General features: G+C 44.0%; 1 protein-coding gene, 2 long non-coding RNA genes and 1 pseudogene across 6 annotated transcripts; 1 reads left to right on the plus strand and 3 right to left on the minus strand.

Annotated features, from left to right (window-relative positions):
* Window positions 1–11,063: 11,063 nt before the first annotated feature.
* On the minus strand, window positions 11,064–16,568 carry LOC132210231 (uncharacterized). The gene is made up of 3 exons (XR_009446461.1): window positions 16,474–16,568; window positions 14,896–15,010; window positions 11,064–11,386 (listed from the first exon to the last, which is right to left on the minus strand). It is a non-coding gene; the product is annotated as an uncharacterized LOC132210231 (long non-coding RNA).
* Window positions 16,569–31,576: 15,008 nt separating this feature from the next.
* Window positions 31,577–82,255, minus strand: LOC132210145 (uncharacterized). The gene is made up of 20 exons (XM_059649571.1): window positions 81,865–82,255; window positions 75,264–75,394; window positions 73,070–73,155; window positions 70,800–70,873; window positions 66,762–66,961; window positions 63,078–63,140; window positions 61,449–61,529; window positions 59,027–59,104; window positions 56,489–56,566; window positions 52,054–52,116; window positions 50,590–50,670; window positions 48,114–48,191; window positions 45,764–45,841; window positions 43,710–43,796; window positions 42,975–43,052; window positions 37,659–37,852; window positions 36,905–37,032; window positions 34,552–34,741; window positions 32,444–32,547; window positions 31,577–31,655 (listed from the first exon to the last, which is right to left on the minus strand). The coding sequence occupies exons 4-18, from the start codon at window positions 70,800–70,802 to the stop codon at window positions 34,649–34,651; spliced, it is 1,383 nt and encodes a 460-aa protein (XP_059505554.1). The 5' UTR covers window positions 70,803–70,873; window positions 73,070–73,155; window positions 75,264–75,394; window positions 81,865–82,255; the 3' UTR covers window positions 31,577–31,655; window positions 32,444–32,547; window positions 34,552–34,648.
* A 132-nt stretch (window positions 82,256–82,387) lies between these two features.
* LOC132210146 (uncharacterized) lies at window positions 82,388–97,855 on the plus strand. Of its 4 annotated transcripts, XR_009446369.1 has the most exons (5): window positions 82,388–82,577; window positions 85,450–85,604; window positions 87,465–88,262; window positions 90,797–90,894; window positions 96,016–97,855. It is a non-coding gene; the product is annotated as an uncharacterized LOC132210146 (long non-coding RNA). The 4 variants fall into 4 exon arrangements; XR_009446367.1 differs by lacking the exon at window positions 87,465–88,262; XR_009446370.1 differs by lacking the exon at window positions 87,465–88,262 and having other exon boundaries at window positions 85,450–85,535.
* A 2,100-nt stretch (window positions 97,856–99,955) lies between these two features.
* On the minus strand, window positions 99,956–100,130 carry LOC132210270 (U2 spliceosomal RNA; annotated as a pseudogene).
* Window positions 100,131–144,179: the final 44,049 nt, after the last annotated feature.

A 144,179-nucleotide genomic window follows, 5' to 3' on the forward strand; every position in this document is an offset into this window, starting at 1 on the left:
ATCAGCAACTCAAGGGCAGACCTGACCCAGTTGGCTATGACCTTGGCCAGGATTTTGTAGTCCATGTTCAATAGTGAAATGGGACGCCAATTCTTAATTTCTTCCCTCTCCCCCTTCCTCTTGTAAATGAGGGTGATAATGCCCTTCCTCATGGACTTGCACATTTCCCCTGCCCGAAGCGCACTATCGTACACCACTAGCAGGTCCTGGCCGACCAGGTCCCACAGAGCGGAATACAGCTCGACCGGTAAGCCGTCACTCCCGGGAGTCCTATTCTTCTCCAAGGACTTGAAGGCTCTGGTCAGCTCGTCCAGGGATATCGGCCGGTCCAGCCACTCCCTCGTGCCGTCGTCTAAGACCTCCGTGATAGACGACAGGAACGACTCAGAGGCCGTGCTGTCCGTGGGCTTCGTGTCGTACAGTCCAGCATAGAAGGATCTGCTGATCCTCAAAATGTCGGGCCGAGACGACGTCACCGAGCCGTCGTCCTCCTTCAGCTGGCTAAGCACAGAGCTCTCTTTGTGCACCTTCTGAAAGAAGAAACGCGAGCATGTCTCTTTCCTGCTCCACGGAGCGGACCCTGGACCGGAAGATTATCCTGGAGGCCTCCGCGGCGAAGAGTGAGGCTTGCTGGCCCCTCACCTTGCGGAGTTCCTCAGTGACATCGCCCCCATCAACTGCAGAAGGAGCAGGTTCTTCATCCTTTTCTGGAGTCGTGACAGCTTTCCCCACCTCTCTCTCGCCTTCCAAACACCCTTGAAGACAAAGAACCTCTTGATGTTCTCCTTCACCATCTCCCACCAGTCGCCCGGAGACTCAAAGAGGGGTTTCACGGTTCTCCAACCAGCGTACTCCCTTTTAAGGTCCTCGATGTTCTCTGGGGTCAACAGAGTCGTGTTGAGCTTCCACGTCCCCTTGCCAGCCGGCTGGTCATCCTGTAAGTGACAGTCCACCAGCAGGAGGCAGTGGTCAGAGAAGAACACCGGCTCGACCTGACTGGTGGACCTGACTGAGAACGCCTGTGACACAAACAGGAAGTCTATCCTTGAGCGTAGACCCGTCTGGCCGCGACCAGGTGTACCTCTGCTGCGCTGCTTCTGCAGTGGTGCTGAAAATGTCGAGCAGCTTGGCGTCCTTCACCGTGCCCATCAGGAATCTGGACGTGACATCCAGTTGACTCCCCCCACCCGCTGTTCCCGCGCTGGATCTTCCATCTGCATCGATGATGCAGTTGAAGTCTCCGCCTAGGCTGACCGGCCTGGACGTAGCCAGCAGGGGTGGAAGCCACTGCAGGGCGGCCAACCGCTCACTCCGTACCACTGGGGCGTACACGTTGATCAGCCTCAGGGGAGCGTTCCTGTAGGTGATGTCAGCCACTAGGAGGCGCCACCCCACCACCTCCTGAACTTGAGAGATGGTGAAGTCGCGCCCCTGCAGCAGAATAGCCAGGCCCGAGGACCGACATTCGTTACCCCACAACCAGATCGAAGGCCCACAGTTCCAGGTGCCGGACCATTTCCCGTACCTGCCGAGGTGCGGTATCCCGCACTCCTGCTGAAACAGGAGGTCCGCCTTGATGGTGGTCAGGTAGGCCAACGTGGATACACATCCTGCGCTGGTCTTGACACTGCGCACATTAATGCTCGCAACTCGTACCCCCATTGTGGGCAGTGACCGCAATACCCTCCCCAAGTCCAAGGTCCAGCCCTTCCATCTGTCCCTTCATGCCCATTGCCCGGGCTAACTGCTGGACACTCTCCAGGCTGAGGAAACCGTCCGTGCTGCCTTCCGGGTGGCATCCCCCCGTCGGGGGTACGGAGGCAGGAGAGTCCAGCTCTGGGTCAGGCTGGGGACGTGCTGTTTCCTCCTTCCCGCCTGGAAGTTCCGGGGGGCCCTCCAGCGCCCCAACGGCGTGTGGCTGGGTGCCGGAGGGAGCCTCAGGACGCCTCCCGTCACCTGGAAGTGTGGTGCTGCTTTCCTTCTCCCTTGAGATCTTTAACTTCTGCTTCGGGCAGGCCCTCTCCGAATCCCCCTTGTCAGAGGAGCTCTTATAGCCCCCCTGTAGCTGCCTCTTCCCGCCTGATGGTTGCGGTTCCTGGGCCCGCCGACGCACCTTCCTCCTTGCTTTCCGGACCGTCGTCCACTCCCCTGGGTTGTGGTACCGTGCCTGTCCATTCATGGTCTGTCGCGTTAGTGAGTAAAGTTTTTTGGTGCGAAATTTCCAGGTTGTATTTACGGAGTCTGTTGTGGGCATCATTGATCATTTCTCTAAGCATTCTGCGGCCGTTTTGCTCTGCTATTCTTCTGTCTCGTGTGGCGTTAAGGGGAGGTTTGTATTTGAGACATTTAGGTAGTACCTGTTTCCTTAGGCATTCATGCAGGAAGTACAGCTGTTCGCGGGTGGCACTCTGTCGGATGGCACTGGTTTCCCATCTTCGGGCCAGTTTTAGCGTATTGCGCCCATAGGTGCCAGTGAGTTTTGAGAAGATTTGTAGCTCAGGTTGAAGTTCTGGATGTGAGTTTGCTCGCTGAGCTGGAAGGTTAGTTTTCAGACGTTTCGTCACCATTCTAGGCAACATCTGAAAAGATGAATTTCCAGTTCTCAGTCTAGCCGACATTACCACAATTCCCACATGATCAATTTGGGAAACCTCAAGGAGGTGTAAATGTCAGGAGGTCATCCAGGAAACTAAACTGTTTAGAACATGCTGCAGAGATAATGGGAACTGCAGATGCTGGAGAATCCAAGATAACAAAGTGTGGAGCTGGATGAACACAGCAGGCCAAGCAGCATCTCAGGAGCACAAAAGCTGACATTTCGGGCCGAGACCCTTCATCAGAGATGAAGATGCTCTCTGATGAAGGGTCAAGGCTCGAAACATCAGCTTTTGTGCTCCTGAGATGCTGCTTGCCCTTCTGTGTTCATCCAGTTTCACACTTTATTATACTGGACTATTAGTTTTTTTTCCCATGCAGTGTATTTCAATGGCAACGAACTGTGGACAGGACAGATACAAACCATGTGCAACCTGCCTTAGCTGCATTGAATCTTAGTTATGTTTCAAGCTTTTCTCAGAAAATATGTTGTTTGCTGTTCCAACTGTTTCAGCTGCCTCTGCAGAAATGGACAATACATGCTGCTACAATGCGATCCTCTTCCAAATTATTTTTTGGTTTTCAGTTCTCCATTCATTCACTACACCTAATCACTATAGAGGCCAAACCAACCCCGTACGAAGAACTGAATATTCTGCTTGCTGCAAATCGCATATTCCAACAGAAATTTAACAGGGATGAGGAATGGCTGTTTCAATAGTTAAGGGTCGGCTGTTGAAAGGTTGATGTTTTCCAAGCCGTTTGATATTGCTGGGACAGTTTTTTTTTGTAATATGCAAAAAAAAATTACTCAGGCCTTTCACAGGCCAACTCAACCTAAATGTAATTAAGCAAAATACTACAGATGCAGGACATCAGAATGTGGGGAAGTTGGGGAAAACAGAAAGTGCTGGAAATACTCAGGCAACATCTGTGAAGAGACAAAGCTAACATTTCAGGATGCAATCCTTCGACCTGCTTTGGTCCTAGATGCATTTTCCAATAAACAGCTGACCCACCTCAGCTCAGTCTCTGCAAAAATGAACATGCAGCTTTTGTTTTAAGAAAAGGGAACAAGATGTAAGCAATGAGCATCAAACATCATTTTGATAAAGACCTTGTGACCAAAGCTTCATCACCAGGGGGTAGCTAATGCTCTAAACAGAGCTCAGTGTGCAGAAGTTATAAAGAGCACAATTCAACTGCTAACGTTGAAGAATAATTTCTACTTTGCAGAAAATATTAAGGTTGTATGGACAGGGAGCCTTGCTGAGGAATTCAGTAATGAACAGGAACTGGGTGGGTAGCTTTATCAAACATATTGCGATCATCTGATTTGACAAATACCATAATTTGCCTTCATGTACCTGCCATTTGTGTTCTGAAACTGTGCTGATGACTGCCAAACATGATGCAGCGGAGATTATACAAATACACCCATGTTGGAATTATTGAGAAAATCCCCCATATCAGCTGCCATGGGTCACCTTCACAACTTAAGCAATTAGCTGGTTTCCCTGCAGAACAGACACATCACATTTGCCACTGCAGCCAAGTTAAATCTTTTAGTGGGGATGTCTGAGCTCAGATTTTTGCAAACATCTATATCAGGCCATGGGAAACATACATTACTGAAAGCAAGTTTGCATTTCATATTTCCACTTAAGGATTGCAGGAATATCCATTAGTTCCAATAATGAAGGGTAGTAATATAAACATGAGCATTTATTAGAGTCTCAGAGTCATACAGCACAGAAATAGACCCTTCTGTCCAACTTGTCTGTGCTGACCAAGTTTCCCAAACTGGACTAATCCCAGTTGCTTTTATATCCCTGTAAAGTTTTCCTCTTTTAGGTAATTGTCCAAATGTCTTTTGAACTTTGTAATAAGCAGAATTCAACTGTACATGTATGTGCCGCTTCCTCTGGCAGTTCATTCCACATGCGATCCACCCTCAGTGTGAAAATATTGCCCCACAGGTCCCTGCTGCTTCCCTCATGCAAATAATGTGTTTGGGCCTTCAGAAAACATCAGTAAGATTTTGAAAAATACAATTAAATAGGTTATTACTCAAAGTTAGAGCTCGGGATTGGGGTTAAATATCAACACTTATTGGAAATTTCTTAAAGGACTTAAATTTGACACCAGGATTAAACAGCTTTGTTTGTGGATGATATGAGGGACTTAAGGGGAGGAAAGAGAGGAGGGGGAGTGGTGATTTTTGTTTGGGATAACATTATGGCTGTACTTAGCGAGTACTTAGGGAGGATTCCTGGGAGTTTGCCCAAGGAAATTATTTGCGTTGAACTATGAAATAAGAAAGGGATGACCGTCTTGTTGGGATTGTACAAAAGGCACCCTCAGTAGTCAATGGGAAATTGAGATGAAAAAGTGAGGAGATCTCAGATGTCTGTGAGAATAACAAGGTTGTAATGGTTGGGGATTTTAACTTTCCAAACATAGACTGGGCCTGGCATAGTGTTAAGAGGTGGGATGGGAAGGAATTTTTTCAGTGTGTGAAAGAAAACTTTCTTATTCAGTCTGTGGATGTACGTACAAGAGAAGGAGCAAAACTTGACCTGTTAGGAATAAGGCAGGCAAACGATTGAGGTGACAGGAAGGGAGTACTTTGGGGCAAGTGATCGTAATTCTACCAGTTTTAAAATAGTTATGGAAAAGGACAGACTGATCAAAAACTTAAATTGAAAAAAAAAATAATTTTCATGGTATTAGGCAGGAACTTCCAAAAGTTACGAAAACAGCAATTGCTGGTAAAGCTCAGCGGGTGTTACTGCATCTGTTGAGAGAAATCAGACGCTCATTAGTGACATTTAAGCAACTGCTGGACATGCACATGGACAGCAGTGAATTGAGGGGAAGGCAGGTTAGGTTATTTTGTTTTTGGATTAGGATTACTCCACGGCACAACATTGTGGGCCGAAGGGCCTGCACTGTGCTGTACTTTTCTATGTTCTATGTTTCAGGTCGAGTGACCATTCCTAAGCTCTGAGGGAGTGTCAATCGACCTGAAACGCAAACATTGATTTCTCTCCACAGATTCTGCCAGACTTTTCCAGCAATTTCAGCTTTTGTTTCCAATTTAGAGCATCCACAGTTTCTTCCACATTATTACTTTCAAAATCTGACTAGGAGAGATTATTTGCAGGTAAAGATTGGGAATCAGGACTCCTTTCAAAAAGAGATAAGGAGAGTCCAGAGACAGTTTGTTGACGGTAATGTGAAGGGCAGGGCTGGTAGGTGCCGGGAATGCTGAAAATAGAGAAAGTGAGGGTCTGGTTAAGAAAAACGAAGCATATGCTGTGTTGTTACAGCTGGGATTGAGTGAATCCCTGGACGAGCATAAGGACAATAAGTGTATATTTAGGAGCGAAATCAAGCGTGCATAAAAGGGACATGAAATAGCTTTGGCAAGTACAGTTAAGGAGCATCCAAAGAGATTCTATAACAATAATAAGGGCAAAACAGTAATGAGGGAGAGAGTAGAGCCCTTTAAAGATCAAAAAGGCCGTCTGTGTGTGAAACCGCAGGAGATGGGTGAGATACTAAATGAATGTTTCACATCAGTATTTCCCCTGGAGAAAGACATGGAAGCTTGGGAACCTGGGGAAATAAATAGTGATGTCCTGAAAACAGTCCATATTACAGAGGAGGTGCTGGAGGTTTTAAAATACATAAAGGTGGATAAGTCCCTGGGACCTGATCAGGTGTAACCCAGAGCTTTGTGGGAAGCTCGGGTAAATTACTGGGCCCTTTGCTGAGGTATTTGTATCATTAAAAACCATGTGCAAGGTGCCAGCAGACTGGGGGTTGTCTAACGCGGTGCCATTATTTCAGAAAGGTGGTAAGAAAAAGCCAGGGAACTATAGACTAGTGAGCCTGACTCCAGTGGTGGATAAGTTGTTGGAAGGGATCCTGAGACACAGGATTTACAGGTATTTGGAAAGGCAACCACCGAATACAGATGGTGAACATGGCTTTGTGCATGCAGAATTGTCTCTCACGAACTTGTTTGAGTATTTTTTAAAGAAGTAATGAAGAAGATTGTTGAAGGTGGAGCAGTGGATGTTGTTTATATGAACTTGTCAGGCATTCAACAAGGTACTGCATGGGTAGACTGCTAAGCAACATTTGATTACATGGAAAACGGGGACAGCTAGCCAGTTGGGCACAAAATTGGCTCAAAAGTAGGAGACAGAGGGTGATAGAAGGTTCCTTTTCGGACTGAAGGCCTGTGACCAGTGGTGTGCTACAAGGATGAATGCTGGCTCCACTGCTTTCTGTCATTTATGTAAATGGTTTGGATGTGAACAGAGGAAGTATGGATAGTAGAAATGTGGACGGCACCGAAATTGGAGGTGTAGTGGACAGCGAAGAAGGTTACCTGAGAGTACAACAGGACATTGATCAGCTGGGCCAGTGGGCCAAGGAGTGGCAAATGGAGTTTAATTTAGAGAAAGGTGAGGGTCTGCATTTTGGAAAGTCAAATTACAGCAGGGCTTATAAACTTAACAGTAAGATCCTGGGGAGTGTTGCAGAACAAAGAGACATTGGGGTGCAGGTGCATTGTTCTTTGAAAGTGCAGTTGCAGGTAGATAGGATAGTGAAGAGGGTTTTTGGTGTGCTTGCCTTTATTGCTCAGTGCATTGAGCAGAGGAGTTGCAAGGTCATGTTGTAGCTGTACAGAACATTGGTTAGCCTACTTTTGGAATACTGCATCCAATTCTGGTCTCTCTGCTATAGGAAAGATGTGAAACTTGACACAATTCATATTCCTGTCATTACGAGGATTCATTACAAGGATATTGCCAGGTTTGGAGGGTTTGAGCTATCAGGAGGGGCTCGGGCTATTTTCCATGGAATGTCAAAGACTGAGGGGAGAGATTTTTTAAAAATCATGATAGACATGGGGAGGGTGAATAGCCAAGGTCTTTTTTCCCAGGGGAGGGCAGTTGAAAACTACAGCACAAAAGTTTAGGGTGAGAGGAAAAAGATTTGAAAAAGACCTAAGGGGTAATGTTTTCACGCAGAGGGTGTTGCATATATTGAACAAGCTGCCAGAGGAAGTGGTGGAAGTGGGTACAATGACAGTTAAAAGAAATCTGGATGGGTATATAAATAGGGAGGTTTAGAGGCATATGGGCCAAATGCTGACAAATCGGACTCGATCAGTTCAGGATATTTGGTTGGCATGGACAATTGGACCAAACGGTCTGTTTCAGTGCTGTACAGCTCAATGACTCCATGAGTACCAGAGACCAAAGTCCTCCTCACCTCAGTCTTAGGCTGAGGAGTAGGACCTGTCCACTCTGTCCATTTCTTTTCTGTTTCTTCCCTCCTTTTTTTGCTTCTTTCTTCTCAGTAATGTCCTGAAGGTCAGGCCTCAGTGTGGGTCTGGCAAGCTGATCTGTCGGCTGACATGCCCTCAGCGTGGTCTTCTGGCCTTGATGTGATTCCAGAGCAGTCTCCCGGCCTCGAGAGGCTCAAAGTGAAGCCTGGCATGGTCAGGTGTCAAAACTCAAACTGGAGGCTTGGTGCCAGCGCGAACTGGGTTAAAACGACTGACATTCTAACTTTACATTTATATTTTAAAATTTATTCCTATGATCTATCATGGTGATTTTTAAAAATTTACTGTTCTCACTTATTCCTCTGATCTATAATCCTGGAACTTTTCTTTCTTTATTTTTCTAATTGTCTTCCTGACCAAGACTTTGTACTTAAGAATCTTAACCTGGGTACTTCTGGACCTAAAATGGCCCAGTACTTGGCATTTAAAGCTACTTCTCAGATTCATTTCTAACATGGCACCTTATATTTGGGGACTACGCCCTCTGGTCATATAGTCTCCCATGAAGGGAATATCCTTTCAACATTCGCCCTGTCAAGCCTCTTAAGAATCCTGTACAATTCAACTGGGTCAGCAAGTTTGCAGACGACACAAAGGTCGGAGGTGTCGTTGACAGTATAGAGGGCTGTTGTAGGCTGCAGCGGGATATTGGCAGGATGCAGAGATGGGCTGAGAGGTGGCAGATGGAGGTCAACCTGGATAAATGCGAGGTGATGCATTTTGGAAGGTCGAATTTGAAAGCTGAGTACAGTATTAAGGATAGGATTCTTGGCAGTGTGGAGGAACAGAGGGATCTTGGTGTGCAGAAACATAGATCCCTTAAAATGGCCACCCAAGTGGACAGGGTTGTTAAGAAAGCATATGGTGTTTTGGCTTTCATTAACAGGGGGATTGAGTTTAAGAGTCGTGAGATCTTGTTGCAGCTCTATAAAACTTTGGTTAGACCGCACTTGGAATACTGCGTCCAGTTCTGGTCGCCCTATTATAGGAAAGATGTGGATGCTTTGGAGAGGGTGCAGAGGAGGTGTACCAGGATGCTGCCTGGACTGGAGGGCTTATCTTATGAAGAGAGGTTGACTGAGTTCGGTCTCTTTTCATTGGAGAAAAGGAGGAGGAGAGGGGACCTAATTGAGGTATACAAGATAATGAGAGGCATAGGTCGAGTTGATAGCCAGAGACTATTTCCCAGGGCTGAAATGGCTAGCACGAGGGGTCATAGTTTTAAGCTGGTTAGTGGAAAGTATCGAGGGGATGTCAGAGGCGGGTTCTTTACACAGAGAGTTGTGAGAGCATGGAATGTTTTGCCAGCAGCGGTTGTGGAAGCAAGGTCATTGGGGTCATTTAAGAGACTGCTGGACATGCATCTGGTCACAGAAATTTGAGGGTGCATACATGAGGATCAATGGTCGGCACAACATTGTGGGCTGAAGGGCCTGTTCTGTGCTGTACTGTTCTATGTTCTATGTTCTAACAAAATCACATCCTCGGTTTTTTTTAAATTCCAGACAGTCGTGTCCCAATCTGTTTAGCCTTTGCTCATAAGGTCATCCCAACACATTGGAGATCATCTAGTGACCGTTCTTAGTGCTGCCTCCAGTAAAATGATATCCTTTAAATAAGGGAGGAAAAACTGCTGACATAGTCCAAATGTGTCCCACCAGCACACCTCCCTCGTCTTACATTCCAACCCCTTAACGTAAGGGCCAATATTCGATTCGTCTTCATGTTTACCTGCTGCATCTGTGTGCTAGCTTCCTGTGTTTTGTGCACAAGGAACTCAATTAGCTTTGTTGCAGATTTCTGCTTTTTTTTTCATTTGAATAAAACAACTCCTTTATTCGTCTTTCCAAATATACCAAATTTGCACTTTCCCACATTATAATCCATTTGCTTTTCGTCTACTCAAATAGCAATATTTCATTGTGAACTGTTTGTATCTCTCTCACAACCCGCCTTTCTACTTATTTTTATGTTTTCTGCAAATTTGGCCCAGGTGCTTACACTCTATTGACCCAAGTTATTTATATTTGTTGTAAACAGTTGCCGTCCCAGTACTGATCCCTGTGAAACTCCACTGGTCACCAAGTTGGAAAAGTACCTCTAATCCCTGCTCACTGCTTCCTGGCTGTTAGCCAATTCTCCATCCATGTCAACTTACCACCTCCAACACCATGGTTTTTATCGTACGGCTGAACCTTTTGTGAGGCACCTGGTTGAACACATACTCAAAGTCCAAATACAACACATGTACTGGTTCCTCCCGAACTGCTCTGGTTCAGCATTCTTCAAAAAACTAATAGTCAGACATGATTTCTCTTTCATGGAGTCATGATGACTCTGTTTAATTAGATTATTGCTTTCCAAATGCACTGTTATTATTTCCTTAATGATTGATCCCAACACCTTTTCAACAATAAATGTTTGGCCTAAAGTTACCTGCCTTTTGCCTTCCTCTCTTTTTGAATAGGGGTGTCACATTGGCAGTTTTCCAGATACTTCCCCAGAATCCAAAGATGAGGAAAACTATAACAGTACAGCCACTATTCCTGGAGCTAACTCTTCTATCTGTACCACCAATGCTTGTGCCAGCACGAGTTGCCCCACAGCACTGATGTGACAGTCACTGCAAACACCATTATTCAACAGTCTTGCACAGAAATTATTTGAAAGTGCATCAAGGCCAATGTGACCTTTGCACTAAAGCTTGCATTTTACAAATGGCATGGGGTCAGTGATGCAAGTGAGTAGACGGATATCAGAGGCCATTTTTAATGGAGGCACCTTTCCCACATATTGCAAACAAACTCTTCCAATCCTGTCAGAGCCATTATTTGTTCAACCAGTTTCTCCATCAGCTGCCCCCCCACCCCACAAATAGAGATTTCCTGTGTGGTGCCAAGGTACCTGCCTTGCTCTCTAGGATTATGACTGTCAATTGCCCCTGATACATGGTTCGTGGAGGTGAGCTCTCAACACAAATTGCTGATAGGAGGTTATATTTAGTGAGGCAGCACTAATTAGATATGAAGTATACTCCCTCAGCCCAGAATTTGTCTTCTACTTCAAAAGAATGAAACAAAAGATTGCAATTTAAGTTTTTTAATTTAAAACAAATGTAAGAACATTGAAAACATTTATTGAACACTATTTTTAGAAACAAACTTAGACAAAGAACTCAGATGATTTTCTCTTCTATCTGTGGCTGGTATTGTTGGGATAGCCTCGATGTTGAACCATTTTAATTTTAAAGTGGTTATGTGTAAATGTCTAATTAGTGAATCCTATGTCGAGCACCAAGCGATTTACAGGAGGAGAAGGAAATAAAATACATACGACGTCTCAAAAATCAGGGCGGTGAGCTCTCTAACGCCCTTCCTCACCAGAGCTCATTGATTCACATTGGGAAGGAGGCTCGAACATTGCCTGTGGAAGAAAGGAATGCCAGAAATGTTCAAGTGCTTGTTGTTCCTGGTGTTAATTTATACATCGTGCAAATGTGAATTTGACAGAGACTCAAATACTGTTAAAAATTCCTGATATTTTGCTACTTTGAATGGATTTTTGTTTTGGATCCATTTGAAAAGTGAATATACATAACCAACACTGTTCTGCACGTGAGATGTGATTGCATGAAGATAAAAAGGTCAATGAATGAGTGTCAGATTAGGCTGTTAACCAATGAGACCCACTTGAAACAATGACAGGTCTGAGTAATGGAACATAAGCAGATAAACTGGGAACACAAGTGTATTACAGTATTCATGTCTGAGGTGATCTGGTCCCCTGTGCATCTTTTAAATACCTTTTATCCCCAAAATGGTTGGCACTTTACAAATATATATTCTCTTACACACGCGCGCGCATCTCACAACATAACCATTCAAAATAAATTCATTATAAAGCTGAGCACGAATTAAAGTCTCAAACAAGTGCAATACCACTGGCAATAATAAACAATGCTGTTACTTCTTGCAGTTGCAGTCAGTTAAAAACATATCAATGGGTTTTTAATGCAGAATTAGTTAAAGCCTCTGGAAACAAAAGGTTGGCTGGAGACTTTAAAGGCCGAGCCAAACAGGCCAGCTGAAGTACTCATCATCCCACCTAACGGTCTGGATAAATGGTTAGTTTGTTAGTTTTTTTTTCCCCTGAGATGGCTTGCACTTTACAGATATATCCTCTCATACACACACTCTCTCACTCTTACACTCTGACAGTTTCATTCAGTCTCACACTTACACACATAGTCTCACTCAGCCTGTTATAGTCACTCACACACACTCAGTCAGTCTGACTCACACTTCACGCAACCTCACTCACACTCAGTTTCACTCACAAATATGGACTCATTCACACACATGGACTGACTCCCTTCCCTCACACTCTCAAACAGTCTTATTCACACTCAGTCTCACACAGTATCACAAGCACAATCTCAAGGGTGGCACGGTGTCTCAGTGGTTAGCACTGCAGCCTCACAGCGCCAGGGACCCGGGTTCGATTTCAGCCTCCGGTGAGTGTCTGTGTGGAGTTTGTACATTCTCCCCATGTCTGCGTGGGTTTCCTCTGGGTGCTCCGGTTTCCTCCCACAGTCCAAAAATGTGCAGGCGAGGTGCATCGGCCACGCTAAATTGCCCGTAGTGTTCGGGGGTGTGTGGGTTGTAGCGGGATGGGTCTGGGTGGGATGCTTCAAGGGGCAGTGTGGACTTGTGGGGTCAAAGGTCCTGTTTCCACACTGTAGGGAATCCAACCTAATCTCACACACTCTCTCTCATACAGTATCACGCTGACTTTGCAGCTTCAGTCACACGCATACACAGTCTCACTCTGACTTTTTCACTCACACAAATGGTCTCAGTCTCACACATACAGTCTCATTCTCACTTCACACAGTCTCATACACGTAGTTTGACTCCCTCCCACACAGACACTCACATTGTGTCACACGCACAAACTCAGGCTCAATAACACACATGCCCAATTTTGACTCTCAAGCACCAACTCAGTCTCACTCACACAGGCTGTCTCTGATACCTTAGCCAGTCTCATTTGAGTGCACAGTCTCACCCACACAAAGACTCACTCACACAGAGTCTCACCTGCGCACAGTCTCACTCGCACGCAATCTCACCTGTACATAATCTCACTCGCACACAGTCTCACTCATAACGCTGTCTCACTCGCATGCAGTCTCACCCGTACATCGTCTCACCCTCACACGGTCTTACTTGGAGGTTCAAACACACAGTATCACTCTGACTTCCCACGATTTCACTCTCACACACCTTGCCTCTCACATTCACATAGCCTCACTCATACACAATCTCACTCTGAGTTCACAGTCTCAATCACACATGGTCTTGTTCAAACTCACTCAATTACACATGCTCTCTCACTCATACATTCTCACACAATCTTATTCAGTCTGACTAATATTCAGTCTCACACTCAATCATACATTCTCAATTAATCTCACTGTGTCACTCAAACTCTCACTCACAGTCACACTCACATCGGATCACTCGCAGTCTCACTAACACACACTCACTCACACACAGTCTCTCTCAGTCTCTCTCTCACACACACATTCTTATTCACACACATGGCCTCACTCTCACAAATGCACGGTCTCATTCACATACAAATTCCTACTCTTTCTCTCTCAGTCTCACTCTGACTCACTCACACACGGGCCCACTCACACACGGGCCCACTCAGACTCTCTCACTCGCACACATGTTCTTAGTCACACACATGTTTTCACTCTCACAAATGCATGGTCTCATTCACATACAAATTCCTACTCTCTCTCTCTCTCTCAGTCTCACTCTGACTCACTGACACACAGACTCACTCACTCACCCACAGACCCACTCACACACAGTCCCACTCAGACTCTCTCACTCACACATGTTCTTAGTCATACATATGGTCTCACTCTCACAAATGCACGGTTTCATTCACATACAAATCCCTGGTCTCTCTCTCTCAATCTAACTCTGACTCTCTCTCTCACAGTCTCACTCACACATATGGTCTCACTCACAGTCTCACTCTGACTTCGTACAGTCCCACTCTCTCACATCCACTCACACAAACTCTCAGCATCACTCACACAGTCTCACACTGACTGTCATTCAGTCTCACTCACACATACAGTCTTACTCTAACTTCACAGTCTCACTCTTACACACACTCACAGTCTCACTCACACATGGCTTACTCTGACTCTCACTCACACAGTCTCACTCATATGTCCCACTATGGCACAATAATTTTATGTTAAATTGTTGTAAAATTGAACATTAAGTAAAAAACAGTTAAGGTCTCAAACAAGTGCAATATGACTGGCAGTAATAAACAACTCTATTATTTCTTGTAGTTACCCTTTGTTGAAGGCATGTCAATGGCATTCTGTCCAAATTAGTTTAAACCACTGGAGAAATAAAAATATTGAAGGCAGGAATGGAGTGCTGAAGAGTTTAAAGGCCAAACCAAACACTTCAGTTGAAGTATTCATCATCCTGCCATTGGCTGAACAAATGGCTGGTTTGCTTTTTAACCAAACAACCATTGAGGAACCCAGGCAAATTCAATCACAATTGGTCAACAAGATTGATAAGTAGAAGATTCTTTTTCTCATCCAACCAATTGATACATGACTGTGATGTTCATAGAAGACCGGTGGCAGGGTTCAATTCTCCAGCATTCCAGAAAAAATAGCTGATGTGCAAGATGTTTGAAAAGGACAAACAAGCACTGGACTCAAAAGTTAATGTTAAGCAATTGTCTGAAATCGTCACTCTCTCCAAATTGTCCAATAATTTAAAGTAGAACACTGCCAAAGTAATTTATTCATATATTGCAGGGTTTTTGATACTGAGCAGAGATTTTAGATCCAATAGAGTCCCATGAAACATTATGTTCCTTACAGCTAAAACTTGCATAGACATGAAGATCTTCTTTCGGTGAATCTCAGGATGAAGTCATGATTCACTTTCTTGTTCATTGCGTAATACAGGATGGCATCGGCCGGAAGTATGAGCACTGAAAAAGCAGAGGGAAAGCACATTATTATTCACACGTGTTTTCATCATATTAATTGTGCACAGGTCCAACTGCTTCCTGGGTACGGAAATATCAATGGCTGGGAGGAACAGAACAAATGTACTGCAAGGATTCAGAACGTATTACAAAACACAAGAGAAAATCTTGGAGTTATACCAAATTAGGTAAACTCAATAACTGAAAACCATTATATCTGAGACCCATTCTCAGAATGAGCATTGTTGGTCAAGACTAAAATCCATTTCAAACCTCTCACTGTCCGATGGCACATGCCTTCTTCATGACAGTTTGTACAATTCAGTGGCTTTATTGGGCCAGATATGAGGCTGTGAAGAGTCAGCATACAGTAGCCCAGGTAAAGATGTCAGATTTTCCTTACTACAGAACAATGCAAAACCCCAACTGATTCACGAATGACCCAGCAGCTACAAGGTCACTTCTGCTGATACCAGCATCAAACACAAAAAGGTGCAGTGTGTTCAACGTGAAAACACTGAGAAAAGCTATCCGCTCCTTCAGCATTGTGTTGGAATCTTGAAACTAACACCACTGAGGGCACCTAAATCAAACACGAGTTAGTGATCCAGTGAATGGCCATTTTCTGAGGGCTATGATGGATGCAGAATAAATTCCAGCTTTGTCAGTGAGACTTACATCCAGGGAACTGATTTTTCTTTTCTGTGAAATCTGACAGGGATAGCATGCTGCAAAGGCATTGGGACACTTCATTTTCATAATGCATTCTGCTTAACACAGCCTGGATGGCAAGTTTTAAACCACAGCAGAATTAAACCCATGAGACCTCGTTTCTACTTTTCACCAGGAAATGGTTGGGGGAGGGTTGCGACAGATCAGCAACTTGACAGCAGTGACCCCATCCATGTTTCTGGTCTCTCAGCCACGGGCCAAAAAGAGGGGAAGAACAGATTAATTTCAGCAACAGGAAACATTTATTTTGGAATAACCAGTTAAAATAAGAATGAACAAAGCAGAACAATGTGCTAACAATGCGAATAATTCAGGATTTAATGCCACACCCAAATCCTGATGTACATCCTTCACTCAATATGGCTTTAGGTAGTTTTACAAAAGGGCTACTGGACTCCAAACACTAACCCTGACTTCTCTCTACAAGTGCTGCTACTGCTGCTGTGCTTTTCCAGCAGTTTCTGATTTCCAGCATTTGTGGTTCTTTGTTCTGATTTGGCTTTAGGGCAATCTGATGAAATAATTTGCTTTTATTAGGTGCAGATATTAGTTGTTTATTGGCTTTACATTCCTCAGACTTGAATCCTGCTGAACATGCTTGGATATGTTCAATGATACAAATTTAGATATCTGCAGCTTTTTGGTGAAATCAAAAGAAAATATCAATTCCCTTGCAGTGGTTATGCTGTTCAGAAATAGATTTAACTTAAATTGAAGCAATTTCCTCTGCTCACCTTTATTTGATTCAATGATCTGTGCGAGAGCAAATTGCTGAGGACCCTCGGGTTCAAATTTGAGCGCGGTGATGGCTTTGTTGAGAACTTCAGATAAACGATCTTGATTAGTCACCTAATTAAAACAACATTCACTTTTCATTAATGCATTAGACACACACACCAAATGAAATATATAATGCCTCAATTTCCAAAGGGTTTATAAATATAGCTGCTTTCACCCAGAAAACTAATTGGGACATTACACTGAAAGCTGTAAAAGTTACATTAATGAAATAATATCTGGTAGGACAGTTATTGTAAAATCTGCATTCGATGCTCCATAACACAGTTACTGTGAACAGTAAATGTTGGAATTTGAATGGAAACAGAGCCCAGTGATCAAGTTTACTTATACACACAGTTTGAAACAAGTAACTAATGACGAAATTCATAATTTAAATAATCCACTTCCATCCCCTCCCACCCAAAACCCCCATACCATTTGACATAATGGGAACTGCAGATGCTGGAGAGTCCGAGATAACAAAATGTGGAGCTGGATGAACACAGCAGGCCAAGCAGCATCTCAGGAGCACAAAAGCTGATGTTTCGGACACAGACCCTTCAACAGAAAAGCTTTGTTTCAAGGCTGAAGAGATTACAAGAGAGTTGCAGTGGGAGAGAGATCCACTGAGGTTTTTCCGGAGAGAGGAGGGTAACTTCTTCAGGTTAGGCATCCCTGGAAGCGGCTTCACAATGAGGTTAAAATTGTATCAGAGATAATGGGAACTGCAGATGCTGGAGAATCCAAGATAACAAAGTGTGGAGCTGGATGAACACAGCAGGTCAAGAAGCATCTTTGGAGCACAAAAGCTGATGTTTCAGGCCTAGACCCTTCATCAGAAAAGGATCTAGGCCTAAAAGGCCAGACTGTGTGCTCCTGAGATGCTCTGCTGCTTGGCCTGCTGTGTTCATCCAGCTTCCCACTTTGTTACCCCCATACAATTTGCCTGCTTTTAACATTTATTGTCATGACAGCAAATGGCTCAATGTTGTTTGTGAAGTCTGACATTTCCTAATGTTATGCTTATTCATATAAATTATTCATAAAATTGCTTCAACAGTTTGAAACATTTAGCAATTTGTGATTTGAAGACAGTGCAAATATTTAATATTCAATCATAATGTGACTGTACAGGAATAATATTTGATAGGCAGGATATTGAGAAGACCAGTTTTTTGGGCAATTGTCTGCTTTTGTTTAATTCTGTGTTATATTTGGAGATTGCTTTTCTCAGCTCAAATTTGAGCAATGACCTGGAAGATGAAATGCACCAGCAAATTTTCTGTTTCTTCTGGAGAACTGCAATGTTTTCTGGTTGAGTAAACTCACACTTAATTCTACTTTAATTTTGCTATAGTTCATGGCTAAAAAAATTACTTTTGCCACCCAGTCTAAAGCAAAGATCATATTAAATATATTAATGGATAGCAAATCTGAAAAATCCAAAAAATGTAGTGGAATTAAATTCCTGAGGAAGTGGCAGATGCAGACACAATTACAATGTTTAAAAGACATTTGAATAAGTACATAAATAGGAAAGGTTTGGGGGGATATTTTGTTCGGTACGTCTCGACAATTCTATAAGTGGTAGAGTCAAATATTACACAACTAGAGATTAGATGAACTACATTATCTTTCTAAAGAAGGGTCTAGGCCTGAAACGTCAGCCTTCCTGCTCCTCTGATGCTGCTTGGCCTGCACTGTTCATCCAGCTCGACACCTTGTTATTTTACATTAACTAACATCCCCAAAAGTGATCTTTTTTGAATAACCAATACCTTTTCCACTCTGTATGCTCAGACTTTAAATGATTAATCACTAATTTTAGTGATTCATTGGTGATAAATTGGATTTTCTAAATTATGTTCGAAGAAGTGCCACACAAGTGTGCAAGCAAAATTGAAGCCTGTGGAATGAAATGGGCAGTGGCAGTATAGACTCAAAATTGGGTGAGGATTAGAACATAGAATCATGAAGAACAGTCATTTGCTCAGGCTAACTAAAGTAAATGAGGGAAACTGTTCACTGGTCCTTCTGACACTATGTACCAAGGTCAAAATCTAAGGTAATTGGTGGGGAGAAAAAGCAAAAACAAAAAAGAATCCTGCTTTTTCCAAACCGCAATATCTGAATAGGTGGTTAAAGCAGATTAAATTACTTTCATAAGACGACTGAATAATTACATGGAGCAAAATTTGCAGGGCAGGGCTAAAAAGGGCAATGGTGGTTGTGGTGGGGGAGATGGGTGGCGAATTTAGCTACTTCTTACTGAGATTTAACACAGACACAATAAGTCAAGCTTTTTTTTTTGCTTTGTGATAACATTCCACGATTCTCTAGTTGGCCTCTCATGACTGTATTAGTTGGCAACAATTTGTTGCACATTCATCAGGAGACATTTTCATCATTTTGGTTGAGAATTTTGTTTTCTGTGTTTCATAGATGTTCAATTTAAACAAGATGTTTGCCATTTGCTTATCCAAATTCTGCCTCAGATCTTAGGCTGGTTCTGCCCCATCTCCAACTCACTGACAAGCTAACAAATATTCTCTTCACCAGAGTAAAGAGGCGCTGTTTGTTAACAATATTTAAACACTAGAAGCAATTTCCACACATCACACTGACCTCTGTGGAGGCACAATCAGAGTACGACTGATCCTGTCAAGGAAAATGCATGACCAAACATAACAATCTATGTGCCTTCTAATTTGGCCAATATTCCTTCGGCTTCCCTGAACTAGCCAGCAGGCAATTATTCTGTTTTGGATTGCACTCTTGCTATTGGAACGCTTTGCCTGCAACGGTAGTAGATTCACCAACTTTAGGTACATTTAAGTCGTCATTGGACAAGCATATGGATGCACATGGAATAGTGTAGGTTAGATTGGCTTCAGATTGGTATGACAGGTCGGCACAACATCGAAGGCCGAAGGGCCTGTACTGTGCTGTAATGTTCTATGTTCTTCTCCAACCCATTTTTGATGTGCTTTCTTCCATGCACCAGCCTTTTAAATTTCACATGAGCCAAAGCCAGGAAAGAAATATTCAATATCTCTGTTAGTATTACTCGATTGGCTTACAGATGGACCAAAGTGCCTGTGGTCAGCTAACTGAAGATCTGGTAACTCCTTGCTGATTTATTGTACAGTTAATGGTGCGTGTTAATTTGTGATATTTCCTCTTCAATAGTTATCAGCCAGTCCCCAAAATGGGGCAACAGAGTGCTGCACCTTGCCATGTACACTTAAAGGAGAAATGCAAGGAAAATGTGTTCAGGCCTAAAACCTAAACATTGCTACTGCATTACAAAACAGGATCAAAATGATGGTCAAAGCACTCTCATAGAGCAAAAAAGGCTTCAGCAATGTGGAAAATACACGCTGAATATGACTGCATGGCAACAAATAATTGGGATAAAAATTCTTCTTGCGATACTGGCAGAGAGCAATGGCAATTATTTGGACCGAGCATGACGACAGCAAACAGTCCAGGGACTTACCAAAATAGTTTTGAATTCTTGTGCTCTGTCCTCCTCTAATCTGATTCGGATGAGGCAGCTTTTCTCATTCTGGCGGTTGTCCCTCCGACGTGTTGCACACCAGCAGCTGCCCAAACCCGCACGCCTACCAGACTTGGCTTTGTCATAATTTGATTTTGCTGATGCACCACTGTTGGATAAACCTCCAGAGGAGGCAGTATCCACGGATCTTAATGACTGTGGAATAATTATTTTGTTTAAGAAAACATTTGTCAATTGTTGCATATTAGATACCTCCCCCTTTCCAGTTATATTTATTATTACACAAAATATGCTCTCCTGCTGCCCACAAAGGTGAAGGCATTCTGCGCAGGACAGCTTAATTGCAAGAACATGATGTTGTACATGAATTCTGGGTCGTTGCTGTCTTGTGAAATTTTTTACTTGCAGTTCTTTCCTCTACCCGTAAAGATCACTTCTGAGGAATTATGCTCCCGCTTGTGTTTACTAGCTGTTCAGTCAACATCAACAATTCAGTACTTAGCATGCCCATAAATTACTAATTAGTTTCCTTCGGCACAATAACATTGTGGTCATTTCACTTGACCATGTAAACTGGTGCTTCAATTCTAAGTTTGTCAGATAAACCCTTCGGGGTTTCAGTTTGCACTCAGTATGTGAACATGCTTACATAAATATTTATTTGCCCACTTCACCCTGCTACGCACAGAAATCTTGAATACAACTATACTGTTTGAAGTTAAAACACATTTATGAATTGCAGGTGACTGCGAATGGGCCAACCAGTGCATTGTGCAGGTCAGAATGTGTGCGGCACAGCACCACTGGCAGAAAGAAAGACAGACAGCATCAGCAAACCACATACAGCAGAGAACTAAAGAAACCAGAAGTGAAATCATCCAAGTCACTACAGCTCTCAGTTTATGATTAACATACATGGAGTCACAACACTAAACAGGAGAATCCATAAAAAGGAAGAGGGTATTTTGAAACAAAAAAATTCCACTCCAAAACACCCAAATGTGACCTAATAATACTTAGCCCAATTCTTAGGGGAATACATTATGAAAATATCCCCGGGACAAGTCCTAGACATATTCTGTAAACAATAACCACAACACAACTTTGATAATCTCCCAAGATACAATGGTCTTCAGCAGAGAACGCACTAATCAACAGCTCAAAGCCCAAATATTGAAGAAAAACAAAACGTGCAGTCACGAGGACTCCATGCAGAGAGCTGCATTACTTTGTTGCAATTGCTGGATCAAGACTTATCCAACATACTCTAAATACTATTTTTGTGGGCAGTGCGCTTCAAGCTGCGACAGATGTACCCCATGCACTAAAATTTACTGTGTAGAAATTAAACATGCTGTGAATAATTAAAGATGAAATATTTTGGCTATTAGTATAAAATCATATAAAATATCTAAGCAAAACAAAGCCAACAGCACAACTCAAAAAAAAAACAAATAAAATCAGCTCTCACTTCGTGAGCGAATAATACCTTTTCTGGAATCAAATGCTTCAGTAACCAGCACAAAGGTTGAATTTTGCTGGCAATTGCACAGCTGTCTTGCCTTCGTTCTGAAAGCAAGTAACCCAACTTTGGCAAGTGGGACCTGGGATGGAAAATTGCTGGCAGCAGCCAGTTATGAAGATGCTTGGTGGAACGGCATTCACATTAAGGATTTCAGTCTGGCTGAAACATCAAAATGGCTATTCGGCTAATAGCTCTTCAAAGAAAGGCGAAGGAGATTGGCTAGGCAGCCATCCAGCTCCAGTGGCTGGGACGGTATCACTGAGTACCCTTGTATCCTCTTGACTGCCAAAGTGTAGTCAGGATAATAGACGGCAGGAAGGCAGAAGAAAGGAAGGAAAGAAAGAAGAAAAAAAGTGTCTGGACATTATGAGACAAACCAGAGTCTCCAAGAACAACATATTTTACGTGATGAGTGCCTCACTGTCTCACCTTTTCCGGCGCTTTTTGCAAAGTGCTCGGCTCTTCCATTTCCAAGTGGCTGGAATCGGATAAAATGTTGGCTGCGGTAATGCTGTCGTCTGAATCCTCATTCTGAAGGGATGCTCGCTGCTCAGAGCTTTTAGTTTGAGTGTTGTGTATTTTAACACCTCTCTTTGAAAACAGGCTGCACAAGGGAAAGGGGACACAACAAACATGAAAATGTCATTGCATTCGAGACAAACTGTTAAAAATAAACTAGAATGAAGGTATATTGATGATGAGAGTACCAGGAGTTTGATGTTCGCCACATTTGACCTGTGAGAAATTAATAGTGGCACACTCATACCAAGAGCTCGCATTACTAGTATTGAACACCGTTACATTGTCTAATAGTTAGGGAGTATGTGAATAGGTTACAATGTTTGCATATTCCAATGGCACAAGAATCTGGACTTTTTGCAGTGTTTGTTCAACTTGCTATCAACCTCAATCTCATGAAAGGCAAAATGTGGATTTGAATACCCACAGGGTGGAAAATTTCCCCCAACCTGGCCACATGCTAATGTGTATGTAATTTCATCCCAAAAGCTGCAGTTTATTAAAAATAAAACGTAAAACAAAGTAACACCATTGATAATTGATAGAAAACTGTATACAACACTTTGTAAGGTAGGACAGTGTACTCTGAATTTGGCCTTCAGTATATTGGTACTGCAAACGTAAGGATTTCTATTCAGGAATTTGCATTTATATTGCATGATTAACATCGAAAATTTTCCAAAACTCCCAAAAGAAGTACAGCAGATGGCATGATAAAAAAATTCCCACACTGAAAATCCCGATTGTTGGTATATTAGGCATGAAATAGTACAGGGAGCAAGAGCAGATGGCTGCTGAAATGTGAGATTGCACAATAATGCTGCAATGTTGATTGCCTGCACTTCGAGAATCACAATTAAGCCACGGAAGCCTAAATCACATCCATGTAACATCCACACTCATGTAAAGAGAAGATATCCTAGGAAGTGAATAAGTGTTTCCCTTCTCTTTCTTGGTTTCTATATAACAATAGTCACATGTCACAGTCCAGATCACTGCAAGGCACAACACAGCAACAAGGCATGGTTTTGCTTCTCTGAAACTCCACACGGGTAGGTGGTGGAAAATCTGACTTTGCTGAGTTCTGGTCTGTCCTTACCTATTGAACAGAAATATAAGATAATATCCCCAACTCAGGAAAATTATCAAAAACAATAACTTTGAAGTCTTTACACATGTATGCACAACAACACAAACACATACTTTCACGTCACCTGCATGGAAAGAGATTTGAGTTTTATAGACAATAGACAATAGGTGCTGGAGTAGGCCATTCGGCCCTTCGAGCCAGCACCACCATTCATTATGATCATGGCTGATCATCCACAATCAGTATCCTGTTCCTGCCTTATCCCCATAACCCTTGATTCCACTATCTTTAACAGCTCTGTTTATCTCTTTCTTGAAAGCATCCAGAGAGTTGGCCTCCACTGCCTTCTGGGGCAGAGCATTCCATATATCCACCACTCTCTGGGTGAAGAAGTTTTTCCTCAACTCTGTTCTAAATGGCCTTCCCCTCATTTTTAAACTGTGTCCTCTGGTCCTGGACTCACCCATCAGCGAAAACATGCTTCCTGCCTCCACAGTGTCCAATCCCTTAATAATCTTATACGTCTCAATCAGATCCCCTCTCATCCTTCTAAACTCAAGTCTCCAAGACCAGTCGCTCCAATCTTTCAACATATAATAGTCCCGCCATTCTGGGAATTGACCTTGTGACCTACGCTGCACTCCCTCAATAGCAAGAATGTCCTTCCTCAAATTGGGAGACCAAAACTGCACACAATACTCCAGGTGCGGTCTCACCAGGGCCCTGTACAGCTGCAGAAGGATCTCTTTGCTCCTGTACTCAATTCCTCTTGTTATGAAGGCCGGCATGCTATTAGCTTTCTTCACTACCTGCTGTACCTGCATGCTTGCTTTCATTGACTGATGTACAAGAACGCCTAGATCTCGTGTGCTTCTCCTTTACCTAACTTGACTCCATTGAGATAGTAATTTTGAGGTGGAGCTTCAGATGTGAGAAGCATGGCTGATAATTTTTCAACAGAAGATATTTCTGCTGCCTGCTGGCCCACAAAGTAGAACACAAATCTGATTTTTCACTCAAAATCGTTAAACATTGCTAGTTTTCATTATACAGGCCCACAAATATGCAAATTTAATTCACTGTAACACCTTTTTTGCTTACTTGTCTCTCATAAACAAATTTATTCCGGTGAAATTTAGCCATGGTGCAGAAACTTCTCTGGATAAATGAGAATCACTAGGCAATACCAAGCTCATCACAGGTCCACATTCTACAATCATGGTCATAGCAAAGAATCTCTATCAATCAGTCTACACTAGACACATGCACGAGGTGAGAATAACAGCACCACTCCTTGCATCATCTCAAATTACTCGAACAGTTACTAAAAAATCTCACTCCAATGAAGCAATAATGACCACACATCAAATGTCTCCATTTGTCAAGGAACAGATGTAATTACCCTTCTGTCCATTCATCCCAATAATAAAGGAAATAATGAGATATTTGCATTGCTTAACATGGGATACTTACCAGCTGAGGTGTTTAAACACACTCTTTTTGGGCTTTGGCGGTTTCTCGAGTTCAGAGGAGCTGCAGGGTGGCAAATAAACATTTTCAGACAAGATTCATTTAAAAAGTATCAGATGCTTTTGTTCAATATTCTTATTATTTATGGCAAAATCAATCATTTACATAGATTTGAAATTGCAGAATGATAATTTTGTTTGCAAAAGGCACGTGTTTTCAGGCAGGAGAACACTGAACATTACTTTGACTAATGAGCGACAAAAGTTCTCACTGTAGGCACATCGATCTTTTCTGCTTTATGAACAGCAGATCAAGACAATAAGAGTTCTGAAGAAATGTCACCAGACCCGAAGGATAACTCTGCTTTCTTTCCACAGATGCTGCCAGACCTGCTGAATGTTTTCAGCAATTTCTCTTTTGTGTTTTTGATTCCCAGCATCTGCGGTTCCTTTGCGTAATTTTTTACCAAGATGATAACCCCCTCAGTCTTTTTGTAGAACACGTGGAATTGAACAAAATGGTCGAACTTCTACAGCAGGTACAGAAAAAATTAACAAGGACTGGGCTTGAAAAAAGTTAACTGGAAAACATGAGAATCAAACTTCCAGTGCCGAAGGTGATACATTAGGTTGTAAACTTAGACAGGAGTTTCTCTGGGCCTCATCCACACTGTCATGTGAATGTACAGACAATGTCAAACAATGAAAGGTAGTCATGAATCAGTCACTTCAGGTGACTAAAACACCACATGCCATATCTCGGAGGTAGTAAAATGAGGAGTATATCTCTTGACCAGACTTTCTGTTGCTGATATTTTCAGACAAACTGTCCGAAAATCAACCAAACTATCCGAGAAGTCCAAAAGAACTTTAAATATAACTTATGATCCATGCAAAGTGAATTTCGGTAACATTTTGTAATTACTGTTATAAATAAATACCATGTTTGAAGTTGGCCCAATACTGACTGTGCCACTGATGGAATTGACGATAATGCCAGGTGCTTGCTGCACATGGTCATCCATAGCCTGAGGATGGGCTTAATAGTGAGCTTTGATTTTCAAAGCAGGAATGTAAATTGCTACATCACGTACATTTTATATAAGAACTTCGGTCCACCAATTTATGAAGAAGCAAACTGTTTTCAAACAATGTAATTATTACAAAGCCTGCTCTGTCAAAACTAAAAAATAGTTTCAGTGATCTATAATCTGGTTCCTTAATCAACTCTGGTCCAGGAATGGCAAAGTGTTTTGTTTTTCAGTTGGAGATTATTTTTGGTTGCATTATTAAAAATATACTGTGGCTATTTCGAGATGAGGGAATGATGTTTTTAGGCAGCCATTGAAAGATACTTTAAAATGCTGGCCAATTGTGTAGGGTTATTGTTAATTTTATGTTAGTAATAGGATTATGTATTTGAAAAGAAATTGGAAGGTAAAGAAACATTTCTCAAAACTGGTACAATTTACATCTGGATTTGTAGGTGCACCCACAATAGGAGCTCTTGGACATGTTGCTAAAATTGGTCACTCATCAAGTTTTTTGCATTTTCCTGCAATCATTGGCTTAGTGGTAGTATACTCTGCATTATTATATACCTTTGAAATGCATTCTGATGCACTACAACAGAATTGATTCATTGAGCAACTGGCTTTATCCTCATAGGTCAGAATTCATTGTCAAAACTTTGAAACCAAGGAAAAGGAAGACAGTAAGTAAACTGGCAGCTCACTAGCATTAAACAGCAATTATAACTAGAGAAGATTTCACACACAACACTTAACTGTTTTACCTGCACACTCCTACAATACCAGTTACGTACTCGCTATCCTCACTTAAGTATTGTTGCAGAAAGAACAAGTCTAGAAAATTCTCGTTTGGACGAAGGGTGTAAGATGAGCAAGCAAACTGCAGGGATTTGATACCCAAAATTATTTCATATTCCTGAAAGAACACAAATAAATAATGAGCTGTTAAAGCAAGTTTAAACTGCTATAATTGCTCCTGCTAAATCCGAGTCCATGGTATTTTGAACAGCATCGATAACTTTATTCAAAGTGCACAGTCAATCATGTCACAAAAATATTTCTGCTTTGGAAATAAATGACACGAACGTGATTTTTTGAAGGAGATATTTCTGTACAAATTATCCAGGATGGTTTCAGGACACTAACTCCCAAGACAGTGCTTCAAAGATGGATTATTTTTAAAAAATGATTCACTTAAGAACCATAAGCTGATTTAGGGTGAAGACAAGAAATGTTATGAAAGATCATTCATCCATGCAAAAGGAAGTCTGCCAAGTACAAAATAAGTGGCTGATCTATAGTAACTGATACCAAGACAGACGGTGAAAATGTTGAGTTAATTTTTCAAGGTTGCAACACCATGAAATTGAATGGACCATGAGCAGCTCGAAGTTACTGGACTATTTTCTTTCAACCACAGTGGCTTCTTGGTTGAATCTTGTCACAATTTGACATGTAAAAAGGGGCAGACCTTTCCAAGTCAAACTCTGACAACATGTTACTGCCAAGTTGTAAAGTGCCAGCCAGTTTTCAACAGGTCAGTGAAAAGAAACACTTCACTACATCCACATCAGCCACGACAAATGGCGGGCCATTTGACAGATTACATTCTGAGCTGGTGAATTGGAGTCACACAGCGTTGGATGCCTATTTTACCAACCAGCTGATTTTACATCACATGGCCCAGTTTGGCAAATTCAGCATCAGCTGCTTCTGATCGGAACCTATTCTATTCATAGGGACCTCAAGTTACAGCTCTGTAAGCAAGAATTCATTGTTTGCCATAAGGTCAAATTCCTCTCAAATTCATATTGTCAGGTTGCCTGCTGAATGTTGCAGTACAAGATGAAAATACAATCTGAGTGGGTTATCTCTGGGTGCTCTGGTTTCCTCCCAAGGTCCAAAGATGTGCATGTTAGGTGGATTGCCCATGCTAAATTGCCCGTAGTGCCCAGGGATATTTAGCTTCAGTGAGTTAGACATGGGGAATGGGTCTGGGTGGGACCCTCTTCAGAGTGGCCCTATGAACTTGTTGGGCCGCATGGCCTGTTTCCACACTATAGGGATTTGATGATACCCTCAACAGTAGCCATGACAACAGGGATGTTTGAGAATTTGGTATTACCAAATTCAGAAATATGGAGTAAAACATACTGCCCAGTCAGTGAGAATCCAAACAGGTGCACTCCCTCAATTTCTGACATCCCATGATGAAATGATGCCTCTCATATAAAGGAAAATACTAATATGGAGAGATTGTTTACCCAGTGTCTTCAATAATGAAATAGCTTCCATGACACTGAGATTATTTGAACAACATCTTCATTCACATAACGCCTAGCATATCCTGTACATGGCTGTGACTGTTCAAAGGTAAATTGCAGCACATTAGCAGCGCAAAAGCAGTCTATTTGACTGAACTGCTCCATGCTGATATATACACCTCTCCCACCTTGCTTCAAACTCTAAATATGCCGTTGTGTCCTTTCTGACATATAACTTTCTCTCAAATACATCTGTGCTCATCCTCTCAACGAGTCCTAGTAGCAGCAGCTTCTGCATTCTGGCTGCTCTGAGCAACAAAGCATCTCCTTAATTCTTTATTGGATTTATTAGTGACCATATACATTTAGGATGCTGTTGGGGACTCACCCTACACCCCCATCAAGCAAATAAAGCAGCACAAGATTGAAAAGCATGCTTTTCCCCTTTCATGCAATTCCAAACATTTTGTACAGTGCAATTTTCAGTACTAACTTTTTGTCTCTTGTCAAAGTTGATCAAGCCATTCTGTAAGAGATAGACAAGGACAAAGAAAATTAATTCAAATGTACAAAGGTCAAACAGTACGACAAGATTATGAAATTTAAAAGATCAGAAGTGAAATACAAGCTCTGTAAACTTGGTTCCATTTTAGTATATCGTCAAAGGCCAATCACAAATGATCTATCATACCACCAGGTCATATCTTGGACACTACATAGAGCCCTTTGCTCCAGTCAAGTAGATCAGTACCAAGCTGAAGACATTCTCAGCTGTTCAACTGCTCAATCGGCAGTGACATCCAGGTAACCAATTTACCTGTACAGAATAAAAATGATGTGCAATTTATCCAACCTTTTGAAAAACTAAACCCATATTCAATTAACTGCAAAGTGATTTGCATGTTCCTTTGTTTACAAGTTGTTTGATTCACAGCACAAAGCATCAAATTATTCTGATTGGGATTATTAATCAAGCTCATTCATTTTTTTATTGCTTTGATTCTCATCTACAAGCAGCTTGCAATGAAACCATAATAATAGCGCTCATCAGCAAATAAGGAATCCAAATCTTGTAAGAGAGACTTACTGAATGGTAATTCGGGAAAGCCGAATCCAGCGCTGAAAATTCTGTTAAGGAAGTTCCCAGGTACGGCACAATTCCCTGAACAATATCCTGGAAAAAGAGAGGTGAATTTGTTTAATCCATTGTGAACTCATTGTCCTATTTCTCAAAATTACTACTCCATGTCTTATTTATTCCCTTGATCATACAACTAAATCTATTTAGAATCAAAATTTAGGACTCAAAATTTTAAACCGTTATACAGTGGAATGCAAAGTTAGATCTATAAAGGCCAGGCAAGTTCAACGTTTGATCCCTGATCTGTGAACGGGAAACCAAACTCAATATTTGTGTAACCTCATCATTTGGAGATTGGAAATGTTCTACGTAGTGTGCAATTTCGCTTGAAGATAAAAACAATTTACCTCACCAGATCTCCAAAACTTTGTCTCAACAAGTTTAAACGTCATTTTTTTTCTAAACTCAAGAATATAATTCTTCTCAATGTCTTTTCATAGGACACCTCTCTTACCCAAAGAAATAATTTAATGGTCTCAGACGGTGGGTTGGTTAAGAACCTAACAGCCTAGGAGATCTATCGGAATTGGCAAATTGGAACCAATATTGGGTTTGTGGCAGGAAGTAAATGCGATTTTTGAGGGGCTTTTCGGCAACTTGATGCTTTCATCCAGCAGCATACCTGAGGGTACAGTAATAGTTCTTACTGTGCGTACATTAATGTTGAAGACACGAAAGCTCCAAGTATGAACAGCCAGTTCACAGATGACACAAGAATTGGACGGTTGTAAACAGCAAAAAGCCTTAGTCTCTCGGGTTACACATATGGGCTGGTTAGAAGGCTTGAACAGAGGCAAATAGAATTCAATCCAGAAAAGTGTGAGGTGAAGCATTTTGGGAGTCTAATAAGTCAGGACAATATATGTTCAATGAGATAATAAGGTGTGGAGCTGGATGAACACAGCAGGCCAGGCAGCATCAGAGGAGCAGGAAAGTTGATGTTTTGGGTCTGTATGACAGAGGATCAGAAGGACCTTGGTGTGTGCATAAACATATTCTTGAAGGCAGGAGGACCTGTGGATAAGTTGATAAAATATTGGATACTTGCCTAAATATAAGAGCAAAGAAGTAATGATGGAGCTGTAAATAACATTAGTTGAGCCACAGCTGGAACAATGTGTGCCTCAAAACGAAGGCATTTTGCTACTTACTACCGCTCCAATTCTTGTGTCATCTGTGAACCTGCTGTTCATACTTGGAGCTTTTGTGTCTTGAACATTAATGTACTCAAAGCAAGAACTATTGCGGTGCCCTGCACCATTGCCAAAGCACATTTGTGTAAGATGCTGCAAGATTAGCAAACCATGCACTGTCATTCACTGCATAATCTGGGAGAAAGCTTTATGGAAGTTATACAACTGTCCAATCATGAACTCACATTTTCCCCTATATACTTACAGAATTTTGCACCACAAAAACAATCATCACGCAGAGCACACATTTTTGATTATAAAAGCAAACCTACTTTTAGATTCAATCTAGATCATAAAAATATGTTGAAATTCTGCACAGTGCACCAATCACAACACACAATAAACAAAGTGTGACAGCAGGGCAGTAGAAATTCTGGGGCAAACATCTGGAAAGCAATGTAAAAAGATAGTTCACTGCAACTGGAACATTGAGCAGTTTGAAACATGGAGTGTCTGTCAAACTGACAACATGCTAGCATGATTACTGCATTTCTCCCTCTTCAAATACCAGCTTTAAAATGCTTCAATTCCATCTAAGAATGATTTAGAGAATAAGAAAACTTTGACTATTTTCTGAGCTGGACAACTAGTTTGGTAAAGTGGCACCAAAATATTTATATCTGACCAATTATTTTGTTCTTTTATCAAATTCAGGAGCAAAATGAGTGGACAAAGAGCATGATAAAAGGAGTGAGGAGGAATGGCTAGAAACTTGTCAGTTTTCGTCCAAGCTAGTTGAAACTAGATAGTTGATGTCTGAAATACTGAACAAACAAAGAGATATGAATATCTCTCCATTCCTACGCAGCAAATAGTCCTTACTGCGGAGAACAATAAAAGGAAGACATGGTAATTGAGTAAAAACACTTAGGAGAACCAGTTAAATCTCTTAATGTTTTGCCTTGGCTTTTATTAATTACAAGGCCCTTGAAGTGTACAAAGCAAAAGAAAAAGAAATTGGCACATATCGCACTTTAGACATTGCTTCAGTTCAAATTTCCGAAGATAATGAACACTGAGAAAGATAATCTATGAAGGCTGCATCACTGCAGTATAACCACATTTGATGTTGATTAAAATGTTAACTGCAATATCATCAGCAATTATAAGAATCATGGCAAAACAATCTTGGAAGACTTGAGCCAAGCCAGACCACCTGGACTGCAATACATATATTCCTGTTGCAGTATTGATTGACAGAATCTGTGCGCATTCAGTCACCAACTGAGTTCATTGCAGATATTTTACGATAAACTATTGATCATGCCCTGAATATAGTCACACTGGGCCAAGTGCAACACCTTACCTCCATTAGCAGCTCTCTACTTGCTATAAAGTTATCTTCTTCATTGTTTGAAAGGTCTTCAAATGTTGTCTTACTGCTCTGAGTCAAGAGAATGAGACAAATTACTCTTGGCAGAATAGAGTCAAGATAACAAACAGCCGACATAGAATCTGACAAATAAGCAAGTAATACAGACAGTGAACAGCAGTGAAGCATTTTTACAATAAGTATAGTTATTTTAACCAAATTGTTCAGAAATGTTTTGGCAATCTCTGGGGCAGGTAGAACTTGAACCCTGATTGTTGAAACCCAGGGATGGGGATACTGCCATTGTGCCGAAAAAGCTCTTGAGTGCAGTGGTTTTGGTGAATCTCATTGCAGCAAGAGAGACTTCATTCCCAAGCTGCCGACAAAAAACAACCATGATCAAATGGTCTGAGGCACACGAACATAAACTACAGGTGTGCACTTCAAAGTGTTATAGAGTGCTTTCTTGGGAGATTAAAATAATTGTTGTCTTTGTATTTTAGTATCCCACATAAACCTCTGGCTTATATCACCCCATCACAGCATATCCACAGGAAACTGTGTTACGTTCCATCCGACAGCAGATCAGTTTTGGAACACGATAGTTAAATATTTCAAGTTGCCAAACAGTTTTCTTTTTCCACTTAAACAAATTAACTCTTCGCTCCTTCGTGAAAGAATGAAAGATTCTGCCAATTAACCAATTGTTAGGATTGCACTGTAGTGCCTCTGGTAATCCTGTTAATGCACCGAGTGTGTGAAGATCACTTGTGCAAGTAAACCTGGAGGTCAAACCTGCAATTTCCTACCTCATACTTATTAAATAAAAATTACATGGCTCTTTCTGAACAATGACTTACTTTGACACGGCTGCCCAAGTCTTCTTCAAATTGAACACACTATTTGATTGCAATGCAGTGGTAATAGCATGCACTGACGAGAAATTCTGCAAGATCCGACATTCCTGTCAGAGAAAAAAAGCCGTGAGTTCTGTGGAAAAAGAAGTGACTCTCCATTACCCAACACCTCAGACTTTTTCAAAAGGTTCTATCAGTAAAATGTTAGCTGAGAAAATAACAGCATTAACAAACAAACTTTCTGAGGGAAAGAATTCCATGATTCTTGGCAACTCAAACCTTGATATTCATTTTGTATCCCTCTGAGACAACCTCTTCAGTTCACTTGCTGCCATCCTGTGACTGGTTCGATATGATTACTGACACCAAAGGAGAGCTTAAAATGAGTAGGATTGACACATGGACATCTGAGTGGTAGAAGTGGCGAAGGTAGGGGGGTGGAGGCGGGGTTATCATCTTTGTTATATCCATCACATTTTGCTCATAAATGAATGATAGGTTGTATTATCTGACAGAATAGGAGGGCAGGACCAGTCACGTGAGATACTCATTCGAGGGAAAACAGACAAATCAGGAAATTGGGTCTACTTTTATGAATCACTACGTTATTGATACTGAGTTAACTAATCTTACGTAGATTAGCAGCTGAATGTCCTTCATCTGTTTCCACCACCCCCCCAACCTGTTGGAGGTAGGGAGAAAACTGGATCAAATCAAACCTCCCAAATGTGTACTTTGGGGTGTGGTGGAGATGAGGAGGAAGCCTGCGAGTGTTTGTTATCAGGTCTCAAAGCCACTTCTGCTTGGGGAGGAAGGCCAGGGAGGGGCAGGGTGATCACACCATTTGGGATTTCTTTGGAGGTGCGTCAATTGGCATAATCATAAGTGCCTTATCTGATTAAGGCCAGCAGGTAGGTTCTCAAGCCCAGAGTCTTCCGGCTTCAGGGAAATAAAGCTGCTGCAGTAAAATGGAAATAATGGAGGGCACTTCAACATGGAAGCCACTCCTTGTCAACTATTGTAAAAACTCAAAATCAGAACTAGAAAAGTCAGCCAAGTGATCAAGTGATTCCTCTTCAAAATAGCCTTTGATAGTGCCAGTGGATATGTCAGGAACTCTTTCATCCATGTCTACGACTGGGTGTCAGCCTACATTCGGTTGAACTGCTCCATATTGTAAAACTGGAGACAGACTTTCAAATCCCCATCAAGGTCCCATTAATGCCTCAAGACTCTTAACGAGTCAAAACTGATGCAGGCAGTGTTGCCAAGACCCAAACCAGACTTCTCTAAATTAGCTGGCAACAGAATTATTGTGAACTTTCATTCCAAACCTTACGAATGAATGAATATTTTGTTTGTATACGGGAAAATACATTGAAAGTACAGTTTTGTTGCAAAATCCAGTGCAATTTAGGATTACAAAATCAGTAAGAATCAATTACTTCCTTTACTTAATTAGTTAATTACTCGGTTCCTATCCTGATCCTTTCCAAATGTACGAGTGGGAATGCCACATGTTGGCGACAAGTACAAACCTGGTATCAGATCTGACAGCCCTTCCTCACTCTTTTCCCGACTGCTGACTAACATGCTGAGACAAATTCCTTTGGCAAACACATAAGAAACAGACAACCAGGCAAGTTACTGAAGGGCCGTCATGTAGGCACACAGAATGCAGAACATTGGGAATAAAATGTACACTGTTTCACAGACTGATTACAGCTTGGAAGGGAGGCAAATAAAACTATGTAATGCCCAATAACTAACTTCATTTTTGAAGGGCCAGTAAAAATCTGAAATCAGTTTGCCTTTTTTATCCACATAAATATTTTTGATGAGAAAAAAATACATTAATATTTCAATGCAACTGTAAACTGAGGCAAGAACTATTAGCAGCCAGCACTACAGAAATTATGAATGCTAGGATTTTCCATGAAGCATTCAATTCTTATTCAGAAAAGCATTCTGCTTGCCAGTTCAAGAGGCTTTCAAACCTTGGACATATCAACACATAGTGTTAATGGCTTGCTCTCTTCCACCATGGTTGTTTCATGCACTGTGGACTTTAACATGTCACAAAGGCTAAAAACCAATAAAGAATAGTGTACCTGGGCAACATCAATCCATTTCTCAATGATTTTAGCCCTCTGCCGTGGTTTCAGCTGTTGAGGTCTTAATATGGTGCTGGTGACACATTTTGTAACATTATTGAACTGTGTAATGGTGGCCTGGACGGTTGATACCAGATGCTGTTTTTCTTCCTTCCCTCGTTGAGACCAGATGGACCCTAAACATTGGCTGGGCACAAGTTTCCGAAAAAGATCATGATCAAAAATAAAAAGGAAACAAAGGGTAAAGGTGTCAGTCGTGCCATGTTTTTAGCAATGAACGACAAACAAGATTTGTCCGTCCATGGGTACATTCGTCCTGCTAGTTTGCAATTGTACATTAAAACTGCGTGCTATATTGTCGACGACTGGCTACATAATACTCACATTGATGCACAAGGGCACATTGGCTATTCAGACAGATCAAAACCCTCGAATTTTCAGTCATCTGCTTCCTATTTGTAGGTTAGATTTAAAATCACTGGTTATCTCCACCCAACTCCGACTGTTGGCTCCACGCACACCATCATGCATGGCTCTGCTGGCAATAGTCACTGCTACAGATGCTCAGCCCTGGTGGCCCACAGGCTAGACAGGCTGGGCATCAGTATAGCAGCCCTGCATCATGTCTACTTCTCGCACCAAGGCAGGTTGACAGAACACAATGGCAGCCCGGCCCTCTGTTGGTTCAACAGATCTCAATATCAACACTTCCCCACTGTTGGTTTCATGCTGAACACGAATATTGCCAAACATCCAAGCTTGTCAACTGGCCATTCAGATTGCATAATGTCCTTCTGTGTCCCTCTTCAAGATGAGCAACTCCCATCAACAATTATGCCCCAACAGTGAAAGTTAACACAGCTGGCAAATAGTTCCTTCAGATCCCCGGAAACTCATTCAGAATGGAGAAATTTGTCAGTCTCGTCACTTTCAAAGCCAGAGTTGGCTGTGACAGGTTGGAATAGAATGGAATGCTCAGAAACCATCGAGTGGGAAACTGTTGCATGTTTATGCAAGCACGGTGGGCTCTCACTTTTAACAGTCTGATCACGTCACAATGATGTCAGCGATCATTTCCGGCAAGGAATAGCTTCGGCTTACCCTGCTGCCTCGACAGCAAACTACATAATAAAACTCCTGCTGTTTATCATTTCAGCCCCCTGGCCCTGCATGGTAAAGAAAAAAAACTAGCGATGAGGATCAAAAAAACCGCTTTGATATTCACCAGGTCAAGCCACTGATTTGAAAAAGACTCACAGCCCTCACTGCAGATCTCTATGATTCAACAAAAGAAAAGCAGCTACATTCCTCGACAGACACCCAATGAGGTTGCTTCCCACCAAAAATGGCTGCTGTCATCATTATATCACATGATTAGACTCTAAATGCCAGTCGGTATATACATACACATATGCAACAGAAACTGCAGTGAAAACAGACTGTTACCTTTGGAACTCTGTGCAGAAAAGCAGCTGCCCCTTAACAAACTGAGATAACAAAGTGTGGAGTTGGAGGAACACAGCAGGCCAAGCAGCATCTTAGGAGCAACTGTGCTCACCCAGCTCTGCACTTTGTTATCTCGGGTTCTTCAGCATCTGCAGTTCCCATTATCTCTTATCCCATAACCAAAACCAACTTTTGACAAAGTGGTCACTTCCAGATGAGATCGCTGCACCCCTGTTCTGAACACTAACATATGCTTGGGATTTTTGAGACCTAGAGGACTACTTACATTCTAGAGTCACACCCAATGCTGACATACAGACCACTGAACTTCCACTTCAAGCCTCAGCCTATGACCAGACTTTGACATAACTCAAATTTTGATTCAGCAACTACGAGTCTCATTTTTTAGAGGTAGACATCAAGCCACCTTGCAGACGAGACTGGAATACCCTGTGGCTGATTCCACTCCAGAAGATTCTGGGAAAACAAAAAAATTGCCATCCTGGATACTTCAAACAAAATCAGTGGACTCTTGAAGAAACAGTGACTGTTATGATGAAACAATTAAACTTTTACCCTGAAATACTATTCATTTTGTAAAGGTTCAACACTAAGTTACAAAGGATTTTCAGTGCTCTCTCAGGTCACTTATTTCACATGACGTTCATTCAAAACAAATGACAAGTGCTGAAGTATTAGTTGGCAGGTATTTCAAGCGAGATACTGAAGTTACACGTCAAACAACACATTTTAACATCTTGGAAGACTGCATTTTGAAGGGAATTCAGTTATAACGACTGGTGGAGCAGTAATAGCATTAAACAATACAGAGAGATTCAGATGCCTACTGCTGACTGAAATATCTTATTCAGAATGACTGGGCCCCAGATTCCTGTTTACTCACAGCATCCATAAAAGTCAGCTGCTCTGCAATGAAGCGTGATGGGTAGGACAGGAGCTTTCCGTCAACTTGTTCGATGGTTTGGTCGTGTTCTTCTCCAATATAGAATCTAACTCTTCTACGGTAGCCTTCTGTGCAAGTGAAGATAGACATTTATTTTGTGCCCAAAGTTCACATTGCTCTAAAATATCTCACAAACTTGTGAATAGAAGTCATGCATTGGTTTACAATAGTTATCTAATATTCATACTTCTAAATCTCGATTTGGTGAAATTAATACGATATTGCACTGAAATCCTCTTGTTGGGAGCATCTCAATTGCAAAAGAAATTGTATTTAATGACAGATTCCCATCCCAATTTCTAGCTTTAGGAAATCTTCCGAATCACAATCTATTGTTTCACAATAACTTGCAAACTTATTACATCAGATTATAAAATAAAATGTCATTGACGGCAACAGTTCAAAAGGAAATTGTCCAGAAAGTCGTATTACATGCTGCTGGGTCTTATCGGACCATATTAGAGTATCAAATCTATGCAGAATTTGGTCTTGTACATCATGTAGTACAGGGGTAATCATTCGGCAATAATTTTAATTAACTTCGTTTACCCAAAAATTTGGAAGTAATTTTGAAGCTTGTCAAAGGAAACCAAAATGAACTAAATCCTGAGACAGAGGGGCAAGCCGCACACAAACTTGTAGGGAGGCACCCTGAATTAAAACCACATTTTTGCAACATAATTATAAATCTTACTGAACATCTCTTTCTCCGCTGTTTCCTCTGCCAAAAACCGACTCAGGAGTTTCTGGGCCCGATGTTCAGCATCTGACCCCGGCACTGTCTGGTTCAAGTAGCAAAGTACCTTCCGGAGACAAGAGTAAGTTGGAACTTGACGAAAGTCTTCGGCAGACTCCTCCAGCCAGATTTCAAGAATTTCAGGTATAGCACTGGAAATAAAGTCAGAGTTTATATCTGTTTATCGGGGAAGCAAAACGTGTGGGAAAAAAGCTTCTAATTCTACAAATGTAAATGCAATAGATTAAAGTTGGAATATGGGGTCATCGTGCTCACACAGGAGATGAGCTGCCATCTTGAACTGCTGCAGTGCACATGGCAATGGTGATCCTGCTGTGCCATCAGAGGGGGGCTGTGTGGCACTTTGACCCAATGATGAAGAAATGACTGTCCAAGTTCGAATTACACTGGCCATGGATGGAAACTGCAAGTTGGCCATGTTTCCAAGTTTTCTTCTTTGTAGATTGCACAGGTAAGCTTAAGGCCCACGTATAAAGTGATTTCACATGTGTCTGAGGTTACTTATTACACCAGCAGGACCTCTTGGTGTTTAGAGTTTGCTAGTAAAGAGAAAGTGAGCTTTAACAAAAAATCTTCTTTATAAAAGTCAAATGGGACAAATCAGATGAACAAAGAAAAACACAAGGATAATGATGATTTGTTTGTCTTTGTTCTGGGAGTTGCATTGCCAGCAGTTGGATACCTCGGGAACATGGATAAATTGGGTCCAGCTGAGGATGAATAATGAAATACTCCAACATAGTCAGCTTTCAATTCACTTATTTTAACTGCCTGCCTGGCTAATACTGAGAGGCCACGTAGCATTATTTCACAGGTAAATCAATGGTTACTTTTTTGCAACAAGACGTCAGCGGCACAGAGAAGTCATCACACCACTGAAATCGAACCCTTTGCACAGAAAAACTCCCCAGGGCACTTCACAGCAGATTAACCAGACAAAAACTGACAAAGGAGGCGATATTCAAACAGGTGTCCAAACATTTGGTCATGGTGACTCTTCATGAGTTTCTTAAAGGCGAGAGATGGTGATGTCTAGAGGAAGAAACTATACATCTGCAGGAAGAAGCACTAACGGTGGTGGGCTGATGAAAAAAATAAGAAGTACACAGCACACTGGACGTGGCAGAACAGAAATGTACCAGGCAAAGTTTGGGACCTAAAATAATTCCAGACAAAAGCAAAATAAGAACGTGAAAGGATGTGAACACAAGAATTGAAAGTTTTTTTCGAAAAAAAATCTAAAGTTCAGACATTGGTCGACCGAGAGACAACGTGGGCCAGCATGGACTGAGTTGCAGCTATGGTCTATGATGCAATAGGCAGAAGAAACCTTTGATGTTCCAAAGACTCCAAAAAGTAAACATTTGTTTGATTAGCATCCCCAATTTACATGGAATATTTTACACTGAAAGTGCTGTTCTAGTTTTTAATTTGGAATTTCCTTATCTGCAGCCCTACACTGAAACAGATGATCACTTATTTGAGTCCGTTCATAATAGATCATTACAGCACAGAAATTATATGATGTGAAACATTACACACAGACATTGGGGCTTCACTCAGACTTTACCAGCTCCATTCCTGTTAAACAGTGGTTGGTGTAGGAAGTGCTAGGCAGCCATAGTGCCATATGCAGCAATAGCCTCTTGTTGTTTGAGAAAGATATACGACTTAGAAATAGTTTACACTGGAGGGACTATTTTGACTTCATCTGCTTTCAGGTCAGTTGGCATAGGTCGTACTCTTTTGCAATGATTCAAAAACACAGCTGGCCCACACTGCTAAGGTGCTGAATGATATTAACTAGTGAACATGGCAAATTATGAAATGAAGTGACTCATTTTTGGAAATGTCAAGAGATTGTTTTTCAGTGAAGTCAGAAGAATTATGAAAAGCTTGGTAAAAGGTGAAGTTTTTAATCAGCTTTTTAAAAAATGGAGAAAAGCATACTGTGCATTTCAGATTTTAGAGTCTAAACAGCTGAAGCCATGGCTGGTAACAACAGGACAAACATAATCTGGGATAGGCAAAAAAGTGAAACTGGACAGGAAAAAAGAGAAACGTCTGAAGTGGACACAAGGAAATTGCAGAGATGGAGGGACAAGGCTGTGGAAATGTTATTTGTTATGTTACCTCTCGGAAACAGTGACTAACTGAAACACACTGGAAATGTGACTTAAGGAAGTTGCCTGGGCTCATTTGGTCCTGAATCTTTCAGAAATGCTTCGATCACATTACAAACACTCGAACAGTAACCGTCCAAAAATATATAGAAAGAAAAATCAATTCAAAAGATCACAAAACCAAAAAATTCCATATCCTACTGAAAGCCTTCGTGGCTGGGAAATAAGTTGCTGAGCTAAAGAGCCTCTACCCTGCTGACAATATGGTAGAACTTAATTAGTACTGTGCAGAGTCCAAAATTTGACCCAAAACACTTTTCTGTCGTCCCACTAGAATTAAAGTCTCTGTTTCCAATAGATTCATTAACAAGTTACTACATCCCTACCGAGTAATCTGAAACCTCTAATCAGCTGCAGTGTACAACATCATTTCATTTAATTACTCATTATCATCCTTCCACCATCTAAAAGGATCATTTCCGAAAGCGAGCACAACATAAACTTAGATTGCAATAGCACTGGAGAGAAGTGTATTCTTAAAGTATTAGAGTCTTCCAGAATTGAAATAATTATGTACAGGTGCACTTTTGTCTTTCTTTTCAATTCTGGCCACTTGCGCATCTGAGATTAATTGTTTCATCGATGACAACTTCACTGGATATGTTCCTGCCACTTCTGCCCTCACTCAAGATGTTCCTTTAAAACCATGTTTTGACCATGCTTTTACTCAACCCCCAAAATATCTGTGTTTTCTTCAATGTCAAACTGACAGGTTGTAAGCTACTATTCTGTAGAAAACAAAAATGATATTTTTCTACATTACTCAACCCAAAAAACTTGAATTCAAAAGGAGATTAACATACCAAATAACATGCCAAACCAGCACATTACTTTCATGAGGATTACACTGTCCTCAATCGGGGATCAGGATAATTTAGGTTCCTTCATACACTTCACCCTATATGTCTCTTGAGACATTAGTACAGGAATATTGTGAAATTAATCAGGACCAATTTGGTATCCACAATTAGCTGTGTTCATCCAGACATGAATAGCTAGGTGTTGGAGAAAAATGTCCAGATAACCACCAAGCCCTGTGGCTTAGATTTCTAAAACTTTGTTTCATTTACCCAAAAAGCCAACTGGGTGGGTTAGAGTGAATAGCAATGCACAAGGCATCCCAACTGTGTTCTGAGTTAGTAGGTACTGCAGATGCTGGAGTCTGAGATAACAAGGTGTGGAACTGGATGAACACAGCAGGCTAGCAGGCTAGGGGCTCAGGAAAGCTGGCATTTCAGGTCTGGGCCGTTCTTCAGAAAATTTCTGGTGGAGGGCCCAGACCCGAAACATCAGTTTTCCTGCTCCTCTGATGCTGCCTGGCCAACTGTGTCCTATTTGTTTGATTAACAAGAGGGATTTTTCCTTTGCTGCATTTTTCATAAATTGTTTGAGCTTTCTTTCAAACTTCAGTGCAGCCCAGTTGTGAACGCTTGCTATTGCATCTGAAGTAAAAATATTCCCTGAAAATCCTCACTCCCTCAAATTGACTATTTTTCTCAATGCAATACTGCAAAAATTTACCTTTGTATTTGCTCACAAGTAATTTATCTGTGCTGGGCCCTTCAGGCATTGGCTTTCTTGATTATAAAAATGACAAACAATATCAACTCAAGAAAACAAAATAAATGAATAAGCAAACCATGTCCAAAAGAAAATAAATCACTGTATATATAAAGATAAGAATTTCAAACTTTAAAGTCCCCAAGTCCAGTCCAGCACTCAAATCTATTGGATAAATGTTCTTTTGTCTTAATCAAAAAGCACAGAGTTTAATCGAACGGCCAGACAAACCAGAATAATCCCATCTTTAATCCCATGCTGCCAAAGTGTCATGCAGGGCAGCATGGTGGCTCAGTGGTTAGCACTGCCACCTCACAGCTCCAGGGTCCCGGGTTTGATTCCAGCCTTGGGCGACTGTCTGTGAGGAGTTTGCACATTCTCCCCATGTCTGAGTGAGTTTCCTCCAAGTGATCCAGTTTCCTCCCACAGTCCAAAGATGTGCAGGCTGGGTGGATCAGCCGTGTGCTAAATTGCCCTTCGTGTTCGGGGAATGGGTCTGAGTGGGATGCTTCAAGGGACAGTGTGGACCTGTTGGGCCGAAGGGCCTGTTTACACACTGTAGGTAATCTAATCTTATTCAGAGCAGTAAAACAACCTCAGCAATCTGGTATAGCTCAAAAATAACTAGAATTCCAGTTGGAGATGCATTTGTGCGATGCTTTCTAGAGTCAAATATCTTTGAAAGCACTTCGTTGACAAACTTCAAACATGAAAAATGATTTCACGAGATTATTTGGATTTCATAGATTCAGGAAGTATTAATTCAAGATCGATTATGTGCAAAACGTACAACAGCAGCACAGAGTGGGAGGGCTACCAAAGTCAGGACACCACAAACAAAACACTTGCCAAGTATCTGACTGCTCTAGATAGCGGTATCATTCGGTTTCAACTATTCACAGGAAGTTTGCAGGGTAACTACTAATAAAGTGGTGTGAAGAGGAAAACCATTCCTGCAATAATACATCATTATCACAAACTAGACTAATGACAATCTGAGATAAACAACCCCAAAAGCGTGATAATGTAGGACAAACAATTCCAAAAGACAAAGAATTTTGGATGATTTACACTGAAAAATATTAACAAGCCAATCTCTCGGAATAATGCAATCATTGGACATGCAAGACAAGCAGCTTCTTTAATGCAAAAACAGAGTTAACATTTTGGGTCCAGCGACCCTCCCTCAGAACTGGAAGGGTCACACAACCTGAAACATTAACTCCGTTCTTACCTTCACAGATGTTGCCAGAAATGCTGAGCTTTTCCAACAACTTTGTTTTTGTCCCTGAGTTGCAGTGTCCGTGATTCTTTCAGTTATTATTTAGCTTCTTGAATGTGATTGTTATGGGTTGGAGTGCCGTTTGCCATCCTGTTCTGGGTGCCTCATATCTTCATGACAAAGGCTCTACATTATTTTACAGGTCTTTCTGGCTCTCCAGCAATTCTTCTCACATTCTTAAATTTCACATTGAAAATACAATTTCACTACATGTCAAATCAAACTTACATTTTCATTAGTGTTTCCTTTTCTGCAGGACTGAAATTATATTCTTCTAGAAAGCTTGATCTGTTGAAGTCTATGCTTCTGCAATTGATCATAAACCACAAAAGAAAAAGCAAATTAAAATGGTGTTTAGGTCTACAATTGGTTGCCAGACGTAAAATAAAAAAATGAAGTCTCAAAATTCAGCATCCCAAACTGTGATCAGCTAACTTTATGAAACAAGGTCACACTCTAAATGTAAAACTGCATAAAATAGTGAATACGTTCTTTAAATTTCCTCAGGAAGTTTACCAGAAATGCCCTTGAGGGCCAAAGCAGCTCGCCAGCAGTGGTGGCGGCTGGTGGTAACAGGGGAAAGGAGCAGGTGCAAGGAGTGAAGCCACTTCTACAATAGCTTACATTTGCTACTAGTCCAGAAATTTCAGTCTGAGATAAACTCAACACCTTCACACGCAACTGCTGCTTGTGCTTTGTATTGCTTGTTCCTCAGAATTAGGGAGAGAACAGGCAAAGAACTCAGAAGCTGTTTCTTCATCAATGTGCCATGATCTGGAATGATATCCGTGTTTTTGTTTCTGTGGTATGTCTGACAGAGTCATACAGCATGGAAACATCTCTGCCTTCATGAAGAGATTTCTGATTATCCAACCTATGGCCACCAGCTCTCCAGCCATTCCCTTTATACACTACTGTATTGCAAATGAAGCATAACATGGTCACATTTTGGATCAAACTCACTTCTTGACTGTCGCTCCCTTTTCTGGTGAACTTAAATTCTGAATTTCATCAGAATTCGGACAGTGTTCAGACTCAACGCTTTCACAGCTGCAAATGAACATGAAGAACAATTTAAAACACCTCAAGTAAACCCTTTCATCTTCAGTTAAATCCAGTAAAATATCCATGAAAATTGAAGATTCAGAATTACAAGCCTCCATCAGATGGTTTTATTAAACAGGTTACACACCAGATGGTGAAGATTTCTGAGTCAGCATAAAATGTGAGCCCATATGCTCCCCAAGTATTCTTGCTTGAGACTGGGATTACAGTTCCTGTGATGCTGTCCCACCAATAAGATGAATCTAGTTGCTGGATTTATCCACACACTTTTGAACATAAACATAGTACATGTTGTAATCCTCCAGTCCTTTGATACCACCCCTGCATTCAAACAGCATTAGGTTGTTGTGCAAAGTGCCACTGCAGCCTCAAGCTATTTTTTTCTTTCTCAGTATCCTCAGTTGTCTACAATTCACTTCCTTCTGAGTTACCAACACCAGGGACAACCAGCCGTTCTAATCAAAGCAGAAATTGCTGTAAAAGCTCAGTGGTTCAAATTACTCAAAAATGTTAACTCTGCTTTCTCGCCACAGATGCTGCCAGACCTGCTTAGCTTTTCCAGCAATTTCCATTTTCGTTTCAGTTTTCCAGCATCTGCAGTTGTTTTATTTTCACATTTCTAAAATGCTGTCCAACCTCAGCTCATCCTTGTCTCAACTATTTACTTTTCATCGTGAATTGGACAGCAACTTCTTCTGAATAGTATCTCAGCCAGGCCCGTACCTCTGTGAAGATTAAACAGTGGATTTATGACCATTAGCCCCACTTTCGCTACCCTTTCACTGCTCACAATGGAGGATGACATTCGGATTCCCTTTTAACATTAGCTGCCAGTATCATTTAGTTCAACACTTCCCTTCTGAACTACTTATAATTAACTCGGTACACATTGGGGTCATCAATATCCTCATCATTTGTACCATTTGCCACACTTTCCTGCTTGTGGAAACATTCTGACACTGTCACTAAACAACCTCCTGCTGTAAGACAGACTGCTGTTTCATTGCAGTTTTGCCTAAACTTCTGTTCAACCTTCCTTGCTGCAACCGCCTTCTTGCTCCTTTTGAAGTTGGACCTCCTCCAAATCAAAATTATTCTGGATTGTTCCTTCCTCTTTTCTGTAGCCAAAATAAATATCTTATGATATGGTGCTTCCTGAAATGATCCATGTCTGATATTTGATCGATAGTGTGTGTGTATGTGTGTGCACAATAATTATAGAAGTGGTAGTGCAGGTTGAAGATATCATCAGGATTCTGAACTTTAAAAATTGGAGCATTGTATGAAAAACAAATATGTTCTGACTAATCATGATTAAACAAAAACCTCCTGATTTCCCCTCAACTCTGGTATTTACCAACCACACTTCAGGAAGGGATTTGAGAGGGTGCACAAAACATTCACAAAAAATATTACCATAGATGACAAACTAGACAGCCCTGTGGAGAGTCTGAAGGAGCTTGGGCTGCTCTTGGAGAAGACTAAGAAGTGATTTTAAAAGTGTTCAAAATTATAAGGGATTTGGTTGGAATGGATAAGAACAATCGGTTCCTTGTGACAGAAGGCTTAAGGAGAAAAGGACACTGATTTAAGATGATCAGCAAAAAGAACCAATGGTGAAAAGGATTTTTTTTAAAAAATAGCATCATTAGAAACTGGAAAGTTCTGCCTAATAGTGTGGTGGATGCAGCTTCAATTGAGGTCTTCAAAAGTGAGCTACAATTTTTTAAAGGAGAGGTTTTGCAGTATTACACAGTAAAAGGACTTAGGAGTGAACGTAGGCAAGTCCCTCTTTGAGAGCTGGTACAAACATCATCAAATCATTGTCTCTGGGCTATTACCATTTGATGGCTGTACAACATTGCACAAACTGCTAGCTCCCCAGCTATTTCCTACCGCTTTGTCATATTCTGAATAATGATTCATTTTGTCATGCATGCAATTAAACTTACTGAGCAATTATTTCGCTGGATCCTGAAGAAACACAACTTCCATTTTCCTCACCATTTGCACTGTCAACATTTCCAGAACTGCAATTGATCAAAGAGGACAAATTAAGTCATTTAGAACAGGCAAACTCATCCAGAATCAAATCCAACTCAATTCAACACAAAAAAATCACAGTCTAGAGAGATGGATTGTTTTGACTTCCACAGGATGCCCACAGGCCTTCATACTGAGGCAGTGCTGGGGTGGGGGTTGGAAGAGACAGAGCAGGGCGATAAGGAGAGAAAACCATTTCTTCAGTATTTCACCCTTGTTGAAAGCCGTTCCTGCGCTGTGAAGAACTTGATACTGAAAGACAAGCAAAATTCAATCGACCATTGAAAAGCTTTGAAAGCTTTATGCTAATTCAACATTATCTCACCTCCCAAAATAAGCCAAACATTGCAGAAGCAGTGAAGCAGTTGCTTCATGTGATTGCTATTGTCTGGATTGGTGCTCACTGCACTGCCAATTGGGGTATCTTCCTGAGGCAACCCTGACATAATCTTACAGCAAATCCCAACAGTTTGCTTTCACAGTATTAGATCCCAAATACCATACAACAGGTTTAATCTGTCGTCACATCAAATTTACTTGTCAATGACTCCTTCAGTTTCTGACAAACTTAGGTTTCCACCCACTGCACAGTGTGACATGTCAATATTTTCACAGCTGCAACTGGTCACAAAACACCAAATAAATCATTTCACTTGTGCACATGATCACATTTTTAATTTCTGGCACTCTTATCTTATTTTGGCTGTGAGGGGGAGCCAGTGGGTAGATGAGGTGTAAAGATGTCAAATAAAGAACCTCTGCACTGGGACAGAAAATAAACATCCCAAAAGAGAGGATTTAAGTTTAACTTCCTCATCTCTGAAAAAGAAACACAAGCTCTTTACAGACTATTGACAATTCAACCCTCACAAGCACAGCTTGTAACTCAAAGTTTGATTCGGAGCACTGATGTAGGAATTTGTCTTTGCTCAAATTTACTGAAGCTTAAGGTCAGATTAGTCACCATTGGCTGTTTTGCTGAAAAAAAAATCATTTTTCTATCCTGCTCCTTTAACAGTTCTGAGTTTAGTTAAAGATCTGGACAGAATAAGCTCAGGATTATTTCCAGGTCTCTGACTTGGGAAAGTGCTGGACTCCATGAATACACATGGCAAATGGCCAAATTAGATAATTCAAAATGCAAATTATTCAATGGCAATATTGTATGGGAGAAATACCAAGGCTCAGACACGTGGAGCAGGTTACATTCTTAATTGACGACATATTTCTTCAAATGTTACGGACATTTGGAGGACACTTCAATGAACTTGGAGGAAGTTTGTGGGGAGGGTGCAGCTGAAGCAGGAAGGAGGAACACAGAGAAGTGCTGAGGTGGGATAGAGGAGATTAACTCATTTCTTTAGCAATTTTACCATAGCCACATTGTCCAGAAATATAACCTCAATATTGATCTGAAAACAATTTCCCATCTCAGTGTTTTGGATGCTTCAATGGTGATGCTATCATTTCAGACAACTGTCTCTGTTATAAATTTTCGAGGGAGGCAGCCCAGCAGACACTTTATTGTGACTGCTATAGTCTGGAGTGGCACTCATCACATTGCACTAAAAATTTTGAAGAAATCAATGGTTCCCCATCATTCCCTTTTCACACTGCTGCATTCCAAATGAAGTAGAATTAAAACACATCAAAATTAGTTCCGATCAACCTTGCTTCCTCATGGTTACACAGATGCCTGGCAAACTTTGATTCCCATCCACCCGACAATCTATACGGCCAAAATATCTGCAGCTGCAAGTGCTCATGAAACACAAATTAAGAAAAGGATTTGCATCGACAACTGACTTGTAAACACTGAAAATAAATTTTGAAGCCCAAAATGCTCAGTATTTCAAGTCCTCATTCGGTTAAAGTCCAGATGAATGACTACACTAGATGGTTTGCTTTCCAAATTTTCAGAGAAAATATGTAGGTCACTCCAGTTACATCGGCTGGTGCATTTGACGGGAGGTGGGAGGTTTCGCAGTTTAGCATTGTTGCAAGTTAGACCACCAAGGTCTGGATGTTGAGGGCCAATCAAATTTTCACTGAACATTTTTGAATGTTTTCTATAGATCAAAGGCTGAAATGTGTCATTGATTTAATTACTGGCAATGGCCTCGGAGGGAATAAAGCTGTTTCTTTAATGTGATTTTTATCGTCTCGAATGGCGACATAATCTTTCAAGAGCTACTATATTCACAGCAATTTCTTTTCATGTTATGTATTACGAATGAAGCACAGAAGGATGAAACTTACTTTGAAATTTCTGCAGTTGCTTTCGGTGAACTTGGTTCTTCAACTTTATCAGAGTTTGGGCTGTCAAAGGTTTTGGACCTGCAATTCATTAAGACCATAAGACCATCAGACATTGGAGCAGAAATTAGGCCATTCGGCCCATTGAGTCTGTTCTGCCATTCAGTCATGTGTGATAAGTTCCTCAACACCATTCTCCTGCTTTCTCCCCATAACCCTTAATCCCCTTGATAATCTGTCTCAGTTTTAAATGTACTCAATGACCTGGCCCCCACAGCCTTCTGTGGCAGTGACTTTCACAGATTCAACACTGTCTGGCTGAAGAAGTTTCTCCAAATCTCCAACATTGTGGGCTGAAGGGCCTGTTCTGTGCTGTACTGTTCTATGAAAAGATCTCCTCTTTATTCTAAATGTGGGCCCTTGGGTCCTAGTCTCTCCTACCAAAGAAAGCATCTTCCCAACATCCACTCTGTCCACGCCATTCAGTATTCTGAAAGTTTCAATTAGATACCCCTCCTCCATCTAATCTCCAATGAGTGTAGTCTCAGAGTCCTCAAATGTTCCTCATATTTTAAGCTTTCCATTCCCTGGACCTTTCTCATGAACCTCCTCTGAACCCATTCCAGGGACAGTGCATACTTCCTGAGATACGGGGCCCAAGTCTGTACGCAGTACTCCAAGTATGGCCTGACCAGAGCCTCATAAAGCCTCAAAGGTACAGCCCTGCTGTTACATTCAAGTCCTTTCAAAATAAATGCCAACATTACATTTGCCTTCCTGACTATATAAGGCAAAAATTAAAGACATTGTAAACAAGCACTTGCACCCAGAAATGGCTTCCTTACAAAACGAACATTGAAAAATTTCATGTGGAATCCATAAGACCATAAGATATGGGGGCAGAAATAGCTCATTCGGCCTACTGAGTCTGTTATGCCATTCTATTCTGGCTGAGATCTTTCTCAAGCCCAATTTCCAGCCTTCTTCTCAAAACCTTGATCCTCTTATTAATCAAGAACGCTTCTCTCTCTCTATCTTAAATAGACCTAATGACTTGGCCTCCATGGCTTTCTGCAATGTTTTCCTCAGATTAGCCACTCCTTGACTGAAGAAATTCTTTCTGACCTGAGTTCTAATGGTTGGTCTCTTCACTCCACGACTGTGCCCGCATGTCCTAATCTCTCCTACTCGTGGAAGCATCTTCTCCGTTCCACGTGCAATCCTTCCAGGCCTCTCAGTATGCTGTAAGTTTCAATGAAATTCCAACCCATCCTTCTAAACTCCATCCTGTACAGAACCAAAACCCTCAACCACTCTTCAAATGAGAAGCCCTCTCAAGTTTTCAAGTACTTATCAACTGGATTTGTTAAACAGGCAACATTTCTGATGTATGTAACTACAATAGATCGAGATTTGTTTTTCCCCTCCAAGCTTTAACTGGTGGTATACAAGTGATTGTGATTGAGTCTGGAAGAGTAGCTGGGGGGAAGCTGCAAGGAAAAAGGAATTTCACCTTTCACACAAGTTTTCAGAACACCACCGTCTGTTTATTTTTGGGCAATGGGGGGAGGTGGGGCATGTAATAACATTGGAAAGCAGAGAGTTAGAGAGTCAAGTTTTTCAATATTTTTACCTGCATTGCATAGTCCAATGTTTGGAAAAGAAACATTCCATTAAAGACCGTGTGTTAATGCATGCCCAATTATTCACTGGCAATTAAATTGGAGGTGAGAAGATTAGGATAATGGCAGGGAGGGAGTTTGCCACCAACACATTGCAAAGCTATGTTGACATGGGTCAGTTCTCTTTGACACCTGGACTCTCCTTGACTTCTAAGGACTGCCTCCCTCATTTCCCTGATGGCGTCCACATACACAACCTCAGTGACAATCAGCATTAACAGTTGGGCTGAGAAAGATGCTGATCTGCCATCCCCTTCACTGGACCAGCAGCTGTCAAAACTGAGCCAAACCGTCAACTGGTGAGTAACGCCGGCAGCAATCTCTGTATTGGTTACTGCTGGAATCGGCCAAGGCCTCCAGGTTGCAGTTCCAGCAGAAGGCCTGCAGCAAGAACCACAAGCTTCCATCTAAAATTTCTTTTTACAACACTAGGAACAGAGCAAATATTAGAACAACAGCCAACTGTTTCTTTAATGTAAAAAAAACAAACTACGGACACTGACAACCTGAAAGAAAAGCAGATGTTTCTGGAGAAACTCTACAGGTTTTGCAGCATCTACAGACAGAAAACAGAGTTCAAGTGAAGCCAGGTGACACTTCTTCAGAGATGTGAAGTTCTGAACAGGGGAACCTTAACTCAAAGCGCCCACTCTGCTTTCTCTCCACAGATGCTGCTCAGTTTCGGGAGATAGCCTCTACGTAATGCTCCTGAAAATGCCAGACCTCCAGCAGCTGCCCTTCACATAGTTGTATTCTGATTAAAGCATCATTTCCTCACACATTGGATCAATACTTACTTTCTGATCTCTGCAACTGTCTCTGGAGGAATTGGATTTTCAAGCTCCTCACAGCTCGGAATGTTAGCATTGTTCCCGCTGCTGAAATTAGTTGTGAAGAATGTCATTTTAAACAAATACTTGTACCCAGTAATTCTTAGCTCATCGGCAGTTTCCTTTGTATTCCTTGTACTCTGAATAAAGCAAAACCTTAACCACTTATTGTATTCAAACTTACTCTTTGATGACAGATTTTAGAGTGCATGGTTTCCCATCTACCTTGTAGTTTGCACTTTCAGGTGATCTGCAAATGGTCCTAAAAGTGTTATCAAGTAAATTTGAGCAAACATCCACATCCAAAAGAAAATTATCTCCATACACCTGAAAGACATTGAGTCGGCATTTTGTGCCATTGACAGCTAATTTTCGAACAACGGGTCAAGACGCAACTACAGAATATGGTCATTGGTCTCCCCGAAACCCTCAACGGTAGTTTGCAAGATAAGACCGTGAGACTGGAGTAAAGAGAGAGAGAGAGAGAGAGGGAGAAGGATGCAACAAATCCATTTCTTCAACATTTTATATTTGTTGCAAAGTCTAAAAATATCTCAAACATTGAGCTCCAGGCCCAAATGTAGAAAGGCAACCAACTTTCCAGTGAAGAACTTCAGACAGCGTCTCTACATACAGGGCTGAATGTCCCAAGTCAACTGGCCTTGGCCTGAGACATGAAATTCTTGGCAAAGTGGAGGGGAGTTCAGGAGGAAAGCTGAACTCTCTTCTGCACCTTTATACTGTATTGTCAGCGGTGGGCAAAGTAGCTGGTTTAATGACTCACTGGGCATGAATCACGTCACCAGCTGACAGTCACTTGTGTCTGTCTGTCTCTCTGGTAAATATTAGAGTTCCTCAACTCCCGCAGTGGACATTGGCCTGCAAATCTCTTTTCTATAAGCTCGGCAATGACAATTGTAAAGATTGCAGCTCTGCCTCTATTTCATCCTTTTGTCAAGTGTTTTTATGAAAAAAGATCACCCTCCAGATTTAGTGTGTTCATGGACAGCAGTAGGTTTTTATTCAAAACCTTCACAGGAGATTTGAAAGACACCACAGGCAGACTGAGGGTAGGGGATGAGGTAGGAACCTCAATTCTTCAACATGTTGTATCCTTAATTCAGAGTTCAGCTATCGAAATGTTTGGCGACAAATGAAGATCTGAATAGTGAATGGATGAGCAATTTTTTTCACTGAACACTTTTGGATCTTTTCTGTTGATACAGCTTTTCGTTTCAAACAAACAAAATCTGTGTGGATTTTTGATACAATCAAGCAACTTTGTTAATGTGACTGCTGCTGTCTAATGTTTGCTGCATTGCTGTGGGAGGAAGGCCCTCCACAGATCTTACAGGAAGTGCCAGCAGGTTTTTTAACATTGTTGTATTTTGGATAAAACTTAATTAAGTCACACATTAGAGTAAAGCTTACTTTGTGCTCACTGAATCGATTACTGGAATCTCTTCTGCCTCTGAGGTGTCAAAGCTTCCATATCTGCAATTGGTCAGACAGCACAAACTAAGTGATTTTAAACAAGCTTGAATCTACAATTTGCATTCAGCCACTGAAAAACATCTGAAGGTTCGGGATTTCGGCATTTGAAGCCTTGATTACCGAGTTTGTTAAAACATTACATTGAAACTCCAATTTGGCATTTTACAGCATACCTGCCGCATCCCATACAACAGAGAAGAGTAAAACATTCAATGTGGTTCTGCCTCATCTGATCGTAACTTCAAAAATACATTCCTGCCTATCTGAGAGACCTTTCACTCCCTTGCTCTCAACAAGTATCTATTTATCTTTACATTTACAGTATTCCAGTGCTCTCCTTTTACCATCTTTTCAGGAAGAAAACTTAAAAGAATACCCACATTTTGAGATATTTTTAAAAACCACTGTTTTAAGTTGACAACCACTGAATTTTAGACACTCGCCCTTCATTCTAGTCTCTTCTGTAAGTGGAAACACCGTCTGCATATCTACCCTGTACAAATGCTCAGGTTTTTTTCTTTCAATCACATTGCGCCCTCCGCCCTAAACACCGACTGATGCAAGCCTTGTCTGTACAAATTTTCCTTGTGAGGCAAGTCACTTAGTCTCGGTATTATTCTGGTAAACCTGTTCTGAACTGCCCCTCATATATTTACTTCCATCCTTAAATAAGGCTGACCACCACAAAGAAAAACATTCAAGATATGGGCTCACCAGTGATCCCGAATTTTGTGTTTAAGTTCCTTCATGAGAAAATGAAAACATTTATTTGCTTTCTTAATTACTTAATGTATCTGTACATAAGCAATTTGTGATTCATGCATGAGGATACCCAGAATCCACTGTATCTCAGAGCTATGCAATCTCCTTCAACAAAAAAAAACTGCTATGCTTCCTGCCAAAATGGACTTCAAATTTACCCATGTACAACTGTCTTTGTCAGATCTTTGACTACTTGCTCAACCTCTCTTTCTCTGCAGTATTCCAATGTCCTCTGAGGTTAATTTTTAAATGCATCTTTGTCTCTTCAGCACATCTGTCAGCCATAAATTCATTCCTTCGTAAGTCATCGACTGTTCGTCAATACTTCGAAAACTTGGCCAGAAACAGATTATTAAAATTATATTGAAATTATGTGATCCGAACAATTTTGAGCTCCAGTTAATTCTCTGTCTCAAATAAACACCTAAGTAAATGAGAACACTCATGCAAAAAGGGATGAATTCCTTGGATCTAATTACAGAAAACTAAAATAACTGTAGCATCTAGTCAGCCTGTTTCTCCCTTTCACTACGGATATAGGAAAATCTTGAATTGTAGGATGTGTGTAAGGTGAATGGATACTATTAGCATCCATTGAATTATGATGATCTTTTAGCCGAATTCAAATGGTTGACTCAAACACTAATCTTAAACACAACATCTGTCCAATTAGTAAAATGGATTTGAACTTTCGAATGGCATGGAAGCCATTTTGTTGTTGACTTTTTAAAATCTCGCAAGGATCTCTCTGCAAAAGGAAACATTCACCAAAAGACAATAGACAAGTCAGTGATCTAAGCAGCCAAAGTAATAAACAGTTACACTGTGAAAGGAGGAGACAGTAAATATAACAGATGATTGTCTTAACCAGAACTATCTCAGAGCTTAATGAGAACCAACATCCTCAAATTTCAACAAACCACATTTTGCTGAGATTCCTTCATTTTCCAAATTTTTCGCTTGACCTTTAAAAGAATACCATCATCTAAGATGACTACAGGCACAACACAAAAGCAAATAAGAAAGTAATTGCCTGCGAAGCATTGCACTATTGAACCTCTGAGAGATAATGTGAGACACATGAGTGAGCTGTCATGTTTAAAATTTGGGGGCAAGTATGGGTCATCTTTTTCTTTAAAACTCAAAAGCTTATTGCTGGAATTATTCTGCTGGAACATTTATTTACTTGGGCAAAGAAAGAGAATATTTTGGCCACAGGCAAAAAGAGAAACCCAAATTCACTTTTGAAAGGACCAGCTGGATCATTTCTGCAATCCATTGGGTTCATGCAAGCCAGCTCATTAGCTTACTGCTTTGAAGAAAAATCTAATCACCTCTGGTTATTTGCTGATCTTCTCAAATTTTATAAGCATAGCACATTTGTGAAACTTTTCATCCCCGGGGTGTCCCTATAATGTCAGAGGCACATCAATTGAAGGTCAGCAGCGGTGAGAATCGCTTTGTCTCTGAACTGAGTTTTGATCAGTTACCCCAAAAAACCATTTGTGAATTGCATAAACTGTTAAATACTCACCAACATTCAGAAAACTAATGTATTAAAAAAAACTAAGGTGACAAGAGAAACCATCACTGATGTCATTTGAAAAATATGCTACCCATGATTACAGAATTGCGGTACTCCTGCATATTTCAGTGGTAAACAGACATTCATTTGACCAAGATTTCAGTTTTGCAACAAGGCTCCTCATACTGCATTCAGCTTCCAAACTTTTATTGTTATGCCCAACACAGACTTACAGAAATTGATAGATTTTTTTCAATTAAAATAGCACTCTTCCATTCACTACATGCAGAAACTTAGACATCCCAAACATTGTTTCAGGAAGCTCCAAACTACATAAAAAGCATTGAAGGAAGTCAACGTTACATTTTATCCTTAATCTCAAGGTCTAGTCATTGTCCTAACACATTCACCGCACTTATTAAACTTTGTGTTGTACTGGGTCAAAATCACTTCATTATTGCGAAAAATTAATCAAAAATACTTTGCCACCTGTTTCTGTATTATGTTTTGTGAGTATGTTTTATTCACTTTTGTCCCAAACCACTAGCGGGGTGCTTAATCATGATTTGTGCCACCATTTGGGATCAGGGATATTGGAAGGGGATAGGGGCACAAAACAGGAGAGCTGAAGGACTGCTTTGCCTTGTTGTAAACAAACAAGTTCATCACAGGATGTTGTCAAGGATTCCTGCAGGAAATGGGAGAGCCCAAAATAGTTACAAGTTCATCTTTGAGAAAATAAAATCTAATGTAAATGTCGGGGAAGCAGAATGAACGTCACACACTGGAATTCCACATCTCTTTTCTTTTCATTTTGAAAATTAGAACAGTTGTGTATGGCCCGTGAAATCATTCTGACTGCATTAATATGGCACAATATTTTGTCGGTCCTTTAAATCTCTTATGCATGCAAATCCACATTTAGCAAGAGATTACTGAATGCTGCAAGGCACCTGAAAATGTTTGCCAGTCTCCTTTCCTTCTACACTTCCCTTCTGAAGTACCTATATTTAACTCTGTACACATTGGGGTCATCAATAATCCTCATCATTTGTACCATTTGCCACTCTCTCCTGCTTGTGGGAACACTCTGAGACTGTCACTAAACAACCTCCTGCTGTAAGACAGACTGCTGTTTCATTGCAGTTTTGCCTAAACTTGTGTTGAAATTTACTTGCTGCAAACGCCTTCTTGCTCCTTTTGAAGTTGGACCTCCTCCAAATCAAAATTATTCTGGATTGTTCCTTCCTCTCTTCTGGAGCCAAAATAAATATCTTATGATATGGTGCTTCCTGAAATGATCCATGTCTGATATTTGATCGATCGTGTGTGTGTGTATGTGTGTGCACAATAATTATAGAAGTGGTAGTGCAGGTTGAAGATATCATCAGGATTCTGAACTTTAAAAATTGGAGCATTGTATGAAAAACAAATATGTTCTGACAAATCATTATAAAAAAAACTCCTGATATGCCCTCAACTCTGGTATTTACCAACCACACTTCAGGAAGGGATTTGACAGGGTGCACAAAACATTCACAAAAAATATTACCAGAGATGACAAACTAGACAGCCCTGTAGAGAGGCTGAAGAAGCTCAGGCTGCTCTTGGAGAAAACTAAGAAGTGATTTTAAAAGTGTTCAAAATCATAAGGGATTTGGTTAGAATGGATAAGAACAATCGGTGCCTTGTGACAGAAGGCTTAAGGAGAAAAGGACACTGATTTAAGATGATCAGCAAAAAGAACCAATGGTGACAAGGAATTTTTTTTTTCAATAGCCTATTCAGGAACTGGAAAGCTCTGCCGAATAGTGTGGTGGATGCAGCTTCAATTGCGGTCTTCAAAAGTGAACTACAATTTTCGAAAGGAGAAGTTTCGCAGTATTACACAGTAAAAGGACTTAGGAGTGAACGTAGGCAAATCCCTCTTTGAGAGCTGGTACAAACATCAAATCATTGTCTCTGGGTTATTACCATTTGATGGCTGTATAACATTGCACAAACTGCTAGCTCCCCAGCTATTTCCTACTGCTTTGTCATATTCTGAATAATGATTCATTTTGTCATGCATGCAATTAAACTTACTCAGCAATTAATTCGCTGGATCCTGAAGAACGACAACTTCCATTTTCATCACCATTTGCACTGTCAACATTTCCAGAACTGTAATTGATCGAAGAGAACAAATTAAGTCATATAGAACAGGCAAACACGTCCAGAATTAAATCCAACCCAATTCAACAACAAAAAATCACAGTGTTGAGAGAGGGGTTCTTTTGACTTCCACAGGATGCCCACAGGCCTTCATGCTGAGGCAGTGCTGGGGTGGGGGTTGGAAGAGACAGAGCAGGGCAATAAGGAGAGAAAACCATTTCTTCAGTATTTCAAGATAATAAAATGTGAGGCTGGATGAACACAGCAGGCCAAGCAGCATCTCAGGAGCACAAAAGCTGACGTTTCGGGCCTAGACCCTTCATCAGAGAGGATGTGCTCCTGAGATTCTGCTTGGCCTGCTGTGTTCATCCAGCCTCACATTTTATTATCTTCGAATCTCCAGCATCTGCAGTTCCCATTATCTCTTCAGTATTTCACCCTTGTTGAAAGCCGTTCCTGCGCTGTGCAAGAACTTGATACTGAAAGACAAGCAAAATTCAGTCTACCATTGAAAAGTTTTGAAAGCTTTATGCTAATTCAACATTATCTCACCTCCCAAAATAAGCCAAACACTGCAGAAGCAGTGAAGCAGTTGCTTCATGTGATTGCTATTGTCTGGATTGGTGCTCACTGCACTGCCAATTGGGGTATCTTCCTGAGGCAACCCTGACATAATCTTACAGCAAATCCCAACAGTTTGCTTTCACAGTATTAGATCCCAAATACTGAACAACAGGTTTAATCTGTCGTCACATCAAATTTACTTGTCAACTACTCCTTCAGTTTCTCACAAACTTAGGTTTCTACCCACCACACAGTGTGACATGTCAATATTTTCACAGCTGCAACTGGTCACAAAACACCAAATAAATCATTTTACTTGTGCACATGATCACATTTTTAATTTCTGGCACTCTTATCTTATTTTGGCTGTGAGGGGGAGCCAGTGGGTAGATGAGGAGTAAAGAGGTCAAATAAAGAACCTCTGCACTGGGACAGACAATAAACATCCCAAAAGAGAGGATTTAAGTTTAACTTCCTCATCTCTGACAAAGAAACTCAAGCTCTTTACAGACTATTGACAATTCAACCCTCACAAGCACAGCTTGTAACTCATAGTTTGATTCGGAGCACTGATGTAGGAATTTGTCTTTGCTCAAATTCACTGAAGCTTAAGGTCAGATTAGTCACCATTGGCTGTTTTGCTGAAAAAAAAATCATTTTTCTTTCCTGCTCCTTTAACAGTTCTGAGTTTCCTTAAAGACCTGGACAGAATAAACTCAGGATTAATTCCAGGTCTCTGCCTGACTCCATGGATACAAATGGCAGATGGCCAACTTAGATAATTCAAAATGCAAATTATTCAATGGCAATATTGCATGGGAGAAATGCCAAGGCTCGGATACGGGGAGCAGGTCACATTCTTAATTGAAGAAATATTTCTTCAAATGTCACAGACGTTTGGAGGACACTTCAATGAACTTGGAGGAAGTTTGTGGGGAGGGTGCAGCTGAAGCAGGAAGGAGGAACACAGAGAAGTGCTGAGGTGGGGTAGAGGAGATTAACCCATTGCTTTAGTATTTTTACCAGAGCCACATTGTCCAGAAATAGAACCTCAATATTGATCTGAAAACAATTTCCCATCTCAGTTTTGGATGCTTCAATGGTGATGCTATCATTAAAGGCAAATGTCTCTACCATGAATTTTCTAGGAAAGCAGTCCAGCAGACACTTTAATGTGACTGCCATAGTCTGGAGTGGCATTCATTACATTACATAAAAAAGTTTTGAAATCAATGATTCTCCATCATTCCCTTTTCACACTGGTCCATTCCAAATGTTGCAGAATTAAAACATATCAAAAGTATTTCTGATCAAACTTGCTTCCTCATGGTTACACAGATGCCTGGTAAACTTTGATTCCCATCCACCCGACAATCTATACGGCCAAAATATCTGCAGCTGCAAGTGCTCATTAAGCACAAATTAAGGAAAGGATTTGCATCTACAAATGACTTGTAAACATTGAAAATAAATTTTGAATCCCAAAATGCTCTGTATTTCAAGTCCTCATTTGGTCAAAGTCCAGATGAATGACTACACTAGATGGTTTGCTTTCCAAATTTTCAGAGAAAATATGTAGGTCACTCCAGTTACATCGGCTGGTGCATTTGAGGGGAGGTGGGAGGTTTCACAGTTTAGCAATGTTGCAAGTTAGACCACCAAGGTCTGGATGTTGAGGGCCAATCAAATTTTCACTGAACATTTTAAAATGTTTTCTATCGATCAAAGGCTGAAATGTGTCATTGATTTAATTACTGGCAATGGCCTCGGAGGGATTAAAGCTGTTTCTTTAATGTGATTTTTATTGTCTCGAATGGCGATATAATCTTTCAAGAGCTACTATATTCACAGCAATTTCTTTTCATGGTATGTATTACGAATGAAACACAGAAGGATGAAACTTACTTTGAAATTGTTGCTGTCTCTTTTGGTGAACTTGGTTCTTCATCTTTCTCAGAGTTTGGGCTGTCAAAGGTTTTAGACCTGCAGTTATTTAAGACCACAAAAGCGTAAGACATAGGTGCAGAAATTAGGCCATTCGGCCCATTGAGTCTGTTCTGCCATTTAGACATGGCTGATAAGTTCCTCAACACCATTCTCCTGCTCTCTCCCCATAGCCCTTAATCCCCGTGATAATCACGAACCTATCTGTCTCAGTTTTAAATTTCCTGGCCTCCGCAGCCTTCTGTGGCAGTGAATTTCACAGATTCAAAACTCTCTGGCTGAAGAAGTTTCTGCAAATCTCCAATTTAAAAGGTCTTGTCTTCATTCTAAGGCTGTGCCCTCGGGGCCTCATCTCTCCGACCAATGGAAGCATCTTCCCAACAACCATTCTGTCCAGGCCATTCAGTGTTCTGAAAGTTTCAATTAGATCACCCCTCATCCTTCTAAACTCCAATGAGTATAGTCTCAGAGTCATCAACCGTTCCTCATATTTTAAGGTTTCCATTCCCTGGACCATTCTCATGAACCTCCTCTGAACCCGTTCCAGGGACATTACATCCTTCCTGAGATATGGGACACAACTCTGCATGCAGTACTCCAAGTATGGCCAGACCAGAGCCTTATAAAGCCTCAGAGGTACAGCCCTGTTTTTAGATTCATGTCTTTTCACAATAAATGCCAACATTGCATTTGCCTTCCTGACTATATAAGGCAAAAATTAAAGACATTTTAAACAAGCACTTGCACCCAGAAGTGGCTTCATCACAAAAGGACCAATGAAATATTTAGTGTCAAATCCATAAGACCATAAGATATAGGGGAGGAATTAGCTCATTCGACCTCCTCAGTCTGCTTTGCCATTCAATTCTGGCTGTGATGTTTCTGAAGCCCAATCGCCAGCCTTCTTCTGAAACCCTTGATCCCCTTATTAATCAAGAACCCATCTCTCTCTCTATTTTAAATAGTCCTAATGACGTCGGCTTCCTGCAATGTTTTCCTCAGATTAACCACTCGCTGACTGAAGAAATTCTTTCTTACCTTAGTTCTAAAGGTTGGCCTCTTCACTCCGCGACTGTGCCCGCATGTCCTAATCTCTCCTCCTAGTGGAAACATCTTCTCTCTTCCATGTACAATCCTTCCAGGCCTCTCAGTATTCTGTAAGTGCCAATAAAATTCCCTCCCATCCTTCTAAACTCCATCCTAAACTGAACCAAAACCCTCAACCACTCTTCAGATGACAAGTCCTCTCAAGTTTTCAAGTACTATTCAACTGGATTTGTTAAACAGGCAACATTTCTGATGTATGTAACTACAATAGATCGAGATTTGTTTTTCCCTTCCAAGCTCTAACAGGTGGTTTGCAAGTGACAGGAGTTGAGTCTGGAAGAGAAGCTGGGGGAGTTGCAAGGAAGAAGGAATTTCAACTTTCACACAAGTTCTCAAAGCACAATGGTCTGGATTTTTTTGAGCGATGCGGGGAGGTGGGACATGTAATAACACTGCAAACAGAGTTAGAGAGTCAAGTTTTTCAGTATATTTACCGGCAGTGCACAGTCCAATGTTTGGAAAAGAAATATTCCATTAAAGACTGTGTGTTAATGCATGGCCAATCATTCGCTGACAATTAAATTGGAGGTGGGAGGATTAGGAAAATGGCAGGGAGGGAGTTTACCACCTACACATTGCAAAGCTATGTGACATGGGCCAGTTCTCTTTTTCACCTGGGCTCTCCCTGACATCTAAGGACTGCCTCCCTCATTTCCCTGATGGCGCCCACTTAAACAACCTCAGTGACAATCAGCATTAACAGTAGGGCTGAGAAAGGTGCTGATCTGCCATCCCTTTCACTGGACTAGCAGCTGTCAAAACTGAGCCAAACCTTCAACTGGTGAGTAACCCGGCAATAATCTCTTTATTGGTCACCGCTGGAATCCGCCAAGGCCTCCAGGTTGCAGTTCCAGCAGAAGGCCTGCAGCATGAACCACAATCTTCCATCTAAAATTTCTTTTTACAACACTAAGAACAGAGCAATTATTAGAACAACAGCCAATTGTTTCTTTTATGTAAAAGAACAAACTACAGAAGCCGACAAGCTGAAAGAAAAGCAGACATTGCTGGAGAAACTCAACAGGTTTTGCAGCATCTACAGACAGAAAACAGAGTTCAAGTTGAGCCAAGCGACACGTCTTCAGAGATGCGAAGTTCTGAACAGGCGAACCTCAACTCAAAATGCCCACTCTGCTTTCTCTCCACAGATGCTGCTAAGTTTCAGGAGAAAGTCTCTAAATAATGTTCCTGAAAATGGCGGCCTCCAGCGGTTGCCCTTCACATAGTTGTATTCTGATTAAAGCATCATTTCCTCACACATTGGATCAATACTTACTTTTTGATCTCTGCAACTGTATCTCGAGGAATTGCATTTTCAAGCTCCTCACAGCTCGGAATGTTATCATTGTTTCCGCTGCTGAAATTAGTTGTGAAGAATGTCATTTTAAACAAACACTTGTACCCAGTAATTCTTAGCTCATCGGTAGTTTCCTTTGTATTCCTTGTACTCTGAATAAAGCAAACCTTAACCACATATTGTATTCAAATTTACTCTTTCATGACAGATTTTAGAGTGCATGGTTTCCCATCTACCTTGTCGTTTGCACCGTCAGGTGATCTGCAAATGGTCCTAAAAGTGTTCTCAAGTAAATTTGAGCAAACATCCACATCCACAAGAAAATTATCTCCATACACCTGAAAGACATTGAGTCGGCATTTCGTGCCATTGAGAGCTAATTTTCGAACAACGGGTCAAGAAGCAACTACAGAATATGACGATTGGTCTCCCCAAAACCCTGAATGATAGTTTACAGGATAAGACCGTGAGACTGGAGTGTGGTAGTAAAGAGAGAGAGAGAGAGAGAGACAGAAGGATGTAACAGATTCATTTCTTCAACATTTTATATTTGTTGCAAAGTCTAAAAATATCTCAAACAAAGAGCTCCTGGCCCAAATATAGAAGAGCTTCAGATAGTGTCTCTACATACAGGGCTGAATGTCCCAAGTCAACTGGCCTTGGCCTGAGACATGACATTCTTCGCAAAGTGGAGGGGAGTTCAGGAGGAAAGCTGAAGTCTCTTCTGCACCATTATACTGTATTGTCAGCGGTGGGCAAAGTAGCCGGCTTAACGACACACTGGGCATGAATTAAGTCACCAGCTGAGAGGTGCACATGTCTGTCTCTCTGGCAAATATCGGAGCTCCTCAACTCCGACAGTGGACATTGGCCTGCAGATCTCTTTTGTATAAGCTCAGCAATACCAACCGGAATAACAGCAAAGAAAAGATTGCAGCTCTGCCTCTATTTCATTCTTGGTCAACTGTTTTTATAAAATAGATCACCCTTCAGATGTACTGGGAGTAGGTTTTTCTTCAAAACCTTCACAGGAGATTTGAAAGACACCACAGGCAGACTGAGGGGTGGGGAGAAGGTAGGAACCTCAATTCTTCGACATGTTGTATCCTTAATTCAGAGTTCAGCTATCTAAATGTTTGGCGACAAATGGAGATCTGAATAGTGAATGGATGAGCAATTTTTCACTGAACACTTCTGGATCTTTTCTGTTGATACAACTTTTCTTTTTAAACAAACAAAATCTGTGTAGATTTTTGATGTAATCAAGCAACTTTGTTTATGTAGTATCAGAGATAATGGGAACTGCAGATGCTGGAGAATTCCAAGATAATAAAATGTGAGGCTGGATGAACACAGCAGGCCAAGCAGCATCTCAGGAACACAAAAGCTGACGTTTCGGGCCTAGACCCTTCATGTGCTTGGCCTGCTGTGTTCATCCAGCCTCACATTTTATTAACTTTGTTAATGTGACTGCTGCTGTCTAGTGTTTGCTGCATTGCTGTGGGAGGAAGGCCCTCCACAGATCTTACAGGAAGTGCCAGCAGGTTTTTTAACATTGTTGTATTTTGGATGAAACTTAATTAAGTCACACATAAGATTAAATCTTACTTTGTGCTCACTGAATCGATTACTGGAATCTCTTCTGCCTCTGAGGTGTCAAAGCTTCCATATCTGCAATTGGTCAGACAGCACAAACTCAGTGATTTTAAACAAGCTTGAATCTACAATTTGCATTCAGCCACTGAAAAACATCTGAAGGTTCAGGATTTCGGCATTTGAAGCCTTGATTACCGAGTTTGTTAATACTTTGCATTGAAACTCCAATTTGGCATTTTACAGCATACCTGCCACATCCCATACAAACAGGGAAGAGTAAAGCATTCAATGTGGTTCTGTCTCATCTGATCGTAACTTCAAATCTACATTCCTGCCTCTCCTAATGACCTTTCACCTCCTCTCCCTCAACAAGTATCTGTTTATCTTTGCATTTACAATATTCCAGAGCTCTGCTTTTACCATCTTTTCTGGAAGAAAACTCCAAAGAATACCTACATTGTGAGAGATTTTAAAAAAATCACTGTTTTAAATTGACGACCACTGCCCTTTAGACACTCACCCTTCATTCTAGTCTCTTCTACAGGAGGAAACATTGTCTCCATGTCTACCCTGTCCAAATGGTCAGTTTTTTTTTGTTTCAAACATGTTGCCTCTTCCTTCCCTAAACACCAACTGACGCAAGCCTTGCCTGTGCAAATTTTCCTTGTAAGACAAGTCACTTAGTCTCGGTGTTATTCTGGTCAACCTGCTCTGAACTGTGTCTAATATATTTACTTCCATCCTTGAAATACACTTCCCAATACAGAGAAAATCATTCAAGATATTGGCTCACCAGTGATCCCTAATTTTGTGCTTAAATTCCCTCATGATAAAATGAAAACATTTATTTGCTTTCCAAATTACTTAACGTGTCTGTACACAATCATTTTGTGATTCATGCACGAGGATACCCAGATTCCACTCTATCTCAGAGCAATGCAATCTCCCTCAATAAAAACAAAACTGCTATTCTTTCAGCCAAAATGGACTTCAAATTTACCCATATACAACTCTACTTGTCAGATCGTTGACTACTTGCTAAACCTATATTTCTCTGCAGTATTCTGAAGTCCTCTAAGGTTAATTTTTTAGCGCATCTTTGTCACGTCACCAAATCTGTCAGTCATAAATTCATTCCTTCAGAAGTCATGGACTGATCGTCAACACTTGGAAAACTTGGGCAGGAGCAGATTTTTAAAATTATCCTCATACTATACGATCCTAACCATTTTGAACTCAAGTTAATTCTCTGTCTCAAATAAAAACCTCAGTAAATGAGAACACTCACGTAAAAAGAGATGAATTCCCTGGATCTAATTACAGAACACCAAAATAACTGTAGCATCTAGTCAGACTGTTTCTCCCTTTCACTACGGATAAAGGAAAATTTTGAAATGTAGGGTGTGTGTAAGGTGAACGGATGCTATAAACATCCGTTGAATTATGATGATCTTTTAGCCGAAATAAAATGGTTGGCTCAAACACTAATCTTAAACACAAAATCTGTCCAATTGGTAAAATGGGTTTGAACTTTTGAATGGCATGGAAGCCATTTTGTTGATGACTTTTTAAAAACTCCAAGAATCTCCCTGCAGATGGAGACTTTCACCAAAAGACAATGGACAAGTTAGAGATCTAAGCAGCCAAAGTAATAAACAGCTACATTGTGGAAGGAGGAGACAGTAAATATAACAGATGATTGTCTTAACCACAGCTACCTTAGAGTTTAATGAGAACCAAACTCCTCAAATTTCAACAAACCACAGTTTGCTGAGATTCCTTGGTTTTACGAAATTTTCGCTTTACCTTTAAAAGAATACCATCATCTAAGATGACCACCGGCCTAACACAAAAGCAAATAAGAAAGTAATAACCTGCAAAGAATCGTTGTCCACTATCTCACCTCTGAGAGATAACGTGAGACACATGAGTGAGCTGTGATGTTTCAAATTCTACGGCAAGTATGGGTCATCTTTTTTTAAAAACTCAGAAGCTTATTGATGGAATTATTCTGCTGGAACATTTATTTACTTGGGCAAAGAAAAAGAATATTTTGGCAACAGGCAAAAAGAGAAACCCAAATTCACTTTTGAAAGGTCCAGCTGGATTGATTTCTGCAACCAATTGGGTTCATGAAAGCCAGCTCATTAGCTTACTGCTTTGAAGAAAAATCTAATCATCTCTGGTTATTTGCTGATTTTCTCAAATTTTATAACCATAGCACATTTGGGAAACTTTTCCTACCCAGGGATATCCCTCTAATGTCAGAGGTACATCAATTGAAGGTCAGCAGTGGTGAGAATTGCTTTGTCCCCGAACTGAGTTTTTATAAGTTACCCCAAAACACCATTTGTGAAGTACACAAACTGTTCAATGCTCACCCAACATGCAAAAAACTAATGTATAAAAACTGAGGTGACGAGAGAAACCATCACTGATGTCATTTGAAAAACATTTCACCCATTATTACAGAATTGTGGTATTCCTGCATATTTCAGTTGGAAGCAGACATTCATTTGACCAACATTTCAGTTTTGCAATGAAGGTTCCTCACCCTGAACTCAGCTTCCAAACTTTGATTGTTATGCCCAACACAGACTTACAGACAATTGATCAGAGATAATGGGAACTGCAGATGCTGGAGAATCGAATTAACAAAGTGTGGAGCTGGATGAACACAGCAGGCCAAGCAGCATCTTCGGAGCACAAAAGCTGGGTCGAGGCCTGACACGTCAGCGTGTGTGCTCCTAAGATGCTGCGTAGCCTGCTGTGTTCATCCAGCTCCACACTTTGTTACTACAGACAATTGATAGGCTTCTTTCAATTAAAATAACATTTTTCCATTCACGACATGCAGAAACTTAAACATTCCAAACATAGTTGTAGGAAGCTCCAAACTACATAAAAAACATTGAAGGAAGTCAACGTCACTGTTTATCTTTAATACCAAGGTCTAGACATTGTCCTAATACATTCACCACTCTTTTTAATCGTTGTTTTGTACTGGTTCTCGATTGCTTCATTATTGCGAAAAAAAATCAAAAATACATTGGCACCTGTCTCAGCATTATGTTTTGTGAGTATGTTTTATTCACTTCTGTCCCAAATCACTAGCCGGGTGCTTAAACATGATTTGTGCCACCATTTGGGATCAGGGATATTGGAAAGCGATGGGGGCACAAAACAGGAGAGCTGAAGGACTGCTTTTCCTTGTTGTAAACAAACAAGCTCATCAGTCCCACTGCAGTCTCTCTTTATGAAGGACTTCAAGTCTAATTACTTTTAATCAAGTTATTCAAACTTATTATGACACATGACATAGCAGATAGAATTTGAATCTGGACCTTTTAGGCAGAAGGTGGAGGACAAAACCATCTGTGTGGAGGATAAAATCTCCCATAGTACTTGAAAAAATGTGGACTTTTCTGATGAAACTGGATGAAAGTTAAAGCCCAAATTTGCAGAGCTTAACGTCCAAGGGGTTGGGGTGCAGGTAAGTTCGTGTCTTCAATGAACAAAAAATAGTCTCCCTTACTGAGGGTTGGATGGAGATTCTCAGTTTACTGAGAGTTGTTTCCATATGGCTAGTTTCAGCGATTCATTGCCAGAAGGATTAATAACAAAAATTACTCGACAGAACATATTTTTCTATCATTACCATTAAACAAAGGAGATGCTCATAAGATTTATGCTCACTTGTCCAGGAGGATGTACAACACACTTTCAGCAGTGGTATATGCTTTGTTTGTCGAAAAGAATGTGCGGATGTAGAAACGCTCCTTGTTCATGAGAGCGATTACAAAATTTTCGACGAGTCTTTTTGAGGTCTCAGAGTTAAGAATTTGAATGTTGGAGGTATCGACAGCGAGATGGGATGGAAGCTCATCTCCTGATGCCTACAGAGAGTCCGAATTTAAAAAGTAAATGTGATGCAGGAACAACAGTTTATTTGTATAGATCTCTGACATGGTAGAAACATTTCAAAATGCTTCACATTTACATAATCATTTAAAAATCGCTCCAAGATTCATGAAGCTAAAACTAGGGCAGGTCACCAAAAGCTTGGTCAGAAAGATTGGTTTTGAGGACAAAGAGGAGATGTTTTGGAACAGTGTCCCAGAACTGGGGAGCTGAACACACCAATGACAGAATAAAGAAGATCAAGCATGCAGGGAAAATCAAAGTGGCCGGAATTAGAAGTGCAAAGATATGAGCATTGAAGGGTTGGAGGGGAATACCATTGATGAGGAGATACAATATGTTCAATCCAATGATAAAGCAGCTGTTCACTTCATGTATTTCTTGAACCATTAAAAAAAACACAAAGTTAAATTCAAAACATCACAGAAACATGGCCAGCTAGATTCATACAAAACAGAAATTTGAGCCTTGGAGTTATTTTGTATCGATCTCAAGAATATTAAACCATCATTTTAAGTAAATAAACATTTAATATTAAATCCCTTCAGCTGACTACCCACTATTTCTCAATTTCTACTTTAATCCAGTCATCAGACGGGCCAGAAAGTTTCCACAACAGAGAAAATGTGGAATTATGTGCAGCAACTTCTGTCTACAGCTCGAGGCCACAGCAAGCAACAGGAAACATGACAGTCTGGCTTCAATCCTGTTTGAATTCTCTGCTAACAATATCACTGACTTCACATTTCTGAACAATATTGTTTTGAGGAATCTAATTACTCTTGAAAGCAAGCTTACATAACTGGAAGGAAAGCAGAGAGGTGTAAAATGTTTGCTGACTTGGCGGAAAATAGGAGGAGGGAGAAACTGAAGAAAAAGGAAACCTCTGTTTTTTTTTGTTCCACAACTCGTACCATGCAAGGTTTCTTCCAATGTGCTGCCTAAGGGTTATCATACTTGATACTGTGGAGTGTGCAAAAGAAATTAAGAACTCTCACAAAGAACTTCATAGTTCAAATCACATCAAGCACCCCTATATCAAATTCAGTTTCCTTCATGTCAGCAGATGAATATACCTTTGGGATTGGGCAGGGGTCAGGGTGGAGCATGTCAGCAAAGGAGGGAATTGGAGCACTCTTGAAGGAGCCTGATTTGAAATTTGAAATCCAATGTGAACCTCTCAGCTTTGCCAGAGTAGCTGGCCGGTTCTGTCAGAATTATGAATCGTCTGTATTCACAGGAAATGTATTTCCAAGACTTGTTCCAAGTAATAGAAAATTGCACAAAATGTGTTTCAATTAAATGAAGTTGCCGTTTTAAGAACTTTACCCCACACAAGTATAAAAAAGCATGACTGCAGAAAAGCATAACCTTCAATCAAAGATAACAAAGTGTGGAGCTGGATGAACACAGCAGGCCAGGCAGCATCTTTGGAGCACAAAAGCTGACTTTTCGGGCCTAGACCCTCCATCAGAAAAGGGGGAGGGGGAGAGTGTTCTGAAATAAATAGGGAGAGAGGGGGAGGCAGATCGAAGATGGGTAGAGGAGAATATAGGTGGAGAGGAGACAGACAAGTTTCGAGGCAGGAATGGAGCCAGTAGAGGTGATTGTAGGTGGGGAGGTAGGGAGGGGATAGGTCAGGCTGGGGAGGTCGAATAGGTCAAGGGGGTGGGATGAGGTTAGACAGAAGAAAATGGGTGTGTTGCTTGGGGTGGGAGGAGGGGATAGGTGAGAGGAAGAACAGCTTAGGGAGGCAGGGACCAGGTGGGCTGGTATTGGGATGCGGTAGGGGAAGGGGAGATTTTGAAGCTCAGATTGTTTATGTGTCATCATATTTTGATCCAGTAAGACAAATAACATTAAAAATAAATTGATGTTTTATGACCATGATGACAATCTCAGTAAGAGAAATTATGTAATGTCCATGTTTAAATATTAAAAGAGCAAAACTATTGAATGTTTGCAATACATTACTAAAATAAAGGCTACCAGCTGTCAATACATTGCCTTCAACATTTTTAATGGTGAAATCTCTGTTCCTTTCTCTCTCACCCTACTACTCATTCCTTCCATCTGTTCTGCTGTTGTGGTAAAAGGCTATCAGCTCCCCTACTCAAATTTACTTCATAATCATTCTTCCCGCTCCTTTCCTTCCCATTCATTGCACGGTGTAACAGAAGAAAGGGCAGGATATCTATGGAAGGATGTGCCCTCCAGTGTTCTAAGTTTTCACAATGCCAGCAAAAAGGAAAAAAAAATACAATCGAGCGCAATAAATCACGGTCCCTCAATGCACAGTTTTTGCGGCAATAAATCAAAATTGGTGTGTTTTCTCAGTATATTGTACACATGCAGTCAGTAAGCAATCAACAGGCATGGAGGAAATCTCTCAAGCAGATATTAATAGGTCAATAAAAGCAGGATGGAAGAGTTGAAGTTAATTATGCAGCGGAGAGAATCAACTGAAGTGTGCACATTCAGGTTTCAAATATTAAGTAGAGTTCCGCATGAACATTGTTTTATTTCCCTCTCGTAGTCAAAATGCCACAACACACTAGCTTGCCTGACAGATGACATGTTCTTTTCTTGTTTCGAATTCAGGAATTGGTTTGCAAATCTGGTTCAAATTTGGACTTTGTTCACTGAAGGTTGCCAGGCACAGCATGTGGCAGAGCAGTGGAAAGTGGCCAGTGATTGAAACACCATCTAATTCCCACTCTTAACCCCTATTAACACACTCCAGTTTGTGGCTATAAGTTAGTTCTAGTCATGATGATTGTCAAAAATTTATGAAAAACATGACAGTTATTTTCACCACCCGCACTACACTACAGCAAGGGACACAATTCCTCTTCATGATTATATCGTTGCTCTATGTTCATCATGAATGTAAACTGGGTGACTATTCCATCTCAGTCTTAAATTGAAAAGAAGAATTTGCACATGTCGCTTACTTAATTAATACCAATTAGAAAAGTTTGAACAGATCTCTATCCTACTACACAGCATACTTTTGTTACTCCATTTGTCTTACAGTTTGCTTGCTGAATATCTCAGAACTTAAACTATATTTTTTGAATTCATAGGAATAAGGTCTCTTGAGCTTGCTCCATTGTATCACATCATGATGCATTTCTCTCTTAACTCCACTTATCCATTTACCGTGAATACACTAGCATAACATAAATGGCAGTCTTGAAGTTCTGAATGAACCCAACAGACTCCAACTTCAGAACCTCCAATGGACAACATTTTTTGGAAAAACGTCTGTCGCCAGATTTCACACCCATCGGACGTAGCTCGGATTTGAAAAGTGCAGCAATAGATACTTCCTGACACAAACAGTCAGTGATTATCACAAAAAAACCCAGCTTGTCTGTTCCAAAGTGACCCACCTTCGAAAAAAAAGTCACCATTACCACACCACATCATAGGGCTGTGCCCACATGAGCAAGAGAGAGAGAGACAGCTGGTGATTGTTTAACCAGCATGTCAGGCACGGGGAGAAGTTGAGAAGGACAAACCCTCATGGTCAACACAAATGTTTATTTACTCTTTCAATATCACCTTGCTCTTCCTTAGAACAATTGAAACTTTAAAAGGCCAAATGAGCAGATGACAGCATCAGCCTTCAAACAATTCAGCTCCCTCAAAATGAAACGGGACAAACCTCTGACCAAATATATAAAACATCTTGCACATCGTGGAAGAATGTGCGAGTGAGTGAGTGTTGGATGGTATATAGGAATATGAAGAATAAGTAATCAGGGGATTGGAATTTGTTGTGTGTGAAAAAGCAAGGATAGTACATACCATTTTTATTCTGAGTAGTGTGACGGAAATCTGACTGCTTCGGCAAGCTGACTGACCGGAAACAACAGTCAAATCTATAAGATAAATGAAAACATCATGAGAGACCAAACCAAATTCAACATGTAAAGAGAAAGACTGCCATAAAAAAATTAAATACTGGACCAAAAAAGATAAAATGCTGACTTCAGTGTAGTTACATGTGTCCATGATCTGTTTGCTCTTCTGATATCATGTTGCCCTTGCTCAGAAAACACAACTTTAAAATCCTAACTGAGCCAACACGGACGTCAGGATTCAGACTTTTTAGGCCACTCAAAATAAAAATCAACAAAGCTTTCACATCAATATATGAATAAAAATCACTCTACACACCCTGGAAGCACTGTCTCAGAATCTAAAGGGAGTAACCCAGAGTCAAAGCAAGGGAGGCTGCCTTCATGCAGGATAGGTTCACCAAGAGCAGTCTCTGGCATTAATACAGGGTAATGGGCTCTGCCAGATGGACACCCAAGGCAGTCAGCTTCTCAGAGTCCACACCTCTGCAGTCCAGTGAGTGGGACACAGTCAGCCCAGTGGGAGACCGAACCCGGTGTGGGGAGTGGGGAGAAAACAGCTGGGAAACTGTAGAGACATCAGTTAGATGTCGGGTCACCTATTGCTCAGTCTGTCAAGGTCGCAAAAGGGGGCTGCCACATCAGTCCTCATTGTGCTCAGTGATATTACACTGAGAACTGTCTGACTCCAGGGTCAGGCTGCTGTCATTGATGCAAGGCTGACAACTACTACTTTTCACAGGTGTCATGGACCGCTGCTGTTTTAATCTCGTCGGATACGGGAGGCACGGTGGCTCAGTGATTAGCACTGCAGCCTCACAGTGCCAGGAACCCGGGCTCGATTCCAGGCTCAGGCTGACTGTGTGGAGTTTGCATATTCTCCCCGTGTCTGCATGGGTTTCCCCTGGGTGCTCCCACAGTCCAAAGATGTGTCAGCTAGGTGGATTGGCCATGCTAATTTGCCCATAGTGTTGAGGGGTGTGTGGGTGAAAGGAAGATGGGTCTGGGTGGGATGCTTCAAGGGGTGGTTTGGACTTGTTGGGCTGAAGGGCCTGTTTCCACACCGTAGGGAATCCAATCTAATTTAATATGTCACAGATGAGTATGAGCAAATGGAACAAAGGAGCAGGAATATTTCCAAGATAACAAAGCGTGGGGCTGGATGAACACAGCAGGCCAAGCAGCTGCAGTTCCCTGCTGTGTTCATCCAGCTCCACACTTTGTTATCTTGGATTCTCCAGCATCTGCAGTTCCCATTGTCTCTAAATGCAAATTTCCATGTGAGGTCTGGAATAAGTGAGTCGATGCCTGACTGAACAGGGAGACAAGGAACTGGATTGAAGCTTGTGCTTTGTGAAAAATTAATGATAACTCTTAACTTTCAGAATCAAAGTGGGTTGGAGTCTGAGGAATGAGAAAGGTGAAGTATCGTCAAACCTAAAAGACAAATGAAAACACCATAAAAGTAAAAACCAAATTCAACATGAAAAGTGAAAGAGTACGATCACACTTAAATACTAGACCAAAAAATATGCTGATTTCAGCCTCATTACATATGTCAAATATTCATTTGCGCCTTCACTGTCGACTTGGTCTTCCTTCAACAATTTAACATTTTAACTTGTCAACTGAGCAGCCAGGACATCACCCTTCAGATACTTCAGTTCAAAATGAAACTCAACAAAGCTTTGCTCTAATCCAACACCTTGAACATCTGGAATGATTTCCCAAAGGGCCTTTTTCATCTAAATACTATTTTTTGGCTGCTGTAATGTAGGAAAGGCACTGGTTAATGTGCAGAAAGCACGTTTTCATGAATAACAATTGGGAATGATTAGCTTTTCCATTGAAACAACATTCACTGAGGGATAAATAGTAGATGATTTATACGGGAGAATTCCATTCTTTTTTTTTTGCGAATTGTTGTGATAATGGGATCTTGTGGTCATCCGAGATGAACATTTTTCCTGCTAATATCACCTTCAGCAAAGACCACAAGAAACATTTTGCTCCATCAAAGAGCGGACACAAAAATGTGGCCAATATAATTTTGGTTTTGGCAAGTACTGGAACCATTGCGACCCACAACATACACGCATTAATTCAATCGGGTTACCCCAAATTCACATCATTTTTCCAGTTTTCCCGTCTTTGAAATTCGTACTAAAATCCAATTTCTTTACAAATAGTGTCCAGTATATATTGAATTCAAATTACCTCAAAACTCTTCTCTCAACCAAGAGTGATACCACGAAGGTATTGCTCCTTTCCCTCCGCTTCAATTAGTGTTCGTTCTAATTACACTGATGAGGGAGAGAAAAGAAATAAGCAATTCACACTTGAAACTGCAGAGCTACAAGTCTCCAATGTTCACCTCACGTTGTCTCAACATGAAGTGAGGACACACAGCAGTTATTGTTTATTCTTGTTTGTGTTTATGACATCACAGGCAAACCATTGTGATGTCACTGGGCTTATTCTTTTTTAAAAGAAAACCTTCCCGAGAAAGAACACAAAACCTGTTCGAGCAGTTACCTGCTGTTTTCCACTTCATCTCTGTGTACGCGGTTGTCATGTGGGGAGGGCTTGTTTGTAAACGTGGGCATCATGTCATGGATGCAGTTTCCCATCTTCACCATCTTCCCTTAACAGCCTTCCTGGTATATTGCCCATGGAGGTGAAGGCACCAGGAGGCCTGCCCACATGTGACCAATACGTCTATTAATTTATTTGGTGGCCAGACTGGCTGGTCAGCTGTCAAGAGGAAGGATGGTCTCATCTGTCCTGAAAGTCTCTTAAAAACATCCCTGAGGTTAATTTAACCTTTATATTCACCTTCGAATCCTTTGCACTCCTCTCATCACAGTCACAACAACACTTACTGTTATGTCCTGCATGTTCACCAACTCTCTATTCATGCTCATACATTACCTTCAGTTCCAGAGCCCTTATCTTATCTATTAGCCACCAGTGTGACACCCTACAAAATGCCTCTTGGGAATCCAAGTGTTATGCAGCTGTTGGTTTCCTCTTTGCGACCTCACTTGTTTGACTATCAAAAAGGAATGAAATTGTCAAACATGCCTGGCCCCAGGGTGACCTTGAACTTACCTGCAACTGCCCTGTCTCCATCATGGAAAGTCTTCTTCTGGATTGACCACGTTGATTTAATCAGATGATACGATTTTTGTTTTAAAAGCATTGCTGAAACATACTTAACGAAGAGACATTATTCAGCACTTTCCCAACTGATTGAAGTCATGTTAACTGGCTTTATTCCTTATTTTTGCTCCTCCTTCTTTCTTACATAGCAGTGTTACAACTGCTAATTTCCACTGAACTCAGACTTTTCCAGACTCCAGGGTGTTTTGGTAAATCAGAAACCAAAATATCTACAATGTCTGAAGCTGGGCTCCAGGGGTATTCAGTTTCTTGGAAGGACTGACAAGAAGGAGGAGGTAGGTCAGCATTGCTGGTTACGGAATAAAATTAATATGTAATGACAATGGATATTAGTTCTGGTGAAATGGAGTCTGGGTACAGTTTAGAAACATCAAGGGACAGAAATTGACAGTGGTCGATGTATACACACCCCAGTCAACTCGAGTGGTAATTTTAGCAGAAGGCACTAAAAAGGAAATTGAAGACACCAGCAGAAAGGGAGAGCTCTAACTATGATGAAAGGTCACTGACTTCAAGATTCAGGTGACTTCAGTCTGCATAAAGATTGGGCAAAGCAAATCAGTTATCATTCCATACAGGAGGAATTCCTGACGTACTTTTTGAATTCATTCACGGGATGAGGGCATCACTGGCTAGGGTAACATTTATTACCAATTCCTAAATGTCCAGAGAGCAGTTAAGAGTCAACCACATTGCTGTGGGTCAGGAGTTACATGTAAGCAAGAATGGCAGTTTACTTCCCTTAAAGGACAACGGATTCAGGCTCATCATTAGACGCTTAATTCCAGGTTTGTATTGAATTCAAATTCCGCCGTCTGCTGCAACTGGATTCAAACACAAGTCCCCAAAGTACTATCTGGGTCTCTGGATTAAGTGTCCAGTGATAACAACCTCAGGCCATTGTCTCCCCAATGAAGTGTGTGCTGTGCGGGTTTCTGGGTCAACACTTTGAGGAACCAACAAGCAAAACTGAAGTTTGAGGTGGGAAGACTGTGTCCATGCCCCCTCGGGGAAGTGACCCTCATTTTCACCCACAGAAGGAAACTAACAAGGACACCTTCCACCGAGAGTGCCAGAGGCTTTCGGAGACAGCAACCCCCAGAAAGCAGAACTCCACTCACTTGGCTCTAAAGTCCCATCCCAGACTCCAAAACTAGAACGTATTCACAGCAACAAATGGAAGTATTTGACGGATGCCCTGGGTTTGTGCTCCTCCCCCATTGCTCACCTGCAGTTTTCCTGCTTCACCTTGTACTTCCAGCCAAACATCACTGATGTCAGCTGCTTCCTGCCATTCCAAATACTCCTCCTCAAGTGGAAGGACAAACAGCAATGTGGAAATTCACACATATTTCCGACCTGTGGAGGAAATGATACTGTTATAATTTCAGATAATTTTTAAAGGGCTCTTTTTGCCCTTTGAAGCAGGGGATGCACAAACACTACCACAGGCTCGAACTCACAACCACTTGTTTCTGAGACCAGTGCTCTGACCACTGAGCTGTGCAGCCAGGCACAAGACATGGAAAGAGGGTCTCATGTATTGGAAATAACAAAAGAATAGATAACTGGAGACTATTATATATCAAGACGTAACAAAACCTTAAAATGGCCACCCAATTGGACAGGGTTGTTAACAAAGCATATGGTGTTTTGGCTTTCATTAACAGGGGGATTGAGTTTAAGAGTCGTGAGATCTTGTTGCAGCTCTATAAAACTTTGGTTAGACCGCACTTGGAATACTGCGTCCAGTTCTGGGCGCCCTATTACAGGAAAGATGTGGATGCTTTGGAGAGGGTTCAGAGGAGGTTTACCAGGATGCTGCCTGGACTGGAGGGCTTATCTTATGAAGAGAGGTTGACTGAGCTCGGTCTCTTTTCATTGGAGAAAAGGAGGAGGAGAGGGGACCTAATTGAGGTATACAAGATAATAAGAGGCATAGATTGAGTTGATAGCCAGAGACTATTTCCCAGGGCGGAAATGGCTAGCACGAGGGCTCATAGTTTTAAGCTGGTTGGTGGAAAGTATAGAGGGGATGTCAGAGGCAGGTTCTTTACGCAGAGAGTTGTGAGAGCATGGAATGCGTTGCCAGCAGCAGTTGTGGAAGCAAGGTGATTGGGGTCATTTAAGAGACTGCTGGACATGTATATGGTCACAGAAATTTGAGGGTGCATACATGAGGATCAATGGTCGGCACAACATTGTGGGCTGAAGGGCCTGTTCTGTGCTGTACTGTTCTATGTTCTATGTTCTAAAACCGAAACAGAGCAGAGGGGCATCATGTGCAGAAGGTTGGGAGAATGCAAGGCCGAATCAGACAGTGTCCTGAGTGCCATAAACTGATCTTTCCTGCTGGTCCAGTGATTACGATTCAGTGCCTTCACTGTCGTAGCCTGTTCATGGTGATCATTTAAAGGAATAATCACAAAATATTGACTGATCTTGAGAAGCAGAATTATGTCATTGATCAGTCAAAATCGATTCACTCCATGTTACAGTCCCACATCAGCAATGCCAGCTGAAACTGCCTGATGTGCAATCAGTTTAAAACAAGAACAGAGGGGAGGTCAGGAAAGGTGAAGGGCAATGGTAGTTTGTGAGAGTTGACTGGAGGCCAAGTGGAGCCAGGTTCAATGTGGGTGCTGAAGACCAGCCTTCACTGTTACCCTGGCATACAGATCATACTGGATCAATCACACAAGGATCCTCCTTTGTGTGTTGTCCTTTGCACATCACAACTCGGGTCAGTGCCTCGAGGGGCTCGGATACTTTTAATTTGGCAACTAACTCTGGTCAGTGGTGCACAAACTAAGCTGTGTCGGGACACTATTTAAACGGGCCACCACTCATTGCAATGACCAAGAACTATGCAGAAAGAGGAAGAACACCAATACAAAATCTTCGCTTTGAATGCTATCCCTGCAATTTCATCCGCAGGTACTGACTAAACAGCAACACGAAGAGGACACATTATGCCCTAACACACTGGACACACTGCCACACATCAAGAACATATCAGAACTGACAACTCCTATGACCACTAGGAGTTACGGTAGCACACAAGCCCAAAGCCATGCTACGACAAACATTCTCAAGGATTAAAGACACCATACCCACAACATACAGCGCTGACATTGTTTACAAAATACTGTGCAACGATTGCCACAAACATTATATCAGACAGACAGGAAGGAAACTAGCCATCAGTATGCGTGAACATCAGCTGGCAGCAAAATGACATGACAAACTTTCCCTAATATCAGTACACCCGGATAATGAAGGCCATCAGTTTAACTGGGACAACATAACTGCAGTAGTGCAGTCCAAACACAGACACACATGGGAATTCCTAGAGGCATGGTTCTCAATCCATAATGTAGTCGGCAAACAGAGAGAATTGGACCCCATATGCAACCCATTCAAACAGAATGTGAAATGACAGAAGTTGCCGGAACAGGCCGGGCAGTATAAATTCCAAGTGGAGGAGAACAACATCGCTTCTTTGGAAGTCTCACTCATGACGTTACCTCGCATGGTGACAAAATGTCTGAACGAAAACAAGCCAACTGGGCGAGCAAGTTTACAACTTTACTTGTCAACTTTACTGTTTAATGTGTGGGTCAGTGTCAGTCTTTGTGATATTCTCCACACACTGTTCTACCCGCTTCTCCCGCTGTACACAAGGTTTCCCGACAAAAGGCAGCTTTATGTGGAACACAAGGAGTTTCTCCTAACAATATGTACTGTTGCCATGAGGTGGGATATGAAATATACAATGAGCTGAAGTAGCCCCACACTCATGTTACTCATTTACCTTTCAATTTCAATTTTCAATTTACAAAACCCAGCAATCCATTCACTTCAGGTGCTGGGAACCTGACAAAAACAGCGCTGGGCAGACATTCCTCTTCGGGAGCGTGTGTCAATTTGCAAGGGTAGAAAAGCTGTCAACTTCACTCGAGTGAGACAGGATACAATATTCCAAACTTCCAATTCAAATTCAGATGCCGTATCAATTACACCACTGGCTCCACACATCTTGCTGTAGCTTTCATCCTGTCGATTGTGATATAATCAGGGATACTGGCGGAAAAACCATTTGAAAGGTGAATATCCAGCAAAATAATCACCGTCGCTGCTGCACTGCAATGTTCTCCACTTTGTGAAGCGGTGAATGTCACTGGCAAACGAAACACATTAGCCCTCACATGCCTGCTTCACTGTCACCTGTTTCTTTGCCACCTGTTTCTCTGCTGCAACTTGCCATTGTTTTATTCACAGTCATTGCAAAGTTCTGCCTCACATATCTTTTTTATTAAATTATCTCCTTGCAACTTAAAAACATCCCCTAGTCTTGAAATCTCCCATCCTTGGGAAATGACAACCTCAATTCATACTATCTACATGTCTCATTATTTTATGAACTTCTAACAGGCCGCCTCTCAACCTCCTAAGCACCAGCGAGAAAAGTCAAAGTCTATCTAACCTTTCTTTATAAATCAAAGCTTCCATACCAGGCAACATCCTGGTAAACCTCTTCTTAACACTCGCCAGCTTCATAATGTGCCTCCTGTAATTGTGTGACAGAATCCACACACTGTATTCCAGAAGAGGGCTCATCAACATCCTGTGCAACCTCATTATGACTTCCCAACTCCTAAACTGAAACAATTGAGCAATGAAGGCTGCCGTGCCAAAAGACTGTTTAACCACTGTCTAAATGGGATGTAAACTTCAAATAATCATGTACCTGGATCCCCTAGGTCCATGAGTAGGCACCTTAACAGTGAGAGAAAGTCTGTGGGAGGATGAGGGATAGTTTTGAATTTCTTTGACCTCACATCTGAAGAAATTTATTGTACACATGCAGCTGAATAAGTTCAACAATTCATTCTCCGTGAAGAACTATAAATGAACCTGAGCATTTTTCAATTAAAAAGTAAAGTTAGACCCTCTCGAGTCAGAAGGAAGCCATCGCTGTTCTGTTTCTGAGCTTATATTACCCAACAAGTTCTGCATCATGTCCATATAAAGATGGATAAGGGAGAACCAGTGGATGTAGTGTACCTGGACTTTCAGAAAGCCTTCGATAAAGTCCCGCATAGAAGATTGGTGAACAAAATTCGGGCACATGGTATTCAGGGGCAAAGTACTGAGTTGGATTGAAAATTGGCTGGCTGACAGGAAGCAAAGTGTAGTGATAAACGGGTCCCTTTCAGAATGGCAGGCAGTGACCAGTGGGGTACCACAAGGTTCAGTGCTGGGACCGCAGCTGTTTACGATATATATTAATGATATAGACGAAGGCATTAGAAGTAATATTAGCAAATTTGCTGATGACACAAAATTGGGTGGCAGTGTGAAATGTGAGGAGGATGTTACGAGAATACAGGGTGAGTTGGACAAGTTAGGTGAGTGGACGGATACGTGGCAGATGCAGTTTAATGTGGATAAATGTGTGGTTATACACTTTGGTGGCAAGAACAGGAAGGCAGATTACTATCTCAATGGAGTCAGGTTCGGTAAAGGGGAAGCACAACGAGATTTGGTGTTCTTGTACATCAGTCAATGAAAGCAAGCATGCAGGTACAGCAAGCAGTGAAGAAAGCTAAGAGCATGTTGGCCTTCATAACAAAAGGAATTGAGTATAGGAGCAAAGAGGTCCTTCTGCAGCTGTACAGGGCCCTGGAGACTACACCTGGAGTATTGTGTGCTGTTTTGGTCTCCAAATTTGAGGAAGGACATTCTGGCTATTGAGGGAGTGCAGCGTAGGTTCACGAGGTCAATTCCTGGAATGGCGGGACTATCATATGTTGAAAGATTGGAGCGACTGGGCTTGTATACACTTGAGTTTAGAAGGATGAGAGGGGATCTGATTGAGGCGTACAAGATTATTAAGGGATTGGACACTCTGGAGGCAGGAAGCATGTTTCCGCTGATCGGTGAGTCCAGAACCGGAAGACACAGTTTAAAAATAAGGGATAGGCCATTTAGAGCAGAGTTGAGGAAAAACTTCTTCACCCAGAGAGCGGTGGATATATGGAATGCACTGCCCCAGAAGGCAGTGGAAGTCAACTCTCTGGATACTTTCAAGAAAGTGATAGATAGAGTTCTTAAAGATAGTGGAATCAAGGGTTATGGGGATAAGGCAGGAATAGGATACTGATTGTGGATGATCAGCCATGATCGTAATGAATGGTGGTGCTGGCTCGAAGGGCCGAATGGCCTACTCCAGCACCTATTGTCTATTCATTCACCATATCCTGATACATGAACTTTGGATCACTCTCCAAAGGTATCAGTAACTATTGCCAATCCTCAGTTACATCTGGAGAATTTGATGTTTGACCTTTCTGAACCAGTACAGGTCGTGTGGTGAAGTCGCACTTGCATTGATATTAGATAAGGAGTTACCAAATGATCGTGAAGGATTAGTGATGTTTTCCAAAAGAACAATTTAAATGTTTTCACATTTTTGATTCAATCCAATGATCTGACATATTACACAAGGTTGTCACAAAACAATATTTGATACCAGGCACTTATTAGGACAAGTGACCCAAAACTGGCCAAAGAAGTAGGTTACAAGGAATATCCTGAACAAACAAAGGGACTTTGAAACCCAGGGATGGTTAGGGAGTAAATTCAAGATGGCCTTGGAAACGGAAAACATGAGAAAGGTGGGAGAGTTAAAACCAGAAATCTACTGGAGGTTGGAAGTCAGGTAGAACAAATGTCTTGAAGGAAAAAGCAAAAGAACAGTAGATGCTTGAAAGTAGTAACACAAGCAGAAATTGATGTAAAACTCAGCTTATCTGGCAGTGCTTATGGAGAAAGAGCAGCATTACTGTTTTGTGTCCAATGACCCTTCTTCAGATATATCTCAGAGGGGTTTGCAGCTGGAGGGACTATCAAACGAAGGAGGTGTGATGACAAAATTTCAAAATAAGGATATGAATTTCAATACCTTGGTGCTTTGCCACCCAGAAAATGTGTATGCTAACGAGCACAGGATGGCAAACTCGAAGATGCTGAAATGGGTGAGAGTAAACACATGGGCAGCAGATTTTTGGATCACCTCAAGATTTCAGGGAAGTAAAATTAAGAAGCCGGCCGGGAGTGTGTTTGGGGAGTTAAGTCGAGAGGTAACAAAAGAATGGATAAGAGTTTCAGCAGCAGATGAACTGAGATGCTGTTGAGTTTGAATTGTATGTGGTCTTTGTGATAATGAGTGTGGGGGTGAGTAATGTGGTTAGAAGCTCATCTTGGGGTGAAATATTGCACCATGACTGTGAGCAGTGTGTTAGCAGCCAGTTACCAGGGGCAGGGATGGAGTCAGTGGTGAGGGAGTGGAGTTTGGCTGCCGGCCTGGATTGATATTTAGCATTGTCTATTTAAATGGGATCTATACCCCTTTTCAAACAGGAACGGACTTGGCAGCAGAACTAACTTGTGAACCAACTGTCAGCTTTATTGAGACAAAGTGTGGAGTTTATCTGTTATGAAGTAAACTACAGTGACAAACTCAGACAGCTACTTCCAGGTGAATGTGGATTATACTGCTGATGCCAATAACTCGGCAGTAGAGCAGTGATACAACTTATTGGAGTTTTTGCAGCCTCGGTCTTGAAACTTTTTCTTCTGTCTTGGGCTTTTATCTTCTGATTCTCGTTGCTTTCCATTGCACAGATCTTTCTTGAGAATCTCTTTTCTGCTTGTTCTTTTTTGATTAACCTCCCTCTCTGCCCAATCACAGTTCATATGAACAACACTCACCTCACCACCACGTGGTGTTCTTCATATTCATAATTATTCTCTTTACATCTTACCTGAGGACTGCTAGACCTGTATTTATTATCCTTATTTCACCGCCATTTCTCTACTCGCTGACAGAGCGGTATCAAGAGTATCTTTAGCTTTGAGCTGCAGGAAGCCTTTTCAATCGCGACTTATTAAAAAAAACAAAAGAACTGGGATGTTGTAAATCAGAAACAAAAACAAAGTTGCTGGAAAAGCTCAGCAGGTCTAGCAGCATGTGTGAAGGCAAAAAGACAGAGTTAACGTTTCGGGTGCAGTGCCCCTTCCTCAGAGCGACTTATTAAAACCCCAGGATCGCTAATGTAACAATCTTTCGCATCCAGTTCTCAGTCTCATTTGTCTCAAAATGCAACATTGAGACGGCGATCATCAGCTTCCGACAATGCCAACACAAAGCACTGCGCATGCTCCAACTCACAATGGCGTCTAGGTGATTGAGTCACTAGGGGCCAATAGGGGCACAGGGTTGCCGTGCATGACCGGCTGATGTTGCTGCCATTCTAACCAATCAGAATGAGGAGGGGGCGGGATCGGGGAAACCACGTGATCAGCCACGAGAGCAGTGCCGAGTCGCTTTGATAATATGAACCGCAGATGCTGGACAATCCGAGATAACATGGTGCAGAGCTGGATGAACACAGCAGGTCAAGCAGCATCAGAGGAGCAGGAAAGCTGACGTTTCGGGCCTTGATCCTTTGCTGAGACCAAGATTTGTGCAATTGAGGTAAGAGCAGGACACGGTAAAGAAAGCAAAACGGCAGAAAGCTGGAGGGAAATGATATTCGTATGGGTTTGCAAGTTTTACAAACAGTTAGTGCATGTCGGAAAACACACATTTGAAACTCCTAGACTCACGTTTGCAAAAAAACAAATCAATGCCTCAGATGGCGATAGGCCCGTGTGACCGCCACCATCTTTATTGGGGGCAATGATCCGCGGGGCGCATGCGCGGCAGCTTTGAAACTTTGAAAGGGCCGAGGTGAAGCTGGGCGCATGCGCAGCCGCGTCTGGCAGAAAGTGAGAGAACGAGGTGTGGGGCTGGAGGAACACAGCAGGACAGGCAGCATCAGAGGGGCAGGAAAGCTGGCGTTTTCGGGCCCACACCCTTCAGAAATGGGGGCGGGGAAGGGGATTCTGAAATAAATAGGGAGAGAGGGGGAGGCAGGTGGAGAGGAGACAGACAAGTTAAAGAGGTGGGGATGGAGTGGGTAAAGATGAGTAGGTGGGGATGTAGGGAGGGGATAGGTCAGTCTAGGGAGGAGGGGATAGGTGAGAGGAAGAACAGGTTAGGGAGGCGGGGATGAGCAGTTGTTTATTGCGAACTGAGTGTAGGTGTTCTGTAAAGTGGTCCCCAAGCCTCTGCTTGGTTTCCCTGATGTAGAGGAGGCCACAACGGGTACAGCGGATGCAGTATACCACATTAGTGCCTGCATTTCCCCATACAGATGGCCTAAAAGCCCTACGCTGTTTCCTGTCCTGCAGGTCTGACCAGGTCCCCTCTACTGAACCCCTTATGCGCTTAGGTGAACTTGTCCTCACCCTCAACAACTTCTCTATCAACTCCTCCCGCCTCCTGCAGACACAGGGGATGGCCGTGGGTACTCGCATGGGCCCAAGCTGTGCCTGCCTCTTTGTTGGAACAATCCCTCTTCCGTACATACACTGGCCCTGAACCCCACCTCTTCGTCCGGGACATGGATTACTGTATCGGCACTGCCTCGTGCTCCCACGAGGAGCGCGAACAGTTCGTCCACTTCACCGACACCTACCACCCCAACCTTAAGTTCACCTGAGCCATCTCTTAACACCTCTCTCACCTTCCTGGACCTCTGTTTCCATCTTAGGCAACTGTCTAGAAACCAATATCCATTTCAAGCCCAACGACACTCTCAGCTACCTAGAATACACCTCTTCCCACCCACTGTCCTCAAAAAATGCCATTTCCTATTCCCGATTCCTTCACCTCCGCCGCATCTGCTCTCAGGATTCCACTCCCATACGTCTGATGTTGTTCCTTTTCGAGGACCGCAATCCCCACCACCCACCTCTTTTCACCCGCACCCCTCCCGCAGTGATCGAGAATGCCCTTGACCGTGTCTCCTGTATTTTTCCACAACTCCTAACTCGCACACCGCCCTGCAATAACAACCGAAAAAGAATCTCCCTCATCCTCACGTACCACCCCACCAATCACTGGAACCAACACATCATCCTCTGACATTTCTGCCATCAGCAATCCGACCCCAACACCAAAGACACTTTCCCCTCCCCACCCTTGCCTGTTTTCCGGAGGGACCACACTCTCCGTAACTCCCTTGTCCGCTCCACACTCCCCTCCAGCCCCACCACACCTGGCACTCTTCCCTGCAAACGCAGGAAGTGCTACACTTGCCCCCACACCACCTCACTCCTCCCTCACCCCCATCCCAGGCCCCAAGAAGACTTTCTACATCAAGCAGACGTTCACCTGCACATCTGCTAACGTGGTATACTGCATCCCCTGTACCCGTTGTGGCCTCCTCTACATTGGGGAAACCAAGCGGAGGCTTGGGGACCGCTTTGCAGAACACCTACACTCGGTTCACAATAAACAACTGCACCTCCCAGTCGTGAATCATTTCAACTCCCCGTCTGTTTCCTCAGACGAAATGCCTATCCTGGGCCACCTGCAGTGCCACAACGATGCCACCCAAGGGTTGCAGGAACAGCAAGTCGTATTCTGCCTGGCAACCCTGCAGCCCAATGGTGTCTATGTGGATTTCACAAGCTTCAAAATCTCCCCTCCCCCAACTGCATCTCAAAACTAGCCCAGGTTGTCTCTGCTTCCCTAACCTGTTCTTCCTCTCTCCTATTCCCCCTACCACCTCAAGCTGCACTCCCATTTCCTGCCTACCAACCTCATCCCACCTCCCTGGACTGACCTATCACCTCCCAACTCCCCACCGATACTCACCTTTACCTGCTCCATGCTGGCCTCTTTGACTTGTCTGTCTCCTCTCCACATATCTTTTCTCTCCATCTTTGATCTGTCTCCCCCTGTCTCCCTGTTTAGTTCAGAAACCTCTTTCCCCTCCCACATTTCTGATGAAGGGTCTCGGCCCGAAACGTCAGCTTTCCTGCTCCTTGGCCTGCTGTGTTCATCCAGTTCCACAACTTGTTATCTTGGATTCTCCAGCATCTGCAGCTCCTATTATCTCTTATCCAAGAGAAATGTTTGTTTCTTCTGAATTTCTTTCCCAGAGTGTGGGATAATAGCAGCTCGCACTGCTCTTAGTCACTTCTGTGCTCCCTGATGACCTTTGTCGGTGTCTAATCTCTTCAGTCTCTAATGATGGATAGATTTGATCTCTGTAGTATTTTACTGTAATTTCCTTGTACCTTTTTTGTGAATAAATTTTCCACTGCTCCACACCCGCTGACCACGTGCTGCTGTCTTACCAGATTAATTTTTGAATGGTATCTTTCACAGTCAGGCAATGTATTCCCAGAAAGAGAGTGTATTTTTCTTCCATTTCAGACCACCAAATTCGACAGCATTTTTATTCTGTTTCATTCATTTTGCACTTCTGCAACATTTACTGTTTCTCCTTCCACAGATACCAGCGATCGTTGCCAAAGCCCTGTTGCCTGTGGAGAAGGTGATGTTTAACTTTCGTGTGCTGCTGCAGTTTGTATGATAAAGGTGCTCCCACAATGCGGCCATTTGAGAAGTTACAGATCATTCATTGAGCAATACTGAAGAGCTGATGGTGTATGTCCAAATCAACAAACAATTTGTATTTTTATCATGTTTTATAATTTCACAGAAATATTATCAAGAAACTTTTATCGTAAGGCCATATTAGGTCAGGTGACCAAAAAGTAACTAAATTTGCAGGTTTTCATGACTATCTTAAAGAAGGAAAGCAAACCTAAGAGGTTTATCATGGGAATTCCAGACCATGTTGCCTGGCAACTGTAGAAACAGCCTCCCAAAGTGAAGCAATGATTAAACGCATTGTTGGAGCTGAAACTAAATGAGTTATCCAAGTCTTGAAGGTTGTGTGGTGCAGGGAGATAGGGCTCATCACAGCCAGGAATTAAATCAAGGATGAGAATTTTAAATTGTTGCTTATAAATAGGAGCCTTTGTCGGTCAGGGAGCACAGCAGTGATGGTGAACAGGTCTTGGTACAAATGAACTTGTGTGCAGCAGAATTTTAGGTATTCTTGAGGTTGCAGGGATGTTGAATGTGGGAGGCCAACTGGCAGTGAGTTTGGATAGTTACGTCTAGAGGTAACACAGGAATAGATGAGAGGTTCAGCAGATGAGCTGAAACTAAGGTGTCACTGTCGGGTCATTTCCACTGAAGTGGAAATAAGTGGTTTTTGTACAGGGCTCTGCAGTTACCCTCACCTCACCTCAGGAATTCAGCTGTTTGTGAATATGTGGATCAAGTCTGTAATAAGATCAGGAACCGAGTGCCCGCCGTGGCCCAAACTGGGCATCACTGAGCAGGTTACTGCTGAGTAAGTGCTGCTTAATAGTGCTGTTGTCAACACCTTCCATCACTTTACTGATGATAGAGAGTAGACAGGTTGAGGGGAAATTGGTCGGGTTGGATTTGCTGTGTTTTTGTGCTGAACAGACCTGGGCAGTTTTCCAAATTGTCAATAGATGCCAGCACTGTAGCAGGACTGAAACAGTTTGGCTTGGCGCTAGCAAGCTCTAGAGCACTAGTCATCGGTACTATTGCCAGAGTGTTGCCAGGGTCTGTAACCTTTCGTTCATTTATTAATATTATTTGAAATGAATCAAGTTGGATGAAAACTCACATCAGATGTCGGGGACCTCTGGAGAAGGTGAGATGGATCATCCAACTGGCATTTTTGGCTGACATTTGCTGCAGTCTTATCTTTTGCATGGATAGGTTGGGCTCCTCTGTCAGTAAGGATGGGGATTTTTGGCATGCTTCCTCCAGTGAGTTGCTTAATTGTCCATCACCATTCTCAACTGGGTGTGGCAGAACTGCAGAGCTCACATCTGATCTATTGGTTAGGGGTGGCTCAGCTCTAACGCTTGCTGCTTATGCTATTTGGCATGCAGATAGTCCTGTTTGGTAGTTTTGAGGTTGGCACCTTTATTTTTAGGTAAGCCTGGTGCTGCTCTTGGCATGCCCTCCGATACTATCCATTCAACCAGTGTTGATCCCTTGGATCAATGCTAATGGTTGACTGTAGGATATGCCGAGCCACGAGGTTACAGACTGTGCTGGATGAAGTTCTGCTGCTGTTGATGTCCCACAAAGCCTCATAGATATCTGGTTTTGAGTTCCTGTGTCTGTTCCAAGTCTGTCTCTTTCAGCCGAAGTTCATGCCACCCAACGCAATGGTGGGTATTGTATCAGTGATAATGGGAACTGCAGATGCTGGAGAATCCAAGATAATAAAATGTGAGCCTGGATGAATGCAGCAGGGCCAGCAGCATCTCCTCTGATGAAGGGTCTAGGCCCGAAAAGTCAGCTTTTGTGCTCCTGAGATGCTGCTGGCCCTGCTGTGTTCATCGAGCCTCATATTTTATTATCATGCAATGGGGGTATTCTCAAGTTTAAGATGAGGCTTTGTCTCCACAGGACTACGCGCTGGTCGCTGTTATCAATCCTGTCACGGACAGATGCATCTGCAGCTGGGAAATTTGTGACGATGAGACCAGCTATGTTTTTCCCTTCTGTTGGTTGTGGCACCACCTGCTGCGGTCCCAGCCAGGCAGCTTTTTCCTTTGGGACCTGTCCAGCTCGATTGGTAATCCTGCTGCAAACTACTCCTGATGGTGGGCATTGAGTACAAGTAGTGCCATTCACACTTGCAGTGCTTCCTCCAAGTGCTGTTCAACATGGAGTTTTTTTTCAATTAAAATTCTCTCTTGGGATATGGAAATCACCAGCTGGACCAGTGTTTATTGCCCAGAAGGCAGTTAATAGTAACCGCATTGCTGTGGGTTTGGAGTCATATGTATTGCAGACCAGGTAAGGATGGCAGATTTCCTTCCCAAAAGGATACAAATGAACCAGATGAGTCTTCCCTGAAAATCAGCAATGGTTTCATGGTCATCATTAGACTCGTAATTCCAGATAATTACTTAATTCAGGTTTCACCATCTGCCATGGCAGGATTTGAACCCAGGTCCGCAGAACGTTATCTGGGTCTCTGGATTAATAATCTAGCAATAATACTCCTGCCAATTTATCAACCGAGGAAGGATGATACATGGTAACGAGCAGGAGCCATGAGACTTCCAGGCGTCGATGTCGAGTACTCTCGGGACAAATAATCCGGTCAGAATAGCACTGTGCTGCCACGTCTGCCGGGTCTGTCCTGCTCGTGGGACAGGCCTTCACTGAGGACAGTGGTGATGTGTCGTTGTCTGTAAGGTTAGTTTCCATGAGTCTGACGCTGTTTCTTGTCTAGACTTTGAGTCACCTCTCCAAGTTTTGCCGCTAGCCCCCAGATATGAGTAAGGAGGAGTTGGTGGGGTCAATAGGACTAATTCTGCAGGTGTCTTTCTTTGTGCTTTGGTAGATGCCAAGTGGGCCACCCAGCTTCATACCTTTGTTGAGATTTTGCAACTGAGTGGCTTGGTTGGCAAATTTCTTTCCCTGAAGGACATGATTTTTTTTGTTTTTGTTTTCTGCCATTAGCAATGGTTCCATGGCAACCAGCTGATTCTTAATTCCAGTCTTTTTTAAATTGAATTCAAATTCCACCATTTGCTGAGATGGGATTCGATCCAGACTTCTGTTGTACATTTTAATATTCTAGATAAAAGTTAATATCACCAATGCAGGCTTTGTTTCTTTGCAAAACGCTGTCCATCATCCTGCCTCCTCCATCCTCCCCTCCAACAGCAAGTGAGGGAGACACATGGAGTTTCTATGTCACTAAGATTGAGTCAATCCAATCAGCTGCCTCTGCTGCTTCCCTCTCTTCCACGAGCCTACCAAACCAAATTGCCTGGCACGTTGCTGCTCATGTTAGGCTTAAACTTGCATCTTTGTCCAGTCTCATGTCAAGCCTTACCAGAACTTATCCTAACCCTTTTCCCTATTCTCTTAAACTCCAAACATTCTAACTCTCTCTCTCTCTTATTTCTCCTCCTCCTTGCCTCTCCCCCCGCCTCCGCGCCCCCCCCCCCCCCCCCCCAACCCATGCCAATTCACAGATATTGTTACTTGTTCTGTCTGCTTCTCTTTTCTGGCTATGTCCTTCTCACCCATTCTGTTTAAAAACCAATGTTTGACCTCACCATCATTGGAAAATCCCACTCCATCTCCACTCCTGCCTGAAATCAATGTCGTTGTTGTCCCTCAAGGGTCTATCCTTGGTCCATCCTGTTTCTCACCGACATACTGCCAGGAGGTGAGGTCTTCCACAAGCACTGTCAGGTTTTGCATGTATTCTACAATGTTCAGATCTAACTCCCCCCTCATCACTCTCCTTTGCTCCACTGTTACTCAATTATAAAACTGCTTATCATACTTCCACTACTTGATTAGCTGGAATTTCCTCCAATAACACTTTGTGATAGTTAAACACGTTCCCTTCAGTTATTATTACAAATTACTTTTCCTTACTACTGTACTGAATCCATCCCTCTTGCTGGGAACTGTCTGAGGTTGAACTGCACTCTTCTCAATAATGTTCTCACATCTGGCCTCAAGATGAACATCCTAACATACGTCTTCTCAATCACATGTCAGAAATTTCAATCTCTAAAATGCTCCTTCTCTCCACCTCACTCCAGCTCATTTGTGACCGAAACCCCTCACCCATGTCTGTGTTGCCTTAAACTTGACGATTCCAAAAGAGAACCCTCTATTGTCTGCCTGATCAGGAATCTGCTCCCACGATGGGAAATATCCCCTCAGCATTTATCCTGTAAACCGACTTAAGCTAATTAAAAATATAGGATTCTTGTCTCTCCATCTTCAATATTCTAAATAGTAGATTCCAGGCCTGTTTAGTCTTAGCTTAAATGATAGTCCGTCCAAACCAGTGATCATGCTAGTCCATCTTCTCTGAAATGCCTCCAGTGAAGTGATATACTTGCTCGAATAAGTCGACCAAAAAAGCTGCTCGCATTCCTCCAGATGTTGTCTTGCCAGCAATTTGTACATTTGTCCTAAGACTTGTATTCCAAACTCTTATACTACAAACACCTTGACATAAGGGATAACATCCCATTACCCTCCCGGATTACCTGTTGCAACTGTGTGCTCACTTTGTGTTTCCTGCACAATTATTCCTGAGTCCTGTTGTGTATTGGTTTTCCGCAGATTTTACCTTTTTAAATAATACTGTATTCTTTGGTTGTCTCCTCAAATGAACAACTTCACATTTTCCCACAGTTGTACTCCATTTGCCAACTTGTCGCCCATTTATCAATGTCTCTCCATAAACTGTAACCCTCATGGAACTTGACTGTTATCCCCTCTTTTTAAATGCGATCCTCCCTCATTCTTTTTGTTGGGAGCACTGGGCAAGATGGCGCATATGTAATTGCTATCTTTTTAAGGGGCATTCTTTCGAATGACCAGAGGCTTACTGTCCATTGCTCAGAATCGAGACAACTTGTCCATCAAGCTGCATCAGCTTTTCCGGCCCAATATCTCATTGTGGCAGTGCAGCAGCACAGAAGGAAAGAAAAGGAAGCAAATCCTGCTGTCTGCATCTCACTAACTCTCGGGCATTCTTTGCCATGTGTCAAAAACCTGCTGATCTGTTTAGTGACACGAAGCCCCAAGGTGGAAATTCCTAGAAACCCCAATACATTTCCCCCTGAATCAACTGCTGACCCCCACAAAGGATAATGTGTAGCAGGGACAATGCACGGTTATCCTCGGCCAGGAGGAGGGGCTGGTGTGAAATTCTAACCGGACTGATTGGATTTTATGAATTTGTGTTACAGGATATTGCAAGTGGACTTTCAGGTGGGAATCTCAATAATTGTAGCACCAGACTCTGACAGAATTACTCAATTCATCAGGACCTGGATATTCGCATTATGTGAGTATTGTGTTCCTGCTCATTTCCCATTTGCCACGTAAAATTTCTCTTTTATATCACCCCATTCTCTCAATAGATCGTCCCTTAAACTTTCAATATATGTCGTGTAATCATTTGTCTGGTCAGTTGATGAGCGGGTGTACGTTTTATCATCGTAATGTATATCTTTTGTAAACATCTCTGTCAAAGGTCCCCTCAAAACCCTTTGTTACTAGGAGAATAATCTCAGTTTCCCCAAACACCTGATTCCCCAATGACTGACTTTGTTTGCTGTCGATAAGGAACTCATCCGGCTTGTGTTGAAACGTTTTCCACTTCCCTGCATCAGTGCAGCCCTGACAATATGAAAGAAAGTGAACAGCCTCCAGATGAAGCACTGTCGGAGTGGTGTCCCATCCACCACATTCAACATTGCCCTCTACACCACTGAGCAAAGTGGCATCACTGTGCCAAAGGTAAAGTCACCATTGTCCTACCTGACCATAGGGCTGGTTTAACCTGAAGATTACCACACCCCAGGCAAGGGGAGAGTTTGAGAAGGAGAGTTCATCTATTGTAGATGGATATTCTCAATATGTACCAGCAATGCCCAAGTCACATGAAAGAATAATGTTTTAAAAAAAACAGCCCTAACCATGCAACTAAAAACCCTCTTCCTACAAACCATTCTGTTAAATCTCCTCTGCCCCCTATCAGGGACCATCCCGTCCTTCACAGTGTGAGGGGGATCTTTAGTTTGTACAGACTCAGCTCGTCTCTGTTCCTGTCTGTGATGTCATCATGCTGTGACAATGGCACTGAGCCTCACTGTCTGTGAGGGTGGTAGGCACAGAGATCCTCATAGCGTTTAAGGCATATTTAGATGCACACTTGTGATACCAACGCAGACAGGTCTATGGGCCAAGTGCTGGAAAATTAGATTAGAATAGTTAGGGTGTGGTTATTAACTGGCACAGGCTGGTTGGGACACAAAGCCTCTTTCTGTACTGTAGACCTCCGAGACACTTCACATAGGAAGATGCCCAGCAATATTTCAAGCCATCTCAGAAAATGAGGTACTAGAATGAATGACTCATGATTGCTCAGTGTTTTCTGGAGAAAAGTGAGGTACAAAGATGAAGTGGTTTACCAGGAAGTTCTGGAGCTTGAATCCCAGGAAATTGCAAGTGCCACCATCAAGTGGAGGAATAAAAATGGGGCATCATCATTAGGACTGTATTAGAGGAAGGGACATGTTGAGATTTGTGAGGCTGGAGAATATTAGAGACAGGAAGGGTTCTGAGACTGGAGAAGATTACAAAAATAGGGAAAAGTGAGGTTGGAGGAGGTTACAGAAATGGTGAGGATTGTGAGGCTGGATTAGATGGCAAACAAAGGGAGGTTTGTGAGGGTAAAGACAACTACAGCGCTGAGGAAGTTTATATGGGCTGGAGGAATTTACAGAGACAGGAGGGTGTTGAATAAAGAACGAAGAAAATTACAGCACAGGAACAGGCCCTTTGGCTCTGTAAGCCTGTGCCAATTCAGATCCTCTATCCAAACCTGTCACCTATTTTCCAATGATCTGTATCCCTCTGCTCCCTGCCCATTCATGTATCTGTCTAGATACATCTTAAATGATGCTATCGTGCCCACCTCTAACACCTCCGCTGGCAATGTGTTCCAGGCACACTCCACCTGCAGTGTAAAGAATTTACCACACATATCCCCCTTAAACTTTCCCCTCTCACCTTGAAATCTGGAGGAGATTACAGAGGTGAGGTTTGTGAGACTGGAGGAATCTACAGAGATGGTGATAATTCAGAGGCTAGAGAGGGATTCCAACGATAGGCAGGTCGTGAGGCTGGAGAGGGATTTCAGCAATGTGGAGGGTGGTGAGGCTCGAGGTGATGGCTGCAATAGTGCAAGTAGTGAGGCTTGAGGGTCATTCTCATGATAGGGAGGGTGGTGAGGTTTGCGATATGATTCCTGCAATAGAGAGGGTGGTGAGGCCTCAGGGCAGGTTATCGTCTTAAACAGCACAGTAGAGTACACAGCACATGGAGTGCAGCAGTTACAGGAAGTGGTTCACCATCACTTTCTCCAAATCAAATAAAAATGGGCAATCAATATTAGTCTGTGCAGCAAAGGCCACATCCCATAAGTAAATTAAAATTATGGGTTTCTGGTTGGAGAGAGCTAGAAGAAGCTGAGATAATTCTCCTTGGGGCTAATTAGCAATGATTTTGTTGAGTTGTAGATTTGTTTCCAGGATATTAGTTTGCAGAGAGAGAAAAATTATTAACAGTGTCAATGTTGGTAACCGCAGAATACAACACTCAGATAATTGGCAAATAATGCAGGGTGAAAATGTGAAGATTACTTGACTCAGCAAGTTCCCAGGACCTGGAACAGTCTGAACGGCAACTGGAAGCAGATTTAGCAGTTATTCTCAAAAGAGAGTTGGGATTAACTTTTAAGGCATGATCAAGAGGGCAGTGGACAAATGGCAGGGGAATTGGGTCAGATTTGCATCACCTCTGAAATGAGAGTGAAACTTTTGACAGGGTTCCACATGGTAGACTGATGAGTAAAGTTAGATCACATGTGATTCAGGAGGAACTTGCTAATTGGAAGCAAAATTGGCTCAGTTAAAGGAGAGCAGGTGGTGCTGGAGGATTTTTCAGAGTGGAGTTCTGTGACTAGTGTGTTCCACAGCCATCTGCACATGGTCCACTTCTTTGTTCTTCAAATATAATTGATTTGGATGAGAATTTAAGGGACAAAAGTAATAAGTTTGCAGATGATACTGGAAATGGTGGTTATAGTGGTTACTGAAGGTTATCTAAGGTGACAGCGAGATCTTGATCAATTTGCTCAATGGGTTGCGGAGTGGAGGATGAAGTTCAATTTGAATAAATGTGAGACATTGTATTTTGGTAAAATGAACAAGTGTAGGACTTGCGCAATTGATGGTTGCACCCAGGATAGTGTTGTGGAACAGAGAAATGCTGAGATTCAGGTACATAATTCTTTCAAGTTTCTGGAGACAGGTAGACAGGGTGGTTACCAAGTTGTTTCGCACACTTGCCTTCATTGCTCAACCTTTGGAGTCTCGGAGTTGGGATGTTGTGTTGAGATTGTACAGGACATGGTGAAGCTTCATTTGAGGTATTGTGTGCAGTTGTTACAGGAAGGATGTTATTATTAAACTGGAGACAGGTCAGAAAAAATTTGCTGGGATGTTGCCAGGAATGGAGGGCTTGATTATTAAAATAGACTGCCAAAGCTAGGACTTTTCTCACTGGAGCATAGGAGGTTAAGGGGTGACCTTACAGAGGCTTATAAAATCATGAGGGCACAGATTATGTTGCTATTAAGGGCTTTTTTTCCCTACGGTTGGGCAATTTCAAGACAAGGGGACACGTGTAAGATGTTAGGAGAAAGACATATTTAAAAAAAAGACATGAGTCTGAGATAGCAAATAAGTATTTCACATGAGTATTTACTGCAGAGAAGGATATGGAAGCTAGAGAGCTTGGAGACATAAATAATGAGTCGTGAAAAGTGTCCATATTACAGTGGTCTAGGTGCTGGACGTCTTAAACTGCATAAAGGTGGCACCTAATCAGGTGTTACCCACAAACTACCCACAAATAGAGAGGGTGGTGAGGCTTCAGGGCATTTCCCTTTTGATGTCCTGGAACATGTACTACCGCTGGGTCCCTTGCTGAGATATTTGCATCACTGACAGACACTGGTGAAGTGCCAGAAGGCCGGGTGGCGAATGTGGTGCCATTCTTTAAGGAAAAGCCAGAGAACTATCGACCGTTGAGCCTGATGTCAGTGGTGGGTAAATTGCTGGAGGGGATTCTGAGGGACTGGATTTGCATGTGTTTAGAGAAGCAAAGACTGATTAGGGATAGTCAACATGGCTTTGTAAGTGGGGAATCTTGTCTCACTAACTTGACTGAGTTTTTTGAAGAAGGCAAAGCAGTGGACATGGCCTTGCTGAAGTCCATATAAACATTCACCAAAGCTCCACATGACAGACTGGTTCGCAAGATTAGATCAAATGGAATCCAGGGAGAGTTAGCTACTTGAAACAAAATTGGCATGAAAGTAGGAGACAAGATCATGGTGAGGGGGGTCGTGTTGTCTATTTTTTCAGTCGAGAGGACTATGAACAGCAGTGTGCTGCAAGGATTGGCGCTGGGTCCACTGCTTTTTGTCATTGATACAAATCATGTGGAATGCATATTGGAGGAATGGTTACTAAGTGTGCAGATGACACAAATTGTTGGTGTAGTAAACAGCAAAGAAGTTTGCCTCCAAGTACAATGGGAACTTAATCAGATGGGTCGATGGGCCGAGGAGTGACAGAAATCAGTTTAGTTTGGATAAATGTGAGCTATTGCATTATGGTAATGAAAATCAGGACAGGGCTTAAACCCTTAATGATGAGGCCCTGGGGACTGTTACACAACAGAGACTCCTTGGGGTGCAGGTGCACAGTTCCTTGAAGGTGGATTGTAGGTGCAGAATGTAGTGAAGATGATATTTGCTCTGCTTGCATTTATTGGTCAGTGCATTGAGCGTAGGAGTTGGGAGGTCATGTTATAGGCTGAACAAGGCATTGATTATGCTGTGTTTGGAATACTGTTCAGTTCTGGTCTCCCCGCTGTAGGAATGATGCTGTTAAACTCGGCAGGGTGCAGAAAAGATTTACGAGGATATTGGAAGAGTTGGAAATTTTGAGCTGTAGGCTGAATACGCTGGGGCTGTTTTTCCGAGAGCATTGAAGGCTGAGAGGTGACCTTATAGAAGTTAATAAAATTATGGTGGGCATAGGGTGAGTAGCCAGTTTAAGCTGAGAGGGAAAGTTTTTTTTTTAAAAGGGAAAGTGGGTGGTGCCTGAGTAGAATGACCTGCTGGAGGAACTGGTGGAAGCTGGGACAGTTATGACATTTGAGAGGCATCTGGATGGGCATGTGAATAGGAAGGGTTTTGAGGAATATAGGTCAAATGCTTGCAAATGGGATTAGATTAATTTGGGATATCTGGTCAGCATGGACAACTGTGACCAAAGGGATTGTTTCCTGGTGTACAACTCTGACTAAGCATTTTTTGTTTACATTTCAGATTTCCACAATTTTACTTCTGCACCGTTCTTAGTCTTTCGAGCCCTCTGAAAGACTGAGTTACAGATCTATACAATGCCTGTCCTTCCTCCCTGGCTCTCCCACCTCTCTCTTATGGTAGGTTTGTGCAAACACTGACTGGATCCCTTACCTGGAGGATATTTATTTATGAATTTGTTCTAATGATAATCCAGCATATTCCCCAAGTATCACTCCACAAATGTCCAGAGGATTTCTCAGTTTCACAATCTGTGTGTGTTCTTCTGGTTCCTCGCTCACTGCACTTGCTTTCTGTCTGAAAGCTTAGTCTACAGTTGGAGAATTCAAACAGGAACACATCCAGATCTGACAGTTACTTTGTTCATCACAACTCAATTACCTCAGGATTTTGAACACTGAAGGAAAAAGCAGCACTCACAGTGGGGAGAAATGCACATGGTCTGTGAAGATTCATCTGAAATGTCCTTACACCAGCTCAGTGACACTGGGGAGAGACCATTCACCTGCTCTAAATGTGGGAAAGCATTCACTCAGTCATCCAAACTGTTAACACACCAGTGGGTTCGCAAAGCAGCACAGTTGAAGGATTTTGCTGTCACTGTCACTATCAAATGAACCATGGTTTTGGGCTGTTTGTACTGATGTTACTGATCCCGGTTCAATTCAAGGTACTGGTATTGTGGATAAAATGTTAATCAGTTGTGTATCTGTCAGGTAGAGCTTGGAAATAGTCACGTTGTCATGACACATCGACACATTCACACTGACGAAAGACTATCCACCTGCACGGTATGTGAAAAGGGATTTCCCGGTTCATCAGGACTGGTTAACTAGCAGCAAATTTCTGAGTAACTGTTAAGTTGGTTTTTGATTCTGCTGTTAGCTATATACAAACCATGTTTTTTGGGCTTGTTTCTGGAGACCATAGGATCCCTCCGGTGTGGAAGCAGACCATTTAGCCCATCAAGTCCACACTGAACTTATGAAGAGTGTCTTACCCAGACCCTGCCTGCGTGGGTTTCCTCCAGGTTCCTCCCACAGTCCAAAAATATGCAAATTGGGTAGATTGACTATGCTAAATTGCCCGTAGTGTCACGTGTGTAAAATGCAGGGACGGGGTAGGGTGGGATGCTCTTTGGAGGGTTCGTGTGGACTCGATGGACTGAATGGCCATCTTCCACACTGTAAGAATTCTATGATGATCTTGATGGCCCTTTATTTGTTAGTTATGTCTGGTCAATATGTCTGTGCACCTTTTACAATTACGGATTCTATTGCTCTCCACAGACATGTTTCAATTTTTAATAGATATTTGTTTATTGGAAACAATGCAATCTTTCCTTTTGATTTCTATCCACAAAATGAAAGTTTTAAATCGAAACATAAAATTGGGATGAGTCCTGCACTACAATCCCTGATTGGGGAAAATGCAATCAGCTATGAAACCTGGTGACCATTGTGACTCTGTCCGGGGGAAATGCAGTCTCCTCAGATCCTTACCTGTTGTCCATAGCAATGATGGATCTCATGATGAATACATATACACCAGATATCACACAATGTCTTGGTTTATTTTCTATTTATTCTTCTGTCCATTACTCCACAGAGACTGAGATAACGGTCTGGGGACCTAGGTTTGAAACCCACCATTCCAGATGGTAGAATTGGAGTTTAAACAAAAAAATCTGAAATAAGAATCTAATGATGACTGTAAATCTGTTTTCATTGTTGGAAAAACCTATGTCTTTTAGGGAAGGAAACTGCCATTCTTGTCCAGGGATATCAAGATCCCATGAATGAATTTTTAAAAATTAATTTTAAATAAAACTCCTGCAAATACATTTATCTCTGTGTCTTAATTTATTTGACAACCGACAGTTCAAACTGGTTGATGGTCACTTTCACTTTCATGGTTGAAACAAAAAAAATGCATGAATGGAACCACAGTTGTTCTCGTAGGAACAATGCATGCTTTGATGTGTTTGAAAAAAATACCTCATCTCACTTATGAGCCAGATATCAAAGTTGACCAGATCCAGATGCTGTGTACCATGGAAGTGAAATTCTTCACCGTCTTATCCGCTTGTGTTGCTATTTCAGGGAGCTGTGGACTTGAACCTCCCAAACTCCCGAACACCTTGAGAATTTCATCAAACTGACCCCCCATGGCAGGAATAGACAGGGCCAGCTTGGATTGATGATCATAACTGAGGCTCAACAAATCTACTGGAGCATTTTGAGAATGTAATTAGTGGTGAGTGTGGCCACCTCTCTGTACTGTAGTGATACAGATCCCCTGATCCTGCTTGCCCCACATGGCTGATATTGAATGATTCCGTGGACATGCTGTGTCAGGATATCCTGACTGAATCCTGTCTCCCTTGCCCTGACTGCGAACTGTTTCCCTGAGACTTTGCGACGTGACCATTTGGTCGAAACATGTGTTTGTTGCCACAGCTGCTGACCAGCCCTTGACTGTCTGCTGGTAATAACAGTGCTAAGCTGCCTGGCTTATGCCTGTGATAAACACCAGGCAAGACAGGAGCACTGTGAGACATTAGGTTCTAGTTGAGACTTCAAAGTGCAAAAATGCCAGGGAAAGGCAGAGATAGTGTGGCAGAACACATCTCAGGTGCTGAAAAGTTTGTAGAGTTCTGTCAGCAAGAATGTACTTTGTGCACAGGCAATTCTGCATCTTGATGTAGCATTTTTATTTAACTTCTGGCTCATTTCACTAAATCTGCAAATATTTGGCAGCACAGTGGCTCAGTGGTTAGCACTGCAGCCTCACAGCGCCAGGGACCCGGGTTCAATTCCAGCCTCGGGCGACTGTCTGTGTGGAGTTTGCACATTCTCCCTGTGTTTGCGTGGGTTTCCTCCGGGTGCTCCGGTTTCCTCCCACAGTCCAAAGATGTGCAGGTTAGGTGGATTGGCCATGCTAAATTGCCCATAGTGTTAGAGGGGTGTGTGGGTTATAGGGAGATGGGTCTGGGTGGGATTCTTCAAGGGGCGGTGTGGACTTGTTGGGCCGAAGGGCCTGTTTCCACACTGTAGGGAATCTAATCTAATCTAATCTAATCTCTTGGTCTGGCTAATGTGAGAAGTGGTAATCTGATGAAACTCACAGGCCTTGACGTGGGAAAAATAAAGCAGTCGCATGCACACTTGTTTGATTGGTTGCTCTTGCACTCAAATGAAAAACATGCGTTGTATACACCATCTTCTTTCCTGGCTCAGTGTTTCCAAAATCTCTAGATCAATACATCCCAAGTCGTCATCATCAGAGTCAAAACGAGTGAATACTTCGATAGCTTCATTTTTTTTCTGAAATGCTATTTGTAGTGAGGTAGTGTTGGCAGGCTATTTTCTTTTACTTCTGATGCCATGTGTGGATTTTCAGGGATGGTGTTGGTGGGAAGATGCGGCATGTGCCAGGGATGAGGCACTAACATTCAGAGCAAGTGCTGAACATGCACAAAAGGAGAGATTAACAGGTACCTTGGAACAAGCATAGTTGGAGAAGGTTGGGTGAGAGTACTGAGAGAAAGCACTTTGGTGGCAGCACCAGGACACGTGTTTGATTCCAGCCGTGGGTGACTGACTGCCTGTGTGGAGTTTGCACATTCTCCCTGTGTCTGTGGGTTTCCTCAGAGTGCTCCCACAGTCCAAAGATGCGCAGGTTAGGTGGATTAGCCATGTTAAATTGCCTGTAATGTTTAGGGAGAGGTAGTTCAGGTGGGTTATAGATCGGGCTGGGATGCTCTGAGGTTTGGTGTGGACTTGTCGGGCTGAAGGGCTGTTATGGTTCCAGAGTGTTGAGCAGATGGTGGAGAATCTGAGATAACAGGCCAACTAGGACTGAAGGAACAGGAAGTCTGATGTCTCAGGCCGAGACACCCTTCTTCAAGTTTTGATCAGGCTGTTTTTTAAACTTGGTTTAATGAGACTGTACCGTTCCTGGAAACACTGCAATACCAGGATGATGCGTGGAGAGGATGGAGCAAGCCCCTGTTCCAATTCCTGCTCCAAAAATCAGTTTGACATAGGGTCCTTAAGTAAAGGACATGTCACATATTAAAGCTGATAAGAACAGATTTTTTTTATTTGAAAAAATATACTTCATTCATAAGATGTACAAAAAATAAAACACATTTATACACCTACCCAGTCATGCAAGCTGCTCCTGGTTACCCAGGGGGCTACGTACACCAACTAAAGGAAAAAAACAAAACAAAGCAAAAGCAAAACAAAAGAAAAAATACCCTGGCAGTCGTCTCCCGGCACAGTCCCCGTTGGCCCCCTGACCAGTTGGGGAAGGCGTAAGCTGGGCCCAGTTACCAGATAGGGCCCTTTTTTCTATTCTGGACGAGGGGTTTCATACGGTGGTCTTTCTCCACCGTGCCTTGGCGTTAGCTGCCCCAAGCTTTCATGTGTCCCTCAGCACGTAGTCCTGAGCCTTGGAGTGCGCCAGTCTGCAAAACGCGGTCGGGGTCAGTTCTTTCAGCTGGCAGACCGGCAAGTCGTGGGCAGACCAAAGAGCGTGTTTCACCGCATTGATGGTCCTCCAGGCGCAGTTGATGTTGGTCTCGGTGTGCGTCCCGGGAAACAGCCCGTAGAGCACGGAGTCCCATGTCACGGAGCTGCTCGGGATGAACCTCGACAAATACCACTGCATCCCCCTCCAGACCTCCTGCGCATAGGCACACTCCAGAAGGAGGTGATCCACAGTCTCGTTACCCCCCCCCCCCGCACCGCCGCAGCTGCCTCGGACAGCGTGCGGTGGCGCAGAGATTCCGGGCATGCATAAAGGATCTCACTGGCAGAGCCTCTCTCTCTGCCAGCCAATCAATGTCCTTGTGCTTGTTTGAAAGTTCTGGCGATGAGGCATTCTGCCAAACGACTGTGGCAGTCTGCGGGGGGGAGCCACACGACGGGATCCACCCTCTCCTTTTCTCGAAGGGCCTCGAGGATACTACGTGCTGACCACTGCCTGACGGCCTTGTGGTCAAAGGTGTTTCCTTTCAAAAATTTCTCCACGAAGGACAGGTGGTACGGGACAGTCCAACTACTCGGAGCGTTCCGCAGCAATCAGGCCAGGCCCATCCTTCGCAATACCAGGGACAGGTAGAACCTCAGTAAGTAGGGACACTTGGTGTTTGCGTACTGAGGATCTACGCACAGCTTGATGCAGCTGCACACAAAGGTAGCCATCAGGGCGAGGCTGGCGTTCGGTACATCCTTTCCCCCATTTTCAAGGTCTTTGCACATGGTGTTCCTGTGGACCTGGTCCATCCTTGACCCCCACATGAAGTGGAAAATGGCCTGGGTGACCGCAGCGGCGCAGGTCTAGGGAATAGGCCAGGCCTGGGCCACATACAACAGTACCGAAAGCCCCTCGCACCTGACAACCAGGTTTTTACCTGCGATCGAGAGGGACCGGAATGTCCACCTGCCTAGCTTCTGCCTCAGTTTGGAGATACGCTCCTCCCAAGTCTTCGTGCACGCCCCAGCTCCACTGAACCAAACACCCAGCACCTTCAGGTAGTCTGTCCAGACGGTGAAGGGGATGAAGGAGCGGTCGTCCCAGTTCCCGAAGAACATGGCCTCGCTCTTACCCCTATTGACTTTGGCACCCGAGGCCAGTTCAAACTGGCTGCAGATGCCCAACAGCCGACTCACCGACCGACGATCAGTGCAGAAGATGGCGACATCGTCCATGTACAAGGAGGTCTTGACCTGAAGGCCTCCGCTGCCTGGGATAATCACGTCCTTCAGGCTCACGTCCTTCCTGATGGATGCAGCGAAGGGCTCCATCCAGCACACGTACTCAGCAGGAGAGAGCGGGCAGCCCTGCCTGACTCCAGATCTGACGGGAAGACTGTCCGATTCCCACCCGTTGATCGAGACTGTGCTAATGATGTTGGTGGAGAGCAGTCGGATCCAAATGCGGATGCCCTTTCCAAACCCCAATTTGGAGAGGATGTCCCTCATGTAAGCATGGGAGACCCTGTTGAAGGCCTTCTCCTGGTCCAGGCTGACGAGGCTGGTGTCCACCCGCCTGTCCTGTACGTAGGCGATCATATCCCTGATGAGCACGAGGCTCTCGGCGATCTTCCTGCCCGGCACAGCACAGGTTTGGTCAGGGTGAATCACCGACTCCAGGACAGACCTGACACGGTTGGCTATGACCTTGGCCAGGATTTTGTAGTCCACGTACAATAGTGAAATGGGACGCCATTTCTTAATTTCTTCCCTCTCACCCTTCCTCTTGTAAATGAGGGTGATGATGCCCTTCCTCATGGACTTGCACATTTCCTCTGCCCGAAGTGCACGATCGCACACCTCCAGCAGGTCCTGGCTGACCAGGTCCCACAGAGCGGAATACAGCTCGACCAGTCTTATTCCGTCGCTCTCGGGATTGTTATTCCTCTCAAAGGACTTGAGGGCTCTGGTCAGCTCGTCCAGGGATATCATCCGGTCCAGCCACTCCCTTGTGCCGTCGTCTAAGACCTCCGTGATAGATGACAGGAATGACTCGGAGGCTGTGCTGTCCGTGGGCTTCGCGTTGTACAGTCTGGTATAGAAGGATCTGCCGATCCTCAAAATGTCAGGCCAAGACGATGTCACCGAGCCGTCGTCCTCCTTCAGCCAGCTAAGCACAGAGCTCTCTTTGCGCACCTTCTGAAAGAAGAACCGCGAGCGTGTCTTGTCGTGCTCCACAGAGCGGACCCTGGACCAGAAGATTATCCTGGCGGCCTCCGCGACGAAGAGGGAGGCTTGCTGGCCCCTCACCTCACGGAGGTCCTCCGTGACATCGACCCCCATCGACTGCAGAAGGAGCAGGTTCTGCATCCTTCTCTGGAGTCGCGACAGCTTTCCCTGCCTCTCTCTCGCCTTCCGAACACCCTTGAGGACAAAGAACCCCTTGATGTTCTCCTTCACCATCTCCCACCAGTCGCCCAGAGACTCAAAGAGGGGTTTCACGGTTCTCCAGCCAGCATACTCCCTCTTGAGCTCCTCGACGTTCTCTGGGGTCAACAAAGTTGTGTTGAGCTTCCACGTCACCTTGCTGGCCTGCTGGTCGTCCTGTAAGTGACAGTTGGCCAGCAGGAGGCAGTGGTCAGAGAAGAATACCGGCTCGATGCTGGTGGACCTGACCGAGAACACCTGCGACACAAACAGGAAGTCTATCCTTGAGCTGACAGACCCGTCTGGCCGTGACCAGGCGTGTCTCCACTGCACTCCATCTGCAGGGATGCAGAAGACGTCGAGCAGCTTGGCGTCCTTCACCGTGACCATCAGGAATCTGGACGTGACACCCAGCTTACTCCCCCCACCTGCTGTCCCCAGGCCGGATCTTCCATCTGTATCGATGATGCAGTTGAAGTCTCCACCTAGGATGACCGGTGTGGACGTCGCCAGCAGAGGTGGAAGGCACTGCAGGACGGCCAACTGCTTACTCCGTACTGCTGGGGCATACATGTTGATCAGCCTCAGGGAATCGTTCCTGTAGGTGACATCAGCCACTAGGAGGCGCCCCCCACCACCTCCTGAACTTGAGAGATGGTGAAGTTGTGCCCCCGCAGCAGAATAGCCAGGCCCGAGGAGCGACAGTCGTTACCCCCCAACCAGATCGAAGGCCCACAGGTCCAGGCTCCCGACCATTTCCCGTACCTGCTGAGGTGCGGTATCCCACACTCCTGCTGAAACAGGAGGTCTGTCTTGACGGTGGTCAGGTAGGCCAACATGGATGCACATCTTGCTGTGGACTTGACCCTGTGCACATTAACACTCGCAACTCGTACCCCCATTGTGGGCAAGGACCACAGTACCCTCCCCGAGTCCAAGGTCCAGTCCCTCCATCTGTCCCTTCATGCCCATTACCCAGGCGAACTGCTGGATGCTCTCTGGGCTCAGGAAACCATCCGTGCTGCCTTCCGGGTCGCGTCCCACCGTCGGGGGTTCGGACGCAGGAGAGTCCGGCTCTGGGTCAGACTGGGGACACACTGTTCCCTGCTTCCCTTCTGATGGTTCCAGAGGGCCCTCCAGGGCCCCAGTGGCGCGTGGCTGGGTGTCGGAGGGAGCCTCAGGATGCCTCCCGTCCCCTGGAAGCCGGGTGCTGCTTTCCTTCTCCCTGGAAATCTTCACCTTCTGCTTTGGGCGGACCTCCTCTGAATCCCCCTCGTCAGAGGAGCTCTTATAGCACCCCTGTAGCTGCCTCTTCCCGCCTGATGGTTGCGGTGCTGGGGCCCGCCTTCCTCCTTGCCTTCCAGACTGTCGTCCACTACCATGAGTCACCTGTCGCCTCCTCCATCGACTCCGGGTTGTTGGCGGGGGGGTGCAGATCCTGCAGGGGCGCTTTGCTGGCCTCGGGTCCATCCTGCGGGGCTTGTCCCTCCTGCACGACCTGGCCCTCCTGCACACTAGGGGGTCCTTGCAGGGGCCTGGTGCCTTCCTCTCCTCCAGGGGGCTGGCCTGCATTGCCCCTGCCGGCGACCTGGGCGTAGGTGGTCCCCCGGCATGGGCATGCCCTGTAGAGGTGGCCCACTTCCCGACAAATGTTGCAGCTTTTTTTCTTTTGGGCAATCCTTTGCGAGGTGTCCCTCCTCCCTGCAGTTCCTGCAGATGGTGGCTTTGCAGTCGGCCGCCACGTGACCTGACCTACCACAGGCATGGCAGACTTTGGGTTGCCCTGCGTAGGTCAAGTAGCCCCTGCTCCCGCTGATTGTGAATCTGGAGGGTGGGTGTATGATGTTCCCATCCGTGTCCGTCCTCAGCGTCACCCTGACCTGTCTTTTCTGGTCCAGATCCCGAAGGGTCCATTATGTTGGGTAGGTCCCCTTCCACCTTCACGTACCTTCCAAGGAAGGTCAGGACATCAACTGCTGGCACATGCGGGTTGTCCATGTGTGCAGTCACCATACGGCTCCTCTGCACTGGCATCACGAACAGCGGGACGGCTGTCAGTACAGAGAGGAGGCCCTCACCACTTTTCTCCTTGAAAACCTCCAGGAAGCGCTCGCAAAGCTTGGCACTCCTGAATGTTACATCAAAGAATTCTCCCCCGGGGATATCCTGCAGGCAGTAAATGTCCGTGGCACAAAACCCACAACAGTCCAACAGGACCCTCTTCTCAAAGAAGGTCCGGTCCACAGGTGCACCTTCATCCACTTTCTCCACAGAAACTTCCACAGTGTTCTGGACCCCCTGACCGGGGACACGAGCCCTCGCCACAGCCATCGTTGCAGGTCAGCTGCTCCCGTCATTGCCTGCATCATTCTCTGTCATTGTCTGCATCAGCTGTCCTTACGGGCAGCTTCACCAATCCCAGCCGCTGTGCTCTTCCTTCTGCCCTGTAAATTTCTCATCATGCAAATCTCTCCTGAGGGCCACGAATGATTCTATTTCCAGTGCCCTCACAGGCAGTGCATGGCTGGCAGGAACCACTTGATGATGGTGGGTCTACTTCCCTCGATTAAATATGACTCTTCAGTACAAAAAAGACGAATCACCACCCCTTCCCTCCAAACCCATCCCACCCCATCTGTTTCTTTGGAATGTGTAACTGCCTGCAGTGTCAATGTGCCTGCAGTTGCTAAAAGGGTCTGATTTTGTGCTGTTCTATTCTGTGCACTAAACAAACTGAACTGTTTGCAAAGCAATAAATGCCTGCCTCTTCCCAAATCAAATCAAAGCAAATACTTGAAACAAATTCTAATTCTGATCAAGTTATATCCCTGTCAGGAAGTACTGGGTCACAATTATAAACAGAATTTCTTAGACTAATCCATCTGACCGAGAATATATGAACTCTGGTCCCCAAACCACTCCAACATGTGGAACATCACTCCTCTCCCTTCATGGAAATGAACAGCGTGATGGTGGATATTAAGTTCAGTACATTGAATAAGTCACAAATGGTTTGGCTTCGACTCCATACATTCCAATTACAATCTGCTAATTTAGAATTGCAAATTAAGATCCAAGAGCTGTAGAGATATAAAGGATGGAAACAGACTGATTGCTGCAACTTGTCTATTCGAACCAGATATCCTAAATTATTTTAGTCCCATTTCCCAGCATTTGTCCCGTATCCCTCAGTCCCCTTCCTATTCATTTACCAATCCTGGTGCCGTTTAAGAGCTGGGATTGTACCACCTCCTCCATACATGCAGCATTCTGTACATGTAAAACTGTCCCTCGGGTCCCTTTTAAATCTTTCGCCTCTCAACTTAAACCCATGCTGTCAGGTTTGGATTCCTTTCCCTGAGGGAAAGGTTTTGCCAATTCACCCTATCCAAGCCCCTCATGATTTTATAAACCTCTGTAAGGTCACACCTCAGCCTATGACGTTCCAGGGAATCAGCCCCAGTCTATTCAGCCTCCTCTCCCTGTAGCTCAAACCATTCATTCCAAGCACCATCCTTGTAAATCTTTTTTTTCTGAAACCTTTCAGTTTAACAACTTTCCTGTAACAGGGATATTATAACTGAGTGCAGTATTCTAAAAGTGGCAATGTTCTGTACATCTGCATCGTAACGTCCAAACTCCGCTACTCAACACAATAAAAGCAAGTATGCCAAATGCCTTCTTCGCCACCCTGTCTAACTGTGAGTCCACTTTCAACGAACAATGCATCTGCACCCCAATGTCTCTTTTTGGTGACACTCCACAAAGGCTGACCATTAACCTGTAAGTCCTGCCCTAGTTTGCCTTACCAAGTCGCATCACCTCACATTTATCTGAACACTGCCTGCCACTCATTGGCCCATTGGCCCATCTGATCAAGGTCCCGTTCTACTCTGAGATAACATTCCTCACTGTCCACAACAACATGAAATTTGGGGCCATCTGCAAACTTACTAACCATCCCTCCTGTGCTTCCATCTAAATCATTTATATAAAATTATGGACAAGCAGTGTCCCAGCACTGATTCTCGTGACACACCACAGGTCACAGGTCTCCAGTCCAATATATAACACTCTACCGTCACTCTGTGCCTCCTGCCTTCAAGCCAGTCTTGGATCCAAACCACTAGCTTCCACTGGATTCCATGTGATCTAACCAGCCTACCATGAGGAACTTTTTCAAACACCTTTCCGAAGTGCATCCAAACAATGTTTACCCTCTCTGCCTTCATCAATCTTCTTTGTCACCTCTGCAAAATACTCAAGTTAGTGGGATTTGATTTACATCACACCAACACCAGAGTCAGATGACTGGGAACAGCATATGAAGCAAAATGTGTACATGAGATAACAAAGTGTGGAGCTGGATGAACACAGCAGGCCAAACAGCCCACAGCCAGCAGCCCCAGAGGACACAGCCACGCTGAGCCCTGCCAAATTTTCACCATTCCCCAGACCTCCCACTGATGAGGTCAAACGGTTAGTCCCCAATAAGGGGCTCACCTTTGTCCCCATTCACCCACACATCCACGAAAGGCAGTCATGTTGGAACATCGAGCAGTTTTGTTTTTCTGCCACCTTTGCCTCTCCAGCTATCTTCTCCTCTATCCAAGATAATAAAGTGGGAAGCTGGATGAGCACCACAGGCCAAGCAGCATCTCAGGAGCACAAAAGCTGACGTTTCGGGCCTAGACCTTTCATCAGAGAGGGGGATGGGATGAGGGTTCTGGAATAAATAGGGAGAGAGGGGGAGGCGGACCAAAGATGGAGAGAAAAGAAGATAGGTGGAGAGGAGCGTATAGATGGGGAGGTAATGAGGGGATAGGTCAGTCCAGGGATGATGCACAGGTCAAGAAGGTGGGATGCAGTTAGTAGTTAGGAAATGGAGGTACGGCTTGGGGTTGGAGGAAGGGATGGGTGAGAGGAAGAACAGGTTAGGGAGGCAGAGACAGAGTGAGCTGGTTTTGGGATGCAGTGGATGGAGAGGAAGGGCTGGGCTGGTTGTGTGGTGCAGTGGGGGGAGGGGACGAACCGGGCTGGTTTTGGGATGTGGTGGGGGAAGGGGAGATTTTGAAGCTGGTGAAGCCCACATTGATACCATTGGGCTGCAGGGTTCCCAAGTGGAATATGAGTTGCTGTTCCTGCAACCTTCAGGTGGCATCATTGTGGCACTGCAGGAGGCCCATGGACATGTCATCTAAAGAATGGGAGGGGGAGTTGAAATGGCTCGTGACGGGGAGGTGCAGTTGTTTATTGCGAACCGAGCGGAGGTGTTCTGCAAAGCGGTCCCCAAGCCTCCGCTTGGTTTCCCCAATGTAGAGGAAGCCACACCGGCTACAATGGATACAGAATACCACATTGGCAGAGGTGCAGGTGAACCTCTGCTTAATATGGAAAGTCATCTTGGGGCCTGGGATAGGGGTGAGGGAGGAGGTGTGGGGGCAAGTGTAGCATTTCCTGTGGTTGCAGGAGAAGGTGCCGGGTGTGGTGGGGTTGGAGGGCAGTGTGGAGCGAGCAAGGGAGTCACGGAGAGAGTGGTCTCTCTGGAAAGCAGACAAGGGTGGGGATGGAAAAATGTCTTGGGTGGTGGGGTCGGATTGTAGATGGCGGAAGTGGCGGAGGAAGATGCGTTGTATCCGGAGGTTGGTGGGGTGGTGTGTCAGAACGAGGGGGATCCTCTTTGGGCGGTTCTGGTGGGGGGCGGGGTGTGAGGAATGTGTTGCGGGAAATGTGGGAGATGCGGTCAAGGGCGTTCTCGACCACTGTGGGGGGAAAGTTGCGGTTCTTGAAGAACTTGGACATCTGGGATGTGCGGGAGTGGAATGCCTCATCCTGGGAGCAGATACGGCGGAGGAGGAGGAATTGGGAATAGGGGATGGAGAACCCTCTATCCATCTCCCCTATCCATCTTTGATTCGCCTCTCCCTCTATCCCTATTTATGTCAGAACCCTCTCCACATCCCCCTTTTCTGATGAAGGGTCTCGGCCTGAAACATCAGCTTTTGTGCTCCTAAGATGCTGCTTGGCCTGCTGTGTTCATCCAGCTCCACACTTTGTTATCTCGGATTCTCCAGCATCTGCAGTTCCCATTATCTCTGATACAAAATGTGTACACTACTGGTTAAAAATACTGAAATAATTTCATTGTCTTCAACTTTAAAATCAAAGGCTGGAGTCTGCAGCTCAAAAGATATCAGAAGCACTGGGGTGAGGGGAAGCCCACAGTTCAGGAAATGCCCAGGAATCAGGGTGATGTCACTAGGCAATTGCCTGTGTGTGATAACATCACCCACTTGAACACAGAGCATTCGGGTCTGCACAAACAGGTGGTCTGCACGAAGGATGTGAGGGTGTGTGGAGTGATCAAAAGGATATTGATTAGAATGATTCAGGAACTGAGGGATATTAGTTGTAAGGTCAGGTTGGAGAAACTGAGGTTTTTCTGCACAAAGCGAACGAGACCGATGATCTTTGACAAAGATGTCAAGGTCTATAATACTCCTGAACATCCCAGATGTCTTCTTTTTTCAAAAACTGCAACTTCCCCTCATTTCCCGCAAGTCATCCCTCTCGCCCACTATTCACAATAATAACCAAAACAGGGTACCCCTCGTCCTCACGTACCACCCAACCATCCTCCAAATCCAACGCATCATCCTCCGCCATTTCCGCCATCTGCAATCCGACCCCACCACCAAAAACATTTTTCCGTTCCTACCCTTATCTGCTTTCCAGAAGGACCACGCTCTCCGTGACTCCCTTGTCTGCTCCACACTCCCCTCCAGCCCCACCAAACCCTGGCACTTTTCCCTGCAACCGAAGCAAGTGCCATACCTGCCCTATATCTCCCCCTTCGCCCCGATCCCTGGCCCGAGGAAGACTTTTCACATCAAACAGATGTTCATCTGCACATTTGTCAATGTTATATACTGTATCCGCTGTTCCCGTTGCGGCCTCCTCTACATCAGGGAAACCAAGCGGAAGCTTGGAGACCACTTTGCAGAACACCAATGCTCTGTTCGCAACAAACAACTACACCTCCCAGTCGCAAACCAATTTCCACCACCACCCGCAACTCCTCGGATGGCATGTACATCCTGGGCCTCCTGAATTGCCACAATGATGCCACCTGAAAGATGCAGGAACAGCATCTCATATTTCGCTTGGGAACTCTGCAGCCCAAGGGTGTATCAATGTGGATTCCACAAGCTTCAAAATCTCCCCTCCCTCACCCACATGCCAAAACCAACCCAGCCAGTCCCTACCTCCCTAACCATTTTTCCCATCTCAAGCCCCACCCCCATCCCCTATCCACTATCCTCACCCAACACCACCACCCCAACGACCTGTCCGTCCTCCCTGGACTGACCTATCTCCCCCTAACTCCACATCGACATTCACCTTCACTGGTTCTAACCCCAACTCTTTGACCTGCCTGTCTCCTCTCACCCTATCTTCTCCTTTATCCATCTTCGATCCGCCTCCCCATCTCCCTATTTATTTCAGAAGCCCCTTCCCCTCCCCCATTTCTGAAGAACGGTCCGAACCCGAAACATCAAACTTTCCTGTCCCCCTGATGCTGCTTGGCCTGCTGTGTTCATCCAGCTTCACACCGTGTTATCTCGGATGCTTGGAGACTGCTTTGTGGAGCACCTACACTTCCCCCTCACTGACCAACCCCCACCCCCTCTTCCCATCTAGACTCACCTCACCTCTACTAGCCTCATTCCTGCCTCCTCAACCTGTCTGTCTTCCCTCCCACTACCCGCCCCTCCCTCCTCACTGACCAACCCCCGTCAAATCTCCCTACCTACACTCACCTTTACTGGCTTTATCCCCAACTCCTTGACCTGTCCATCCTCTCTCCACCTATCTGCTCCACTGTCTACCTTCTATTACTGCCTCCCCCTCTCTCTATTTATTTCAGTGCTCTGTTCCCCTACTTTTTTACTGAAGAAGGGTCCAGACCTGAAACATCAGCTTTCCTGCTCCTTTGATGCTGCCTGGCCTGCTATGTTCATCCAGCTCCACACCTTGTTATCTCAGATTCTAGCACCGGCAGTTCCTGCTGCCCCCATCACCATTTATGATTGGCTCTAGCAGGATAGTTGGCCTGTTGATCTTGCAATCATTCCACCCTGTCTGTAATGCATTAGTTCTGCTGTTTGTAATGCAAGCAGTCAAATGCAGTATCTATAACAGTTGGCATCAGTTTTAGGTACACATGGTTCTGACTCCGGCACGTTTGCCTGCACTCGTCACTGAGCCATTGACCAGCTTCATGGGAATCATAGACTGAGGGGATATCCGGGACAAAGAGTCACAGATTCTGGTGGAATACAATTCTGCTTCTGCTGCTGCTGTGGTTTCCATCACCACATGGATGCCCAGTTTGGAGCTGCAATAAGTGCAACGTAATGTCCCCCAGTTCAGACCGAGTCCCCATCGCCCTTGTACGCAGTGACCGACTCTGTTTTCTGATGTGGCAACACTACCATTTGAATATTCTTATTCTTCTGACGGTCTTTCTGTGCTGTCACGTCTCCAATTTGTTACATTCCTCAAAACACATTTAACATATTCATCTGAATCTTTTCCCTTCCACTGGGGGCACCTTCGGGTGGCACGGTGGCGTAGTGGTTAGCACTGCTGCTTCACAGTGCCCAGGATGTAGGTTCAATTCCAACGGTCTGTGAAGAGTTTGCATATTCTCCCCGTGTCTGTGTGGGTTTCCTCCAGGTGGTTGGCTTTGCACCCACAGTCTAAAGATGTGCGGGCTAGCTGAATTGGCCACGCTAAATTGTGCAGAGTGTTGAGGGATGTGTAGGTTAGGTTGGTAACAAGGGGATTGGTCTGGATGGGGTGCTCTGAGGGTCGGTGTGGACTTGTTAGGCTGGAGGACATGCTTCCACACTGTAGGAAGGTTTTTAAAGTGAATGTTTCTCTCCCTGACCATGACTAAGAGCTCTGCAGTGTCAGTGATGCCAGCGTTATGTCGTTTGGAACCAATGCATTTGTGCACCTTGCGGTGTCACTCACTTCTCGGTGTTTGGTGATCCGTGTTGGACAGGGCAGTTGAGCAACTTTGACACACTTTTTCAGAATTTATTCAAAAACACAAATTGCTGAAGAAACTCAGCAGGTCTGGCAGCATCCGCAGAGTGAAAGCAAAGTTAAGCTGTTGGACCCAGTGATGACTTTTCAAAGCTCCCAGTTTCTGCAGCAATTTTTCTTTCTTCAGATTTCCAGCATGCACGGTGCTTTGTTTTGTTGAAAATTCAGTCAGTGCCGATTCATTTCTGGAGAAACTCAGCAGGTCTAGGAGACAGAGAAACAGAGTTAAGGTTTCAAGTCTAGTGAGACCCTTGTTCAGAACTAGAAAGGATTGGAAAATGATCTTTTTAATACCTTGACAGAGGTAGAGGAGTGGTGACAGGAACCAGAGGGTGTGGGGACGCCGTATAAGATACAATGGGCTTTTAATTGTGGTGAAAGAGGAGCAGATGTACAGTGGGAATAAATAAAGGTGTGAATGGGGGAGATGGGTTCTCTCTATTGAGTGCAATGTTAACAAGACTCAAACAAGACAAAGTCACATCTTCTGCATCATATTGTGTTCAACATGTCTCCATTAATAACTCTGAATGTCATGTGCATATATAAGCAATCTTATCTATCTGCACACGCACTGATTAAACAGTGTATATAAAATCATTTCTCCTCCATTCCATTTCAAACTACCGTGTTTTGTTTACATTGTCACTCACCATTCCTTCAGCCAAATTTATTCTGTTTCTTTCTCTGTGTTTTATTTTATTCCGTCTATGAAGAAGAAATTGCCTACTGGGCGATATCACGTTAATCCTGCCCAGTCTGCACAGCCACTGTCCCCTCTCCATTTCTGTTTCTGAATCACTCACATAAATATGTCTCTGACCCTTTAATCCCAATAAGCAAAGCAATTGGAAATGTAATGCTTGCTTTTGGGCGAAAGCCAAAAAATCGGTAAAAGAAAAGCTGTATAAACTGCAAAAAAAGTTGTTTGTAACTTTAGAAGCAAATTATTGAAAGTGTTGTGTTAAAGATAAAATGATGCCCTATTAGGGCAATGAGAGGAAAGTTCAGCGAAATCCACATTTCCTGTCTTTCTCTAGGCAGTTGTGGCCAGAGACAGGGTTTAGATTGGCAGGTGTTGTGGTGGAGGAGACATCAGTGCAGTAACAACCTCTCGATTGGCTCTCAGGAACGCGGTTACATGTGATATCGCATGTGGATGACACGGCAGAATCATTGAGCCTGTGCAGAGAAAGCATCACCTTTCTCCTCTAACTCTATCATTGTGAGAGTAATTGGAGATGGGCACTAAGACCAATAGCAGGCGATGTCAGCATCCCACACAGAACAGGTATTGTTGTTACATTAAAAGTGTCAGAGTGAAAGGGGTTAACTGGAGCTGTTTGTTCCGTGACTGGAATTAATGTCAGTCTCCATGGATACTAACTGTGTCACTGGAGGGTTTCACTCTGCTATTAATAAGGGGTTTCTTCCAATGCGCTATCCCGTAGTATCCGTGGCTGTGTCATCCTCAACACGATTGGGATCAGCAGCTCCAGGGAGAGGGAGAGATCAGAATCTGTGACCAGCAGATTGGGATGTTCCAATAATGGTTCAGAATCTCAGAACCACACACCGGAATGTTACAACAATGTACCAGAATCTGGGAGGAATATATTGGAATGTTCCAGCAATGGACAGGAGTTTATCCGATAGCCTTTACTGGCTTTCGATCGATTGGTTCCCGTTAACATGGCGAATAGAAGCTGTACTGATGGTTATTCAGGCTGGTTACTATCCCATCCTCGCTATTGTTGGTGTTCCTGGTAAGTCTCTCTATCTCTGTCCATTCATTTATTCTGTAAAACTTTGTGAACAGCATCTCAATTTCTATGATCTATATCTGGAAAAGATGTAAACTACTGTATTCACTTTCAATTACAAACTCTATTCTTATTCCATGGCTTTTTTCACCTTCACTTACAAACACCCGCGGAGCAACAAAAGTGTTCATAACCAGCATTGGCCCATTTTTTCCTGATCTGATTTATATCACAATATTCCCTTCATCACCAATAATATTCCCACTTTTCACTTCTTATTCAATGCTCTTTCTGAATAAACTGAAATCTGCTCCTTTCCAGTTGCAGTTCTCTTCTGGCCACACTTGCAGTGACTAATATTTTAATTGTGTACTTATTCTTATCTCTCCCTGGTCCTATGTCAGTTGCAAAGTGTGAGGGCAGTTTGATTCTAAAATGAGGTGGTTACAGCTTTGTATCACTGGTTTCAGCATAACCCGTCAATAGCCATGAGTGGGGACCATGTCCATCATCTCCTCAGTGCAGTGCTCCAATGTATTCATTTGGTGACAGAGGACATCTCTCTTCACCTCACCCCCACTGACCCGCTGCTGAGTGGGAGACATTACTCTGTCTCCACAGAAGAAGACACAGAAAATCTTCCAGAAATTCCACAGGGCAGAGTGACTGTGAAAATGAGAAACTGTGGAAGATTAGAATTAATAAAGAGGAATTACACAAAACTAATTGAACTGAAGTTTGCTACTTTGCTCTGGTGCGTCCCAGAGTATACATGGAGGTGGCAATAGAGCTAGTGAAAGAGTTACAGGGCTATACAGCTCTTCAGTCTGACCAGTCCATGTCAAACATAATCCCAAACTATCCGAGTCCCACCTGCCTGGGCTTGGTCCATACCTCTCCAATTGCTTCCTGTTCATGCAATTATCCAAATGTCATTTAAAACGTAACTGCAAGAAAGAATTATTTGCTACCATACAGAAGTCTTAAGATTGTGGAATTTCATGTTCCTGCAGATTGGAAAATAACTGTTGTAATCCAGATAAAATCCGGAGTGGGAGGGGAAAAAATGAAAATTTGGACAACTTGTTGCCATTTATGAGGAAATATTGGAATCTTTTATGAGGACTGTGAAAACTTGTCACTTGGGGAATCATATTATGACTTGGCAAAGTCAACTTAGGTTAGGAAAGGGAAATCATCTTTGATAAACCTGTGGAGTTTGTGTTAATTAAAGCATCCACAAATTTTGGACCTGCGTCCAAATTATCCCCAGAAACATCTTCCATTGCTGCTTCACAGTCTTCCCTGCTAAGATTGTATTCCTCTAATTTTGACCTGTTCGCCCGTCATGTCTTTGCAGTTTCATTCCTCAATTATAATCAAGTCACATCCAAATGTGAGCAATACATTTAAACTGAAAAAGGGAGGCTTGAGAGATAAGACATGGAGAAAGATTGGAGTATTTATTAACTCAGTATATGTCATGTATGTATGAGAGAGAGAGAAAGTGAGAGAGAATATGGATGATGAGATGTAAAAATAGAGAAAACGAGAATATCGTCAGAAGTAGATGTACTTTCCTATTTGTTTTGGCAATTCCTGTGTGTTGTGGTCCTTTATCCAGTGCATGTCCGGCTGAGTAATATGTATATATTGGTTGAAGCATCCACACATGAGAACCAGTGGGAGCGGTGTATTTGAATTAACAGAATACTTTTGATACGGTTGCACACAGGTGAATGAATAAAGCTGGAGTCCAGGGGTAAGGGGGGTCTACTACATGGATTGAGAATTGTTTAGTCGAGACCATACAGAGAGTTAATCCCTTTTCCAGACTGAACACTGTTACGTGTTTGTACCACAGTAATTTGAAAGGCATGCAGACAATTTGGATGTGACCAGCAAGAGTATACATCTCATTTTGTGTTGATTAAATGGTGGGAGGTTGGAAAGTGTTGTTGTCCAAAACGACCTGCCTGTCTGTGATCGCAGGTTGCCAAATATAGTACACACAGGGGTATCAGTAATGAGGGAAGTAAATGGTATGTTGTCCTACATTGTAAATGATTCAAGTACAAAAATAAAGCCATCTTTCTGCACTTGTAGAGCCTTGATCAGAGAGTATTTAGGGTCACTGTGTACAATATGGTCTCTTTTGTAAGGAAAGCTCACCTTCCCACAGGCACGGTGCAGACGAGTATCACCAGTCTCATCCCTGAGATGATGGCACCATGAGGAAACTGGCTGTTTAATCTGTAGAGCTGTGAAAGAATAATAGATAATTCCATTAAAACTTAGGGTTGGCGGTGAACAATTATGTCCAAACAACACATTGATACGGTGAGAAATTCCATACTTTAGCGATGTAAATACATCTTGGTTTTACATGTAAAATTACACAGAGCTCCATGTCGATTGAGATAGTAATGCTGGCTCTGAATGAACTCTTTCCACATTGATGTGTGACCCGACACTGAATGTCATGTTGTTCACAATCCCGACATTTTCCAGAATACCTTACTTTTGAAACAGAAAGCCATCCGAACCAGATTCTGACGTCCACAGAGAACACAAGTCTGTCTTCTCGGAGGATGCGAGCTTGAGATTTTGCACAAAACATTAGGCTTCCCACCTCACTTCTGGAAAACTGCATTAAAGTACCACATGTGTACCACGAGCAATGGACACATGAGGAACAGCGTGAAGCAGTCTATCTGTGCAGCCCCTGCCCCATTTGCTTGTCGTGTTGGAGCATCAGTTACCTCACTCTGCTTCCATGTAAGTGACTGGAGGGGCTGAATGGCCTCCTCCTGTTCATATGTCAGTGACTCAAGGGGCTGTACAGCAGGGCCAAGTGCCTCATTGGGCTTCCCCGGGTACCTGTGTAACAGCTCAATGTGCGAACTAGTGTGACAATGCTGTAACTGTATGAGGTTATTTTGTTTTGGTTTCTTTTAAGAGAGGGATTGAGCAAGAGGCACAAAGCTGCCTAGTTAATAATACTTGAGGAAGCAGCTTGAGAGGCTTTGGCTTTTTTCCCAACATCTGTTAACTATTTCACGACTGTATCTCTGAATAAATGTAAACAGAAAGGCACCACAGACTTCTGGGGAAGAGAACTCCCATTCAAAATGGCCTTTTAGAATTTCTTCTCATGCATCTTATAGAATAAGAAACTCATGTAATGTAGCAATGCAATCTGATCTATTCCCATTTTCCAGTATTTGGCCGATATCCATCTAAACCCTTCCTATGCATTTACCAATCCAGGTTCCCTTTAACTGTGTAAATGCACCCGTCCCCATCACTTCTGGCTGCACTTTCTGTACACACGCCACTCTCTGCATGAAAATGTTGTCCCACATTCCCTTCTATATCTTTCCCCTCTCACCTTCAACATAGGCACTTTACTTTTTGACTCCTGGGAAACAGATCTTGGTTTTTCAGACTATTCATGCTCCTCATGGTTGAATAAACCTCTGCAATATCTACCCTCAATCTCCAACATTCCAGGGGAAAAAGCTTCAAACTATTCAGCGTCTCCCTCTCGCTCAAACCCTCAAATCCAGGAGCATGCTTGTCAATCTTTTCTGCTGCTCTCAAGGTTAACAACGTCCTTCCTTCAGCAGAGCCAACCGAAATGTACACAGTATTCTTAAAGTGGCCTCATCAACGTCCTGTACAGGAGCAACATGCCATCCCAGCCCCTATACCCAATGCTCTGACTGATTAGGGCGAGCGTGTCAAACATGTTCTTCAGCATCCTGTCTACCTGCTACTCCACTGACAAGGAACTAAGTGTCTGCACCCAAGGTCTCTTTATCTGGCAACGGTCCCCTGGGCCCCAGCATTAACTGTATAAGTCCTGCCCTGCTTCACCTTACCAAATGCAAAACCTCTTATTTACCTAAATTAAACTCCATCAGCCACACCTTGGCCCATTGGCCCATCTGATCAATGTCCCTTTGCACTCTGAGATAATCTTCACCACTGCCTACTGCACCACTTTTTAATGTTATCTGGAAACTGACTAGTCATGTCTCTGATATTCACATCCACATCCTTGATATTAATGATAGAAAGGAGTGAACTCAGCACTGATACTTGCGGTACACCACTGGTCACTGATCTCCAGTCTGTAAAACAATCCTCTGCCTTCAAGCCAGTTTTGAATTCAATTGGCTATCTCCCCCAGATCCCATGTGCCCTCCCATTCATAAACTGTCTACCGTTCGGAACCTTACCAAACACCATCCTAAAGCACATATAGACAACACTGCCTTCATCAACCTTCTTTATCACCTCTTCCAAATAATCAAGTTGTTGAGACATGTTTTACACCGCACAAAGCCGTGTTGCCTATCTCTAATCAATGCTTGCCTTTCCAATTGCATGTAAATCCTATCCCTCAGAATCCCCTCCAACAACTTACCCAGCTCTCATGTCAGCCTCACTGGTCTATGGTTCCCTGGCTTGGCGGGTCACTGTTTCCTTTTCCAGTCCCACTCCTCCACTGGTCACAGCAAATTTTAAACGCAACCAGGTTGGTGCAGGCTGGGTCAGGGTCGATGTTAGGAACAAGACAGGCAGTTTTCTTTAATCTGCTAAAAAGCACTTTTATGACCAACATAAAGTTACTCAAGCTATGCTGGAAAGAAGAATGTAAAACAGTTTGCGTCTGCAAATATGTACATTGATATTTTTCCTTTCTAAAAATAATGACACACACACACACACACACACACACACACACACACACACACACACACACACACAAACACACACACACACACACACACAGACACACACACGCACACACACAGACACACACACACACACACACACGCACACACACACACACACACACAGACACACACACACACATATGGATGTTTGAAGACAAACTGAAATGTTAATTTGAAATAACTTTGTCCACATAAGAGATGAACTGATGATTAAAGGAAAAATATGAGACTTCCCCAAATGTTATTCTGCTTCCAAATATGTTCTGTTCGCACAAGTTGTTGGCAATGAGATTCCTTCCTGGAACAGTTAGATTTGGCTGAATTCCCTTTGCTCCAGGCAGCGGGAGATTCCAGTGAATCGTTGTCATGAATCCTCCACGAGCGGTAAAGGTGACTGACCGGTGTTTAGCTCTCATACATTGCTGAGATGAGGAAGAAGGAATGAGAGAGGGAGCAATAGGCCATTGCTCAACAGGGAGGTTGCATTATTTTTCCCTTTCTGAGTTGAGTCACACAATAATGTTATTCGACCCCCAAACTGGAACATGTTCTGTTTGTCCGAACTATATGTTTCCACCACATTCCTGCTCCATGTCGGTGAATCATTACTGCTGTCGGACACAGAGCCATTTCCTTTGCAACAAGTGGGCCTACTTGATTTAAAGATATGTTATATGTGCCTGCGTAATTTAAAAGTAAAATGTTTAATGTCTTCACAATATCTTTGTTGAAATGAGTGTGTCTTATTCCTGAATAAACACAAAAATTACTAGAAAAGCTCAGCAGGCAGGGAGCATTGATGAAGACAAATCAGAGTTAATGTTTCAGGTCCAGTGAACCTTCCTCAGAACCTGTTTTATTTTTTTAAATTAGTTCCTCAGTTTTATTCTCCCATACACGAGGAAATATCCATCAGGTATTCACCAGGTGCGCCATCTTGAAAATCTTGCATAATCAAAAAGAACATTTCTCGTTCTCAGGCCTGAGCTGTTAATCCTCCAGAACATAATGCCTTCATCCCAGGGCAGTGTATTGAGAAGCATCTTTGAAAATTTTCAAACATTGTCATGTTTGCACTGCACAGATGCAGGGAAACATGCCTAAGATCATACCCGGCACACTTTGCAAGAAACAACATCATTCAATTCACTTTCCAAGTCACTTGCAACTTCTACAGAGCAATATTATATGATTTATGTACCAGGTCACACAAATCCCTCAGTGGCACGAACCTCTGGGTTCCTTCTCCAGTCATATAATTTACTGCTGTTTTATCCTTTCTCCGAAATACAAACTTCCCGTAACACACACTGTGCTGTTTTAATTGCAATGCCGAAAGTTTGCTCATTCTCATCCCCTGCCTACAGCCCGTTGTAGATGCTCTGCCTCCACTTGACATCTTATTGGACGACACTGCTGGTGTACTAGCAAATTGAGCTCCAATCCTCTCAGCCCTTGATCCAAAGCGGTAATCTAGTTTGTAAGCTGTTGATGACCTCACACTGATCCCTGAGGAATTCCAGTAGTTGCAGCTTCCCAAACTGAAAATAAATAATTATCTCTACTCTGCATTTCCTGTTAGCTAACCAGGGCTCGCTGTGTAGCAGCGGGGAAAGGTTGCAGGGCCTCTCCTGTATGATAAAATGTGAGGCTGGATGAACACAGCAGGCCAAGCAGCATCTCAGGAGCACAAAAGCTGACGTTTCGGGCCTAGACCCTTCATCAGAGAGGGGGATGGGGGGAGGGAACTGGAATAAATAGGGAGAGAGGGGGAGGCGGACCGAAGATGGAGAGTAAAGAAGATAGGTGGAGAGAGTGTAGGTGGGGAGGTAGGGAGGGGATAGGTCGGTCCAGGGAAGATGGAAAGTCCGTCTTCCCTGGACCGACCTATCCCCTCCCTACCTCCCCACCTACACTCTCTCCACCTATCTTCTTTACTCTCCATCTTCGGTCCGCCTCCCCCTCTCTCCCTATTTATTCCAGTTCCCTCTCCCCATCCCCCTCTCTGATGAAGGGTCTAGGCCCGAAACGTCAGCTTTTGTGCTCCTGAGATGCTGCTTGGCCTGCTGTGTTCATCCAGCCTCACATTTTATTATCTTGGAATTCTCCAGCATCTGCAGTTCCCATTATCTCTAGGGCCTCTCCTGTGGTGTGCAGCTGGTTGTTGAGGTGTTTCTGAGCTCAGCAACACACCATTTGGGCTATTTGTTGTCAGATCATCAGGTAGGCGTTGTACTGTCTATGATTCTTATCCTTGAGTGTTTAAAAAACAAGCACAGAATATAGACTGACATGTGGGTAGAATGCTGCACGGTCAAAAATGCTGCCTTTCAGATGCAGCAATAAATCTAGTCTGCCCTCTCAATCAGGTGCCCAATTTTCCCTGGAAATGTATTGAGGAGGAGGGGAGTTTCCTATCAGTCTGGTTAACATTTGTCCCTTTAACAACACCATGAACACAGATAATCTTAATGATTAATTTCATTTTTGGCTGTGGGTGCTGTGTGGAAAAATGCCACAATTGGTACACAATAAAGTTTTAAAATATGTCTTTGACAAATGACCTTCCAGACGTTTGCAAAGCCATAAGGGGCAGAGAGGTGGAAAGAATCAAGGTCTTTTCCCTGGGGTGGGAGAGTCCAAAACGAGGGGGCACAGCTTTCAGGAGAGGGGGGGAAGGTTTAAAAGAGACTTAAGGGACAACATTTCCATGCAGAGGGTGGTGTGTTTATGGGATGAGCTGCGAGAGGAAGTGGTGCAGGCTGGTACAATTACAACATTTAAATGGCTTCATGATGAGTATACGTTTGGGAAAGGTTGAGAGAGGTATGGACCAAATGCTGGCAAATGGGCCTAGATTTATTTAGGATATTTGGGCAGTGAGGACGAGTTGGATCGAAGGGTCTGTTTGTATACTGTATGTCTTTATGTCTCTCTGACTCGATGTCTGAATACATCATTTTAATCCTGTGTAACTCCTGAGAGAGGAAAAATGATCTCCTATCTCATTGCCAGAACCATCTCATTGTTTGAATGGGGACTTCCTTTCCCTCTGTAACAGCCTTGAGGGTTGGAGTGAGAGAGCAACACGCAGGATACGAGCTGCAGTTGGCAAATTGGACCCTGAAGCCTGCTGCTTAATTTAGAAAGATCATGGCTGTTCAGTTTGTGGCTGAACACACTTTTCCTGTTTATTCCCAATAATGGACTCTCTTGTCCATTCAAGGTCAGTTGAGCTCTGCCTTGAATATCTTCACTAACCCAATCTTCACTGTGCCCTGGGGATGAGAACACCACAGACAGCACAATATTAAAGAGAAAGATATATTCTTATCTCAATGTTAATTAGGAGACTCCTTAAAGTGTGTTAACCTCACAGCAAGTTACCTCCTCTTTAAAGAGCACAACAAATAGGAGCAGATGTCGGCCATTCATCCCCTCAAACCTATCCATATTCCAATTGACTCTGTTCTGTAAAGTATTTACCAATCTGAACCATCACTGCTCTCTTAGGAAAATATTCCTGATACCTTCTGACCAGACAATATAAGAAATTGGAGCAGAATTAGCCATTTGGCCCATCGAATCTGCTCTGCTATTTGATTATGCTTGACATGTTTGTGTTCTCACCGTAACCCTCGATCTGCTTATTGATCAAAACGTATCTATCTCTGTCTTAGAGACATGGCTCTCTCTCTGTGTGTGTGTGTGTGTGTGTGTGTGTGTGTGTGTGTGTGTGTGTGTGTGTGTGTGTGTGTGTGTGTGTATATACACTGAGATTATTTGCATGTACAGTGGGAAGGGTGTCTTAGATTACAAAGAGATCTTGAACAATTGGATGATTGAACCTCAAGATGTAGCAAATCCTCTGGTTCAACATGTCCATGCTGACCAGATATCCGAATTAATGTCTTCCCATTTGCCAGCATTTGGCCAATATTCCTCTGGACCCTTCCAATTCATATACCCATCCAGATACCTTTAAAATGTTGTTTTCACAAGCCTCCAGCAATTCGTCTGGCAGTTCATTCCTTTTTTTTTATCTTTGCCCTCTAACTTTTGACTCCCCATGCTCTGGGAAAAAGACGTTGACAATTCACTCTCTCCATACCCTTCATGATTTTATACACACATGCAAAGTGCAAGTTTTACTTGAGTCAACACGATTGGCTGTGCTTTCTGTTATCCCAGGCCTGAATTCTGAAATTCAAAACTGATACCGCTTGCTTATCGATTAAGTCCCCATAGTGCAGCACAGTGGCTCAGTGGTTAGCACTGCAGCCTCACAACGCCAGGAACCCAGGTTCGACTCCAGCCTCGGGTAACTGTCTGTGCGGAGTGTGCACATTCTCCCCGGGTCTGCGTGGATTTCCTCCGGATGCTCCTGTTTCCTCCCACAGTCCAAAGATGTGCAGGCTAGTTGGATTGGCCATGCTAAATTGCCCATAGTGTTCAGGGGTGTGTGGCTTATAGGGGGATGGGCCTGGGTGGGATCCTCCAGGGTCAGTGTGGACTTGTTGGGCCGAAGGGACTGTTTCCACACTGTAGGGAATCTAATCTAATTCTAGAAAAAAAATTTCAGTCAACTTGTTCAAACATACTATGAGTCAGCTCCGTGGGATTTGAATCTAGACCTTTATGCCCACAGGTAGGGATATTACCACCACACTGCAATTGTCCCTGATCCCGCAACATTATTCTTCTGTTACCCTGGGGCTAAATTCTGAAATTCAACACTGATGTGGCTTCTTTCTCAATCAAGTCACAATTTTAGAAAAAAATTAACCAACTTGTTCAGAAGTATTATGAAACATATCTGGGGAATTTGAATCTAGACCTTGGGGCCCAAAGGTGGAGACACTAGCACCACGCTGCGATGGCCCCTGATTCTGCGACATTACTCTCCTGTATATTTGCTCATCAGCCTGTTCTAACAGGCTGAGACACAGCTCTGCGACTGGCAGGACTTGAATCCAGAACTTTTGATCCAGAGCTAGTGACATTACCACAGGTTCAGGGATGGGAATCAAATCAGAGCACAGGCACAGAGGCATTGGTGCTACCCATTACAGAAGACCAAAGTCATGCCCAGGTTTTGGGTCACATTTTGCGTGCCAGGTTTCAGCTGAGTTTGGATTTATCAAATTCTGGTTGACTTTACAGATTTATAAGGGAAGACTTTTCCGTGTTGAACAAATGCAAGGCACTTGCCTCAACTACAGGACATTGGATGCCTTCAAGGCAGAAATCGACAAATTCACAAGGAATCAAGGGCTCAGACCATGCTCGGTGTGGCTTCCTCTGTAAAAAGAATGCTCCTCCTTTGTACCAGGCCATCCATCAGGACCTCTGTGTCCCTTTCAACAAATCTTGCTGCAATTGCCCCTTATCTGCCAGGCTCGGCGTAAACTGTTCAGGGTGGCTCCAAACTGAGAAAGTTCAAATGTGTGCCGATTGGCTTTTTAAAGTTGGCACCTGTGCCAAGGGTCATGGGATACCCGGGCCATCCAGGCGATGGGAACTATTACCAGCCATGATGGTTGGGAGAATCAGACTGGCATTGAATGAGAGGAATGGCATGTACTGGGGTAGGTAGATAATGAGGGGAGTTTGATAAGATAGCATCAGAAAACTAGCTCAGCCTCCTGCAGACTATCCCTCTGTCACACTCAATTAAAATGTCACTGAGACAAATTACTGTTAGTTTCAGCCCAATGAGTCAAAGACTGTGCTCACCACACTCTCAGTCACAAATGCAGAACAAATGCTCATTCAAAACTCTCCATCATCTGAACTCACAGCAATATCCTATTCACGCATCATTCCTGAAAAACTGACTCATGTTGCAAGATTCTATCAAAATGTCCACATGTCAGCATTCTAAAACTTGTGAACACATCCTTCCATGGTACTGTCTCTCAAACTCCCCCTCTCTGTCTATATATCCAACCCATCCCATTTGTTCGTATCTAAACTGATTCCCCACCATCTCTCTCTGGCAGTGATTCTCACACACATGGCACCCCTTGTCATGGAACATTGGAGATATGGAGCTGTAAATGGATGGGAGCCGCACACCCTGTCACTTCCAGCATGGGCAGCAAGTTTCCCCAGGCTGGGCAGCGATTTAACGCAGCGTTACTGAGCACTGCACTGGGGTGGTCTGTACAGATCTACACGCTGGGAGGGTAACTGCTCCGGGTTTACAGATCAGTTCAGTGGTGTTCACTTCACAGCCCCCTGTGCTGGAGTGATATCTGGTCCGGGTTTATAGATCAATGCACTGGTGTGGTCTGCACAGCTCCCAAATAGATATCAGTTCTATTTGGCTGGTGAGGCCTGCACAGTGTCCCACTCTGGACAGATTGCCGGCTTGTATTGAGCAGGACACTAGCCTGGTCTGCACAGTGCTCCATGCTGAACAGATATTCCATCTGGGTTTGTGGTGTCTGGGCTGGTTCTGTGAGGTGGATTGAGAACGTGAGATAATTGACCACTTCAGCTGATCTGGCAATGCCTTTAATTTGTGTTTGCCAGTTGTGTTGGGATTGGGGAGAGATTTCCACCGCGAGGCTGAGTGGGTCTCACCAAAACTGATGGACAGAAGGGGCTTTGTGATGTGGGTCTTTGTGACTCCATCACATTCTGTAACCGACTTTCCCCAGAACATTCTGGAACCGACATTCCCCGGAACATTCTGTATCCGACATTGTTTGTGAACGGTTGGATGTCAGTTAATTGAACAAAAGATAAGATCCCGAGGGAAAAGGTCCCATTCCAGGGAGAAGGAGACACTATTTCAAAATCCATTCAGGGCTGTGAAAGGGGTGAATACATTTTCCCTGCGTTCCTGTTTCTACACAACCGAAAATTGGCCACAATTTAGACGAAGAGACACAAAATTCCAAACTCTGTTTGTCTTCGGAGAACTGGGAGAGAATCCTTCAGGAAGGCAACGTCTTCAACCTTTATATCAGGAACTGGAAAGAAGTAACCTGTGCCTGCTCTCAAGTGATCGAGTCCGTGGGAATGTTCTAGAAACCATCTGTTCCCTGGATGTTTACCTGTGTGTTTGGGGAGGGAGTGTTTCTTGTGTTTTACGTTACGTTTATTGTAAAAATAAATGAGACATTACTGTTTGTTATTTCAACTTCATTTTTTTTCAATAAATCAGTGATACGTTTGAAAATGTCACTGAGTCCTCAAGCAAACTGGTAACTTTGCTTCCAGGCTGATGTGTAATTTATTTATTTTCTTTCCTCACAGTTAACGTAGTGACGATCTATGTCCTGCTTTATAAAGATTGTGGATTGTCTCCATGTGTCAGACGTTACCTGGGGGCCATGGCAGTGGCGGATCTACTGGTCATTATCCTCGACCTGATATTGAGACACATTCCCACTGTTTATGAGGAACAGTTTTTATTCCTGTATTCCATCCCCGTGTGTAATATCCACGCCGTCCTGCTTTATGCAGCCACTGACTGTTCTGTCTGGTTCACTGTCACTTTCACCTTTGATCGATTTGTGGCCATTTGTTGCCAGAAGCTGAAAAGTAAATATTGCAGTGAGAAAACGGCGGCTGTGGTTCTGGGAACAGTGACTGTGCTGAGCTGTTTAAAGAACATTTTCTGGTATTTTATGCTCACAGCTCGCTATTCGCAGTGGAACGAACCCTGGTTTTGTGACGTAACAATCGATGTTCAATACTCTCGTGTCTGGGTCACAATCGAGTTCCTCCACCACATTCTAACCCCGACTCTCCCATTTCTCCTGATTCTGCTGCTCAATGTTTTCACCGTCAGACACATTTTAGTGACCAGCAGAGCCCGCAGGAGACTCCGGGCTCACACCAATGGGGACGGTCAGTGTGACACAGAAATGAGAAATCGAAAAAAAATCCATCATTTTACTGTTTGTGATCTCGGCCAATTTCATCCTGTTATGGTCAACATTAATGGTGTTTTCTACGTGGGTCCGAATGTATGATTTTGGGTATAAATCTGTGCGTCTAGATCACTTTGTGCAGGAATTGGGCTTCATGCTGCAGCTCCTCAGTTGCTGCACAAACACCGCGATTTATGCCGTGACCCAGACTAAGTTCAGGCAGCAGCTGAAGAATGTGCTGAAATATCCCTTTACCCAAATTCATCAAGCAATCAAATTCACTCATTAATCAATCCATCCAGGATTTTCTCATTTCAGTTCAATGTTTCAGCAATGAAGCAGCCTGTCGCTATGGTAACAGACTGAGGGTAGTGCTGGTTTATCCAACCTTATCCCACAGGGGGTTACAGGGAAACATGTCAATGTTTCTCTCAACTCACAGGCCAAAGAGAAAAGGCACCATTCCACTGACTGTAACTATTACTTCAGTATGTAATTGATAAATATGTACATTAAAGAGAGCCAAGCAGCAGAGTGAACTGTATTATTCTCGCTGTTCCTCCAGTTTCCGGGTGCCATCGATGTGGCGCTGGAGGAGGCCCAGGATGGACATGTCATTCAGGGAGTGGGAGGGAGTGTTGAACTTGTTCATGACTGGGAGATGCCGTCATTTGTCACAAACCGAGTGTAAGTGTTCCACAAAGCGGTCTCCGGGCATCCATTTGCTTTCCCTGATGTAGAGGAGCCACATTGGGAACAGCGGATACAATAGACCACATTACTGGATGTGCAGGTGAACATCTGTTTAACGTGGAAGGCTTTTTTGGCGTCTGGGATGTGGGTGAGGGGGGAGGTGAAGGGGCATGTGTAGCATCTCCTGCAGTTGCAGGGAAATGTGCCGGAGTTGGTGGGGTTAGTGGGGAGTGTGGAGCACACGAAGGAATCGCGGAGACAGCAGTTCCTCAAAAGGCAGATAGGCATGGACAGTATATCCAAATACACTCCACACTCCCCACTAGTTCTTATCCTAAATCCAGCGCCCTCTCCAGTCCCTGCCTCCTTGACCTGTCCATCTTCCCTCCCACCTACCCATTCCTCCCACGTATCCGCTCCTCCCACCTATCCTCTCCCTCCACCTCACTGACTGTCCCCACCACCCACACTCACGTCTCCTGGCATCATCCATGCCTCCTTGACCTGTCCATCTTTTCTCCCACCCTATCCCTCCACTGTGTACCGTCTATCACTGCTGCCCCTCTCTCTATTTATTTTAGAGCCTCCTTCCCCCTCCCCCATTATTGAAGAAGGCTCCCGCACCGAAACATAAGCTTTCCTGCTCCTCTGACTATGCCCGGCCTGCTGTGTCTCTCCACACTGTGTTATCTCAGACTCCAGCATCTGCAGTTCCTACTGTCTCCCAGTGAGTTATCTTCAATGTTCAGTGAAGTGATGGAAGGGAAGTGGACAGGGCTCACAAGCATCACATTCTCAACAATTTGCTGTTCACTGACACACAATATTTTCTGATATTCGCTGTCTTTGTCCATAGTTCCATCCTGCTTCTCACATTCTATTTATCACCTTCCTTCCGCACCTTCTGGCACCCACCATCACATCAAACATGAGCTTTCCTCATGGTGGGCCAAACTCGAGGGATCAGACAGACAAGGAGAGAGAGAGGGGGAGAGAAAGGGATGGAGGAGAGAGATGGAGTGAGAGGGCAGGAGAGGCAGAGAGAGGGGGCAAAGATAGAATGAGGTGGGGGGTAGAGAGAGAGAGAGAGAGAGAGAGAGAGAGAAGGATCTACATCTCACTCCCTATTGGTCCAGAATCTGCAGTTCCCATTATCTCTGATACAATTTTAACCTCACTGCAAATCATCTTCCTGGATGCCTAACCTGAAGAAGTTACCCTCCTCCCTCCGGACCAACCTCAGGGGATCTCTCTCCCACTGCAAACCATCTTCGGTCCGCCTCCCTCTCTATCCCTATTTATTTCTGAATCCTCTCCCCATCCCCCTTTTCTGATGAAGGGTCAAGGCCCGAAACGTCAGCTTTTGTGCTCCTGAGATGCTGCTTGGCCTGCTGTGTTCATCCAGCTCCACACTTTATCATCTCTGATCGCAATTGCTCCCTCGAGTTTAAAGTGAAACAATACTACCCCCTGCTGGCCTCCTCATGCCACTGCACAGGGATGGTAGATGGTGAAAGCCAGCAGGGGGTTCAGTCAGAGAGGGAGAGTAGCCCACAGAAGTGTCAACACACACATACAAACACACACACACAGACATATGCACACTTAGACACAGAGACACACGCACATATACACACAGACATGGAGACACACGGATACATTTATGCACACACATATACACTCAGACCCAGTCATGCAAAGACAGAAACACACAGCCACATACAAACGCAGAAGCAGACACCATAAACCCACAGAAACACAGACACAAAGAAACAAAATGACACATACAGATTCCATGTGCAGTAACTGATACCGCCCTGAGATTAACCAGCTTCAAGACAGTTCTTGTCAATCAGATAATTCCCAGCTTTTACGAATGAAATGCCAATGAGAAAGTGAGACAGTGCTGTGATGCCCCTTGGCTATTATCAGGGAGAAGGTGAATGGAGGATAAATCCAGAGTGGAGAGAGAAGGACTGACAGAGAGAGAAAGAGAGAAATCCCAGGGAGAGAACGAGAAAGGACAGGTACAGAGAGAAATGGAAGGAGAGGAGAGCAAATAGATACCATGGAGAGTGAGTGATGGAGATACAGAGAGGGGTGGTCACAGATAGAATGACCATCAGGCAGAGAGAAAGGTGTGGAGAGAGGTGGACAGGGAAGTTCAGAAATGGGAAAGGTTGAACGTTAAAACAGTTCCTGCAAAAACTGGGGAAAGGGGTGAGAGAGTTGGGGGAGGGATCTGAGGTGGTGGGGTGATGGTGAACGGGGAGGTGTGAAGGATGTGGGAGACAAGGAGAATTATGGAAAACTGTGGGAGGTACAGGAAGCTGAGATTTGGAGGCAGAGAGAGAGGGAGATAGTGAAATCTGTGGGATCAGACTGTGCAGAAGCCCCATATCGCCCCGAGTTTCAGCATCCAAATAAAATCTCCTCGGGAGTGGGATGTGGAAAGACAGAGAGAAATGAAAATTGAATAATTAAACAAAAAACCATCAAAAGCACAGCAAGATCCCCCGGCTGTTTGGACGTCACAACCTGACAGCTTCCCACTCCCCCAGCAGAGCCTCTGATGTTAAACTGAGAGAACAGCGAACAGGAAGTTGTCTCAACCTGTCTCAGGCCTGTCCCAGTGTTTCTGTTTGAGGAGAGGGGTGTGGGAGAAATGTTTACTCCAGAGGCTGGGATTCACACCCCCATCCCCACTCCCAGGCTTAGTTTGTCTCCCTCTGTCTGTGCCGAAACTTCAGTCTCTCAGCAATCTCCCACGGAGAGAAAGAGAGATGGAAATTGATCCCATCAAAGCCCGTAAATTTTGAAACAAAAATGAGGATCAAAACGAGGTCCCATCATTGACTGACTTCCAAAATCTCCCAAATTTCTTAGTACTTTCCCCTCATTTTTAAATCCAGAGAATGGGAACAGATTTCATCTGGATTCGAGGGGCAAATGCTTTCTGACTGTCCCCAGGGTTTATTTTCTAAGAGGCTGGGCAATGACTCAGTGGGAGGAGTGACCCCACAGGGCCTGTGTCTCTCCCTCCCTCTGTGTTTAACCTGCCCCCTCCAGCTGGTTCCTTGACATTATGGGGTGGGGAGCGTGTGTTGAAAAACAAAATCAATGCCCCCGTCCCCCCCGGTTCACTCCCATTCTCCGGGCTCAGACCCCACGTCCATTCTGTCCGGGATTGGTGCTGTTTCTACATTAAATATTAAAAATGAGCTTTCCACTGGTACAGTCACCTCTCTCTCTCTCTTTCCCTTCAGCCCTGTGCTTTCTCTCTCTGCCCCTATCAATGTCTCCTTCCCTGTTGAGCTTTCCCTTGCTCGATAATTGCTCAATGCCTCCCTCTCTCTCTATTCCCTCTCTATTTGACAGTGATGCCCTCTCCTACCTCACATTTGCCATGTGTTCCCATCTCCCCCCTGTGTCTGGGAGACATTCGCAATGTCACTGTCACATTTTGGAGGGTGGGGGGGTGACGAGAGGTGGTGGAGAGGGGCGTGTCTGACCTAGGCAGGGAAAGGAGGGATTATACACCCCACCCACTATCAGACTGTCAGAAAACTCGGTCCGGGTCCCTGCAGACAGTCTGAGGGAGACATGCAGCCAAAGGGGTACACAGCAAGATCCCACAGACTGCAGTATGCAGGACCTCAGATGGATTCCCTTAACAACCTGCAAGAGCCCATCCCCCCACCACCACAGCGCCCCCCACAAAGAGAGGAGCTGACATAGGAATGAAGGGCATTCTGCACAACGTGATCCCACCTGCTGTTCCCTGCAATGCACCCGCACCCGCCCCAACACTGAAGTAGCCTGAAAGTTTCTGTATCATTACCACCCACTTTCAGAAACCCTGCCCTCCACCACCCCGTGTAATCTGAATTTGGAAAGTGCAGCCTCGCTACTGTACAGCAAACGGCTGCAGGCTGTCCCCACACAGCAAGATCCCACAGGCTGCAAAGTGAATAAAGGTCCTCCCCGCCAGCAAACACTAAACTCTCCCATTTCAACTTGGAGTTGGGCTCGGATTGAATACGGGAGCTATCCCCTCACCACCACCTCCCTAGATCCCGTTCCTAGCCCTGCTAAACATGCCCACCTTTTCTATCTGTTTCAGCTGTGATAACAAAGTGTGAAGCTAGATGAACACAGCATGCCAAGCAGCATCTTAGGAGCATAAAAGCTGCCATTTCGTGCCCAGTCCATTTCCTGATGAAGGGTCTAGGCCTGAAACATCAATGTTTTGTGCTCCTGACATGCTGCTTGGCCTGCTGTGTTCATCCACCCTACACTTTGTTACCTCGGATTCTCCAGCATCTGCAGTTCCCATATTCTCTGTTTCAGCTGTATCCCTTTTCCCTCCAACACTCTCGTCTTCACCCCACCCCCACCCCCACACTCCCCGCTGTGCAGGGTCCCACAAACAGCAGAATGTGAAAATGGCCACACGTTGATGGAGGAGCTTAAATCATTCTGAACACTGGCGAAGGGGGAGTGGGGGTGGGACATTAGACCCTGCAGTTTCTGCCCCTTTCTAATGCTGAGCCCCACCCCTGTCCCAGACTCTGCACTGATCTCCACTCCCTCACCCCCACCCCTCCCAGAGATCAGAATAAGGTCCCAGTCAATGGGAACAATTCCCTCCATTCACCCCCAAACCTCACAGACAGACCGAGAGGGGCCAAGAGGTGGGATTGGGACATGGGGCAGTGAGGGAAGGTCGTGGGATCCTACTCCTCCCTTCCCACTTCCTGGCATCCCCACCCCACCCACCCACCTCTCCATTAAAATGACAATAAATCCCAGTGGAGTTTCTCCCAGATATTCCAAGATGAAATGCAGGACAGAAAACAGTTTGATGGATGGACAGGAGTATCCAGCTCACCCCTCCCCTCCCCAATTTAAACACGTCAAAAACACAGCTTTTGTGCCCCTGAGATGCTGCTTGGCCTGCTGTGTTCATCCAGCTCCACACTTTGTTACACTATTCCATTATCATCTGTACGTTTAACCAACGACCATTTAAACGCCTTTAAAGTTGGTGAGTCTACTACTGTCGCAGGCAGGGCATTCCACGCCCTTACTACTCTCTGAGTAAAGAACCTACCTCTAACATCTGTCCTATATCTATCACACCTCAATTTAAATCTATGTCCCCTCATGCTAGCCATCACCATCTGAGGAAAAAGGCTCTCACTGTCCACCCTATCTAATCCTCTGATCATCTTGTATGTATCTGTTAGGTCACCTCCTCACCTTCTTCCTCTCTAAGAGGAGGAGAAGAAATAAAATTTTGAAAGCCCAGTTAGAAATGGCTGCCTGTAGTGCAGGCCAGGGAGAGACAGGGGCAGAAGAGAGTGAGAAAGAGAGTTTGATTCTGGGAGCCACACTGACAGCAGGAAAATCCTGAGAGATCCTCAGCAAATATCCCCACTATATTTCCATTCCTGTCTCTTGAGGGGTGCAGGCTTTTAGGTGCTATTATGAGACCAGTGTTAAATATTTTCAAACTGCACTGACAGAACCAACAGGGCTTTAAAAAGGGTTTCAATGAACAAGGAATGGTAAAGCTTTGCTGCTGGAGAATTAACATCTCAATGACCAGGAAAATCCAACAAAAGACTCCAGTCCTGGGAATTACCATCTCTATCACACAGAGGCCTCCCTGACGAGCAGCCTGAGGGAATTTCAATGTGTCAAGAGGCGGAGTCTGCAAACCACTCACTGAGAAATGTAAGATAATAAAATGTGGGGCTGGATGAACACAGCAGGCCAAGCAGCATCTCAGGAGCACAAAAGCTGACGTTTCGGGCCTAGACCCTTCATCAGAGAGGGGGATGGGGGGAGGGAACTGGAATAAATAGGGAGAGAGGGGGAGGCGGACCGAAGATGGAGAGTAAAGAAGATAGGTGGAGAGGGTGTAGGTGGGGAGGTAGGGAGGGGATAGGTCAGTCCAGGGAAGACGGACAGGTCAAGGAGGTGGGATGAGGTTAGTAGGTAGCTGGGGGTGCGGCTTGGGGTGGGAGGAAGGGATGGGTGAGAGGAAGAACCGGTTAGGGAGGCAGAGACAGGTTGGACTGGTTTTGGGATGCAGTGGGTGGGGGGGAAGCAGGTGCTGAGAAAGGTGATGTGGCTGTGGTACCTGGTTTGCTTCAGGACATGGTCGAGCAGTTTCAAGGCCGAAGAGATTACAAGAGAGTTGCAATGGGAGAGAGATTCCCTGAGGTTGGTCCGGAGGGAGGAGGGTAACTTCTTCAGGTTAGGCATCCCTGGAAGAGGCTTCGCAGTGAGGTTAAAATAGTATCAGAGATAATGGGAACTGCAAATGCTGGAGAATTCCAAGATAATAAAATGTGGGGCTGGATGAACACAGCAGGCCAAGCAGCATCTCAGGAGCACAAAAGCTGACGTTTCGGGCCTAGACCCTTCATCAGAGAGGGGGATGGGGGGAGGGAACTTTATTATCTTGGAATTCTCCAGCATCTGCAGTTCCCATTATCACTGAGAAATGTATCAGGTTTATCCTGACACACAGTGAGAGTGAGCAGCTCTCCCTGTTTGGTTGAGATTGTGCGTGTATACGTGTGTTTATTAATATTTTAAACCTCTGGCTTATTACCAGCTTATGATTTGTTTGGTAGTTTGATGTTGCTATGATGTTTTGTAATGCCGTGGAGGTGGGGTAGTGCAGATAAGCCTGGCCCCTTGTTGTATAATTTTGCTGCAAAATGCTTTAGTTCCCCCTTTCAACTAATCTTTTCTCTTTTATCCCCAGGAATTTCTGGTTTGGAAAGCTACGACGTGAAGATCCAAAATGTCTGGGGCCAGGAAAGCTTTGAAAAAGAACAACTTCCAGAGGGAATAAGAGATAATGCAATGTAGAGCTGGATGAACACAGCAGGCCAAGCAGCATCAGAGGAGCAGGAAAGCTGATGATTCGGGCCTAGACCTGCCTTCAAAAATGGGGGAGGGGGAGGATGTTCTGAAATAAATAGGGAGGGGGGGAGGTGGATAGAAGATAGGTGGAGAGGAGACAGACTGGTCAAAGAAGAGGGGATGGAGGCAGTAAAGGTGAGTGTAGGTGGGGAGGTAGGGAGGGGATAGGTCAGTCCAGGGAGGATGGACAGGTCAAGGGGGTGGGATGAGGTTAGTAGGTAGGAGATTGGGTGGGGCTTGAGGTGGGAGGAGGATATAGGTGGAAAGACAGGTTAGGGAGGAGGGAAGGAGCTGGGCTGGTTTTGGGATGCAGTGGGGGAGAGGAAATTTTGAAGCATGTCAAATCCACATTGATACCATTGGGCTGCAGGGTTCCCAAGCGGAATATGAGTTGCTGTTCCTGCAACCTTCGGGTGTCATCTTTGTGGCACTGCAGGAGGCCCAGGATGGACATGTCGTCTGCAGAATGTGAGGAGGAGTTGAAATGGTTCGCGACTGGGAGGTGCAATTGTTTTATTGCGAACCGAGGGATGGTGTTCGGCAAAGCGGTCCCCAAGCTTCCGTTTGATTTCCCCGATGTAGAGGTGGCCACAATGGGAACAGCGGATACAGTATACCACATTGGCAGATGTGCAGGTGAACACCTGGTGATGTGGAATGTCATCTTGGGGCCTGGGATGGGGGTGAGGGAGGAGGTGTTGGGGCAGGTGTAGCACTTCCTGCGGTTGCAGGGTAAAGTGCTGGGTGTGGTGGGGAGTGTGGAGCAGACAAGGGAGTCACAGAGAGAGTGGTCCCTCTGGAAGGCAGATAAGGGTGGGGAGGGAAAAATGTCTTTGGTGGTGGGTTCTGATTGCAGATGGCAGAAGTGTCGGAGGATGATACGTTGGATCCAGAGGTTGGTGGGGTGGTATGTGAGGAAGAGGGGGCTTCTCTTTTGGTGGTTATTGCGGGGACACGATGAGGCGCAGGAAATGCGAGCGATACGGTCGAGGGCATTCTCAACTACTGTGGTGGGGGGAGTTGCTGTTCTTGAAAAACAAGGTCATCTGAGATGTATGAGAGTGGAATGCCTCATCTTGGGAGCAGTTGTGGCAGAGGTGAAGGAATTGGGAATAGGGTGTCGCATTTTTGCAGGAAGGTGGGTGGGAGGCGGTTATTCTAGGTAGCTGTGGGAGTCGGTGGGCTTGAAATGGATATCAGTTTCTAGGTGGCTGCCTGAGATGGAGAGAGAGAGGCCCAAAAAGGAGAGAAAAGTATTAGAGATGGTGCAGGTGAACTTAAGTTTGGGGTGGAAGGTGTTGGTGAAGTGGATGAACTGTCTCTGCACCTTGTGGGAGCATGAGGTGGCGCTGATACAGTCATCAATGTAACAGAGGAAGAGGTGAGGTTTAGGGCCAGTGCAGCTTCGGGAGAGGGATTGTTCCACGTAACCTACAGAGAGACAGGCGTAGCTTGGCCAAAGCGGGTGCCCATGGCCACCCCCTTTGCTTCCAGAGAGGGACAACATTGAGTTAATGCCTGTACCCACTGCATCCCATGAGGGACCTGCATGAGCCATATCTGTGTCTGACCCTGAGGTTTAATTTGGGTTATGCAGGAGGGCAACATGATAAAATGTGACAGTGAGAGAAGGATTCGAAGAATTGAAAGAGCAGGACAAACAGGAGCCAGGGAGAGTATTTGAGACTGCGAATTAACTGTAATGTCAGATTCTGGGGTTACAGGAAATAGTTAAACTGAGCCAGCATCACAGAAGGGGGAAAAAAATCAGATTATCTGGCCGCTGGGACACTGCTGCATGTGGGATCTTGCTGTGTATTAATTGTCCCAGTGCCATTGTTACAGGCTGTGACTGTTTTAATCAGGTAACTCACCATTTCAAAGCTTTACAAAGGGACTGGCATGGAAACTCAACGTGTCACCCGATATGTTTGTGTTCAGAAGTTGCCGAGAGACTGGCCGTGTGACAGAGAGGAAATCCCAGGATCTTGTTGCACTGTCTCTGCTTTGCCTTTCAACCATTCCTGTCTCTTTTTTTCTCCAAAGTGATTAGTAGATCCAAAGGGGAAGCGTTTGGGGCCCACAAAACATCGAACAAGGGCTTTCTCCAAAGGGGGAACATCATCCTGAGGCTTATTGGGCAGGCTGTGCCCCAGGGTTTGAAGCTTGGGGTTAAAGTAATCGGGGCCTTGGAATTTGACACAAACATGACTCCCCAAGGAGGAAATTAAAACTGTAAATGTGAAATCTCACAAAAAAATTGTTCTGATGTCAGGGTAATAATGAATGAATGTGAAGTCGACATTGTTAGTGAGAGACAGACTTGCAACAGGGAGCGGGGGGGTGGGGGAGAAGAGAGAGATGGAGGGAGTGAGATGTATTTGAGATTCTTAAGCGTCTGTCACAGTCGTGCCTGGGGATACAGAAAACATTTATCATTTAATCAACCATGGGTTTATCTTGTTCCTGACACATTGCTGGCAGTGGGATCTTGCTGTGCCTCATGTGCCTGCAGCAATGCGACTGTTTCGATAATCTCCTCCTTTTAACGTTGCCTCATGGGTCTGGGATTGAAATTTCCCAAAGTTTTCCCCAATTTGATCAGAGCCTGGCATTGATGAGGGATAACTTGTGTGAAGGAGAGACACCAAACCCTCACCTCTTGCTGTGTGATTTCTTTAACAATGTCCTTCCTTTCCAGTTCCAATAACTTTCCCCCTCTTGCTCTATCCATTTATTTTGAAACTACAATGGGACAAGAAATCCTTCCCTTGGACACAAGTTTCCTCCAGAGCGAGGAGGGGCGGGGTCAGGCATTGGCCAGAGGCCTGTTCAACAGGCTCCACACCGCGGGGCCCATGTGACGTGTATTTATTTATTACCTCAAGATCTGAATTCCTCTGGTGTGCCCCGGTTTTCTTTTAGGAGCCTCCAGGTAACTTTTAAAAACAGGTTTGAAGCCTGTGGTTAAAGTAAGTGGGGCTTTGGGATTTGACACAAATGTATTAATTCTCCTCCCAGTGAGTGTCTGACAGACAGGACTCCCCACGGAGGAAATTAAAACCATAAATGTGAAACTCTCTCCTAAGACTCATTCTCACATCAGAGTAATGTGTGATGTGTGTAGGACACGATGAAAAGAATTGAAAATCACAAAAATAAAATATTGTTTAGCCATTTTACTTCAATCCCCGGAATATCTGCGAGGGCATCTCTGTCTTTCTCTCTCTGTCTCCTCTCCTGAGCCCTCTGCAGCTTCCTTTCATTTTTTTTTGTTAAACAAATAGAAACATCTCACACACAGCAACATGACCCATCATTATTTCAAATGGGGGAGTTGGAAATATTGTGCAATACAAGGTGATATTTTTCACAAAAAACACAGACAGAGATAGAAAGAGTGAGCGGGAGGGTGTGAGGGAGAAAGGGACAAGATGTGTCTTTGTACCTGAGCTGGGAAAGGGAGACAGGATCTGGGGGAGGGGGCATGTTGTGGGGGAGAGAACTGGGGTCTCCAATATCTCTTCACTGCTCAGACCCAATCACTTTGTTCCAGAAAGTGCCATCCACCAAATTACATCCTGGGATGGAGGGGGTGTTTTTTGTCCCGAAGAAACTGATAGCCTCTTGCCTGAATGGAAATTGTGATTTCAACACATTTTGGAGCAGGAAGGGGCGACCTGTGGGATCACACTGTGTATCAATGGCCTGCAGCATTACTGGCACAGAATGCTGGGAAACAGTGCCCCCGTTTATCAAACAGAATATCCTCAAATATCAATGTCACAGTCTTTTTAAAAGATAAAGATCACAATGCACAAGATTAAATCTGGGAGAGAGAGACAGAAAAAGATCAGAGATAAGGGGAGGGGAGAGGGAACCAGTGAGAGAGGAACAAAGACAGAAAGATCAGAGATTGAGAAGAGAGAGAGGGAGAGAGAGAGAGAGACGCAAAAGTGATAGCAGAGGCGGAGGGGAGAGAGACACAGAGAGAAAGAAGGACGCATTTTGAAGTAGCAGGATTGATCCCTTTTTGTCAGCCTGGAGCCAGAATTGAGCCCTTAACCAGCATCAGTGAGACACACAATCTGTCTGCAGTCACACTGCTGCCTGTGGGATCTTGCTGTGTCAAATTACCTGCAGTGTGGCCGACATTGCAACAAGATGCCCAGTGTCCAAATGTTGTTTACAGAGCCTTTGATATTACATTTTCTTTGTCTCTCTGTCTCACTCTGTCCATCACCTTCTCCACGCACCTTCCTCAGGCTGGGGTCTTCCTCCCTTTCTCTCTGACCATATTCTGGCTCTTTCTTTCTCTCTTACTTTACGTCTTCCCCCTTTCCCTCTCTCCATTGCCATTCCTCAGTTTAGGCCTTCCCCACTCCCACCACTCTCTCCAGACCGTCCCACCATTTTAGACAGTCAATGCTGCACTGTGACAGGCCAGGGTTACTAAATGGCAGGGGTGACAACATTTCAGACACAGAGGTATAATTCAGAGACAGTGTTGGGGGGAAAGGGAGATGGAGACAGAGAGGAAAAGCTTAGAAAGGCGGGGATGGGAGTGAGATCGGATGGCAGTGGGAGTGGGGAGGATGTATGGGAGGTGGGGAATAGATACAAGGGCTGGGGGAGGTGGGGGTGGGGTTTCCAGTCATTGAATATTTAAAATGAGAGGAAATTGTTCACAACACCTGAGTAAGATGGCAGCCTGAGATAGAGAGAATGAGACAGAGACAAGTCGGAGAGATACACAGGCATGAGGGGAGGGGGATGACTGTCTCGCCCTTTGCAGCCTCTGGTTTCGAACTGTGTTTGTGATGTGTTTCTACTGGAATGCAGTGAGACTGTGTTGGGATCTTGCTGTGCGGTTGTTCGTTCATTCCAATTTTAGCCACTTCTGTGTGTTGTGTATGGTGATGGGGAGAGGGGAGGGCGGGGGCAGATCAGGAATCCTAACCCTATGTGATACTGTGTGAGTCATATTTGTGTTTCAGATGGGGCCACGTGGCAGCAAGCAATAAATGGAAGGTACAGGCGCCACTCGAATGAAGTGCATTGGCGAGCTGAAGGCAATAGGGGACGGGAGGGGTGAGTTGGATACTCCTGTCCATCCATCAAACTGTTTTCTCTTCTGCATTTCATCTTGGAATATCTGGGAGAAACTCTGCTGGGACTTATTATCATTTTAGTGGAGAGTTTGGGGTAGGATGGGGATGCCAGGATGTGGGAAAGGAAGAGTAGGATTCCACGACCTCCCCCCACTATCCCATGACCCAATCCCACCTCTTGGCCCCTCTTGGCCTGTCTGCGAGGTTTGGGGGTGAATGGAGGGAATTGTTCCCATTGACTGGGACCTTATTCTGATATGTGGGAGGGGTGGGGGTGAGGAAGTGGGTGTCAGTGCAGGCGCCGGGACAGGGGAAGGGCTTAGCATTACAAGGGAGCAGAAACTGCAGGGTCTGATGTCCCATCCCCACTCCCTCCACGCCAGTGCTCAGAATGAGCTTAGCCTTCTCCATCAATGTGTGGCCATTTTCACATTTTGCTGTTTGTGGGACCATGCACAGCGGGGAGTCTGGGGGTGGGGTTGGGGTGAAGATGGGAGTGTTGGAGGGAAAAGGAATACAGCTGAACCAGGTAGAGGTGGTCATGTTTAGGGGGGCTAGGTACAGTATCTAGGGAGGTGGTGGTGGTGAGGGGTTAACTCCCGTGTTCAGTCTGAGCCTGCTCCAAGTTGAAATGGGGGAGTGTAATATTTGTTGGTGGGTTCAGTGGGGGAGAGGCCTGTTTACACATTGCAGCCTATGGAGGAGGGGTGGGCTCCGACAAGGTGTTGAGGGAATCCCTCAGCAGTCCCACACACAGCTGCCGGTGGAATCATACTGTGCACCACTGCAGCCTGCAGGTCACCCTCACATGTGATGCAATGCTGTCCACAGGGCCCTGGGCTGAGTCTGCTGATGGCCTGATAGTGAGTGTCGTGAGAGGGTGTGTTGTCCCTCTATCACCCCCACTACCTCAGCCGAGACCCACCCCACCTCCCATCACCCCCTCAACCTCCAAAATGTGACATTGACATTGCAAATGCCCACAGGGCACAGTGGGGAGATGGGAACACATGGCAAACATGTGGCAGGAGAGGGCATTGCTATTGAAACATGGAGGAAATGGGGGGAGTGAGGGGCACTGATTGATTCTCGAGCAGGAGAAAGTCAACAGAGATGGATCCATGGATAGGGACAGAGACAGAGACGGGGAGGGAGAGAGACAGGCGACTGGACACTTTGGAAGATTCATCGTTAATATTTCATGTAGAAACAGCACCAATCCCAGATGGAGTGGGCATGGGGGTTTGTGCCTGGTGAATGGGAGTGGGCAGAGGGGAGCATTGATCATTTCTTTGGCTACTCCTCACTGGAGTGTCAGAGAACAAGCTGGTGGGGACGGGTTAAACATTAAATGGGGAGACGGAGAGGGACAGGGTCTGGGGAGTGACTCCCCACCACTGAGTCTCTGCCCAGCATCTCAGGAAATAAACCCTGGGGGCAGTCAGAAAGCATCTGTCCCTTGTTCCCAGTCAAAATCTCTTCCATTTCTCTGGGTTCAAAACCCCAGGGGAAAGTGCTGATAAAATGGGGAAATGTTGGAGGTCAGTCACTGGCAGGATTGCCTTTGTTTCTGTTTATTTTTATTTCAATTTAATTTGATCAATTTTTGTCTGCCTGTTTTTCTCTCTCTCTTCCCCCACACCCCCCCACAAAAAAAAAACAGGGCACCTCTGTCTCTGTCTTTCTCTCTCTGCTGGGGCTGGTGGGGAGATATCTGACACTGAAGCTTGCAGACAGAGTGAGACACACAGATTCTGGGAGTGGGGATGGGGGATGTGTGAGGGGGTGTGAATCCCAGCCCTGGAGTAAATATCTCTCCTGCCCTTCCCCTCAAACAGAAACACTGGGACAGCCCTGAGGCAGTTTGAGACATCTTCCTGTTGCCCGCTCTCTGGGTTTAAAATCAGGAGCTGTGCTGGTGTTTGGGTGGGGAGGGCGGGGTGGGGTGGGGTGAGGAGAGTGTGACAGTGTGGGTGCTCAGACATGTTCAGCAGTGGGATCTTGCTGTGCTGGGTGGGGAATGTCTCAGATTGCTGAAGGCGGCAAGCGGTGAGATTTTGCTGTGCTTTCAGTGCTTTTTAAAAATTTCAATCCATTTTCATTTCTCTCTGTCTTATCACCACCCCCAAGGAGATTTTATTTGGGAGCTGAAACTCGGGATGATGCAGCGACAGGGAGAAGCAAATCATTCTGCAGTGAGGAATCGTCAGACAGGAGCTGGGACCAGAGAGAGAGAGAGAGACAGAGAATCATAATAAACCACCCCGCGTCCTTGTCGTTCACTTACACACTCACATGCTCACAGGGGAAATGAATTATGGGACTCAGGCAGTCTCTGGAGTTTGGACCACAAGGGCGTGAGACCTGGGCTGTGGCTTGGGGGAGACAAAGGGACAAAAATGGGGCTGCTGCACAGTCTGATCCCACAGATTTTACTGCCTTCCTCTGCCTCCATATTCCCAGCTTCTTGTCTCTCTCACAGCTTTCCATAAGTCTCCATCTCCCCCACATCCTTCAAATCTCCCCCATCCACTCTCCCCTGATCCTCTGAGATCCATTTTTCAAATCATTTGCTCTCTTCCAGTTCCATCGTTCAATCTTTCTGAACTCTGACCTTCCCCATTCACCTCTCTATACTTTCACTCTCTCGCTGTTCTATGGGATCTTGCTGTTCCTGCCTGACGGTCATTCTGTCTGCATGCTCCCTCACTGTCTCTCCATTACCTACTCTCGATGGTATCTCTCTGCCTGCTCTTCTTTCACTCGATTTCTCTCTGTCCCTCTCTCTCTCTCTCTCTCTATCCTTTCCTATTTTCTCCCAGGGATTTCACTCTCTCTCTCTCTCTCTCTCTCTCTCTCTCTCTCTCTCTCTCTATCCTTTCCTATTTTCTCCCAGGGATTTCACTCTCTCTCTCTCTCTCTATCTCTATCCTTTCCTATTTTCTCCCAGGGATTTCTTTCTCTCTCTCTCTCTCTCTCTCTCTGTCCTTTCTTGTTCTCTCCCTCGGATTTCTCCGTCTCTACCTGTCCTTTTCCATTCTATCCCTGGGTTTTCTCTCACTCTAAGTTGCTTTCTGATTCTCTCCCTGGTTTATTTCTCCCCCTCTCTCCCACTCTCTCTCTGCCCTTTTTCTTGTTCTCAATGGGATTTCTCTCTCTGTCCTGTCTGTCTGCCCTTCTGTCTCTCCTGTTGTATTTTTGTTCTCTCTTATTCTTGTCTCTGCCCCGGGTCTTCTCTTCATGTCTCTCTCACTGGGATCTTTCTGGCTCCCTCTGTCTCTCTCCCTTTCTGTTCCTCTGTCTCTCTCCTCTATCTTTCTCTGTCTGTCCTGTCTTTCCCAGCCTCAGGTTTCACTCTCTCTCGGTCCATGTTTCTTTCTCGCTTGTCTGTCCTTCTGTCTCTCTCTCTGGGGTCTCTCTGTTCCTCTGTTTCTCTCTCCCTAGCTTTCCATCTCCCTCTGTCTCTGTCCTACATCTTTTCTCTCCCTGGGATCTTTCTCTCTCCTTCCCCCTACCCCCCTTCTCTCTCTCTCACTCTCTCACTTTCCCTCCCTCCCTGGGTTCATCTGCCTGCCTGCCCATTGGTGTCTCTCCCTCCCGGGGGGTGTGCCACTCTGTCTGCCTGTATCTCTCTGTCTGTCTCCCAAGGGTGGATTTGGACCTTGTGCCACAGTGGAGAGGGGTGAATAGTTATTGGAGTGGGGTCCTCCCTGTTTTCCTCACTCCCTCTCTCTCTTTGTCTGTCCCCCCTCCCCATGACCTCATTCTTCTTCTGTATCTCTATGCCTCTTCTCTCTCTCTCTGTCACTCTCTCTTTCTATCTCTCTCGCTCTGTCTCTCACCCCTCTCCCTCCCTCTGTCTGTTCCCACCTCTCACTCCCCATGTCTTGTCTCTCCCTTGGCCTATCTGTGCCTCTTTTCTCCTCTGAGGTTCTCTCTCCCCGTCTCTGTCAATGACCCTCTCTCCCCATCACTTGTTTCACCTTCTGATCTTCCTGATCCCTGCCCCACCCGAGTTTCACCCCTGCCTGCTCTCTCTAAACTGAAATGGGGGTGTTGTTAGGTAAAGAACGTGTCTCAATGAGGGGGTGCACGGTCTGCCTGGGGACCAGGATCTTGCTGTACTGTAAGGCAGTCAGTGAAAAGGCCCCTGAGTCTCGCCCTATGCCCTGTGACCTCTGCCCCCAGGGTGAGGCAATGACGTGAGGTGGCCTCCATGTCCACAGAAGGAAATGTAGGGGCCATTTATATACAGTGGATTTGCGGTCACGGAGGAACTGGGAGGGGAGAGAAACTCTATGGCGGGGTGGCAGTTACAAACTGAGAGTTGAAACATTTTGTGAAGGGCAAAATATTTGTGGGGTAAAAATCAAGATGGGGAATTTGAAAGGCGTTGCAAAAATTTCTTGAGGGGGCAATATCAGAGGGAATGCAAAGTGGGGGAGTCCCAAAATTGGGAAGGAGGGCAAGCTTTGGGGACAATATTGTGGAGAGTAACTGAAATGGGGGGAAGCAGCAATATAAGGGAACAATATTTGACAGGTCGGGGCAAATTACTTATGTGGGGGGGGGAGTGCAATATTGTTTTGGGGAGGCACAGGATTTGGAGATGGGGTACAATATTGTGATGGGAGGGAAAAAGTGGAGGACACATTTCTGGGGAGGTAAAAAGGGGCAAAACGTGAAGGCAGTGAAACATGTTGGGCGGAAGATTTGGGCAGGAGGCAGAAAATGGAAGAGAGGAGAGTGTGAAATGAGGATGGCTCAAAATTGCATGCCACAAAATTCTAGGGGTCATTTTGGCAGGGGTCATTTCAGGGGAGCGTATTGGGAAGCATAAATTTCAGGAAGGCGTTTGATAAGGTTCTCCATGGTAGGCTCATGCAGAAAGTAAGGGGGCATGGGATCGGGGGAAATGTGGCAGATTGGATTCAGAATTGGCTGATGCTTCGAAGGCAAAGGATGGTAGTGGACGGAAAATATTCAACATGGTACTCGTTAC

The sequence above is a fragment of the Stegostoma tigrinum genome, chromosome 11 (assembly GCF_030684315.1).
Source record: "Stegostoma tigrinum isolate sSteTig4 chromosome 11, sSteTig4.hap1, whole genome shotgun sequence".
Taxonomy (NCBI): Eukaryota; Metazoa; Chordata; class Chondrichthyes; order Orectolobiformes; family Stegostomatidae; genus Stegostoma; species Stegostoma tigrinum.

Excerpts from the sequence above, each read along its gene's own strand:
- LOC132210145 (XM_059649571.1), bottom strand. Across the intron at positions 43,797-45,763 it reads TCCAGCGAAATAATTGCTCA|CTGTGAAAGCGTTGAGTCTG; the intron begins GTAAGTTTAATT and ends GTTCATTTGCAG. Across the intron at positions 43,053-43,709 it reads AAGGGAGCGACAGTCAAGAA|AAGCATAGACTTCAACAGAT; the intron begins GTGAGTTTGATC and ends GATCAATTGCAG.